The 140,647-nt window shown below is 49.6% G+C and overlaps 10 protein-coding genes, 1 non-coding gene and 1 pseudogene across 13 annotated transcripts; 6 read left to right on the top strand and 6 right to left on the bottom strand.

Moving 5' to 3' along the window:
• The first annotated feature begins 17,262 nt into the window (after positions 1-17,262).
• Positions 17,263-18,585, top strand: LOC120706107. The gene has a single exon (XM_039990679.1). It carries the CDS (start codon positions 17,481-17,483, stop codon positions 18,039-18,041), a length of 561 nt encoding a protein of 186 aa, XP_039846613.1. The 5' UTR covers positions 17,263-17,480; the 3' UTR covers positions 18,042-18,585.
• A 6,557-nt stretch (positions 18,586-25,142) lies between these two features.
• LOC120706106 (ethylene-responsive transcription factor ERF118-like) lies at positions 25,143-27,104 on the top strand. Its single transcript, XM_039990678.1, has 2 exons — positions 25,143-25,411; positions 25,582-27,104. The coding sequence occupies exon 2, from the start codon at positions 25,800-25,802 to the stop codon at positions 26,781-26,783; it is 984 nt and encodes a 327-aa protein (XP_039846612.1). The 5' UTR covers positions 25,143-25,411; positions 25,582-25,799; the 3' UTR covers positions 26,784-27,104.
• A 23,826-nt stretch (positions 27,105-50,930) lies between these two features.
• LOC120706105 (probable signal peptidase complex subunit 3) lies at positions 50,931-54,640 on the top strand. The gene is made up of 6 exons (XM_039990677.1): positions 50,931-51,115; positions 51,558-51,605; positions 52,350-52,412; positions 53,162-53,215; positions 54,051-54,137; positions 54,238-54,640. Exons 1-6 carry the CDS (start codon positions 50,990-50,992, stop codon positions 54,364-54,366), a joined length of 507 nt encoding a protein of 168 aa, XP_039846611.1. The 5' UTR covers positions 50,931-50,989; the 3' UTR covers positions 54,367-54,640.
• Positions 54,641-56,176: 1,536 nt separating this feature from the next.
• On the bottom strand, positions 56,177-58,082 carry LOC120706104. Its single transcript, XM_039990676.1, has 2 exons — positions 57,624-58,082; positions 56,177-57,517 (listed from the first exon to the last, which is right to left on the bottom strand). Exons 1-2 carry the CDS (start codon positions 57,760-57,762, stop codon positions 56,991-56,993), a joined length of 666 nt encoding a protein of 221 aa, XP_039846610.1. The 5' UTR covers positions 57,763-58,082; the 3' UTR covers positions 56,177-56,990.
• A 20,903-nt stretch (positions 58,083-78,985) lies between these two features.
• Positions 78,986-79,772, bottom strand: LOC120706103 (annotated as a pseudogene). The gene is made up of 2 exons (XR_005688196.1): positions 79,569-79,772; positions 78,986-79,442 (listed from the first exon to the last, which is right to left on the bottom strand). The product of XR_005688196.1 is annotated as a Bowman-Birk type wound-induced proteinase inhibitor WIP1-like (transcript).
• Positions 79,773-82,298: 2,526 nt separating this feature from the next.
• On the bottom strand, positions 82,299-83,283 carry LOC120710481. Its single transcript, XM_039996158.1, has one exon. The coding sequence runs from the start codon at positions 83,208-83,210 to the stop codon at positions 82,470-82,472; it is 741 nt and encodes a 246-aa protein (XP_039852092.1). The 5' UTR covers positions 83,211-83,283; the 3' UTR covers positions 82,299-82,469.
• Positions 83,284-85,628: 2,345 nt separating this feature from the next.
• On the bottom strand, positions 85,629-88,813 carry LOC120706102 (uncharacterized lipoprotein syc1174_c-like). Of its 2 annotated transcripts, XM_039990674.1 has the most exons (8): positions 88,517-88,813; positions 88,304-88,420; positions 88,069-88,197; positions 87,803-87,979; positions 87,234-87,374; positions 86,546-86,734; positions 86,272-86,343; positions 85,629-86,166 (listed from the first exon to the last, which is right to left on the bottom strand). In XM_039990674.1, the coding sequence occupies exons 1-8, from the start codon at positions 88,772-88,774 to the stop codon at positions 85,957-85,959; spliced, it is 1,293 nt and encodes a 430-aa protein (XP_039846608.1). In that variant the 5' UTR covers positions 88,775-88,813; the 3' UTR covers positions 85,629-85,956. The 2 variants fall into 2 exon arrangements, 1 of the variants encoding a protein (XP_039846608.1); XR_005688195.1 differs by having other exon boundaries at positions 85,629-86,343; positions 88,069-88,193; positions 88,517-88,803.
• Positions 88,814-89,009: 196 nt separating this feature from the next.
• On the top strand, positions 89,010-91,674 carry LOC120706101 (protein ABCI7, chloroplastic-like). The gene is made up of 3 exons (XM_039990673.1): positions 89,010-89,917; positions 90,253-90,512; positions 91,009-91,674. The coding sequence occupies exons 1-3, from the start codon at positions 89,060-89,062 to the stop codon at positions 91,343-91,345; spliced, it is 1,455 nt and encodes a 484-aa protein (XP_039846607.1). The 5' UTR covers positions 89,010-89,059; the 3' UTR covers positions 91,346-91,674.
• A 243-nt stretch (positions 91,675-91,917) lies between these two features.
• TRNAT-AGU lies at positions 91,918-91,991 on the top strand. Its single transcript has one exon. It is a non-coding gene; the product is annotated as a tRNA-Thr (tRNA).
• A 6,364-nt stretch (positions 91,992-98,355) lies between these two features.
• Positions 98,356-99,748, top strand: LOC120706100 (atherin-like). The gene is made up of 2 exons (XM_039990671.1): positions 98,356-99,152; positions 99,247-99,748. The coding sequence occupies exons 1-2, from the start codon at positions 98,553-98,555 to the stop codon at positions 99,313-99,315; spliced, it is 669 nt and encodes a 222-aa protein (XP_039846605.1). The 5' UTR covers positions 98,356-98,552; the 3' UTR covers positions 99,316-99,748.
• A 4,980-nt stretch (positions 99,749-104,728) lies between these two features.
• LOC120706099 (mediator of RNA polymerase II transcription subunit 22a-like) lies at positions 104,729-108,140 on the bottom strand. The gene is made up of 4 exons (XM_039990670.1): positions 107,893-108,140; positions 107,742-107,807; positions 105,619-105,853; positions 104,729-105,070 (listed from the first exon to the last, which is right to left on the bottom strand). Exons 1-3 carry the CDS (start codon positions 108,046-108,048, stop codon positions 105,620-105,622), a joined length of 456 nt encoding a protein of 151 aa, XP_039846604.1. The 5' UTR covers positions 108,049-108,140; the 3' UTR covers positions 104,729-105,070; position 105,619.
• Positions 108,141-115,102: 6,962 nt separating this feature from the next.
• On the bottom strand, positions 115,103-116,412 carry LOC120706098 (zinc finger protein GIS3-like). Its single transcript, XM_039990669.1, has one exon. The coding sequence runs from the start codon at positions 116,280-116,282 to the stop codon at positions 115,491-115,493; it is 792 nt and encodes a 263-aa protein (XP_039846603.1). The 5' UTR covers positions 116,283-116,412; the 3' UTR covers positions 115,103-115,490.
• Between the last annotated feature and the right edge of the window lie 24,235 nt (positions 116,413-140,647).

Raw genomic sequence — 140,647 nt, 5'->3', positions numbered from 1 at the left:
AAATTTTTTGACAATCAAATTATAATTATTATGTCGAACATGTTTACCGGCCCCCTAACCAAAATTCTTGGCGCCGCCACTGCTTATTCTGACTTCAGCTTCACCTATTTCAACCAAATCGAGATACTATAGTGTGAAACCATTTTATAAGCCCATGTTAAAATGGACTAGAAGCCAGATAAAGCCGGTTCTTTTAGCTCCACTGGCTTTTACTTCGCTAATGAAGCTGTGACAAACAGCCCCTCATTTTTGAAGCAGCCCCCCCCCCCCCCTCCCCCAACGACTCTCTTTCGCTGTGTTTATTTTTCGAAACCCTATCCCACCAAGAGAAGAAAAAAATATTTCAAGTCCAATTTGAAGCAAAGTGGTTTCATAATTTGTGCATGTTTGTTGAAATTAAACATACATAGCAAACTTAAAAAAAAACTGCTGCCAAAGTCATACAAGTGCTATGAAAATATCACCATCAAAAGTGATACCTTTCTCTCGCCAAATTGACTTATTTTTTGTGAAGGGGGGAGCCGGATATCTCACTCGCCTCATAGGCTGCCGAAGCGCTAGACAGCTAGTAATTTGATCAAATCAAACCAAAGTTGCTCGCAGACCCCTGTCGTGACCTCACCTCATACGCCCAACCAGGCAATCTCCCCTGTTGCTATCTATCTTGCCCTGGGTCCTGAGCTGGAAGGAGATCGAGCTGTCGGCGTGGCACTTGCCTCTCAAGAAGTAAAAGCCTCGTCATTTCCACATTCTCTAGTGCTCATCGTTTTGTTTGTGGACGAATCGGTGGCTGCTCAAGTAACATGTGCCGCGTTGTGACAGGGATGGCGTTCGGAACCTGCAGGAAGCCGTGCGCGACCTTTGAACAAAAGAACACTAGATTATTGCGCTTCCCCTTTTCAAATGTCACGCACTTCTGACCCAGACGAGTGATAGAGGAATAATTGGACTTTTGGATCTCGACGGTATACAAATATTTCTGTTTGTATATGATGAGTATACGTACATGCCGGCGGCCTGCATAAAGTAGCTAGGACAAGTTTAGCTTCGATAGCTAGAGCAACCCATTTGTTTGGTTTGCTTATTGTTGTTTGATTAATTAGTGCTTGGATGGCACGATAATTTTCCTCCCTGTTTGGTGTGAATGGGTCCTGCTTCCCTGTCTCCCTGATGTGTCCACACCTCCATCGGCGTGCTTGATTCAGACAGGACATGTGTTTCTGAAGCAAACACGGTGAGCTCCTCTTTGGCTGAAAAGTTTTTTAAAGAAACATTTTGTTGGGGATCTGGTAAATCCGGGAGAGACCGGAACCCACGCATATCCTCTCCAGTGAAAAATCGGGGATCATTTTCACATTCGTCCAATAATGGAGCCGAGGCAGCTGCACGTACACCACAACTCGAGCTGGAATCATCAGAGATTGAATTTTGGTTCCTCGCTCGTTTCTTATCCAGGTAGGTATACGCACGGTGTGGAACTGATGCTTCCCGAACGTGTCTCCAGATGCTTACCAATTGGCGAGAAAACGAAAGCCGAACCATTCCAGGCGGCCTAACCCAGTAACCCTCCATGCGTGTGCGCCAATCTTGCTGCTGCGTTTGTGAGGATCACACCGTGCTGTCGTCGTAACCAAAGCCAGAAAATTATAATAATGAATCTCGTGGTGCCGTACGACTTAAGCTCAGGAGTTGTTCACTTGTTTGTCAAACTGAAAGGCACACTCTTCTAGTCTTCTACCCCATGTGTTGACCCGATCCGTTCTTCCACGGGACTCGATCAGCATCAAGGCATGCATGCTCGTGGACTTTGATCTTTGAAACGGAGAAGAGAGGAAGAATGCGCAACTGGTTTGACGAGCTTACTCCTATAACCGAGGAAAAACGGGGATGGCGGTGTGTCTAGGTCAGACGATCAGATCGTGTAGAAAAATGTTGGAGGTAGTCTTGTCAAAACGCAGTCCAACAGCTGGGAGAAATCGAAGAAATCGAAGTCCGCAGATCAGATCGCCATCATTCAGAAAATCAAATACGCGTAGCCGGCGGGCATGATTGTCCTGGCGTTGACATTAATTAACCCCCCGGCTGTCATCAACCGTTTATGTCCTGCTCTTACAAATATAGGATCATGCTTAGAGCAACTCCAGTAGAGCTGCTAAATTTGGATAAGCAAATACCCATTTAGAAGTTCACTAAATTTTACTCACCCAATATATGGGTCTCCACTCCAGCGGGCCGAGTAAATTGGGCTTTCATTTTTCAACTGACAACTGGGCCCCATCTGTCATCCTCTCAGCACGCCACACACCTTTCCCACTCGTCCCTTCCCTACCCCGCGCCCTCGAGCTCGAGCCCCGCCTCCGACGACGGCGACGCCGAGACCGACGGCGGCGACCAGCCCCCCTGCTGCCCCTGCGACATGGACTCTGCGTTGGCAGAGCCCAAGGAGCTGGAGCTGAAGTCGACGACGGCATGCGGTGGCGCCCCTCCCTGCGGGTGGCACGCCATCATCTCCACTTGCAGCTTCCAAATCCGCCTCCCATGACGCAAAGGGACTCCAAATCTTGGTAAAGCCGCAAGAGCCAACGCCCGGTACTCCACCAAGCGCATCGATTCCACTGAACGCCTATCGGCCGACACCTTGACATGATAGGAGAGGAACAAGAGGTCCTCCATCGCCAGCTTCAACTGTTGCGCGGCTAGGTGCTCCGCCGGCTCGTCACCACCTCCTTGACGGCCTCCGCGCCGCGCCCCCTGCGAAACCGAGCGCCACCGGTGGCCCTGAGCGCGTCGATGACGCAGCCGTAGCAGCGGAGGATCTCGGCGGCGAGCTCCTGGTGTGGCGACGCCGGGGATCCCAGCCGGCGCCGGCGGGATCGGGCGCCTGGCGAACGAAGGCAGGGAAGAAGGAAAGGAAAAAAAAAGTGGGACCCACAGTTGGCAGCCCAAATAGAGGGCCACAAAATTGGGGGGTGGGCTGAGAAATTTGGAAGGTCTACCAAAATAGAAGTCCATGTGCTCCGACTGCTGGAGATTCATTTTTTATGTCCACCGACTAAATTTTCATATGGAAGCCCATTTAATCACTCCACTGGAGTTTTCTTAGGCGTCGTACCGGTTGATCGGCTTCTTTTTTCCCCCCTAAAGATATAGGAGTATACCACAAGTCATGATGTTCAGGAGTACATACTGTAACAAACATTTACTAGTTCAAACATGGAGTGAGTAGCATGGTGCTCAGCGGCACCTTGTACGAGCCGAGCAAGTGCTCGATCGATCAACGGCTATGGGCGGCGGCGGATGCTGGCAAGTCATGGCGTTCTTGGCAAGCACTTAACTCGGGCCGTTGATGCTGGCGAGCCATCAGTTTCGAAGCAACGTGCCAATCATCTCGGTAGCATGCCGCAGTGGGCTCGATCATTATGTCCTGGGCGGGAGACATTGACGAGCCGATCCGAGCGGTTGAGCGCACCCCTCCCTACCTTAACCGATCTCTCATAATCTGTGCGCTGCTGCTGCATCTGCTTTTAATCGGGCGTTGCTGATTGTCCAAGATCGTTGGACGCGACAGAGCAGAGGAGATGCACGCTCCCGGACAGGGTTCCCGCAACTTGCACGCTGCGGAGACAAAGGAACAAGAGGGTGATTCGAGCGAAGTGGATGAAAGCGGCGCGGCGGCCGGCGTCCACAAATTCGGCGGCGGCGGCGGCGGCGGCAGGCTCAACGGCCGGTCGGCTACACCTACACGCACGCCGCGTCACGTCCTCTGCACGCCTAGCCACAACCAGGGAGGACGGCCGGATCAGCGCCATCCAACTTGCTCGCGCAGCGTGGCATGTGTCGTTGCCGACTTGGCGCGCTCGGAGAGAGAGAGAGAGAGAGAGAGAGAGAGAGAGAGAGAGAGAGAGAGAGAGAGAGAGAGATGGCACGCGGATCGCGTGCCCGACCTGCAACGATCGGTACGGGGTAGCTGGTGCCGCGCCGCGCCGCGCGCGCTCGGTGGCTGGTGCCTGGTGGTGCACGGTCCTGACGTCGCGATGGCGCCCGGCCGGCACTTACTTTCGATCGGCTTCTGGAACAAACGGTGGAAGATGGGAGAGAGAGGTTCTCCGTACAATGTTGAACCCTTGGCGAGAGGGAGGTAGAGAGGACCATGAGTAGTCACGGTCGAGTGTACGTGCAGCGCAGCAACGGACCGGAACCGGCAGATCCGATCCGAGCCACGGTAGTACTACTGATCGCGCCGCCGGTCCACAGCTCCTCCGGCGCACTCGGTGGGCGGTCGTTTTCGGGAGCGGCGCGCGTCGCCGTCGGCGTGGGGAGGGACACTGGCTGTCCCTGCCGCTCTGCTCGTGCCGCCGGCCGGCCGGCCCCGGCTTTCGTCTCCACCGCCCATCCCATCGGCGTGGGCGTGGCGCGGCGTGGGTTGCTCCAGTACGTGCCCCGCCGAGGGGCCGCGCGCTCGATCTGGCTGGAGCTGGACGGAGCGCGGCCGGTCGAGATCTGATCTGGTTCACGCACCGGATCAAAAGGAGGCGGCATAGTATAGCTGGAAGCACTCCGATACGTACAGTACTTGCCTGGCTGGTGGTGCGATGATCGCGGTGTACCGTGGTGTGCCATCGATGAGGGAGGGAGTCGGGCCGGAGAAGGAACAAAAAAAACTTCCCCTCTCTTTCCGGTGTTAAATTCACTGCTGCAGATTGGAGCCAGACGAGTCTGAAGTCTGAACTGCTGGGACAACTCCTTGGGACAGGCAGCATCGTTCCAGGAAAAAAACAGAGAGCGAGCGAGAGAGAACAAAGCCGGCAGTAGTGTGCCGGTGTGGGCGTGTGGGCGTGTGGGCAGTGGGCACTGGGCACTGGGCAGACAACATGCGAAGAACGCCGGGGCCACACCCACACGCCAGAAATGAAAAAAAGGAAGAAAGCCTACAGTAGCCGGGAATAAAAAACGAGAGCGGAAAACAAAAAAAGAAAACAGAGACGAGATGGGAAAAGATCCCACCACGCCTCCGGTGTGCCATCTCGCGCCTCGATCCGCGCCACCACCGCGAGTGACGTGGACGCGCACGACGCCTCCATTCATTACCCTCCCATCTCGTACAACTCTCACCTCCAATCCTCCCACACCTCCAACTGACAGGGCGGACCACCGCAGCCCAGCCCCACGAGGCATAGACGGAGAGTTTTGTGCACGCGCGGTTCACTCATACTGTACAACCTCTGGACGAGCCGGAGGCAACGCTGTCACGCGATTCCATATGGGGCCCTGGGGGCCACGCCCACTACGGCAGCCGTGCCGGCGAAATGACCGAACCACCCCTCCACCTCTTCCTACAGTCCTTGCCTTGGCGCGTACGACGCGTCCGGCCCGCCATAAATGCGCCCTCGGCGACCGCATCCCCCGTCCGTGCGCCCGGCTCACGTGGACCTCGCCCCTTCCCTTACTGCTCCACCGACCCCGAACGGATCACCGGCTCACCACCGCGCGGCAATAAACTACTGTAAAACAGTTGCTGTCTGCCTCCGCGTCGCCCATACCTATTACTTTTATCTTATTTTAATCGTTTCTTTATCTAAAGGTCGTTCAATTATTCTGGGCTAGCCGACGTCGCCATGTACCGTCACGCAACCGGTGGTCTACCTACGAGCTAGCAGCCCTGTGCAGGGCGGCAAACCCGGCCGCGTGCCGGTGCCGGGCCGCGCAGAGCAACGCGACTCCGGAAACACCCCGCGCGCGCCCCTGACGGGGCGAACCGTGGAGCGGATCTGGAGGCCGGAGGGGTAGAGTTGGGCGAGGGCGGACGGATCCGCGGCGGGGCCCACGCGCGGTGGCAGCGGACGGGTACGTACGCGACGCTGCTGAGACGGGCGCGGGGCCACATGGCATCAGCGGCGCAGGGCCACCACGGCACCACGCGCCGACGTGCTGTGCCTGTGCTGCGCCTGCTCGGCTCGGTGTGCCCGCGCGAGCCCCGGCGGGGCCGGCACGTCTCGCTCGGCGCTGGCGGCTTCCAGCCTTCCTTCCAGCGCACCCGGCGCGGCGACCGAGGGCTGACCAAACATTTCCATATGTTTGGTAAAACGCCTATGGCCCATCACCTGGGTCCAAATCCCACACTATTCCAACCAAACACATGGATTGCATCACCGTAATTTTTTTTCTCTCCCCAAACCAAACAAGGCCGAGGGCTTTGATTGGCGGGGTCACGTGGGAAGACGGGTCGAGAGACTGGAGGGGGCCCACGCCGGATTTGGTTCGGATCCGGTCTGGCGGTCCCAGCCACCGCAGGCCAGGGCCGAGCCGAGCCGCACGTCCAAACCTATCTCCGCCGCTTCCTGATTCACGAGCGCACGGCCAAAAGCCAGGTGCGTTCTTATCTTCCACCTCAAAATTCACGGTATTTATTTACATTTCGTTCAGTTTATATGACATTCTGTCTGAAAACTTGTCTAGTACAGAGAGTTTTGGACTTTACGATGAGCGAAAAGAAATTTTAGTGATGACAGGACATTCAATTGTTGTTTTGCTGACCGACTCCATGTAGCAATTCTAGATTGTACTAATTGACAAGGAAAAGAGTTGTCCAATTTTTTTGCTAATAAGGAAAATAGTTGTCCACGACTGTATTTCTCCATGAAACATGAGTATCCTCTCCCTACGCTCTTGAATAAATGATGTTTAGAAAGAGATTTACTTAGTTGAAAAACTAATTTTTATCAATTTATGAATAGAAATACGGAAGGAGGAGGAGTAATTAGTTTAATTTTTTTCTTTCATCTTTTGTGCCATAAAGATTGATTTATGTCATGTCTTTTGCGAATCGATCTATGAAATATGATTCTGGCAAATTGTACTCAATGATTTGACCATGATAGGACTTGAGAGTAACATGTTGGGAAAAGATTGATTATATACCATCATGATTTATTTCAAGGAACACAACAAGAATAAAGTTGCTTAAGTAGCGATTATGCAACTAATATTAGATAGGTACAATTATTCTTGACATGTTTCGTTCCTATGTAATATATTATATTAAATCTAATATTTGGTTGTTCTTTTTCGCTAGCCTATTACAATTAGACCTCACTTTAGAATTTTGCACAAGATCTGGTTTATGCTGGCACAACCCTGAATGAAGGAGGAGCGGTAATTAGTTTATATGCTTCTACAATTTGGAGAGGTGATGAATATTGCAATCGAGATAGAACAGAGAGCACGTGTCTACTGGTCAAAAGCTTAACATCAGGGGAGCGTACCCTGTGCAAACTTGTACCCCGTGCAACTGTGCAAACTATCAATCTGAACCGTGGATCCCCCATCCGATGGCCACGCAGCGCCTCCGGCCCATTATACAAATCAACACCCGCCAGCCCATTGCAGTTTTGCAGTAATCCCCCCGCCGAGCCGACTCGTCTCCACGCGACTCGCCGAGCCCCCCGCGCGTCTGCTCGTCTCCACACCCGCTCGTCTCCCCGTTCGTGTTCCGCCGCCGCAACACCCTAACCCGGATCCGCATGATAGTTTTTCCTGCCTACCCTGTTCCAGCTTCTACCGCCGGCCATCGGGGACGGGCCTCAGGCCCCCGGCGGACTGCTGCACGGCGCAGCCCTGCGCTCGCCGGCCGTCGCTGCCCTACCCAGTCTGCCGCACGCCGCGGACAGCACGATGGAGGCGCTTCCTGTTGGTTTGCAGTGTGCTAGCGATTCGGGACGGCCGCGGCATGCACTAGGTGGAGAGCCGCATTCCGTTTCTGTGCCGGTCTTCGACTGCCGAGGGCTACCGCCTCCAAGGAGCGAGCCGCGTCCAGGTGCGGAGCCACCTTCAGTTACTGCACTAGACTGCCGAACGCCGCCGCCTCTAGGTGCAGCCCCACCCGATGGACTGTCGCCTGGAACTCGCGGATGTCGCCGTATCTCAGGTCGCTGCCGACATGACTGCCAGAGATGGAGCCCAGACAGAACATCCAAACACACCACGTCAGAGTTGCAAAGATCATTTGAAACAGCCTAGGATTGGAATGATATTTGATACACTGAGACATGTGGAGGATTTTTACAAATCGTATGCGCATGATGCTAGCTTCTCTGTTCGTATTGGTCAGCAAAAGAAGCAAAATGAGGAAATATTGATCAAGTGGTATCTATGTTCAAGGGAAGTGTACAAGAAGGAAGATGAAAAGAATGTTACTGATGCATCCGGAAATAAAAGGACCCATAATGTGATGGAAAAGAGATGTGGTTGTCAGGCACATATTGTTGTCAACCTCGGCAGTGACAAGAATTATCGGATAGTTTCAATGGTTGATGAGCACAACCATGATTTTGTGTCACCAGATAAAAGACAGTTTCTAAGATCCAACCGTATGGTTAGTAAGAGGGAAAAGAATACTTTGTTCAATTGTCATAAAACTAGCATTGGCACGTCATAGGCATATCGACTTCTCCATGTCAGTGAGGGTGGGTTTCAGAATATTGGCTACACGCTGAGGGATTTGCATAACTATTATCATGACCTCAGGAACAAAATCAAGGATGCAGATGCACAAATGTTTGTGGGGCAACTTGAGCGAAAGAAGGAAGTAAATCCTGCCTTCTTTCATGACTTTATGGTGGATGAACAAGGACGACTTGTTCATGTCTTTTGGGCAGATGCCACGTGCAGGAAAAACTATACTGTTTTTGATGATGTTATTTCGGTAGATTCAACATATAGCACTAACCAGTATAACATGAAATTTGTGCCATTTACTAGAGTTAATCATCACTTGCAAAGTGTTTTCCTTGGGGCGGCATTCTTGGATAATGAAAAGATCGAATCATATGAATGGTTTTTTGTAAGACCTTTCTTAAGGCTGTGGGTGGAGTAGCACCTCATCTGATCATAACAGATGAAGATGCGAGTATGAAGGCTGCTATTGCTCAAATTCTACCAGAAATAGTTCATAGACTTTGCATGTGGCATATCATGAAAAAGGTACCTGAGAGGGTCGGGCCCTCTATACGAGAGGGTGAGGATTTCTGGAAGTTATTAAACAAGTGTGTTTGGGGCTCTGAAAATCCAGATGAATTTTAGTCTCAATGGAATTTTATCATGACAAAATATGGGCTCATGGAAAAGGAGTGATTTTCCACAAAGTTTGCTATCCGCCAATCATGGATTACGGCATTCTCTATGGACATACCTCTAGCAGGAATTCTTAGGACTACTCAACGATCGGAGAGTGCAAAATCTTTTTTTAACCGTTTCATTCAGAGAAAATTGACTTTTGTTGAGTTTTGGCTAAGGTTGGACACAGCTTTGGAGTGCCAGCGTCAAGAGGAGTTGAAAGCCGATAATGCAAGTCTTCACAGTACTCCAAAATTGATGACACCATGGGCCATGGAGAAGCAATATAGTGTGATATATACACATGAAGTTTTCAGTAAATTTCAGGAACAACTCATAGTTGCAAGGGACCATTGCATTATTCAAGGGTTTTCCGAGTGTGAAGATACGAAAATTGTCACCATCAGCAGCCAATCTGGAACAACACATGAAGTTGAGATGAACAAGTCAAACATATTTGGTAGATGCTCCTGTAAATTTTATGAGTCCTATGGCATCCCTGTAACACCCGCCTCGCGGACAGTCCGCGAGAGGACGGCGGACAGTCCGCCAGGCATCGTCCAGATATTTATCTGGATGGGTTTGGGACCCACTTGTCATTTCTCTCTTCCTCCTCACTTCGACCAAAGCCGAGCGGAGCTCGAGCTCCTATGCCATCGTCGCCCCCTTCCTTAGATTTCCCTCGTCCGGCCACCGAACCTCGATTCCTCGCGCGGGAACCTCCCTCAGCACCCCCTCCACCTTTCCAAACCTCTAGACCGGCTCCTCACGGCCGGAATCCTTCCCCACCACCGCCGGATGCCATTGGAGTTGCTTGAAGCTTTGCACCACCATCGATCCGCCTCTCCGGTCGTCCTCCGCTCGAACCGACCGCGGGAATGGATTCGTGGTGAGTTCCTTGTGCTTTCCAGTCTCTTTCCCCTTCCGTGGTGTGTCGCCGGCGCCGGTGAGCGGCCGCCACCGTCGCCGCCGCACTTGCTGCCGCTTGCGGCGCGGGTCAGAAGTTAGGTGTCGCGGACGGTCCGCCTGGGAGGCGCGGACAATCCGCCGGTCAGATTAGGTTTTTGTCCAGAGACGATGTTGTCTCTGGTAGTTTAGCAGTGTTGTCTGCGGACAGTTCGCTATAGGGGAGCGGACGGTCCGCCGTTGAAGCTTGAGGTTTGTCCAGAGACGATGTCTCTGGAAGTTCGCAGGAGTGAACTGCGGACGGTCCGCCACTTGGGAGCGGACAGTCCGCAGTAGAGACTAGGAGTTTGCCCAGAGACGTTGCCATCTCTGGTGGATGGGTAACGTGAACTGCGGACGGTCCGCCACTTGGGCGCGGACAGTCCGCAGGGTATTCCAGTTGAAGTAAAATTGTTACAATTTTGGGCTGCACTCATTTATTTCATATGCATACATGTAGCATCCGCAGCTGAGGGCGCCGTATTCGAGGTGATCGCGGCACCACAGGAGCAGCCGACGCAAGCCCAAGAGGACAGGTGTGAGCACCCGGCCCAAGGCCCGTCTGACCCCGGTTCAGTGCAGCAGCCCGAAGGCAAGCCCCGGTGCACATCCTTTTAATTTAAATTATGACACCTATATATATGTAATTATTACTTATGCACTAAGTATAGGAGTTGTTTGAAACCCTAGTTACATGAACCCTAGGTGTCCTTGAGATTTACTAGTATGTATAGGACGTTAGCCATGCTATGCTAGAAAGGGTTCGGTAGAAGCCGAGTAATTCTTGGTTACTCGCGAGATATAGGATAGCTTATAATTCCAGATATGAGTTACTAATTTATGGGTGGAAGTCTTGAAATGAAAGAAAGGTTAGAACTTGAGACCGGGCGGGAGAAGTGTAGTTCCGCCTGTGTCGGTTAAGGACCGAGCCGTTGTTGGCCCTGCTGATCATGTTTGAACTGTACTAATCGCATATCGGGAGTAGGAGGTAGTCGAAACCGGTAAGCCGAGTACTGCCTTGCTTCGAAAGTACAGAAACCCGCACCCAACTCCTGGGGCGAGTCGAGTAGTCACGGAGAATTGGGATGCATATGTTTACTTTTGGTGGCCTCACGTTGAGCTCGGCTGACCATATGTCGTTGGGCTGGTTCCTGTAGTTCGAGGCGGGGAGGGGAATGGTTGGCATGTATAGTCCGACGGGGCAAATACGTGCCGTGTTGGTTAGGTCCACCTTGCAAGGTTAAATCGAATCGATTCGCCGTCAGTCGCTCTCGGATATGAGCATCTTGGTCACTGCGTCGCAGCGTAGTGTTGTGATGAAAAGATGGTTATACTCATGATGATAAACACATGAATTATTACTTATTGTTCCACTATGTTTGCTCTAGATTTGGTTATGCAAAGGATAGACTTTGTTAATCTATATAGAACTTGGGCTAAAATAAGGAAAGTAAGGAATAAATTTAGTCGCTGTTTTCTGCAAAATAACCACCAGCCAAAAGCCTTGCATGTCTAGATATGTGGGCTAAGTTATACCCACTGGTCGGGTAAGCCTTGCTGAGTATTAGTATACTCAGGGTTTGTTGCCACAATTATTTCAGGACACGCAGACGTAGACTTCTGTCCCTGCTGCGCCAAGTTCATCCGCCGGGATGCTGAGGGATGGGAGGTTGTGGAGCCGGACTTTTAGTCCAGGACCTTCTTAGGGCACACTTTTGGTAGTTGTAGGCTCTTTCCTCTAGTTAAACCCGGTTTCCAGTAATGCAAAGTTTGTAAATTATAAATATTTCTTCACTCTTGGTTTGTAAAACTTAAAGTAAAGTATTATGTATATTTGTTGTATTTTCAAATTTGTGTCATGCTTGTACCATCTGCGCCCACCTTCGCGTGGGACTATCGGTGATGTTTCGATCGGGACGTGGGTTGAGAAAGGATCGCCAAATTAAGCCGTTAAGCTAATAAGCCCGATGTGTTCAAATGACGGCCATTACGCTTAATTAGAGTTTTAATTTGGCGGTTTCGTCACAATCCCGTGTCGTCATATCATTCAAGTGCTTAGATCCGAGAAGCAAAATGAGATACCATTGGTTTATATTATGAAGAGATGGGACAAAAGATGTAAAAGGTGTGCACTATACGAGTTTTTTTATGCCTATTTTGTTACAATACTCTTCAATTTGCTATGCTTGTTTTGTTACAGGGAAGTATTATTTGATGACGAAGGTAACCTGCTAGATGAGAAGCCTAAAGATTCTATGGATGTCGTAATGCGGAAAAAGATTTCAGACTCACGCAACAAGTTTGAAGATCTTATCCAAATGGCCAAGAATTCTGAACATGAGATGGACTTTTTATATTCTAGTTTATCCAACCTAGTAGAACCTCTCGAAAAGATCACGCCTGCTGCGGCAGAAAATAAACAGGATGAGTATGAATCTTTCCTTGGTAGTAAAATTCCAAATGAAGTCAATATACATCCACCAAATGATAACAAGTCAAAAGGGAGATGCAAAAGAATTAGCAAGAGTAAGGAGGTGAAGGCTCCAAGTAAACGGAAGTGTGGAAAATGTAAGCAAGTAGGGAATCATGATACACGCAATTTCCCAAATAACGCTGTTGGCTGATATTTTAAGTTATCTAACGTTGTGAGACATTTTGGAATGCTTCTTGTAAACACTTTTCTATTTGAGCCTGTTAGTGAATTGTGCAACATGGATCATCATTGCATTCAATTATTGTTTTATCATTTTAAAGTATTCAGGTTGCATTTATGCTGAATAATAGATTTTGTTATGAATGATTATGTTCAGACATGATTGCACAATTTCATCACAGCACTTTGCAGAATTTCAGGCACAATTGCACAAGATAAACTAGATTGAGAAACATATTTCATTCATTTTCATTCTCAACACACAAGTTCATTACACAGAAGACACAATTGCCATTGCCAATACACCCTTTTGGAGAGACATTACACATAATAAATCAAGCCTATGTTCTGAATTACACACCGAAGCTACATTCAGAAGCTCTGAACATTCAGAACCTCTGAACATTCAGTTTGCATTCAGAAGCTGAACTGCCTGCAAGTCAATTGCAACCAACGAGGGATTGGGCGCCCTGCACTCCTCCAGCGGGGTTCCCATCCATCCTTCCGTTCTCTGCGCGCTGCAGACTGGGTTAGGGCGGCGGCCCCTCCCCACCCGGCAACGGCGGACAAACAGGGTAGGCGGCGGTGCGCAGCAGTTCTCCAGGGCCTCCATCCTGCAGTCCTCGGGGGGCCTCCATCATGCATCCTCGATCCTCCGGCGCGCAGCAGTTTAGGGAGCGACGAGGGCCGGCGGCCCGTCCCCTCCAGCGGCGGAATTGCCCTATTTTGGAGCGGCGCTGCGGCGGCCCCGCATGGAGGACGGAGTGCGGAGACGAGCAGGCGCTCGTCGGGCTCCGCGGGCGGCTCGGCGAGTTGCGTGGAGATGAGTCGGCTCAGGGGGGGGGGGTTACTGCAAAACTGCAATGGGCTGGCGGGCATTGATTTGTAAAATGGGCTGGAGGCACTGCGTGGCCATCGGATGGGGGATCCACGGTTCAGATTGATAGTTTGCACAGTTTGCACATGATACGCTTCACAGTTTTATCTTTAGAGAAGCATGCACATCATACTAAGAGAAATGCACCCCGCAATATATCAGTGCACACTATCGTCGTGAACAACAGTGATACCATCATGTGGAGAAATTATGCTCATGCTGCATACTGTTGCAATTGCAAGTCAGCAATTCAAACAACACAGTACTGGAAGAACACGCTTGTAGATTATCATATTATGAGAGCTCTTCCTTAATCTTTCCTTAATCCTAACAATTACAAACAAACGTTCCTCTCTAACGTAAATTCCTTTTCGTTCAAAAAGGAACGATGTAAATTCCTCACGCCCACAAAAAAAAAACTTGTACTTTTTTCTTTTGAGATTACACACTACAACTCTGCAAGATAAGACATCGCCACTTTTTTTTATTTTAACTACCCAGCCAGATAAGACAACTGTGATCCACGTCCAGCGCCATTCACGGGCATTTTCTTCCTCCCTCTGGGCTCGGGAGCCACTTGCCGGGAGTGCACCATGCATGCCGCCCGCTTGGTCGTCTTATCCGCCTACCACACGAACCGGCCGGTCCTATTCGCTGCTGCATGCCTGCATCCCGCCAGGCAAGACGCCGGTGCCGGGAACGCAACAGCGCGGCACCCCAGAGCGCCGTGCCGGGCGGATAACGCGCTCGGCGATGGAGACTCTCTGACGAAACGAGCGCGCGTCCAGGCCTAGCGTGGCCATAACAAACTGGCGGTGCACGGAAAGCCTCTGTTCCGTATCCCTCTTCCTCGTCACCGGTATCGATCGCCTCAGACGGACGGTCGCGGCTGTCTCGACACGGAGAAGGGTGCGTCCCTCTCGCTCCCCTGTTCTGGCCCGGCCCGGGGCAGGCAGGCCGAACCGGCGTGCAAAGCAGGGGGGACACCGCACCCGTCCCGGCGATCGCGTGCACCAGAGTCGGTGACGCGCACGCATCCCATCTCCAATAAGATGCCGCGGTGTTACGTGACATTTGCTTGTGTTGCGTGCCTGCTACCTACTTCCTACGTAGGTGATTCGACCACTCCATCTATCGCCCGGCCGCGGCCGGGCGGCCGGCGGCGTTGATGCCTTGCTTCTCCCAGGCCGCGGTTCCGCGGCCACCAGCCGTCGACTTGACTAAGCGCCCGGGTTGATTGCGTACCCCGAGCGGCGTCGCGCGCGAAAGCGGCCGCCGGCGGCCGGCCGGCGTACGTTCGCGACCGACTGGGCACATGCTCATGCGTGTGAGCGTGTCTCTGACCCCGACGGGACGGCCGGTAAACAAGCCACGGCGACACGGCGCCGGAGACCCCCTACTCTTTAGAAAACTTGCACCGTTTAATTTCCAGCCTTGCTAGCAGGAGTACAAATTCATGCAGTTACCTGTCATATTCTTACACTATGTGTTCGCGTAAGGTGGCGCTTGCACGGAACTGTTCGTTCTTTTTTTTTCTTTCTCTCGTGGCGCATCAACCACCTCCACCTGCCGTGTGCTATCGTGTTGTTCTCGTTCGCCACACCCATGTCACTTGAGGAGTTGAGGGGTAGCCTTTGATTGCAGTTGGGGCGAGCGACGAGCACTGACAACGGGAGCACGACCTAATCCGGCATCGAATTAGCTATCTAGTAATTGCGATTTGGCCCTGGGTCAATTTGGCTGCTCCGTGGACGTGGAACCGATCAACTCGACAAAAAGTAAGCCGCCGGGCTTCCGTTTTCTCCACACAAGGGAGCAAAGTACAAAGCGATTGACGTGCCAAATCAAGCAGGGCATCGAGTTGCTAGTGGAGAGGACTAGCTGCATGCAAGTGTTCCGTGAGTTTTTTTTTTCCTTTTTTTTTTGATAATAAGGAGTCCGTGAGTGATGATTCAATGAGCGCTTAGTCGTAGACCGTGTAAACCACGGCGAAACCAAAGAAATCGATTGAGCTAGATGCTGCCGGTAGCGTCATCGACTACTTTTCTGTACCGAGTGTCCGAGTTACTGAATACCACTGCTCGTTACCGATCAAGCAAATGTCAATTTCGACCTAGAAAATACGTACCGCGAGGTGGCTACAGTGCATGCTTGCAAATCACTCGTTGCCCAAGTATTTACTATGCGCAAAAAAGTTGTTGGTCTAGTTCAATTTTACTGCACGGATTTTAGCCCCGCCGTAGAATCGCTCCATCAGGGGAAACCGTAAAACCACACGAGTAAAAAAAAAATCTACCGCCAACTAGCATTGGACCAGCGCCAGCCCAGCAGCCTAACACAGAAACCAAAGCCGGGTAGGCAAGCTCCTCCAGCTGAGCCGACGTCCCCGTCGGCGGCCTAAGCCGGCGAAAGAGGAATCGCTGTCGGCTCGGCTCGCGGACGCGAAGGTTCCCAGGCGCCGGACTTGAACCGCAGCTGATAGCGGACGCGAGAATCGAATTTAAATAAATCTGGGGCGGGAAAATTGTGGGGAAAAGGCGACACGCCCGTGACAGATGGCCCCAGAATCCCGATCTCGGCACCCCCCGCGCCGTTTCGCGTCCAGGCCCTTGCGGTTTCGGCGTATCCGCAAAAGTGCCCCTGGGAGGGGCCGGTCCGCGGCCCACCCCGTTCTTTTCGCGCCGGGGACCCTGGGAGACCTCGGATTCGTAAATGCCCCCGGACGGTTGGGTCACATGCTTGGTGCCTGCTTGCTCTCCTCTCCCGAATAAAAGGTTGGTTGGGCGCACCGTACAACTTGGGTTGGGGTGGGGTGGGCTCCCGGTGTCGCGTAGCAAATGCGCGTGCGGTCAGTGCGGACGGTGCGCCGGATCTCCACAGAAAAGAGGGATTTATAAAGTTAGTACAAGATTTACAGCTGGGAGCTGGAATATCTTTTGCGGTAAAAAATGCAATTGTGACGCCATTCTTACAGAACATTTGACCCAAAAAAAGCTTTGCACAGTGGTGATAATACAGGAACATGTGTCTCGGCTAAGAAGTCGAATTAATTAGACTCATATACCGTATCCTTTATTTAGCCGTAAAATAAGGTAAACAGACTTGGAAATTTTGAAGAAGGCACGTTCCGGAATTCCTTGGGCAGACGAACCTTCAAAATATAGCTGTTTCTCCAGCTAACCTAAAAAAGAGGCTCGCGAGGGCCAAAGAGCACCGCTAGCTAATCCAGCCAGCCAGACGACTTTTCTCGTCTCCAGAGAGAAAGAGGAACAAATAGCTGTGGCGGAAAATATCGACGGACGGGGAAGGCGTCGCCGTTCAAACACCACACACGCACGCCCCAATCCACCCATGCGGTCAGTGCAGGGCGCGGACAAAAGAGGCAGGCGTCGCGAGGAGGGAACGGCCGGGCGACCCGGCCGGTCTTCCAGATGGCGCGCCTCGCGCAGGCGCCCATCACCGTCCGCCCGTCCCGCGCCGCGGCGGGCGCAGCCCCCACCCCCCAACCAAATAAAGAAAAGCAAAGCCAGACCCGGGGGGGAGGACCCAGTAGTACTTGCTGCCTGCACCACCGCACTCGCGACCAAACCAGGCCCCGACTTTTGCGGAAACCCCCCTGCGAGAGCCGCCGCGCGCAGGCCAGCCCCGGCCGCGGCCAGCGCTATATAAGGCGGCCCCCAACTCGGCGACGCTGCGCAAAACACCTCGCTTTTTGTACTCTTCCGTCTTTGCCCTCGCGCTCTCGCCTCGCCCCCGTTCGCTCGGCCGGCGCGTGTACCTGCGTACAGCGAGCGGAGAAGGGAAAAGAGAGAGAGAGAGAGAGAGAGAGAGAAAAAAGAAAAGAGTCTTGCGGCTCTTGCCTTGCCTTGGGTAGAGCTCATTCGCTGTTCGTTCATGGAGAGCTCCTCCTCCTCCCACAAGCGGGCGCGGGAGGCGGCCGACCTCGCCGCCGCCGGCGACGGCGCGCTGCCGGAGAAGAGGCTGCGGCCCGAGGACCTGCTCGACCTGCTCGACGATGACGCCGACGCGGCCGCCGCCGGCGACCTGGCGTCCGTCATGCGGAGCCTCGAGGAGGAGTTAGGGAGCTTCGACGAGGCCGGGGCCCCCGACGCCGCCGCCGCGCCGCCGGCGCACCAGCCGGAGCTGGGGTTCCTGCTCGAGGCCTCGGACGACGAGCTGGGGCTGCCGCCGGCGGGCGCCTCCTCGTCGTCGGAGGAGGCCGGCGCCGCCGGGGCGCCGGACGTGGCCGCCGGGCTCGACGGCCAGATCTGGGGGTTCGAGGACGAGATCGACGGCGGCTTCGGCGGCTACTCGCCGGAGGCGGCCGCCGCCGCCGCCGCGGCGGCGGCGTGGGACGACGACGACTTCGACGCCGGGCTGTTCGCGTTCGGGGACGACGCCTGCGGGGCCTCGGATCTCGCGGCCCTGCGCCACGAGACCATGCCGGCCGTCTGATGACGGGCCCCGGCCGGCCAGCCAGTGGATTAGCGTTCCTTTTCTTTTTCTTGCTTTTTTTTACCTTTGGCTAACCTTAGCTGGAACTGCCCTCTTTTTTTTAACCTTGGTGTAAAGTTTTTAGAAGGGTAAAAACAGAGGCGTGGAAACCTGGGGAAGGTTCCGACCGGGGAAAAGAATCTGAAAATGGTTTCCCTTTTTGCCCTTGGGAATTATTTTCTCGCTTATTATAAATGAAAAACGGAAGAAGAAATAAGCTTAGCATAAGCTAGCGAGTAGTAAAAAAACAGCAGTGAAGTCAATTGAAAGATGCCGACACGTTAGTGGCTTGGGTGGAGGGGATCAACATGACATGTGGCTGCTGGAAGGACGCTGACAAACTGATGTGACAGACTCCAAATCTCAGAAAAGATCTGTGATTAATTGTGGACGGAGAAAATGGACGGCAAATTATTTCAAGAAAATGGACGGGAATACTTGGAACTGTCTGTCCTTCATTCAAGTTGGATAATCCATGAATTTTATAATTTTTCTCTATAGAATATAGATATATTCTACTGCAAATAACTTTATTCTGATGGAGTCATTGCGAGGATAATTCTGGCCGGTATGGTTGACATGGAAGGTGAGGAACTGTAGTGCATCCCTAGCACCGAGATTAGTCCACAGGAAAAAATGGCGTGGCCCACCGGCTGCCAGGTTTCGCCCGCTGCCGTCGCCGTGAGGCAATCCATTCCACGGGCGGTGGAGCCGCGCACCGTGTCGAAGCCTGGACCTGATGTTTCCGTGCATTGTTTAGTATTTATTTTTCGTCACTGACCAAGAAAACTTTTACTACCAAACATTTTTTTTTTTCGCCGTGCTTGCTGTCGGGGAAGCATTTTCTCATCTTCCACGTCAAAACTGCTAGACTAGTAGTCGGCGGAAGTATCTGTTTTTTAATAGACGAGTCGCCTAAAGTTAAGTGGGGAATAAGGATTCTTTCCTCGAGGTTAGCCGTGCACGAAGCAAACGGGACATCTGATTTTGCATGATGTTGACTGTGCTTCCGGATGTGCGCGTAGGTAGGGCTGGAAAAAAAGCTCGTTAAGCTGGCTCGGTGGCTCGTTTCAAAATTGCTCCGATTACGTTCGTTCTTTTTTTAAAATAAAGATTAGTTGATTTGGAACAAAAGTCAATTTTGGCAGGCTCGGCTCGGCTCGGCTCGTTATGCTCGATTTGAAGTTGCATATCAAACAACGCGGGAGACTATAATAAATACGAATATATTGATTTCGAAGAAAGCTCGAAAAAAATCGAGGCTCGGCTCGATTCCACCCCTACGCGTAGCCCACGTACGAGGACGTGGCTTTCTTTGTCCTATCTCGCGCGGATTAGTTGGGAAGATCCATCATCCATGGCAACTGCCCCTAGAGATCTATCTTCTAGTCACGTAACTTTGATATTTTCTTTTCGCCGTATCCTAATATTCTTGGCTCTGCGAAGTCATTCTCTGCAGCTGACTCGTAGAGCAGATAAAAAAGTGGAATGCTGAAACTGAAGAATCATCACCAACAAAGCTGCCCGGCGAAACCAGACGCTACACAGCACAACAGACGCCCCGCGCCCGAGCGCCCCGATTCCCCGAATGAGACGCCCACCACCCGTCCGCGGCGACCCCGGACAAAAGTTGCGCGCGCCGCCCGCGCCCCCGGCACGGCACGGCGTGGCGTGGAGGAACGCGTCGAGCCGGGCATCCCGGCACCGTCTCCAACTTTTCTCCTTTCTCTTTCCCCTCGCCGAGACGAAACGGATCCGGTCCTCGCGCACCTGCCTGTCCGCCGGCCGGCGGGCGCCTGCGGGTCTGCTTGCCGGCCCGGGGCACGTCGCCGTGGCGTGCACGGCCGATCGATCCATCGCCCTAGACCTAGACGCCCGCAACGTTCTAGGCCGCGCCACCGGTGGACACGCACGGGCCGGCACGGCCTCGCCGCCGCCACCACGCAAAGCCGCCCCCGCGGCACCAACGGGGCCGCGCGAGCCCGCCCACCGGTTATCCTGCCGCGTGCCCGCGCCGCTCAAGCTTGCAGTAGGCGTGGGAAATTTCGTCGGGCATGGTTGGGTTGCCCGCTTTCGCTTTGCCGTCGTGGACGATCGCGTCCGGAATCGTCCGATTCCTTGCCGCACGCCGCGCGTGCAGGGCGAGACCGGACCACGAGAGGCCAGTGATGTCGGAGTGTTGGGTGGCGTTCGTTCGGGCTCGTAATTGTACTCGCCGTCGGTTGGGCCGGGGGAGCCGCCGCCGCGGCTGCGGAAGGCACCGGCAGCGGAGGTTGGGAGAGGTGGTTGGGCGGATCGGGATCGACGGTGGCGGCGAGCGGCCACATGCGCGGCGCACGAGCGGCTACCCACCAAAACGTGATTTTGTGGGCAGCACATCCCACACATCACATTTTGGTGGTGTGCTCTAGAAAAAAAAAACCAATTAGGAAAGGTGTGGTCTGGTGGCGGAGGTGGGGGCATCTCTGGGCGCCCTGCACGAGAGATCTCGAGGACTTGCATGGCCGGACCCGGCAGGTGCAGCAGCACATGGGCCGCAGGGTGGTGCGCTGCTGCTGCAGCTGGTGGTTGGATCCGAATTTAACCGACGTGCTCAACGCTTGCAACCGTTCGTGGTTCGTGTGCTCCCCGCGTGGGCGGTGGACGCCCTCAGCTTGATCATGGGCACAATGGCTCGATGCCCTGTCACTGTCCCCTCCTGTAATTCATAGGAAACTACTAAAACTTCGTTTAAAAGTACAAGGAGTACATTTTGTCTATCAATGGCTTATGTCGGATGCAGTGCTACTCATGTGTTGTTCTCTATAATAATTTGCTAAAATGGAGCGAGTACTTTACTTCGCTTGATTACATACATCCGGTAAGTATTTTGCGATTCTAGGACCAAATTTACCATCTTCAACGCGCGCGATTCATGTGCCTTATTGTTACTGTCCTCGCTGTTCCCGTACAGCCGTACGGAACACTGCCGGGTAAGGGATTGTTCGGCTGATCCAATCTCGGCTTGTCTCGGCTTATCTCCCCTCATATAATACTATTCATTCTACCAGCCGAACACTATTCACTGGATCAGCCAAAAAATCTCTAAATTGCAAATGAATTTCACGCCCCCAGATCACAATTATGTGTACGATGTTGGCAGAAAATAGCTGGCTAATGCTCAGCTTGACTTCCTAACTGCAAGGCCTCGTTTAGTTACAAAAATCAAAATTCGAAAAAAAATTTCCGGCACCTGCATGAAGACTTAAATCTAAACGAAATAAAAAACACATTGTGATTGCTCCTTGTAAATCGCGAGACGAATCTAATGAACCTAATTAGGCCATAATCAGGCGCTAAATTGATACAGTAATGCTACAGTAAACAACCTCTAATGACGAATTGATTAGACTCATTACATTCGTCTCGCGATTTACAGACGAGTTCTGTAATTTATTTTGTGATTAACTAATGTTTAGTATTTCAAATATAAAAGATGCATTTTCAAAAACTTTACGCAGCGCAACTAAACGGGCCCAAGTTGTCCACCTGCGCGCCATTAACTTGCCGTGCGATTCAGTAGAAAGATCCGTTGACAGGCTGAGCACGCGGTTTTTTTTTTTTTTTGAGACTAGCACGCGGATTTTTTTGGCAATGACGTCGCGAGGCACTAACGATTTCCGACGCTGAATTGTCGCAGTCCAGTAGAGTGATGGGCCGAGCCTTACTGTATATGGCCGTATTCCGTATTTACTACTAGCAGGCCCAAGAACGCTGCACCATACACGTTTTTCTTGGTTCGTTCATGTGGGCTTATGGCCCACAGAAAGTTAGCCCAGGCCTGCCACGGCCCGGTTTTTTTTTTTATAAAAAAGGTCTGAAATTAGAGGGCCGAGAGAAAAACATGTTCGTCCCAAATTTTTGTGAACCCTCATCGTTTGTGGAACTGGAGTCACAGTTAGGCCGTGTTTAGTTACGTCGCAAAAAAATTTTGCGTTGGAATTTTACTAATTTAAAGTACTAAATAAAGTTTATCTATAAAACTTTTTGCACAGATGGATTGTAAATCGCGAGACGAATCTAATAATGCTAATTAATTCATGAGTAACCAATAATTAGTGGATATGTAATGTAGCATCACTGTTGCAAATCATAGATTAAGTATGATCATTAGATTCGTCTCTCGATTTACAGCCCATCCATGCAAAAAGTTTTGTAAATAGACTTCATTTAGTACTTCATGTATATGTTGAAATATTTGATGCGATGTTTTTTTTCGTTTACGGAGTTTATGAGTGGAGCTAAACAGCGCCTTAAACAAGTTTTACTGGTTTTCACCCCCCACGCTGCAGGGACATACACCATCATCACTCCATGAGTTTACCGAACCCTTGTCTGTATCACGACAACTTTTCTTTTTACACCGCAGATAACGGTAACCCCCACTTGCAACGAGGCCACGAGGGTATGGGTATCTCTGCCGCGCGCACCGCCCCATGCGCCTGCAGTAATTTTTTTTAACAGCGGCACCGCACATGGACCCACGTTGCGTGAACAGTGGCGGCACGCCTCAACCGCGCAGCCGGCCGGGCCTCCGCGCGGGAACTCGCCGTCGCCTCCAGCGCGTCCAGTCGTCCACACGGCCGCACGACAAAAGGGTATCTAACCGAGCACAGTGCACTCGTGGTGGGTAGTGACACTGTACTACTACTACTATTAAATTCTCTAGTGGCATGGCACAGGAAAAAGGCTCCGTGCACCGGTGCACGAGAGCGCGCGCGGGCGTCCGGGTGCGCCGCAGCTGGGCTGGCGGGTGGCGGCGTAAACGTGGCGCGCATGCCACGGCGCGCGCGCGTACGTGTAGCTCGCCGGGCCGGCTCCCTCCGCTCGCGCCACGCCGCTGCCTTTCCGCCGCACGAGCGCGCACCTGTCACGTCTGGAAAAAGAAATAGTAGTTAGTATTTTTCCGAAAAAAAATATCCTCGCAGCCACCGCTACCGTTCATGGAAAAAGAAATAGTTAGTATTTTTCTGAAAAAAATGTCCTCGCGGCACGGGACAAGCATAAATATCGCACGAGCCGCTCACGTGCGTACCTGCCTGCCGGTGGGGCCCCCGCGACGGGCGGGCACGCCTCGAAAAAGCGGAAAAGAAAAAACAGAGATACGAATAGTCAATCCCGGCGCACCAACCGACAACGACCTCCACGTGGGCCCCGCAGGAGTCCGCTGTGTTTTTTTTCCCGTTCACATGAGAGCCGGGGCACGCGCGCCTGGGGGCCGCGTGGGCGGCCGCCGCGGAACCGTCCACACCGGGGCACGCATCTCGGCGTGCCAGCCGGGCCGCGCGCAAGGCTCCAAGCCCGGCCCGGGCCGGCGTCCGCCTCCCTCCCCAGCTCCCGCCTGTTTCCACGCCACGCCGCCCAAAGTCCGTCGTCCTTTCGGCTCGGCGGATTCTATCTTCCAACAAGTGCGGGACGAGCATATAAAAAGCATAAAACTTGCCATTTTTTTTGTGAAAAGCTTCAAACTTGCCAAATGAATTGTGAAATCCAAAAATATTTTCTTTTCTTTCACACAGAAAATCCAAACATATAGCCCGTGGATTTCCAATCCCCGTACCGTACCGGATGCTAGGCGTTTTCCCTTTACCACGCGCCAGCAATTCCTTTGCTGGTTTCTATCTTTCCATCCGATGACGATGAGGATGATGCCACAGGGAATGGAAAGTATCTCTGCGGCGTTGGTTGCGGACTCGCTGGCGCCACGGATACCCAAACAGACACGTCCACGTGTCCGATGCGGCGCCTAAAAAAGAAGCGATGCCGCCCCCAACGGAACCAAATCCCCGTGGCCTTTCGTTCGGCTCCGCGCCCGCTTCTCGGAAAACAAAAATATTCCCGTCCCGTTTCGTCGCCCACCTTTTAGCTTGGCGCCCAAGGAAGCGCGAAAACAACCCCGGCCCCGGTGTCATCCGCCTCTGGAAACAAGTAAAAGCTCACCTTTAGCGAGGCTGACATTGGGGCCCAAGCCGCTCCTTGATTACCATTATTTTTTTTTCCAAATTTACTCCGTAAAAACCGGGGAGACTAAATGAGGCAATTACTATTTCCAAACCGGTTGATTTCCTTAACGCCGAGCGGGTCGCGCGGGAGGCGAGGGATCTCACAATCTCGGCCACGGAATCGCGATCCCCTCCCCTTGATGGACGGAGCAGACCCCGTCGCTGGATCTGGACCGTGCTGGGTCCGCACTGAGGTGGCCCACCCGTCGGAGATCACGGGATATTCGTGCGAGGCGTGCAGGTGAAGGGTTTATCATTAGCCATCGCCGGCCTCTCGTCGCCAATTCACAATCCCCCATGGACCCCACAAAACACTCACGCGTCACCACCGTTAGCATTAGCTCCCCACCTCCATGATAGGTGGGGACGGGCGAGCGGACCCACATGTCAGGGAAAACCTGAGCACGGCTATGTTTAGCTCCCCACCTCCATGATAGGTGGGGACGAGCGCTCGTCACCTCGTTTGTTTGTGGTAGATATTATCCTACCATGATCTAACTAGGCTCAAAAAATTCGTCTCGCAACGTACATCAAAACTATGCAATTAGTTTTTTTATTTACCTACATTTAGTACTCCATGCATGAGTCATTTGGTACATTTAATGTTTCGATGTGATGGAGATGTGATGAAAAGTGATGTTTTTGTGTGGGTTTTTGGTGTATCTAAACACAGCCCACGTTTCCTGGCCATTGAACGGAACAGTAAGTACTTCCTCACCGGCAATCCTGCACGTTCCAAAGCTGACGGTGGGGCCGGATGGATGAATGGGCCCACGAGTCACTGTACGGGTTCGGAAACAGCCCCGGCAGATCTCTGTACGTCCACCGCCAGCGCATCGCGGCCGTCCTTTCCCCGCTTTCTGTTAGGCGGATAGCGCCCGATGACGTGTGGGTCCGCTGGAAAGTTGGACCCACGCGTCGGTGTGCGGGGAGGGCGAAGGGTGCGTGGCGAGCGGTGCCTCGCGTGGTGCGGCGGGCACTACCTCGGGGATGGGGAAGGGGATTAAATATCGGCGGCGGAGGCTTGGCCAACCCCTTTCGCTCCTCTCGCCGCTTTGGGTTGGGGTTTAAGCGAGTGTGCGGGAGGCCGGAGGCGACGACGACGGCGCCGGCGTCGGAGAAGAAGAAGCAGCCAGCTCTCGTGTATATGTCTTCTTGCCCCTTCTCCGATCTGGTGGTCGTTGTGCTCGTCGTCGCCGTCGTCGCCGTCCTCCTCCGCGCCCTCGCCTGCTCCAGCCGATCTATGCGCCAGGGGCTCAACGGCTGGAACAAATCCTCGTCGATGCTCAGGTCCGCGCGCCGCTCTCTCCCGCTTTTTTTACCCCCGCGGAAATCTCTTCTTTTTCACCGATCTGGGAGGTTTTGACCGGGTTTATGGCCCTGGTTCCTCCAGATCTGGGGAGTTCTTGCCTGGGTTTTCATGGGGGGTTTTGACGGATTTCTCTCTTGTGATGCTGCAGGGACGGGTTCGGGGTGAAGTATTCTGGATTCCTCCACATAAGGCCGTGTGGCTTCTGTCGAGGAGACTGACGGATTCGGTCGATTCGCGCCCGGCTCCGTCCAATTTTTGCACCCGCCGGAGAAATTTTCATCTTTTCTAGAGTTTTTTTCCCCTTCAGTTTTAGCAATTTTGGTGTCAAGTTTGGGAGTCCTCTCCGGCACAAGAGATAGAAGAGAGATGGCTCCGTTGAACCACCAGCAGATTCTCATCAGGAAGGCCCTGACGAAGAAGCCCAAGAGCAAGAGGATCTCCGGGTTTGGCCTTAAACCCTCCGCTGCTCTCCTCAAGGCCAGGCCGCAGCAGCAGCAGCCGGCGCCGGTCCAGCAGAGGCGCCGCGTCCGCGTCCTCTTTGAGGACCCTGACGCGACGGACTCGGACTCCGACGACGAGGAGGAGGCCGGCACTGCCAGGTCCAAGCGCTTCTCTTTTGAGATGTTCGTCGGCAAGGCCCCTGCAAAGCCTGTTCTGCCGGCGGCCACTGTGGCCGCGACCACCAGCGGCGGGACGCCGGAGAGCTACCGTGGCGTGAGGCTCCGCAAGTGGGGCAAGTGGGCGGCTGAGATCCGCAACCCCTTCACCGGCAAGAGGCAGTGGCTTGGCACCTTCGACACCGCCGGCGCGGCCTCTGCCGCCTACCTGTCTGCCTCCAGGAGCTTTGCCGAGGAGAAGCGCCGCCGCCGCGGGCAACCTGTGCCCGCTTCCTCACCGGCTACCTCGCCGAGCACCACCCCGACAGCGTCCTCTTCGTCGTCCACATCGGCTGCTCCGCTCGCCCACCCGTCGCCGTCCTCCGTGCTCGAGGGCACGAAGCCTGCACCGAACCCGGAGTCTCCCGAGCCGGCTACAACTCCCGCCCTGCCGTCCACCGAGTCTGCGCAGCTGCCGGACGACCCCGAGTTCTACCAGGACCTTCTGCGCGGGCTGCAGCTCCCCGACATCGACCCCATGGACTTCCGCGCCGGCCTGGACGCCTTGGATGTCTCCGACTCGCCGTTCTGCTTGGAGGACGAGCAGGACCTGCTGTTTGGGGACTTCGCGGACGAGGAGATGGACGACCTCGACCTCCTCGACGACATCAACGACGTCTTCCCGGAGCTGCCCGGCTGCGACCTCGGCCGGGGCATGGACGACTTCCTCCAAACCGTGGATTTCTGCGTGTGAATTATGAAGTGCCTTAGCGTTACTTTGTTGGTGTGATAATTGGGCCTGCGAGTGTTCTTGGGACGGAGATTTCTTTGGGTTTTTTCCCCGGGCAACACCATCTGCCCGCGCCCATGGAAATTCTCCGGCTCCAAGCTTTTTGCCTTTTGTGAGGTAATTTTGGTAGGTTATGCTAAGTTATAGTAGTGGTTAAGCCTTGTTTTTTCCAATGTTATTTGGTAATGCTTGTCAAGACATTATAGTGGACAAGTCATTGAGTGTTACTCCTAAGCTATGGAAGGAAAATAAGCTTTTGCAATAACATCGCTGTCCTCGCCGTCTCGTTTTCTCTATTTAGCTCGGATTCTTGTGGTCTTGATGCCGTGCTAGTGCGATTCCAGAATGGAGTTCGTGAGTCGAAGAGTTGTTTGACTACTGCGTGCCGATTCTTATGCCGTGATCGTTGTGGTATTCAGAGATTCTTTTCTGTTGGCAGTGCTTTTTTTTTTTGACTCGTGTTGGCAATGCTTTGATATTACAGTACTTGTGCTACTAGATCTGCAGTGCCATTGGACTGGTTCCCTTTTCCGGTTCGCTGGAGTAGTTGTTTATGCTTTGATATTACAAATCGAGTTCGTATAAATGTGAAGTACTCCGTAGTATCTAGCAGAATTGGATCCGACGCGTTCGTCGTTGGACTTTGTCCAGCGGCCGAGCATTTCTTTAGTACAATGGGATGGGATTGTGGCCGGACAGTGGACCTGCGTGGCCGCGTCCCCCCCCCCCCCCCCCCCCCCCCCGGGCCGCGGTGCGTGACTCTCGGCCATGTTTGTCTCATAACGTGGAAAATTTCACAAAAAGATTAATACATGTATAGAGTACTAAGTAAAATTTATTTGCGAAATTTTTTCATAGATGAGTGTAACTTTTCGAGACGAATCTAATGAGTCAAATTCCATCATAATTGACTACAGTGATGCTACAATAACCGCATCTAACCATTCTTTAATTATGTGGTCAAAAATTTTATTAGCTACAGCATATGCTACAATACCATAATTATGAAAGTTATTTTATAATTAGACTTTATTTAATATCTCTAATTAGTAGTAAAAACAAAGAAATTTTTAAAAAAACTTTTTCACCCCGACCAAACACGACCCTCGTCATGGCCTCAGCGTTCCCCGTGCGGCGCGCGGCGCGCTTGTCCCTTCCGGGGTGCAGGCGCCCTTTCGGGCCCTGTTTGGTTTCCTATCATAACTATCGCACATGATTCCTAAGAAAAGAATTTCACATGCATGGAGTACTAAATGAAGTTTATTTGCAAAATTTTTTCACGGATGAGTGTAACTTTTCACGACAAATCTAATGATAATAATTAATTAATGATTGGCTACATTGATTCTACAGTAATCATCCTCTAATCGTGCGGTCAAATGCCTCATTAGATTCGTCTCGCGAAGTAGGACAGGATTGTCGAGTTAATTTTATAAATTACATTTATTTAGTACCCCTAATTATTGGTCAAAATTTTTTGTGATACTTGTTCTACTTCAAACCAAACAGGGCTCGGCCACCGGTGCGCGCCGGGGGGCGGCAGCCTGTTGGGTTGCGCTGACGTGTCCCCACGCGCTACGCCCAGGGCCAGGGCCGCCCGGGGATGCGGGGTTCGGCGACCGACCCCACGCGAGAGCGCGAGCGACGAGTCCTCGCGGATACGCACGTATCCGTGCCGCCCCGGCGCGCTTTTGTCCCCGCTCTCGTCCGACGCGCTGCAGCGCCATCCCACTTGGCGCGGCGCGCGCGCTGCCGTGGCCCGGGGCGCGGGGGACCGTGTGCCGCGTCGCGCGAGCGGGGATGGAGGCTGGATGCTGGAGGCTGGAGCAGCGCATCCTGTGGCGCGCCCGGTGGCGGGCGATAAGGTTCCCGATGAGACCGTATCCTGTGGCTGGCTCCGGTTCCGCCGGGGCCCCCGCGGCGCGCCCGGCCCAGCCGCCTTGGCCTCACGTTGTTGGGACGGGGAAAGGAAAGGAGGCCCGCGCGATGTGCCGACGAGGCGCCCCTGCCGTGGTGGCCGCCGCGGCGCTATCCGATCCGATTCCCGCGCCCACCCTTTTTGCCGCGGTGCCCAGCCGCGACGGGTGGAGTGGCTATCCTATTCTAGGACCGGCCCGGTCGGGGCGCCGGCGCGCGACGCGGACGTCGTACCCGTAGGCTTTGTTGTTCTCTCGGTCGCGCCCGCCGCCACCGCCGCCTCCGCCCCAATGTCGTCGGATCGTTTCTGTTCGCGGCCGAGCGATCATGCCCGCTGCGACGCGAGTGGCTGAGGCGTGTGCAGGACTGGACCGGGCCGAGGGCACGCGAGCGAGTACACTGTACACGGCGGGACAGCTGGGGAGCAGGGTTTTATTTCCCAACCGGTTTCCGATAACCGCCGGGCTCCGGTTCCGGTTTACCGGACCGGTTTGACCGGTTACCGGTGGAAACCGGTTGAATTTAAATCCAAATTCAAATAAATTCAAATTTTCCCGTGCAACCGGTTCCGACCGGTTTACCGGCCGGTTTGACCGGTTTACCGGCCGGTTTTACCGGTTTACCGGTCGGTTTGACCGGCTTGAAATTCAAAAGCTCCCGTGCAACCGATTTACCGGCCAGTTTTACCGGTTTACCGACCGGTTTGACCGGTTTACCGGCCGGTTTGACCGGTTTGATCGGTGGGCCTTCATGGGCCGGTCCATTTTTTTTCTTTTTCTTTTTTGATTTAACTTTAAATTCCCACAAACTATACTAAATGAATGAATTTTTGAGAAAATTTGACACCATTAGATTCATCACACCTTGAAGTATTTTTAGGAATTTTTTGGGAATTTTTCATTTTTTGAATTCAAATTTAAAATTTGAATTTTGGCAGGTTGGGTACCGGCCGGAACCGGAACCGGACCGGACCGGTTTGACCGATAACCGGTCAAACCGGACCGGTTCCCACCGGTTTGGTTAACCTTGCTGGGGAGAGGCAGCGAACTCAGTGGGGAAAGTGAATGCGGCTGCGAGGTTGCGGGTGGGGTAGGTGGCGCGCGCGGTCGGGGCCCGGGGCAGGGTGGAGGTGGATGGATCGCATCATGGTCCGGGTCTCCGCTGGGCTAGGACATGTGGCGCAGGGCTTGCGCACGCGCGCTTGCGCTAGGCTCGGGCCGGGGCCCAGCTAACCACGGAAGCTATTGCCTATTCGTCGCCCGACGTTGACATGGGTTCTTCTGATGGCTTCTCAGGTGAACGTGGCGAGCCGTGCCTCTTACGGAGCACGTAGGGGTGTTATTTGTGCCGTCACTGTACTTCCAGCAGTAGCCATACTGACCTTGTTTCAAAATTTCAAAACTTTATAAGATTTTCTATCACATCGAATCTTTCTACGCATGTATGAAGTATTAAATGTAGTTAAATAAAATAATTAATTATATAATTTAACTATAATTTGCGAGACGAATCTTTTTACTCTAGTTAATCCATAGCAGGACAATAATTATCAAATATAAATGAAAGTGCTACAATGATTTACACCCAAAATTTTATGCATCTAAACTAGGCCTGAGGTTTGGAAGAAGCTTGGAAGGTCCGGGGAAATCGTGGTTGAATTGTTGAAGGCCATGATTTGTCTTGATTTTGAGTTGAAAGATCCCGAACCTGCCGGACGAATGTTTGTGATTGTGTCCAACATTGAACTTGAGTTGAAAGAAAGAGTAATTGTCTTTTTTCCTTGTGTGTGTGGGTGGGGGGAGGTGAGGCTGTGTGTTGCCAGTTTCTAAAACAAATGCCATTCGATTAAGAATGACAACGGGTCGGGTTCGGATCGGGTGGAGTCTCCGTGCACCGAAATCGAAACCCGAACCCGAAACCGAAACCGATTCGGGTGGAAATCCATCACCAAAACCAAACCCGCGGATACCCGAAACCCGAATGGATACCCGAAACCCGCGGATAAATATACACATATTCACATGTATAAACAAGAGGCAACAAATAATAAATATTTTCATGACTCAACTTTCAATAAATTTAATAGTCTAAGTAAACAAATTATCATTAACATATTATAAAACATGAGTTTTAATTCCAAATAATTTATTTCGGATATCCACGGGTGGAAACCAAAACCCGAAACCGAAACCAAACCCAAACCCGAACCTGAAAACCGTGGGCGAAAAACCAACACCAAACCCGAAACCCGCGGATACCCGCACCGAACCCGATCCGCTGCCATCTCTACATTCGATGACTCCGATAATGTCCCGGCCAGTGCGCGAGCCACGGCCTGGATTCGTCGTAGCTGTTGGAAAACGACATGGCAGGGTTCGCCGAAACTTTGGATTACGGAATCCAGCAGCTCGCCGTCCCGGCTCTCTCGGTCACTAGGAAGGGAGCGGATGGATCCATGTGAATGTCAGGCGAATTTATCCCGCGTATCGCCCTCTCGTCTCGGGGGATTGTTAGTTTACGGTCAACCGTACGGGAGGCTCCCGTACGGTCGATTTTCCGACAGCAATTTTTTTCCGTTTTTAGAATTTTTTTGTCGTTTTCTGAGAAAAATAAATTCAGATATTTTTTCTGAGTCAAATATTTTTTGAAGTGAAAATTTGGTGGGTAGAAAAAATTTCAAGAAATAAATTGGTGAGATAAAAAAATTTATGAGAAAAATTTTGACAGAGAGAAATTTATCAAATGGAAGAAACAAAAAATGTACATCCAAATAAAAAACTCGGCTATTATTTTTTTTAAAAAAATTTGTATGCAAAGAACAAAAAAAAGAAAAAAAACCGGATCTGGGCAGGGGGCGGCTCTGGTGGCGGGCGCCGCCGCCCCTGCCGGCGCACCGCACCTCCCGCCGCGCCCCGCCGCCGGACCCGCCGCGCCTCCCGCCCCGGCCCCGCCGCCGACTCGCCCGTCCCGCCGCGCGGCCTCCCGCCGCCAGCCCGCCGGCCCCCCTCTCAGGCCGCATGGAGCAGAAGGAAAGGGGGAAGGGGGCTCCATGGCTCGAGATCCAGATGGGAGGTAGGGGGAAGACCGTGTGCAGTGGAAAAGGAGAGGAGAAGCGCGGAGGATAAGGCACGTGGATGGAAAAAAAATCGACCGCTGGAGGGGGGTATGTTACGGTCACCCGCAGATTCAGCATTGTGTCTCGTTTGTACACACTCTCGGAATCGTGGAGCGCGAAACGAATGGACGGCGCGCCTGCCGCGGGCGATTGCCGCAGGCCCGCAGCCGAAAAGCCGTCGGTGGTGGCGACAAGGCTTGCGTCCGTTGAACCTTCTGCGCGCGCCTGCCCCGTCCGTCCTGTTCGCCGATGGCGATCCGAGGCCCCAGCCAGCCACTACCGAGCCACACAGGGGAAAGACTAGAACGAAGCACCAGCGCTCGCAGTCGTCTGGCGCCGAGCGTAGCTGTGCGATGCGGGCACAGATCGGCGGCGTGACGCAGGGCACGACGACAGGGTTAAGGCTATCCGCACTAGTCACTCTCTAAATTTATCCTTAAAAGAAATATTTTGTTCTAGTTGTCAATATTCTCTCCTCTACACTCAGTTCTTCCGCACTCGTCATACTTTATATCTCATCCTCCATGTCAACTACCACCAGTGGGACCCACGCGTCATACTCTCCTTATACTTTTTTTCCACCTGGTCTCTCTGTCCTCCCCTCTTCTCCCTCCCAGACTCCCTGCTTGACGCGCCGCCCCATCCCTCCCGGCGGCGAGCCGCCCCGCCGCCCCCCATCCCTGCTCCCTGCGTCGCGCTCTGACCCGCACTCCCCTGCGTGCGCGGCGGCGCGATCCATGGCAGCACGGGCTCGCGGTGTGCGGCCGCGGCAGCCAATGCGTGCGGCGGCGTGGCCAGTTCGGCCAAGGCAAAGTTCGGCGGCGGCACTACAGGTCGGCACCACGACCAGCACCCCATGGGCATGCTGCGGTGCGCGGTGCCGCGGCGGGAAGCAGAGCAGGGGCAGCTCGCGGTGGCACAGGCGGCTCCCTCGCGGCGGCGGCGGGCGGGACGCCTCCTCCTCGTGGCCGAGCTACAGCGCCCCCTCCCCCGCGAGCCGCTCCCTGCTCGAATTCGCCGCGACCGCGCGCCCTTGCTCCGGCTCGTGCTCGTCGCGATCGCATGCCCCTGCTTCGGCTCGAGCTCGCCTTGGGGCGCCGCGGCCCTGCTGCTGCTTGAGCTTGCCGCGGCGGCGCGCCCCTGCTCCGGCACGAGCTCGCCTCGCCGTGGGGTAGCGGCAGTGAGGCGCGTGCGCGTCCGGGCCGTTTGGGCCTCCCTACCCATCCCTTGCTGGAGCAGCACGTTCGGGCGAGGTGGCCGCTGCGCCGCGGCGAGGCGTCGCGGCGGGGCAGCTGCGGTAGGCCTCCCCCCTCCCCAGCGCCTTGCTGGCGCCCTGCTCCCCTGCGGCGTGGGGCGGGCGCGCGAGAGCAGCGGTGGTCGGCGTACGGGCGTACTGCTCCGGTGGCGGCGGTGGCGGAGGATGAAGCGTCCCCTCATAAGAGAAGACTTAAATGTGATACAAAGCACCAGTCTCAGGAGGCTGATGCCACATTTATTACATCAGATGGTTCAAAACCGTACAAACCTTGGAGGACACTCGATACAGATGATGATAATTATTAACCAAGCTACAACATAACACCAGACTGCAAACCACATAGGGTCTACTACGGGCTCAGAGTACTGCGACAGCGGAGGCATCTCAACAGGGCCGGTTCCACAGGCAAGGTTGGGTGTAGAACGGTAACCCTACTCGACGTCGTCTGGAACGAAGTCCGGGTCTTCTTCTGTAAAAGTAAGAGTGGGGTGAGTACAAACGTACTCAGCAAGTCCAACCACACCCACGGAGGGGTTAAACCAGAATAACATACCTTGGTAAATCAAGGATAAGGTTATGGTTTAATTTGCAGAAAAACTATATTTTATGCAAGGGTTTGTTTTAAAGAAAACCTTTATGAAAATCAATTCCAGAAGTAACACGGAGTTTCCAATTTTTAAACTGCTACCGGACTCCCTGTCCGTCGTAGCACACGGCACATCTGCCGGACACAATTCCAAAACAACTCACACCAGCCCATCCCAAAGAAACACTAGTTATGTGACCACACCGTAACTCGCCCAATACCGTGGGCACGGACTATTCGAATAGATTCTTAACTCTGCAGAGGTGTGCAACTTTACCCACAAGTAGGATACCACAACTCGTGCACCGTCGTGTCGGTGTAGATCCCATCATAGCCATTACCCACCATAGCTAAGCCTGACTAGCCATCACGGGATGCACCAAGGGGTCATTGACCATTCACTTAGGTGTAACCGGGCATAAGCCACTCGGGGCTTATCCCTTTTCCTTAGTTACCCGTTGCTCTCAGCTCTCCTGATGGCTACCACACCAACTAGTGGGATTTATGCTACGCCGTTGCCCATTCAACGGTCGAGTGGTTTGCACGATAATGGAGTTAGGTGAGATGACACACCAACTCGGTCCTTAGACACGACAAGATGGATATCTCCCTCCTTGCTCTGCCACACAGGCACAAGCACACCAATCGACAAATCACACAGAAATGCCGTCCATCTCGTCCATACTCATCTTTCGAAATCCACATTTTATCCCTTCCCACACGCACAAATTTTCTTTATCAAATAAATCATTTTAAGAGTAAAGTCCTAAGCGTTCTAATGTCGATTAACGTCCAAGCAAAATCAGACATTAATCTAGGTGGTCAAGGAATGGTCAACACAAATCAAGGGGTGGCTATCCAACCGTGTTTTCATGCAAGTAAAACATATGCAACTTTATAAAACAGGCCATTGGGTTGTGTTTATAAAAACTAGGACAGAAACATGCATCAAAGGATGGGATTGAACTTGCCGTCTTCGTAGCCCTCGGGGAAGTCCTGTCCTTCGGGCTCGGGGTCGCGGAACTGGTCCTCGTTCTCCTGCTCACAGAACTGCTCGTTGATGGGCTCTCCTTCGTTCACTCCGCGGTCTACAGCACACACAAACAAGCATCCAATCAATACAAAGATTCTATCGTTGAGCCCGAATCGGAAACACATAAAATATGGAGATAGAAGTGGCATTTTTGAGTGGTTTCTTAATAGCGCAGCCCGAAACTATAATAGAAGTGACATAGTAAAGTTTGGGGTCAATCGGAGTTGTTTAGGCGCATGAAATAATAGGTTTTGTAAAGGTTCGAGGGTTAGTTAAGGGGCCAGGGGCCTGGTTGTAAATAATCCTGGGTAGGCAGGGGTCTGCTTGTAATTTTTGGAAGCTTTTGGGTTATTCTGGAGAGGTCAGGGGTATACTTGAGATTAAGTTTATATTGGAGGAGGGTTTATTCGCAAATATATTAAAGATGGGGGTGTTTCTGCAAAAAGACAAAAGGGTGGAAGGTTTCTTTAAGAAATAAAGAAAAGGGGGAGGGGTTTTTGGCAAAATTGCCATCCCCTTCCTCCCTCCCACGCTGGGAAACAGGGGAGGTGTCCCCGGGGTGCCGGCGGCGGCCGATTGGGCCGTCCTGGACCACGGCGGCGGCCGGGGGTGGGGGAAAAGGGCTAGAGGGGGCGTGGGGTTCGATTCCCCAGCTCACCTCGGCTCGGGGCGCGGCGAGGGAGCAGGGCGGCGCGAACCAGCGGCGGCGGGCGGAAATGGCGGCGGCGGCGGCGCTGTGAGCTGCGAGGAGAGGCGGTGGTGACCGGGGAAGTTTGGGTGCGGAGGAGCGGCGCCGGCGGGGCCTTTTATAGTCGATGTAGGTCGGTTTGGGGGGGGCGTGGCTGGTGGCGAGTAGGTGGCGCCCGGCGGGCGGCGCGGCGGGCCTTAATGGCGCTCGGCCGCGCTCAGCTGCGTCGTGGAGCGGCGCACGGGCAGCGAGGTTGTGCAGGGGGTGACGGACGTGTGCTGCAAAGCGGTGAGGCACGGGCGGCGCTATGCGGGGCAGCGGCGGGCGGCGCGCGGCGCGGCCAGGCGTGCACGCGGCTCAGTGCGCGTGGAACGCGTGTGGCGCGCGTTTCTTGGGCGGTGGGCGAGCGGCGCAGCGGGTGTCACAAGCGGCGGCACGGCGGGCGGTGGCGTGCGGCGCGCGTGTGCGCGTGCGCGCGAACGGCGCTGAGCGGGGTGTGGTGGCGTGGCGTGTCGCGGCAGGGGCGTTGCGCGGGCTGGGAGCGCGCGCAGGCTGAGCGGGCGGTGCGTGGCGCGGCGCGGTGCCGCGCTCGGGGGCACTGGGGCGCACGGCGGCCGCGGAGCGTGGCCGGCGCGTGCGGGTGCGCGCGGGCCGAGCCGTGCGGAGTGGGGGCGAGTGGGCCGGCCGGTGCGCGCGTGGTGGCACGGCCGGGAGCGGGTGGTTGCGTGCGGGAGGGAGGTGAGGTGCGCGCGGGGCAGGCGGGCCGGGGCTGGGGCGGCTCGGGCGCGCGACGGGGAAGAAAGGAAGAGAGGAGAAGGAAGAGAGGAAAAGAAAGAAAAAAAAGAAAGAAAAAAAAAGAAAAGGAAAAAGGGTGAAGGAAAAAGGAGAGAAATAGGAAAAAGAATAGGGAAAAAAGGGAGAGAGGGAAAGGGAAAAGGAGAGGGGGCGGTGCGCGGCAGCGGCGACCGCGGCCGCGGTCGGCCACGCGTGGCGTGCGGCCGCGGGAGGTGGGGCACGCGGTCGGAGGGGAGAGAGGAAAAAGGGGAGGGGGAAAAGGAGGGGAGGGATTCGCGGCGGCCGGTCACGACGCGTCGCGTTGGATGGGAAAGGGATGGGACGCGGATTGAAATCGGGTGTCGGGTTGCTCGGGAGAGGCTATGGGGATTAGGGTTCAGGGTTTGAGGGGAGTCGAGCTCAACGAAAGACAACTTTAGCGCATGATTTATTTAGTGAATTTTCGGGATGTTACAAACCTACCCCACTTAAAATGAATCTCGTCCTCGAGATTCGGCTGGTTCCTAAAGAGATGGGGAAATTCCTTCTTCAGAGCATCTTCGCGTTCCCACGTCGCTTCTTCTACTCCGTGCCTGCTCCACTGAACTCTGCAAATCCGTACTTCTGAGTTCCTGGTTCTCCTAGAGACCGTGTCTAGAATCTTGACCGGTACTTCTTGATATCGTAAATCTGGCTGTAGATCTATCATTTCTACTGGCACGTGCTCTGCCTCGGGTACTCTCAAACATCTCCTTAGCTGTGAGACGTGGAACACTGGATGTATATCTGACATTTCTTCTGGCAGTTCCAAACGGTATGCTACTGCTCCAACTTTCTTCAGGACTCGATATGGTCCAATGTACCGAGGGGCTAATTTTCCTTGTACCTGAAATCTTCGGGTTCCTCGAATGGGTGATACCTTGAGATACACAAAATCCACTGGACTGAAACTTATTTCCCGCCTTTTCTTGTCAGCGTAACTCTTCTGTCGGGACTGGGCTGCTTTCAGTTTTTCTCTAATCTCGGCCACCCTTTCTTCTGCTTCCTTTATGAGGGCGGGCCCGACTAGAGCACGTTCCCCAACTTCTGACCACATCAGAGGGGTTCTGCATTTCCTTCCGTAAAGAGCCTCGAACGGCGACATGCCCAAGCTTGCTTGATACCCGTTATTGTATGAGAACTCGGCATAGGGTAGACTCTGTTCCCAATCCTTGCCATAGGTGAGGACACATGCTCTCAACATATCTTCCATAATCTGATTCACCCTTTCTGTCTGACCATCTGTCTGCGGGTGATAAGCGGAACTAAAGTCTAGCTTGGTGCCCATGGCCTTATGCAAACTCTTCCAAAATCTAGAGGTGAACTGGGTCTCTCTATCTGAAACAATACGACTGGGCACACCATGCAACTTCACTATATTCTCCACATAGAGCTTGGCTAGCTTCTCTCCGCCATAGTTGGTCCGTACGGGTATGAAATGAGCCGCTTTAGTGAGTCGGTCCACTATTACCCATATGGAATCGTGTCCTTTCTGGGTTCTGGGCAGTCCTACCACAAAATCCATCCCTATTTCATCCCATTTCCAAACCGGAATGGGTAGGGGCTGCAACAATCCTGCCGGCTTCTGGTGTTCAGCTTTGATTCTCTGGCAAGTATCGCAATGGGCGACAAATCGTGCAATATCTGCCTTCATCCCATTCCACCAATATTTCTGTTTTAAGTCCATATACATCTTGGTGGATCCTGGGTGAATAGAGTAGGCTGAGTTGTGGGCTTCATCCATGATTATTTGCCTGAAATCTCCCTTCTGGGGCACACAAATTCTATCTTTGTACCACAATGTTCCCCTATTATCCACTCTAAAGTCTGGTGCCTTATTTTCTCCGGTTTGCTTCCGGATTTCCATCAGTCCCTTGTCCGCTCTCTGGGCTTTCCTGATTCGTTCTTCTAGAGTGGATTGAACGTTCAGCACTTGGCTGGAACCTCGAGGGACAATGTGCACATTTAATCGTGCCATTTCCTCTCGTAAATGGTCATTCATGGGCCCGTAGGATTTCCGACTTAGGGCATCGGCTACTACATTGGCTTTACCTGGGTGATAATGAATTTCCAAATTATAATCTTTGACTAATTCCAACCATCTTCTCTGCCTCAGGTTTAGGTCTGGTTGGGTGAAGATATACTTTAGACTTTTATGATCGGTAAAGATTTCGCACTTATTTCCAATCAAATAGTGCCTCCAGATCTTAAGTGCGTGCACTACGGCTGCAAGCTCCAAATCATGAGTCGGGTAATTTTGCTCATGAGTCCTGAGCTGACGGGAAGCATATGCAACGACTTTCCCGTCTTGCATCAGCACACAACCCAATCCTTGTCGGGACGCATCACAATAGATGACAAAATCCCGATGAATATCCGGCAGGGTTAGCACTGGGGCTGTCGTCAATCTTCGCTTCAACTCCTGGAAACTTCTTTCACACGACTCCGTCCAGGTGAACTTCTTCTCTTTCTTGAGCAGCTCTGTCATGGGCCGGGCTATCTTAGAAAATCCCTCAATAAATCTCCGATAGTACCCAGCTAATCCGAGAAAACTCCTGATCTCACTGACATTGGTTGGTTGCTGCCAGTTGGAGACTGCTTCGACCTTCTCGGGATCCACTGCTACTCCTTCTGCGGTCAGAATGTGACCAAGGAAAGCTACTTTCTCCAGCCAGAACTCACACTTGCTAAATTTGGCGTATAGCCTATGCACTCTCAATTTTTCCAGAACTACCCTCAGGTGTTGCTCGTGCTCCTGAATACTCTTCGAGTAAATAAGTATGTCATCAATGAAGACTACGACAAACTTATCTAACTCGTCCATAAACACTTTGTTCATGAGGTTCATGAAATAGGCAGGTGCATTTGTCAGTCCAAAAGACATCACCGTAAACTCAAACTGACCATACCGGGTGACAAAAGCTGTTTTCGGGATGTCGCTCTCCCTGATCTTGAGCTGAAAATAACCGGACCTCAGGTCAATCTTGGAAAAGTATTTGGCTCCTTTTAACTGGTCGAAAAGGTCATCGATCCTGGGGAGAGGATACTTGTTCTTGATAGTAACTTCGTTCAGTGCCCGGTAATCAACGCACAACCTCATACTTCCATCCTTCTTTTTGACAAACAGAACCGGGGCTCCCCAAGGCGACGAACTTGGCCTGATGAAGCCAATCCGTTGTAACTCCTCTAGTTGTTTCTTTAACTCTGCCAACTCAGAGGCTGCCATCCTATAAGGTCTCTTGGCTATGGGGGCGGTTCCAGGAACAAGATCAATGACAAATTCTATGTCCCTATCTGGTGGCATACCGGGAAGTTCTTCAGGAAAGACATCGGGGTACTCACTCACTACTGGGACTTCTTCCAAGGACTTGGCTTCCATGCTAAACACCATCGGGTTTGCTCCACTTTCCCGGGTGTGACAGGTCACTCGGACTCCCTCTGGGTTTGTTAGGTGGACTACCTTGTCCGTACAACCTATGAGGCCATTGTGTTTGCTTAGCCAGTCCATTCCGAGGATCACATCTATCCCTTCTGACTTAAGTACTACTAGGTCTGCTAAAAACTCTACCCCACTTAAATTGATCCTTACCCGTAGACAACCCAGTTGACACCTGATGTCTCCTCCGGGCGTCCGGGTTAATAGGGGTGTTTTCAGTAGTACTGTAGGTATTTTATGTTTCTCCACAAAACTTGAGGATATGAATGAGTGTGATGCTCCAGAATCGAACAGTACTGTTGCAAGAGTTGAGCTGACTAGGTACTCACCGAGTACTACGCCCTGAGCTCCTTGAGCTTCCTGCGCGTCGATGTGGTTGACGCGGGCTCGTCCGAAAGACTGCTGGGATTGCCTCTGCTGGTTGTTGTTGTTGTTGCTGTTGCCACGGAGGGGCACTCGGTTGGCACTGGTCAGAACTGGCTTGGGCCCGTTCACTGTGTTGGAGAAAGCCGAAGTAGCAGGCTTGTTCTTGGCATAGGGGCAGTCGGCGATGAAGTGACCCGTCTCACGGCAGTTGAAGCAGGCTCTCACGTTGCTGTTGTTGTTGGTGACCTGGCTCGCATTATTCTGTGAGGCCCTCATGGTGTTCTGACTTCTGGGCTGTGTGTTAGGGGCCCGTGGTCCTGTCACTTGAGACTGAGTTTTGTACTGCATTGGGGCTTGGGACCTTGGTGCGTTGTAGCTGAGACTTCTGGTTTTCTGAAAACGATCCTGCTGGCGAGACTTACTTTCCAGAAACTTGCGCTTGTTTTCTTTCCTTTCATCAATCTTAGCCTTCTCGGTGAGGATTGCCTTGTTCATCAAGGTGTTGAAATCAGGATAGATCTGAGGGGTGAGCAGGGTCCTGAGTTCTGGGTTTAGTCCCTTCTTGAACATGTCCTGCTTCTTCTCGTCGTCGTTCACTTCATCTGGCGCATATCGAGACAGCTCCATAAACTGGTGTGTATACTCTTCCACCGTCATATTCCCCTGCTGAAGTGCGCGGAACTCATCCGCCTTGCACTTCATGGTGGCCGAGGGGATGTGGTAACGGCGGAATTCCCTCACGAATTCATTCCAGGTGATGGTGGAGGCATCTCTGGCGGCAGCGCAGTAATTCTCCCACCAGGCTAAGGCAGTCCCGGTGAGTTGATGTGCTGCCAGAAGAACTTTATCACGATCCTGGCACCCAAATGGCTCGAGTTTCCTCTGGATCACGCGGAGCCAGTCATCTGCATCCAAGGGGTTGCTGGATCCGGCAAAAGTGGGTGGCTTGGCCCTCAGAAAAGCTGTTAGCTTGTCGTTGAAGGTCTGCTCTCGTGGCTGCCTGTTTATTAGAGCATTGGCCAGTGTCTCCAGTATGAGAGTCTGGTTATGGATCACTTGTGCCAGGTCCACGAAGGGTGGTGGTGGTGGTAGCTGTGCATCCTGATTTTCTCCTCTGCCCTGACTCACTTCTTGTTCTTCCTGAGGGTGGTTTTGCCCGTTAAGGCGTACTCCTGCATCAGCGGCTGCAGGGTCCCTGACACGGGAGGCCCTCGTGACGCTTCGGGAAACCATCTGCAGATTTGGTAGGGTTTTTTTGTGAGATTGGGATTAGGTGATGTTTAAGTTATTTAATTCATATTTTTGAAAAAGGCAGAATTAACCTTCTGCCGAAAGGCACACACACAACAAGCACACAACAAGGCAAACAAGCAACTTTTACTAAAGCGAGGTAGGGTACAACACGGGAACATGACTAGAACGCGTACTACACGTCCGGGTACAGGTTCAAACTAAGGGTACAACTTAAACCGAAAGGTCTAGAAGGGTACAACAACAGGGTAGGGTTGGACACTCTACTCGCGGGGCGAGTCTTCTTCTGGGGTGATACGAGCTTCCGGGGAAACAAACGGCTCGTCGTCCTCCGGGTTCCCGTTCTCTTGGGGCTGAGCAGCAACTTCTCTTTCTCTGACAGCAGTAGAACCTTCGGGGTTCTCGGGTGGAGCTCGAGGGCTTCCAAAGAGCGTTCCCCATCCTATGACGGGTGTCCCAAGTAGAACATGATCTTCTCCGATGGCCGGAACTGGGGTCCCACTCCTGGTCCATTCTTGCATGCGCCGGTCTCGGGCCTGTCTGAGGCTCTCCTGTGCCACTGCTTCGCTGCTGATCGCGGCTGCGGCTCTTGCCTCGGCTTGGGCTGCTCGGACCTGTTGGAGCCTTACCGCGAGTTCAGCTTGCTCGGCACGATTGGTCTGCTCCCTCAGCAGGTGGGCCTGCTCATCGAAGAGTTGGTCCAAAGCGGCCAGATAGTTAGCCACTTGGTACAAAGGGTCTACTTCATGGCGGCGCCGTTCCAGGCTTCTCATGCGGGCTTCCCAAACAGGGGTTCTGATGGCCGGCGGAAAGAACCTCATTGGCGTGGGTGCTAGGTGTTCTTCGAAAATCCGGCATAGGTACCGAAGTGCCTTTCTGACAGCCAAGGGATAGGTGTCTTGGTGCCTGAATCCCGTAGCGGTCACTCGCCACGACTGGATGTTGGGGTGGCGCTCACTTCTGGCGATGACAATGATCACCCTGCAGCGGAGAGTGCCATGATGCTCGTACTCTCTGCTGTAGTACCTTGGGCGTTCCGTAACGCCAAGGCTTTCCAGGGCATTGATCAACAGGCTGGGGAAGCCAGGTGCAGCTTGGCAGTCGCCCTGGGTCCATCCTTCCTCAGCCATCTGAAAACAAAGATAGAGTGAAGATCTTGCACGAATATTTGCGATACACAAAGGGGTAGATGGTTTTTATTTATGGCATCATGGTGGGGTACAACTTCATGGGTACATGATTATTAGAGCAAGGGTTCTAGCTTAGAGACTACCCCTATCATGGGGATTCTTCTTCAATTCTAAAGGAGCGCTTCTTCAGTGGAAGGAACTGATCCATCACACCATCCTCGGTCTGAGTTCCTTTATCCCAGTGGGTTTCTTCGGGTTCTTCTTCTTCAGTCTGAGTGCCAACGTCCCAATGGGTTTCCATGGGTTCTTCCTCTTCTTCGTCTTCCTCTATCCATCCACCTATTCCCCAGCGAGCCTCGTACCTCCGCATCTGAGCTTGGAGAGCGGCCAGCGAGTTCTCGGCACGTGCGGTCCTTGTCCGCTGCTCCTCCAATTCTGCCTCTTTTTCATCCATTTGGACTTGGAGAGCAGCCAAGGAATACTCGGCGTGGAAAGTCCTCGACCGTTGTTCCTCCATCTCCTGGGTTGCTTTTTCTGCTCTGTGGACCTGCTGTTTCAGTTGTGCTGCTTGCTCGCGATAGAGCTCATCCAGGCCGGTGAGATAGATGGATAGATGAGAGACCGTGTCTTCTAGGTCTTCTTCTTCTCTTCCAAGTCCTCTCATCCTGGCAATCCATGTGCGTCCTCTTCCTTCAGTCGGCGGGAAAAATCCCATAGGAGTCCGCTGAAGGTGATGCTTGTAGATCACTCTGAGCCGTCGCAGGGCTTTACGGGCGGCTTTCCGATAGGTATCCGGGAAACGGAATCCAGTGGTGGAGATGAACCAAGGGTCCACATCAGGATAGCGGGTGCTTCTTGCTATGAAGATCATCAGGTCACACCGAAGAGTACCCTTGGAGTCGTACTCCCGATAGAGAAACTCTGGTGGATCCACAACTCCGATGCGTTCCAGGCTGAGTATCAACAACTTGGGAAGGCCGGGCTCTGCGAAACAGATTCCGCCAATCCATCCATTGTCAGCCATCTGGAACAGAGCAAGAATCAAAGGTAAGTGTTTGTGTGAGGAAAGGATTAAGGATAGAAAAGTCCTAAGGTAAAGGGTCTAAAAACGGGTTTCGCTCCTAGGGTCACGTCCTACGGCCAACCTACGGCTCTGATACCACCTGAAGCGTCCCCTCATAAGAGAAGACTTAAATGTGATACAAAGCACCAGTCCCAAGAGGCTGATGCCACATTTATTACATCAGATGGTTCAAAACCGTACAAACCTTGGAGGACACTCGATACAGATGATGATAATTATTAACCAAGCTACAACATAACACCAGACTGCAAACCACATAGGGTCTACTACGGGCTCAGAGTACTGCGACAGCGGAGGCATCTCAACAGGGCCGGTTCCACAGGCAAGGTTGGGTGTAGAACGGTAACCCTACTCGACGTCGTCTGGAACGAAGTCCGGGTCTTCTTCTGTAAAAGTAAGAGTGGGGTGAGTACAAACGTACTCAGCAAGTCCAACCACACCCACGGAGGGGTTAAACCAGAATAACATGCCTTGGTAAATCAAGGATAAGGTTATGGTTTAATTTGCAGAAAAACTATATTTTATGCAAGGGTTTGTTTTAAAGAAAACCTTTATGAAAATCAATTCCAGAAGTAACACAGAGTTTCCAATTTTTAAACTGCTACCGGACTCCCCGTCCGTCGTAGCACACGGCACATCTGCCGGACACAATTCCAAAACAACTCACACCAGCCCATCCCAAAGAAACACTAGTTATGTGACCACACCGTAACTCGCCCAATACCGTGGGCACGGACTATTCGAATAGATTCTTAACTCTGCAGAGGTGTGCAACTTTACCCACAAGTAGGATACCACAACTCGTGCACCGTCGTGTCGGTGTAGATCCCATCATAGCCATTACCCACCATAGCTAAGCCTGACTAGCCATCACGGGATGCACCAAGGGGTCATTGACCATTCACTTAGGTGTAACCGGGCATAAGCCACTCGGGGCTTATCCCTTTTCCTTAGTTACCCGTTGCTCTCAGCTCTCCTGATGGCTACCACACCAACTAGTGGGATTTATGCTACGCCGTTGCCCATTCAACGGTCGAGTGGTTTGCACGATAATGGAGTTAGGTGAGATGACACACCAACTCGGTCCTTAGACACGACAAGATGGATATCTCCCTCCTTGCTCTGCCACACAGGCACAAGCACACCAATCGACAAATCACACAGAAATGCCGTCCATCTCGTCCATACTCATCTTTCGAAATCCACATTTTATCCCTTCCCACACGCACACATTTTCTTTATCAAATAAATCATTTTAAGAGTAAAGTCCTAAGCGTTCTAATGTCGATTAACGTCCAAGCAAAATCAGACATTAATCTAGGTGGTCAAGGAATGGTCAACACAAATCAAGGGGTGGCTATCCAACCGTGTTTTCATGCAAGTAAAACATATGCAACTTTATAAAACAGGCCATTGGGTTGTGTTTATAAAAACTAGGACAGAAACATGCATCAAAGGATGGGATTGAACTTGCCGTCTTCGTAGCCCTCGGGGAAGTCCTGTCCTTCGGGCTCGGGGTCGCGGAACTGGTCCTCGTTCTCCTGCTCACAGAACTGCTCGTTGATGGGCTCTCCTTCGTTCACTCCGCGGTCTACAGCACACACAAACAAGCATCCAATCAATACAAAGATTCTATCGTTGAGCCCGAATCGGAAACACATAAAATATGGAGATAGAAGTGGCATTTTTGAGTGGTTTCTTAATAGCGCGGCCCGAAACTATAATAGAAGTGACATGGTAAAGTTTGGGGTCAATCGGAGTTGTTTAGGCGCATGAAATAATAGGTTTTGTAAAGGTTCGAGGGTTAGTTAAGGGGCCAGGGGCCTGGTTGTAAATAATCCTGGGTAGGCAGGGGTCTGCTTGTAATTTTTGGAAGCTTTTGGGTTATTCTGGAGAGGTCAGGGGTATACTTGAGATTAAGTTTATATTGGAGGAGGGTTTATTCGCAAATATATTAAAGGTGGGGGTGTTTCTGCAAAAAGACAAAAGGGTGGAAGGTTTCTTTAAGAAATAAAGAAAAGGGGGAGGGGTTTTTGGCAAAATTGCCATCCCCTTCCTCCCTCCCACGCTGGGAAACAGGGGAGGTGTCCCCGGGGTGCCGGCGGCGGCCGATTGGGCCGTCCTGGACCACGGCGGCGGCCGGGGGTGGGGGAAAAGGGCTAGAGGGGGCGTGGGGTTCGATTCCCCAGCTCACCTCGGCTCGGGGCACGGCGAGGGAGCAGGGCGGCGCGAACCAGCGGCGGCGGGCGGAAATGGCGGCGGCGGCGGCGCTGTGAGCTGCGAGGAGAGGCGGTGGTGACCGGGGAAGTTTGGGTGCGGAGGAGCGGCGCCGGCGGGGCCTTTTATAGTCGATGTAGGTCGGTTTGGGGGGGGGCGTGGCTGGTGGCGAGTAGGTGGCGCCCGGCGGGCGGCGCGGCGGGCCTTAATGGCGCTCGGCCGCGCTCGCGCGTCGTGGAGCGGCGCACGGGCAGCGAGGTTGTGCAGGGGTGACGGGACGTGTGCTGCAGCGGTGAGCACAGGGCGGCGCTATGCGGGGCAGCGGCGGGCGGCGCGCGGCGCGGCCAGGCGTGCACGTGGGCTCGGCGGAGCTCACGTTGCTGCGGCTTGGCGCGTTCGCCGCGGCTCAGTGCGCGTGGAACGCGTGTGGCGCGCGTTTCTGGGCGGTGGCGAGCGGCGCAGCGGGTGTCACACCGGCGTTTCGGCGGGCGGTGCGGCGGCGCGCGTGTGCGCGTGCGCGCGAACGGCGCTGAGCGGGTGGTGGCGTGGCGGTGTCGCGGCAGGGGCGGTGCGCGGGCTGGGAGCGCGCGCGGCTGAGCGGGCGGTGGCGTGGCGCGGCGCGGTGTCCGCGGCTCGGGCACTGGGCGCACGGGCCGGCCGCGGAGCGTGGCCGGCGCGTGCGGGTGCGCGCGGGCCGAGCCGTGCGAGTTGGGGGCGAGGGGGCCGGGCCGGTGCGCGCGTGGTGCACGGCCGGGAAAGCGGGTTGGTGTGCGTGTGCGGGAGGGAGGTGAGTTGCCGCAGCGGGGCAGGCGGGCACGGGGCTGTGGCGGCTTCGGGCGCGCGACAGGGGAAGAAATGAATGAGAGTAGAAGGAAGAAGTAGGAAAGAAAGAAAAGAAAAAAGAAAGGAAAAAAAGAAAGGAAAAACGGGTGAAGTGAAAATGAGAGAAATAGGAAAAAGAATAGGGAAAAAAGGGAGAGAGGGAAAGGGAAAAGGAAGAGGGGGCGGTGCGCGGCAGCGGCGACCGCGGCCGTGGTCGGCCACGCGTGGCGTGCGGCCGTGGGAGGTGGGGCACGCGGTCGGAGGGGAGAGAGGAAAAAGGGGAGGGGGAAAAGGAGGGGAGGGATTCGCGGCGGCCGGTCACGACGCGTCGCGTTGGATGGGAAAGGGATGGGACGCGGATTGAAATCGGGTGTCGGGTTGCTCGGGAGAGGCTATGGGGATTAGGGTTCAGGGTTTGAGGGGAGTCGAGCTCAACGAAAGACAACTTTAGCGCATGATTTATTTAGTGAATTTTCGGGATGTTACAGAGGAGCAGGGGCCTCGCCTCTTCCGTTCCTAGCACGAGCGCGAGGACGGGTAGTTGGGCAGACGACGGTGGGAGGCAGGTAGCCGAGGTCTGCTTTCTCCTCTAGATGGGGCGTGCGGGAGACGGTACGCAACGGTTGCGTTCCGCTTGGCGGACGCTGCTGCAGCGGATTTTTCCGCTATCCCATCCTGAAAGTGGGATAGCGGACGGGATGACGTTGCCGCTGCAGACAGCCTAAAAGGGTTGCGCTTGCGCGGCTATGGCTTGTTGCTACACGTACGGCTCGGCTGGATCAACCGGGGAGCACAACTGTTGGCGGGGCCGCTGCCACCTATGGGTGGTAAAGGGTCCAAGATTTTGAACTAAAAAATCTAAAAGCCGGATTTTAAAATAGTCGAACTCTAATTTTATATAATTTTGAATTAAATAATTTAAAGACTTTGTTGTTCTGTAAAGAGGCCACTAAAGGCATGACCCGTTACCACCCTGCCGCCACAGCTCGCGCTGTGCGGGCGGCCGGACCCGACCCCGGATCCGTGGTCTTGGTGTCCCCGGCAAGTAGACAGTCCCCATCGCCGGTGACACCCCCGCATCAAATCCCACGGAATTCCGCGCGAGCTCGCGACACCTTCCAGGCGCCCCCGGCCTCTTTCCACCTGTCCGGAGTACTACTCCGTGGTTGGCTAGTAGCCAGTTGGGGGAGGACGACGACAACGGAGACGGACCGTTCCTCCGGCCTACAAATGGGCACAAAATCAAACCATATCCACACCAATCTATTTTTATTTCAGAAATTAATATTATCCACACCATTCTAAACCACCACTACCACAAACCAATCCAACACAAACATTTCAACTCATGATGTAATAAACTATTAGCCAAACTATGATTACAACCCAATAAAAACTCGTTTCTCCAAAAAAAATTATAGTGTAGATTTTGCCACACCGTTTTGCACAGAGTAGCTGCTAGTTATACCGAGTCATCTCTAACAAATTTTAGTCAATTTCGATAAAATTTTGTAGTGTGAATGCGAGGTTTTATTTCTAGAATCCGGTTCTTGACGTGAGACCCATGTATAATTCTAGTCACGCTGTTTTACACATAGTAACTCCTAGTCATACTGAGTCATCTCCAACAAATTTCAGTCAATTTCGATAAAATTTTATAGTGTGAACCCGAGGTTTTATTTTAGGGTCCGGCTCTTGACGTGGGACCCATGTGTAATTCTAGCCATGCTGCTTTGCACAGAGTAGCTCCTAGTCATACTGAGTCATCTCCAACAAATTTCAGTCAATTTTGATAAAATTTTATAGTGTGAACGCGAGGTTTTATTTCTAGGGTCCGGCTCTTTACGTGGGACCCACGTATAATTCTAGCAACAGTGCTTTGCACAAAGTAGCTGATAGTCATACTGAGTCATCTCCAATAAATTTCAGTCAATTTTGATAAAATTTTATAATGTGAACGCGAGATTTTATTTCTAAGATCCAACTCTTACAAACCGACATTTATATATAATCATACTGTTTTGCATAAAAAATCTATTTCAGTTCACCCCAAACTACTCCGATCCATATTTACATAGAACCCACCCCACCCCACCCCACCCCATTAACTAATACAATCTATTTGAATTCACCCAAACATAATCCATATCAAAACATAATCCATATCAAAACTCAATCCATTAAACCCATTTCAACCTAAATCATTAGCAGCCTTAGGCGAGGTCACCGTAAATTAGTGCTTTTCTTTTCTCAAAAACCGATTTTTTTGGGGGTGAACTAGAACTAGTGGTGGTGGTGACGGCTCCTCTGCTCCTACCGCAAACGACTAACGGGCGCGCTACGGGAACAGGAGGGCATCGAGCCCGCCGGGGCGCGCTGCGCAGGTGAGGACAAGCCCCGTGTGGAGGAGATCCAGGTGCATCGGCCCTGACTGACGTCCGGCTCGTGCGAGCCCGGACAAAGACGTCGATGCGTTTGGTTTGTGCTGGTGTTTTCTTCCACGGCCAGACGACGACAGCGCGGTCTGACCGGGCAGCTGCCGTGGTGAGCTCCGCCCCGGTTTCTCAACGTTTTCTTCCTTTTTCCCGCCCGGGGGTGGCCGGGGGCTCCGTGCCCGTCGCTCTCACTCGGGCAACCACGTGGGTAACTGAGCGGCTCAGTGACTGAGCTGCCAGCTGAGCTAGGCTGCTGAGCTGACTCCGATCCGGAGGGGGTCAAAAGACGGGAGGCCCGGCGGCCGCTGGCCGGCCAAGTTGGACGGGGGCGGCGAGTGGGTGGAGGTGGAGCCGTGGTGGACGCCTGCGCGCCAGCATTATTGCCGTATTTTACAGCGCGTGTCGTGCGGTGTGGAATCAATCATTCATGTCATGGCGGGGGAGCGCTCTGTCTGAAATCTGAGCGTCCTCTGTCTTTGACCCCCGCCGTGCTTGTCACCTGTCAGGTGAAGTAGGAGTAGGTGGTTGATTGCTTGCTTTGCTTCCACTCCTCCAGTGATAAGCTTCTGAAAAAGATCAGCACTAAGCCGTGGCACTGCCGGTGATGTTTCTCCGTGGTTATCCTCTTCCTTTTGCAGCTTTGGGGTGGAGATGTCAGTGCAGTACGAATGGTTCTGCTGTGATGGTAATCCTATTTCTTTTCTTTTTCAGGTGGATGGATCCAGATTTGACAAAAGAGAAGCTTGCCGGATTCAGGCCAGTGAAAAAAGGGATTCTGCTACTCGAGATGTTGTGGCCTCCTGCTGTATGCCTATATGGGCTATGGCTCTGGAAAAAAGATATGATGGTTAGAGATGTGCCTGCCCTAGTGCAGTAGTGCGATCCTACTGTGTGCGGTCGCTGACTCGTATGCTGATATCGAAACCTCCCATAATCCCATTGGAGCAAGCAAGCAAAGCAAGGTGCGATGTTTCTAACTCGAGGGCGGCAGTTTTTTATGTAGCCCTAAGCCACGGATGCGTTGACGCTTGACATTGGACAGGCTACTTGTAAACAAGGAAACATTGGGTGCAGAATTATATGGAAAGAGGAGTGTTGAACTGACAGTCACGTCACAAGGACCACCCGCACGTTCAACTCCTCGAGCCCACTCCTTGGCCTTGCTTCCAAGTCCCAACATCTTGGGAAATGCTAGCCCTGAAGATCTTTCGAAGGATCGGTTGAGAAATCAACGTGCATAAGTGACACCGCCATCCCCTCTCTTGCCTGCTTGGAAGAAGTACTACTAGTACAAATCAAAACCTTGTAGGTATGCAAACGTGCAGCCCCATCCTTTGATCAGCTCGGCCCACAGATGACAGAAAAACTAGGGGCGCGAGGTTGCATCTCGAGGGATCTCAGCTTGGTCCCCTATAGTTCAGAAAGTTCAGATTCAGAACTCTCCATGCACTGATGAGTGAGCAGCTCGGTGTACAATCTTTTTCAAAAAAAGTCAACGAATTTTGATATATTAATTATTTAAAAACAACAAATTTTATGGTTTCTGGATGCAATCGCCCGTCGAGTTGGAGTACACTGTCACTGTGTAGAACAGCAGACGAGGGGAGCTGTTATCTTTGGATTAGCAGGTTTCCTTTAGAGCAAATATTATAACAGCCTGTAAGAGAACTAAATGTTGAGTTAGAGGAGAGAGAAGAAGAGAGAAAGAAGAGGTGGGCTGCAAATTTGTAGCTAATTTGGGCATAAAAATCAAAAAATCTTGTGAGAGGGACATATGAGCTTTATATTAATGATGAAGGACTAAACTATTATACTAGTTGACTGAGAGATATGCTATAAATTTTTTTACAGCCAACAATTGGCTGTATTATCAACCTGCTCTTAGCCGACCGTCGATTTCAAATCGGACAGTTGCCGGAGCTCGGACGCGTGGCGCATCGGCGAAATATACCATCCTCTCTCGGGAAAGGAAAAGAAGGGGGAAATCGGGGAAAGGGAGAAAAACCTCGGGCGAAAGCGATGCACAGTTGGACGCAGCGCCTGCTGACCGCGGCAACGACGGCCGCCGTCCTCCTCGCCACCGTCTGCGCGGCCGCCTCCGCGCTTGACGCCTTCCACGTCCCCTCCGTCCAAGCGCAAGCCCATGTATGGATCTCTTCTCTCCTCTCTAGTTCAACTGTTCTGAACTTGGGGGCGATCTGCGACCCAAACCCTTGATGCGGCGAAGGGTCTGGAGTATGTTTCATGGCGATTGGTGTGGTAAGCAGTAGGCAACTCGGAGATGCTAGGATGCTGTTTGAAATTGTCGAGTTGTTTAGATGCCATGGCCGACTGGATTTTGCTACTGGTATAGCTAGATCAAGTTTTTTTGACACTGATGTCACTAGGTAACCTTTACAAGCAAAAATTATGTCTATGGCAGTTGTAGAAAAAGCTATTGCAGCACTATTTACACCAATGTCGCTATGGTCACCTTTGAATCTCGTTTTTTGGGTCCCGATTCTGCATTTACAGCATCATGAAACAAGGTCCAATTAACATCCATGCTTATTATGTTATCAGTGTGCTTATGTATGTTATCTTGTAGGTTACAAAGATTAACCGGTTCCACAAACAGATCAATGGCAACGACAAGGTTTGTGCATGTACTTCACTTGTTCTTGTGCATATGTAATTCCAACCATAGTTCTCATCTAGAAAGATTATGATTGAAACAGGCTTATTTCCTTCAGTTAATCGGTTAGGTGTGCAGATAGCGAATCCACTGCTTAAGAGCTATCCCATATGAATAGAATAGAATACCAATATATTTTATTTGACAAATTGTTCTAGACTTATGCTGCCATGGTCTGGTTCTCTTTTCATTGTGAGGATCTAGTTAAAAGGATAGCTTGATGACATTTCAGTTATATTGGGAAAATTGCAGCCTGCAAACTTAAATAAAGCAAACTTCCTTTCTTTTTCACACTGACAATTGACTGAGTTTGCTATCTCAAAAAATGTAAACAAAGCTTTCTTCTTCCCTACCTGGAAAACTATAATGAACTCTGGATACAAGAAATATTTCTAGTTGAGAAGACACAAACTTTGTGCTGCAAAGACTAAATGATGCTTTCCCTTAAATGAATACGAGCCACTTTTCACTTGTTCCAACCACCTATTGAACAGAATCTGTCAAGTTCTGCATGGATTCTACTGTATATCATATAGAACAATAAGCTAAATTATTTAACTTTTGCCCAAGATAAAATTAGCTCATATATCAAATAGAGTAATCTATATCATTGCAGTGATACGCTTGCCTCACACCTGCTGCATTCAGAGGCGTCTGATATATTTCAATCCACTCTAAATGATGAAACTTAAATTTGTGTTTCAGGTGATGTTGACCTTCAATGTATCTGCAAATTTGGAGTCGCTATTCACTTGGAACACAAAACAGGTGATATTTCCATTTTTTATTGGATGTGTAATAGCAAGCTATCTTTGAGTGTTTATAAGCTCAAAATCGAGCACTCCCTGTAGTCCTGCTAACAACGAAATTTGTATATCACAATTAAAAATTGCTCACATGTCTGAGATATACTTAGAAGAATTTTAACAGTGAATACTAGAAATGCATATCGAAACTAATTGTTTTCAAGTGCCATGCATATATGGAAAGATAATTCCAGTGTTCAATGATGTGAGTTACTAATTGTTATTCTACATCAGTGGTACCAGTTTCTTATGCATACTTGACTATGTTCACCAGAAGTATTTCCAACTATACGAAGCTATTGTGAAGCTCAGCATCAGGCATCAGTATTCAATTCGTTAACACAAGGATTTAAAAAATGTAGTGGCAATATCTTTTATACTGAAAATTGATGTGGCTAATGATGCATAAGACAATTTATCCTTATAAATGAACAGATAGATAAACTCGATGTAACTCATAGAACATATTACTGAACAATTTGTGCTGCAGTGCTCATTCAGAAACATTGCCAAACCATATCATTGCAACAATCACTTCATGATGTTATGGATCATTGTTAGTTTACTACTTTTTTGAAACCAACTGGTACAATTCTGTTGTATGGATGGTCACCACTGAACTACTGAATGCCAACATGTTTATTGATTATTGGTCCATTGTTGTACTATACCCTATAGGCAGCCTGTAACTGAGCTGCTTTCTTGATACAGGTCTTTGTCTTTGTGACAGCTGAGTATGAAAACGCGAAAAATTCACTGAACCAGGTATGCTGGTCAATGTGCATCCTGTCTGTAATAGTATTTTCGAGATTGTCTTTGTGACAGCTGAGTATGAAAACGCGAAAAATTCACTGAACCAGGTATGCTGGTCAATGTGCATCCTGTCTGTAATAGTATTTTCGAGAACAGAGAACTGGTTGGAATCAATAATTGCTTGAATCTTGAAATAAGCCTTAGTCTGTTTGAATCTTGAAATCCTCCTTGCTCACCTCAAGATAATTCAGTCTTGTACCTGGCTTCCATCTTTGTGTATACCAAAAAAATTAGTAGCATCTAAGTCACTATATTGTATCACGAAATTAAGTAATGCATTGGTCTTTCTTAGATGCTAGTGTCATTTTCATCAGATATATGTCTTTGATATCCAAGTTGGATAAAGTTCTTTTGACAAACCTCCCTGTCATGAATGACAACTAACACTCCTGTCTACATGCTTGGTCCCTCACAGGGAATTCAAGTTATTGCTTGTCTGGACATAAGTAACATCTTTGATAGTTTAGGAGAATTGGTTCATTTCAATTACTAATGTTTACTGTGGAAAATTATCATACTTTTTGTAATGCGCTGACAGCTGGCACATTACAAATAGCATGTGGCTACCCTCTAGTGATAATCTGGCTTCTGGCACTTGTATTTATAGTTTGCTGCCATTCCCGTTGCTAAACAGTAATTTTTCTATTGAATTCAACAAGTGATTCCTGAAGCTATTTAGTTTTTTAGGCATTCTGAAGCTATTTGATTGAATATATGATGAAACCCGCTGATTCGTCTTCAGTAGCTGTTGGTTCCATGCTTATGTGCAAATTATTCTGTTTGGCAGATTTCGTTGTGGGACCATATTATACCGGACAAGGAACATGCAAATCTGCAACTAGAGGTGAAGAGCAAGTATCCTCTAATCGACCAGGTACAGTGCACCCCCCCCTAATCTTGGCTGGCTACTACATTGCAACCGCGTGCTGACTGCTGAGTTTTTCTTGACAATTATATGCAATTCCCCACTTCAGGGAAGCAGTCTGCGCGGAAAGAAAGTTCAGCTTGTTCTCCACTGGCATGTTATGCCCAATGCTGGCACCATGATCCAAGATCGGATGGCGCTCTCGGAATTCAAGCTGCCTGATGCCTATACCTCTTGAGGGAAAAGCTTATTGATCTGGGAAGAATCCTCTAACGAACATCCTTCTAATCTGGCATCCGCAATTGGTTGCCAAACGAATGGAGATCTGATTCAGATTAAGCGCTGATGGTTGCATATGAAATATTCTGGCTATTCGATCAAGCGTTCAAGAACAATTCAGAAATTATGAATGACCACTACTTTTTATTCATTCATGCTCGATTGAGCACGGATGCACATACATAGCTGCAAAACCGCACTGCTTATTGATGGTGTGTAACTCGGAATGCATATTCGTGGGCTCAGCTGAGCTCAGCAGCCGGTGTGAGCGACCTAGTTCTTCTTGCAGAAAAACGGAGGAAGGTGTCGGTGCACTGGAACTGCTTGCAGACGGGGTCGCACTTGCTGATGGTGTCGTCGCAGGTGTAGAACCTGGAGGAAGAGAAGTTGCACTTGATGCAGCACCTGAGTTTGCCACCATTGGTCTCCACGGTGCCATTGTTTTCTATATCAGTTCCGGGGCCAACTCTTTGGTTCAGTGACAAGTTTTCTCGTTACCCGTTTCCTTGCAAACTGGATAAGGTTTTTGGCAATTCCTCTCGTTTTCAAGTGACGCGTCGTCTTGCCCTCGACATCCAGATTCCTGGTGGCATGACGGACCCATGCTAGCCTGGGTGTCTGTTTGGGCTGGGCATAGCAAGTGTGATGGCAGGGAGTGATCGAGCCCAATATGGCGAGATCGACAATCCTATCTGCCTGACGGGGACTTGAGAAAAATCTCCCTTAGCTCACAATGAATCATCAGGCCAGAGAATTAAGGTACCGATCTAATAGTCGTGCTGATGTTAAAATGTGCTCCGTGCACGGTTATTCGATTATTTGATCAAATAACCCTTCACCCAAAGCCCTCTCTAGTCTCTAGTCTCTACTCTATAGAGTAAGTCAAAGTTTTGAAGAGTATCAAATAGTGAAAAAATATATTTTTGAGAGAAATCTAGGGATACTTATTCGGTGATAACTATTAGTCTTGTTTTCTATAAATTTGAAGTTAAAAAAGGTTGACTTAGAACAAAACTAGAATGGCACTCATTTTGAAACGGACAGATGGAGTAGTTTTCACCCGGTTTTGGAGACATGCACACCAGGTCGCCGTGCCACTATGGCAATGTTATTGCCTCCTCACTGTATTAGTAAGTAGAAATGCACATAGGTAATTCTTCTCTTCTCTAACGAGAGAGGACAGCAAAATAATCCGGCATCGCCAAGGGCAACCCTGAGACCCAGAAACAGAGCATTTTAGGGCCTGATTGGTTCACGTCTTTCCACGGCCTGGCTTGCACCGTCCGCCCAAGCCCGTGCCGGCCAAGTCTGCCGGATGCAGCGCTCTTCTGTTTGGTTGATGCCTGTGCGCAGCCAGGCCAAGAAGAAACGATGATTGGTTGCCCACATCTGCTGGAGGTGATCCGCTTTTTCTCTCTGCACGCTCGCCCATGCGCGCTCGCAGCGCACCGCACGAGCCTGGCCCGCGGGATACGCTCGATTCGAGCATTCCTCCGGAGCCTGGCCCTGGAGCGTTCCCTGCATGTTCAGAGCCTGACCCTGCAGCTACGCCAACCAAACAAAGGTCTCTTCTCGTATGCAGAGGGCTTGGCTGAGGGCAGGTGCGGGCAACCAATCAGACCCTTACTGGCAGAATAGCTTGTGCAGTGGCGAGCAAGATCCGGGTGCTCAAGTGACCATTCAGGTCTGCTCCGTTGATTATGCATCGGAAAATAAAAGAAAAGAATAATCATTGGAAGCAAGACCTGTATTTTATTTTGACAGCTACAGAATTACTTGTCATTGCATAAATTGTTAAGAGGCGTCAGACGAGCCCCTCGCTCATTACACTTGTCATTGCATAAATTGTTACAAGGTAGGTACAGTACCTTGTGGTGTGCCTAGGCCCTATTGGCAGTGACGTGACATGAGGGGATTAATATCACAGCACCCAGTCGATCCTATCATCAAGGAACATGTAGAGTATTGACTTGTGCTCCACCATCTGGAGACCTTGTCCACCTTCTTCTTCTTGTCCATCTTCTTCTGGTTTATTGTTGTCTCCACTGCCAGCAAGCATCTCAGCACCGGTAAGCACAGCAAACCGTTGCCCAGCCAAATCAGAAAAGTCCCCTCCTGATGGTATGTTGCGCGCACCTTGGAAGACCCTGACAATGCAGAACCTGCCTAATCCGAGGCTGATGAGCTTGGGGTTCGGCGCCACTGCCTTCCACTCCGTGGGCGTCTGAGAAGGCCTCTTGCTGTACTTGAGACATGCATCAGCGTCGGTGGTTTGGCGCCGTCCATGGCGGCAGCAGTAGAGAGGTCTGACGACGCACACAGCTGGTGTGTGCCGCTGGCAAAGCCCAGCCAGAGTTTGAGCTCGGGGACGTACACGGCTCCACCGTCGAAGGGCAGCTCCCAGTCGTCGGCAGCTGGCCATGCACCACTCGCGCCTCACCGTGTCAAAGCAGTAGGTGCCCATGTCGCGCGGGGCGGCCGACACGCAGATGGTGCGGCCACCGTCGAGCACTGCGTGGGCCCTGACGAGCGTGGCCAGGGGCGGCGGCGGAAGGGAGTCCCAGTGCCAGGCTTGGCCATATCTTACGGGCCCCACTTCCTCCCTGAAGATGCCACGGCCGAACCTGAGGACGTGAAAGCCCATGGCGCGGACGGGGTGCATGATGTAGAGGTCCTCCTCGGGGGCACCGGGACGGGCGAGATGGTGATAGGCATGAACCACTGGAGACCGGTGAGGGAGGGCATGCACTCGACGGAGTTGGTGTCGGCGTCGTAGAGGGCGATGTTGCCCAACGTGTTGCCGTAGAGGATCCTGCCTTCGGAGCTGCGGGGGCTCACCAGCGCGAACCACTGCAGCTGCGGGGGATCCGGGAACAGAGTGCACTGCTGCGGGGGCTGGAAGCTTACGCATGGCGCGGGTAGCTGCCCCAATCTCTCGATCGCTGGTCTCGCGGCGGCTACTGCTTCGGCCGTTGACGGATAGAAGAGATGCTTAGCAACATCGAGGCGGTGCAGCGAGTACGCGCCGGTGCTCCCCTTCTCCGCCAGCGCCAGGATATTCACAAACCGCCGCATCATCCTCTCCGACGCTAAAATTGGATCTTGTCGATCTGTGTGCAAATCAAAAGAAAGAAAGAAAAATACAAATAAAATCCTATGTTGAGAGAAACTCAGCTCAGACATTAAAAAGGGCGGAAGAGGGAGAGGATCGCGCACACTTTCGTTGAAACGGGCGGCCGAGTGTCGTTGGCGGCGGCGGCGGCTCGGTGAGATTGGGGATACGATGAACCCGTACGGTCGTGAGAGAAGGTCGGCTCGCTGGTGCTTGCCCTGTTGACCGTACTGGGCCACGCATGGGAGAGGGAAAAGAGAGAGAGAGAGATGGAAACCGGGCTGAGGGAAAGCGGCCCAAGGAGAGAGGTTCGTCATTTCCTTCCTATCTACAGGACGCCTTTGAGATTCCTTCATGCGCCGAAACCAATCGACAGCGCCGCCTGCTCCTTGTGCCTCCCACCGTGCCGCTCCTCTCTTGCGAGCTGCCGCTCCCACCAGTTGTCGCCTCCTCCTCTTGGCCCGTCGTCACCCTTCTCCATTTTGCTAACCCAGCGGCTCGTTCCTCTGCAGCTTCGCGGTGGACGGCACCCGATCCGGGAATTGAAGAACAACGAGGCTCGCGGCGTGGCGTTCCCCAAGAGCCAGCCTAAGCCGATGCGGCTGTACGCCAGCCTGTGGAACGCCGACGACTGGGCCACGCAGGGCGGCCGCGTCAAGGCCGCCCTCCCGGGGCTTCACCGCCGACGCCTGCGTCTGGGTCAACGGCAGGCAGCAGTGCCCCGTCTGCACCATGGAGCAGGCGCGGCGGGCCGGCGCAGCTAGGGGTGGTAATGGGCCGTGGCCCTAATAGTCTCTTCACAGCCCAATAAAGCCCTTAAAATTTTTAGTTCAAAAATACATATGTTTAGAGCCCGGCCCTTTTAGGGCCCGATCCTTAGATTTTCTAGTTCAAAATATTAGGCCCTTTACCACCCCTAGGCGCAGCTGCTGGTGGTGGAACCAGCAGCTCAGCGACATGAGCTACCGCCGCATGCGCTGGGTGCAGAGGAAGTTCATGATCTACAACTAAACTACTGCACCGACTCCAAGCGCTTTCCCGCAGGGCGTCCCCGCCGGGGTGGCGTAGAATAAAGTTTTGGAGTGGCCCGGCGACGCATGTAATGTAAATGCATGTAGCATCAACGCAAAAAAGTCGCATTCTTTTATTTGTTCTGTAGCACATGGTGTACAACTACGAAGTTCTTGGATTAGTGATCAAGTTTCTTTGAGCCAAATCTTGATCGTGCGTGTGCTCTGTGTGCGGGGCCTGAGGGCCACTGAGAGTTAAGCAGCCAGTAAGGCTGGACTACGAGCCGGTTCGGCTCGCCTCGTGTCAGCTCGTGAGATTACCTAGCTGGCTCGGCTCGGCTGGTGTCAGCTCGTGAAATTAACGAGCTTGGCTTGTCTCGGCTCATTTTAAGCGTGAGCTAAAAGTGCAGCTCGGCTCGGCTAAGTTCCCGGCTCGAGCTGGCTCGTTAGAGCTCGCGAGCCGCTTGCAGTGTGCGCAATAACGTTAGGCGGGGAGCTGGACTGCTGGAAGCGGACGGAGTACCTACAGTCGGCGGGCGACGTTGCAGACTAGCCGAGCAACGTGCGAGGAGCGTGTAAGTCGGACCGCCGAAGACCGAAATTTGGAGAGAAGTACGAGCCAAGGCAGGCTGCCGAATTGGAGCAGTGAAGCCGGCGACGACGCTCAAGTTCATGCCTCACTAGATGCAGATCCAACTCATTGCACGCGGCGACTAGTGTGAGCAGCTCCTGCGGTGGCCAGTCCAGGCGGCGTGCGGCAAAGTCAGGGAACCAAGCACCAAGATTAGGGAAGTAGGCAATGGTAGCCGTCCGAGGCTCCGGGCGCCGAGTGGTTCTGGTAGGGAGACGGCGATGGTGAGTTTGTGCTAGATGTGGGCAAGGGGCATCAGGCGTGCAGCTTGAGCATCTTAGTGCCACCGCCGCCGCTACGTAGGGAACTTAACATCTGTTTGGTTGCAGGATCTGTGGGTTGGATTGGCTCCAACCCTTATTTTTGGGATGGCTCCAACCCTTACTTATATCTTTGACATTCATGCGACAAATCCTGCAATATAATTACCACTATGCGATGCTAGCCTAGATTAAAGTACCGACTCGATAAGAATTTGGTGGAGGGAAGTTAGGGCCGACTGATTTTGGGCTAATTTGTGACCTCGGATGCTAAAAGACTGAACTTCCCTCCACCAAATCATTTACCGCAAAAAAAAGGATACGGGTCGACTGATGAGAGATTTTTTTTTTGAAAATTAGGGCAGGAGTACTGCCATATCATTTAAAAAGAAGAAGAATGCGAGGTCTTACAATAGTTGTTATTACATAAATAGAAGCAAACTCGTCTCTCTCAAGAAGAGCGTCAAACATAGATAAACTAGGATGCAACGGGGGCACCGCATGCCCTGACTCGTAGGAGCACTTCTTCCTTGATGAGCTGCAACACTACTCTTGGCTCTGCAGATTAGCCTTCAAAGATCCTTCTGTTTCTCTTTCCAGATGTTCCACGCGGTGTACATGAGGATTGCTGCGACGTGTCTTTGTTCTTTCACGGAGTGGCATGCTAGTGTATCGCACCACCAATCTTGGATCCACGCATCTTGCACTGGAACGTTGATCTTCGCATTTGTCCATTCTCTGACCAGCTCCCAGACCTGCATGGCAAACGGACAATGTAGGCACAAGTGCCGTGCACACTCTGGTTGGGCGCTGCACAGGGAGCAAGTCAGATTGCAGGGCTAGTTTCTCGCCATCATCTTGTCCGCCGTTAGAAGCTTCTCTTGTACCAGTAGCCATGCAAAAAAACTATGCTTGCCCTCAGCGTGCGCTCGCCATATCGCAGTAGGCCTGAATGAGCAAAAGAATCCCCTGAATTGAATTTCATACGCTGATTTGGCCGTGTAGTCTCCATGAGATGTCCATTTCCAAACGATTTTATCATCTTCTGGAGTTAATTCCACACTCTCCACTAGGTCCCAGAGTACCACAAACTCGATCATTTCCTCTTCTGATGTCATCCTCCAAAGTCCTCTAGTCCATTTCATGTTTTCCATCTTCTCCTGAACTGTCAGGTGTTTCCTCCACGCTAGCTTGTACAGTCTCAATGCAATGTCTCTTGGCGCCTGCCCATTTAGCCATGTAGCCTCCCAGAATTTTGCCGTTCTTCCATTCCCCACAGTTACAGTTGTAGATGCTCGAAATAGCTGTTTGTCAGTTTCAGTCACCGGAATATTTCCTCCAACCCAAGGCCGATCAGCATCATTCCATTCAAACCACAACCACCGCAACCGTAATGCTCTACTGAATCTTTCAAGATCAAGTACCCCCAGGCCTCCTAGTTTCTTTGGTCGTTGTACCTTCTTCCATTGCACAAGACAGTGTCCGCCATTGGCTTGTTCAGTACCTTTCCAGAGAAAACCTCTTCTCAGCTTATCTATCTGCTTTATCATCCATTTTTGTGGTTGGAAAGCAGTGAGGAAGTATGTTGGGATGGATGATAGGACCATGTTTAAAACCGTCAGTCTACCAGCTCTATTGAGAAATTTCACTTTCCAAGCTGGCAATCTTTTCGCCACTTTATCCACGAGCGGCTGTACATCCACTCTGCGAAGCTTTCTTGTATGTAGAGGCAGTCCCAAATAGGTACTGTTGACACTAGATTTTGATAAATCTGATGTAATCTGAAGATCATCGGCTATTGATATACGTGCGCAAGCGTCATAGGCGACAAGAAGCATCAGGCGTGCACTTGGGGATACGTGTCCCTTCCGGAGGGTTGCACGCGTAGGCAGGCATGCATGCGTATTCAAATTGGAAACTGATGTCTCTGAATGCATGCAAGGTAATTAAAGAAAAGATGCTGGCCGGATTAAATATTTGAGAAGGATGCATGCGGATGGAATATGAGATAAGGAGATATTGACACAAATGAAGAAACCACATGCAGAGAGGCCACGCCTTCACGTGGGTGGGCAGGTGATTAAAATAAAGAAGGCAAGTTCCAACGAAGGATCCAAAATTAGTCATCAGTACTACAGCCACCCCTATCACCGCCGGTTCTAGAAGTGCATCACCAACGGTTTTGGGTACCGTTGGATTTAAGTCGTTGGCGATAGCGGGGTCATCACCGCCGGTTCCAGAACCGTTGGTGATGGGGACATCAACACCGCTGGTTCGTATCTGGAACCATTGTTGATGGGGACATCAACACCGCCGGTTGAAGACACAAACCGGCGGTGAAGACCTTTTTCCCATAAAAAAATATTTTCAGATACATAATATGAGGAACCAGTGATAGTTTTCATATCACTTTTTGATATTTGAGTGTCAGATGACTGATAAACACCCAAACTATGAATTTCTTGCATGTCACTGCTTTCAGGGGACTCTGGAGCATCCAGTTGCATATGATCCAGTAGAATAGAAACAACCTCAAAGGGACAAGCATAGTATAGCCGTCGAGTGTACTTTATGGCTTTGATAATCAGTTTCTCAGACCCTGCAATTTAGAAGTAGCACACAAACAGTGAGATGTCTTGGTTGTGACAATATATTCCCTTGACAGCTATTCATATCTTGGATGTAAATACTACTAAAGAAGAATTGACATGCACAGATGGTAGCCATCACACATTCGCAATAAGAATATACAGAAGTAGATGATGCGATTGTAACAAATAAATGAGGATGCTTAACTATACAGTTATACAACTGCAGGAAAAGGTTCAGATTAATGGAAGAGATAAGTAAAATCAAAATTTATCATAAGGTGCATATAAAATTCATTAAGCTTCCTTGCAAAGTGCAATGCATGTTGACCAAAGCAAACCATCCAAACTGGAGAAGTCAGTTGAGAACTGTATTTTGTGGACTGACGATCTATATTTCTAGATTTGCATATTCATGGAAAGTGGGTTCCATGTAGTAATGCATCTCTAACCAGGCCTACCAGAAGGTCCTACGGCACCAGAGAAGATCAAGTGGCTGGCTCAATCACAGTTCTATCTATAAGCTTCTGATACTCACGTTTCCTTTTGGAACCTGATTTTGATTCTTTTGAATCATTCTCCTTCAGAAAGGAAGAAATCTCATGCAATCTCGACCTCAGTTCCACTTGAACATCAGGAATGGAATTAGTCTGGCGATCCCAGTAAATACACTTCAACCAATCAAATGCCTGGAAGTAATTTTATCTTAGAAAGTAAAATATCATGACTAGAAACAACGGAACAAATCAAAATTCTCAGAACTAACAAAATTATATGAGAACCACCAAACAGCAATTGGTAGCAAAGTGAAAGAACTATATGACGAGATCTCATAGACGATAGCAAACTCATTTTACCTTAATACTTGCCAGGCGTAACAGTCGCAGGGAGGGAAGGTTGCGATGGGAACTTTCTACATGCAGCATAAACAATCATCAGGACACAAATGACCATATGAAAACCAGTTTAAACAAGTAATCAAATATAACCAGATGTAAAAAGACACGGGAAACAAAATCTTCTAACCATGGCGAATGTCCACTAGAACTCGTGGTATTCCAACAGCCTCAGCTAGTTCAGATATTGAACGGCCAGTTTTCTTATGTTGATTCTCCACAAAACCATTTACAAGCCTGACAGTAGAAAAAAAAGGGGAGAGAATTAATATTTGTTGTACTTTGTGGAAGTTTAACTCTGGAAAATAAAACGAAACCATGTGTTACACACAAGATGATAATTGCAGTGAGAATTTCCTCACCTCATGATTGCCATACTGTACAGCATCGCGAGCATTTCCTCCGACTCCATGGCATCATCACCAGCCAATCCGCTCCTAGGGGAATGAGCATTGGACACACAGCACCTGAAGCTATCAGTATTCTCAGTGGCTATTTGAATTTGCATAATCGTGCCGAGAATTGGGGAACCTATTTGGGATCGGTGAAAGCAAAAGCAATGGCTATTTATCTGGACACATAGATTTGGAACACCAACCTCGTCTACATGGTGTATTTGTGTTGATGAAAACGCTAGATCAAAGTTAGTCCACCTCAGTGCCAAATCACACGCGGTCTACATACGCGCTTCAAAACCATTAAAATCCGATTAAGCAGAAGTCTCCTCAGAGACAAGCACCTAAGGCAACTGGAACTGCGGTGATTAGCGCATGCCCCAGATCGCGTGAGCAGCAGTGCAGCTCACCATCCGGCCAGACAACGCGGGAGGGAAAGGGGGGCAGACTGTAGAACAGAGAAATCCGGGTCCGGGCTCACCTTTGCTACTGCGGCCACGGCGAGGACGGCCACCAGGAGCAGCGCGCCGCCCCCACCGCATCACCGCGGACACCTACGCTCGCCCTAAGTGCGACGACCGAGTCCAACAGAGCCGGCCCGCGCGCCGGCGGCCGGAGATCTGGAGGGGAGCGGGCGTGGCGTCCGCCCGGCGGGAGGTGGGCGTGGGTGAATTGAAGCGGAGGCGGCGGGCGACGAACGCGCAGGCAAAGTAGAGAGGAGTAGAGAGGCCCGGCGGAGCACGAGAGGGGGGAGACCCGAGGAGCTGGGAGGGGCTCGTGTCGTGCGACTCGTAGCACCTGAAGCTCCTACGGGAGGGGGCGGGAGGAGGGTGGAGGGAGGAGGAGGGGGCGGAGGGCCGGGCGCTGCCGCCATGGGAGGGCGTGGGAGGAGGGAGGATTGGGCGGAGGGCCAGCCGCTGCTGCCATGGGAGGGCGCGGGACGAGGGAGGAGGACGGGGCGGAGGGCCGGCACCGCCGCCATGGGAGGGCGCGGGAGGTGGAATGGGAATTGGGAGCAGGGCGGCACCACGAGGGAGGGAGGGCTGTGGGCGGACGCCACGAGAGAGAGAGGGCTGTGGGCGGACGCCACGAGAGAGAGGGAGGGGAGAATGAAAAAAATATGTGGAGAACACATCACCGCCGGATCATATTACAATCCGACGGTGATGCTTACGTATCACCGCCGGTTCGTAATACGACCCGGCGGTGATGCTCAACATCATCACCGGGTCGTATTACGAACCGGCGGTGATACGTAAGCATCACCGCCGGTTCGAAACAAACCGGCGGTGATGGGGCGTTGACGATGATATATTCTGTAGTAGTGCATGCATGCAAATCGACCTTTCCGCCGCCGAATCAGAGAAGCTTCCGTAGCATGGATTTTACGGAAGGCAAATTAGAATGTATGTATCTTAATATTTGTTTAGATATTTCTTCTCTAGTAAGTTTGGTGTGCCGTAACTGGCTAGATTGTCTAGACTATAATGTACCTCCGTCCATTGTAAAAGATTTGTAACAACCAATCAACAAACCCTATTTTTTCCTTGCAATTTACTTTACTGTCGGCGACTTCGCTATTTTCTTTTTATGCGAGTTCTTTCGAGTTGATCAAGGATGCCTCACATTCGAGCGACTTGATCCACTGGTAAGTTTTCGTTTACCTGAGCTTTAGCTTCCGGGCGCATCGCTGTTGCTTCGTTCAGATCTATTCAAAAGTTATCGAATTCATCTAGGTTTTGATCTCCGGCGCATCGCTGTTTTCTCGTCTAGATTAATTCACCAATTCATCCGGCTTAGCAATCTGTTTAATCGGCTATCAGTTCCGTAGTTATAGCGTTAGATCTTGAAAAGCTGATTAGATCTGTTGTAAGCTTAGCTTTGCTCAGATCCACACATTCGTGGGTTTGTGCATTGTTATCTGTCACGTGTCGGCTTTAGATATAGCCGTCTGTTGCTACCTATATCGGCAGCTTCTTGCCGATATCCCACAGATCGCTTTTAATACTTGTTTATCCCGTTCGATCTGTTGTTTTCTGTATCGGCAGCTCATTGATACGCTGCGTGAGGGTTATTCAGAAATACAGCCGATACACCCTCGAAGTTAACGTTTACCCTGTTTCCTTGTCAATCAACAGGTCAGATTGACTGGCACGCTTGGTTTGTATTCTGAAGCTTGGCGAACTGTCCCTTTAGATTCTAGTGTGTTGATTTTTACGTCAACACATCTTTTGGCACGCCTGGTGTGACACGACAGTGGAATTATCATCATGAATTTTCCAATAGATGCAACTAAGTTACATGAGACGATTGCTGAAGCTATGAAACAGGCAATGATCAACTGGACTAATAGCCTGGCGAGCACGGCAAATTATACAGTCAAAGGTGTGGATGCTGGTAAAATCGTTCATCAGTTTGATTATCATACCTCACGACCGATGGTTTTTCCGTATCAAACATCGGCTCAGACAGGCTGTTATCAATATTATGCATCGGCTCCGCAGCCGATGGCTTGTCGGCAACCATGGTTAACAGTCAACCGCCACAACCTGTGAATCAGCAACTGCGGCCGATGGTTTATCGATTACATCAGCCACAAGCTATGCATCAACAGTTGATGGTTCAAGAGGCACGGCTAATAGCTCAGCAGTCTTGGCCCGGGGGGCAGCAATTTTCCCAGCTATTGGCTCAGCCATAACAATCCGATATATCAAAATCACAAGAATTTGCACAGTTGATCGTGTCGGCCCAAGATCAATCGGAAGTCAAAGGTTTAGTCGATGGCTACAAAAAATTGGTTCAGTCACATGTTCAAGAACGAGGCAGCCATCAACTTCAAGTTGAAGACGTTTAGCCGCAGTTTACACCTCAAGAATCACAGCTGGCGGTCCCTCCTCAATAGTCAATCGCTCAACTTCAGCAGCCAATGAATATAGTGCAGCCAATTGATCATCAGTGTGTTGTAGCACAACCACAATTGGCAACGGATCAGCAGAGCCAATTGGCTATTGGGCGAGAAGACGTTGAATTAGAAAAAATTCCAGTCGATGATAACGACAAGGTTCAGATCGACTCGATCTTATGCCCATGCATTGGAAAGGAATCCGAGAAGTACGGATTCGAGATCAGTAGAGCCGACAAGACACAATCGGCTATCAAGATGGAGATTAGCGTGCAACCTGTTCCAGGATACGTAGTTGAAGTCAATGGCCAGAAAGAGACACCTCTAGCATTGACATATGAAGAGGCTAAGGAATCAGTGGCCGTTGATTGGAAGATTGCAAAGGCAGGGCAGAAGATGATTTCTCAGATTATTTACTCGCTGCCCGGACATATTGTCCAGGAGTCTCGGCTGCTTGGATATTATTTTCCATGGGATCCAGGTGGACGGAGCTACGAGTGTAGCAGTGACCATCAGCCGATGACTTTGTTTTTCTTTCAATCCATTGAATATCGGCTTGTTACGTATGATAATTGGATTTTGTCCTTGGATTGCCAACCTGGATGGCAAGAAAGGAGTAAAATATTATTGCATCGGCAGTCAGGGAAAAGTGTGCCGATAGCTACAAGTTAGTCGATATGCCTATCGGCTCCAGGCTGGTGGCCCAAGTATTCGCCATACACGAGCAAGGGTCCTGTCCGAGTTTATTTCAACGGAAGCTAGGTGGACAAAAGTTGCATGAGTATATATAATTTACCTCCGTTGGCTGACATTAAAGATATGCACAAAGGTATACAAGAAGTTCGTAACATGCAAATTTGTTTGATCAGCTACATGGAGAAGTTCGGAAGGACAAATCGGCTACTTACCAGCTGATAGAGGAAAGCCGATATACTTCAAGATTACTTGTGGGAACCGATAAAAAATTAATCCATCGGCTATTTCTAGATAGCTGACAGGAATTCTCTTGACTAACATTGGTCTAAGTCTATCACCTGTGGATTATTTTAAAAGTCTACTTAGAGAATTGGAGCCGATGGATTATACTGCATTGACTGTTATTTTCCTGTGCATGAATTAGCAAAGGGAGGTTATGATGTTTGAACATATTTTGTCGGCTATCAGATTCTTCAGTCAGCAGTATATGACGGATGGACAAGTGCTAACATCTGCCGATCTTTGATGTTGAAACCTGATCGAATCATGCAAGTTATTTTAATGGCCAATCATCTCCCGTAGATGTGCAGTGATCGGACAAAGGCTGGTTTAGTGAAGCTAATTTCTACGTCGAATCAGATTGTTTGGCAACAATAATTACTGGAAGAAAACCGATCAGTGGTTGGAACCTGCACTAACAGTATAGTTGATGGAGCCGATGACTAAAACCGAGAGTCCATGTGTACATCGGCTGGGAGAGTTATTGATTTATTTATAATGTGGTTTCCTGCATCCGTGCACCAGCTGATGCAAGGGTATCTGTCTGTATCGGCTATGTTACATACGAAAAGACCGACAGCTGAGAGCAAAGAGCCAATGTCCATGCTTATTGCCCACGGATATATATTTATCGAAGATGTTGGCAATCAAAAGTTCAGGTAACTATGTGTTCGTTATCAATGGGAAGATCTAATCGGCTATATGACTGCGAGCATTTAATAATTAAAGCTGCTGGCCGATACTGATGGGTCACCTGGTCCTATTGTTGGGCGCCAATATTGTTTATTCAGAGCCCTTCATCGGCTATACAGTCCTGGTATAAGCATATGGATAGCCTATGGAAGGAATAGAGGAAAAGCCGATGGACTGTCTGCTCAACCCGACGGAACATATATGGTGATCAGGCATCGGCTGATTATGTTAGAAATAGAAGGCCTTGCATGCACATATCAGCAAGTCCAGGTGCATCACGTTGAATTGAAGAATTTCAGGCACAAGGATACTCACCGTACTCATAGCTGGGAGATCAAGGAAAAGGCCAATAATGAGGCCCGTCTTGTGATTACTAAGCCACTTGCAAGTAATCAATGGCCGAAAAAAAGAGAGTCATTGCTGTGTGGTTACATATGTTATCTGCATGGTGCTAATTATGGCGTACGGCAACGGATTGGCAGGTCAAGTGATAAGAGTCGAAAGAAGATTGCTGTGCTCTACCCAAAGAATTATTGTGGCCTCCCTTCCAGTTATAGTCGGCCAAACAAAAAGCCGATGGTAGGTATCTATCGGCTAAAGGAAATTTGGTGTTCATCCTTCCCGCAGATTGCAAAGATGCATGTAATGATCAGGGTCGAGGTAAAAGTCCAGATTGGGTGATCAAGAAAAGAGCAGGCTAAAGCTGACTATGCATGACCAGGCTCAGGGTGCCCAGCAAACAAGCAGGAACATGGGATGAAAAACATGCATGCTTCATATGGTTGGAGAAATAATAAATGACTTGCATACGTGGAGATAGACTACTGAGACACGCTTGAGTTAGTCCCTCCAGAAAATTTGCATGCAAGCTGAGGCGTTCACCCCTTGCGTGTCTTGTTCCCAAGAAAGGTAGAGCTGTCAAAACATCATCTATGGGTATGGAAAGCCGATGGGAAATATGCAATTGTTGAACAATTTCATCGGCTATTATTGATAGGACCTCCAGAACCGAAAGCTGCATGATTTTATTTTCTGGAAAATCAATCAAAAGCGTGTCAATTGCTGAAGGACAAAACAAGGCTACATCTACGTGATGGTGACCAGAAGTCAAGGTGTCTAGCCGATGGGTTCGTTTAAGCCATGATTTATTTCTCTCCACCGGCTATTATCGCCAGAGAGGAGCGAAGCAACAACGTGGCTATCTGATTGGTTACTGGTAAACACTGGAGTACAACCCCGGACTATGATTCTGAAGCTGGGGCTTGGAGAAGGGCACCCCACTTGGGACAAGATCGCTGGTGGATTGGTGATGATCTGGGTGGTATCTACGTCAGTTAGATTTCATTGGCTGGATTTGGTCACATGAAGCTGTTTGTCACGAGCAAATTGAAAGGCGGCCTGGCTGACATCCGTTGAAGAATTATGCATTAACAGATTGATCAGCAGCTGGTAGTGGTTTCTTTTATTATTGGCTAAAAGTTACGGACACAGCAAGTTTTATTATTTGCTCCGGACTATACAAAGGCAACATACGCATCATGAGAAGAGGATGGAAAAGATTATTTCTGATCGGCTCAGCGTCTGGAGAATAACTTGATGGCCGCCCTTGGGAGATAATTTCGTCCTTAACAAACAAAGGTCTCGTGAAGGAAAGGAAAGGAAAGAAAAGCCGATGATGCAATAGGTGAAGCAATCGGCTAATTAACATTTGGAGTCTCTATCCATCGGCTCATCCTGAACGATTCATGCAGATGCAACCGATGAGAAATTGGGAATACGATATGAGCCAGCTCAGGATTAGATAAACAATAAGCTTTGATATTTGTGGGAGTTTCTCAAGACCAGGCACCTTGCTAATGATGGCCGATAGAAAAGATCGGCTAGTCGTATTCTTGGATTTGACTTAATGAGCAAAGAAATATCTTGCGGCTCGCTTGATGCATTAACGTGACTTGATGGAGCATGAAGTCTGGTTTACCCATGATGGAAGCACGACGTTCATATATATCCAGCCGCAACTTACCTCAGTGGAAGACGCCGGGTTGGATAATAAGATGATGCTGCCGCTGGGATCGATGCCGCCAGGGCTACCAAGTAGACGACAGTGCCGTCGGCCGAGAGCAATATAATGCAACTACAGTGGTGTCGGACCGTCGTGCAAATCAGTACATACTGGTGATCGCGCTCAACACGGAGGCCAGAGGAACCACGTTCTCCAACATGTACGCAAGCAGCAAACAATCCATCAAAAAGAAAAGGAACCTGCAAGATCGAGCTGATGGTCAGCAGATGATCTAGTTATAACACAGCCGATGATTACTGGGCAGCAAGGAATGACGATTGCAAGATTATGATGCTGCTGCCCCACTCCTGATGCTGGTATGATCAAAGAAACCTTATTTCTTACTGCAAAAATACTTGGGGTTTTTTTTTATTTTATGAAAAATAAAAATAGCTTAGCTCCTCAATAATATGAAATTCCTATCAAAGCCATATATGTTGATATCTTTGAGAACTTCATACATATGCTACTTGTTCTTGTATTGAGCGTTGTCAAATTGTTTGTGACCCTTGTGAGATTCATTTTATGTTTTTAAGATCAAGATCACGTACACTCCACATATATTTTTCATTGCTGAGTATTCTAGATATTAACTTCCGGGCGCATCGCTGTTGTTTTGTCTAGACTCACCTACTCAGCTACTCATATGCTGACTTCCACACTGGAAGTTACGCAAAAACATACCTTCCATCCACACAAAAATGCTCCACCCCTTTGACATGATTCTTCATATTCATCATGCAAAAAGATATGGGCTATGCAAAAAAAAAGGAAAATATCCATGCCCAGAAGCATGAAAAAAAGAGAGGTAGCCCATATCTCAAAATAAAAGAATGAGTCATGCAGAAAGGGGTGCGAGTTCCATCCAGAAAAATTCCACACACATGCACAATTTGATCTGATTGTATGACATGTTTTCTCTGTTGGGTCCGGTTTTTGACTTCGCAATATATACAATACAAGTATGCTTCCTCTTCACCCCCTACCCTGAGTTCCACCACAAAGCCTTACTAGAAATAGGGAGAAAAGAGGTGAAACAATGCCTTGGTGAGGAATCATACACATTGAGCGATCTGAGAAAGTTATTTGAGGAGCAAAGTTTTATTTTGATTTTTAAATTTTTTCAAAAACCCAAGTTATTTAGCAGGAAGATTATGGTTGACTTAATTCTTCGCATTGGCTTTGAAAAATTGTGATAAAGAAGTTTGGAGAGGGTCATCGGCTATAAAAAAATAAAGGGGGTATGCTAGAAAAGTTTATCATGGTTTCCAATTGTTATCGCCATAAATTAACGGGTTAATTTATGGGCCGAAATCAAGATGGGCTTAAGGCAGAAGACTGAAGAAGACTTGTAAATCGGCTCCTGCGTGAGCATCTGGGCCACATGGGTCATATATCTTTAGATTTAGTTCAAGGTTAGAGATAGAGTCCGATCGGGACAAGATTAGTTTAGATTGTTTCCCAAGTCTCCGGACTATAAATATGTATCCTTTGTTATTCGTAAAGGAGTGCGTCATCACGACTCGCAAACAACAACTCTCGGCGCATCGCCACCCCTAATCCTAGGGTTTCATCCAAGTAAGCGCCATGCTGTCCTGATCGCTTCTTGCGATCAGGGCAGTATTGTTCTTACTTTTACCTTGGTATTACTCGTACTGAAGCATTTTTTATGGCGAGTAGTACTAGTTATCATGATGTTCGTAGCATGGCTTTTAGTAGATCTGTTGTGCTTCGTTGCTTATCATCTGCCAATATCATGTTGTCTCTGTGCAGTCACGTTTCAATCTTATGCTAGTTCTTGTCGCATAGAATTAGTTGCACAGAGGCAACGCCCTGCTTCTTTTATGTTTAGTAGATCTGATCTGTTCTGGTTTGCTCTTATCTTAAGAGTTGGCGTAATATCTGCTAGGTTAGGCCTTGCAAACGGATTGGATGATCCGGTGGTGTAATAGATGGTTTATCTTAGCCCAGATAGAGATTGTTCCGGGAATCGGCTCTTGCTAGTTCTTAGGCCTCTGTTTTGGGTTGTGGTTTAGTTATTTGTTATGTTTATTAGGCCTAGTCACGTGTAGGATGTTCCGATCTAACAGTGAAGCTGTTACCATCGTGGATTGGATCAATTAGATTTATTTGAAGCAGTTTTATAGTTATTTGCTTTATTTATCATATCTGGATACAATCAGATCCCATCTGACACCGGGACTCGATCGGCTCTTTAAAGCCGATGCAAGAGTCGTCCCGGGGAGCCGACCACGGCTCGGACTTACATTTACACGTGTCTTTGTATGCAGGAAACTGTTTGGAGCACGTTCGCACCCTCCTGATCGGGTATAGGTCAGGTGGCACGCCCGGTTTTCACACATCCTCCGGGCGTGTGACGGAATTGCGGGCCGTCGACGAGGGAGCAGTGCCTGCCAGCACCCCAGCAACCTCCCGGCTCTTCGTGTTGCCCGTCGCTGCTCGCCGGTGGGTTTCGACTGACAACACCAATTCACTACGGTCTTCATCTACTAGCTAAATTCTGATAAGGAATTTGAAGACATCGGCTATGAAAAAACAACATCAGAAAAGCCGAGGTCTCTTGTCTATGAAGTGATTGAGCAGATTGAAGCATTGGATTTACATAGTTTCGAAGCATGTACTCTTCATACTTCGAAACTGGGGGACCTGTGTTGATACCAGATTTTGGTAAATCTGATGTAATCTGAAGATCATCGGCTGTTGATATACGTGCGCAAGCGTCATAGGCGACAAGAAGCATCAGGCGTGCACTTGGGGATACGTGTCCCTTCCGGAGGGTTGCACGCGTAGGCAGGCATGCATGCGTATTCAAATTGGAAACTGATGTCTCTGAATGCATGCAAGCTAATTAAAGAAAAGATGCTGGCCGGATTAAATATTTGGGAAGGATGCATGCGTGGGATGGAATATGAGATAAGGAGATATTGACACAAATGAAGAAACCACATGCAGAGAGCGCCTTCACGTGGGTGGGCAGGTGATTAAAATAAAGAAGGCAAGTTCCAACGAAGGATCCAAAATTAGCCATGCATGCAAATCGATCTTTCCGCCGCCGAATCAGAGAAGCTTCCGTAGCATGGATTTTACGGAAGGCAAATTAGAATCTATGTATCTTAATATTTGTTTAGATATTTTTTTCTAGTAAGTTTGGTGTGCCGTAATTGGCTAGGTTGTCTAGACTATAAATATGTACCTCCGTCCATTGTGAAAAGTTTGTCACACGACCAATCAACAAATCCTATTTTTTTCTTGCAATTTACTTTACTGTCGGCGACTTCGCTATTTTATTTTTCTGCGAGTTCTTTCGAGTTGATCAATGATGCCTCACATTCGAGCGACTTGATCCACTGGTAAGTTTTCGTTTACAGAATAAATCTGAACTTTAGCTTCCGGACGCATCGCTATTGCTTCGTTCAGATCTATTAAAAAGTTATCGAATTCATCTAGGCTTTGATCTCCGGCGCATCGCTGTTTTCTCGTCTAGATTAATTCACCAATTCATCCGGCTTAGCAATCTGTTTAATCGGCTATCAGTTCCTTTATTATAGCGTTAGATCTTGAAAAGCTGATTAGATCGGTTGTAAGCTTAGTTTTGCTCAGATCCACACATTCGTGGGTTTGTGCATTGTTATCTGGCACGTGTCGCCTTTAGATATAGCCGTCTGTTGCTACCTATATCGGCAGCTTCTTGCCGATATCCCGCAGATCGCTTTAATACTTGTTTATCCCGTTCGATCTGTTGTTTTCTGTATCGGCAGCTCATTGCCGATACGCTGCGTGAGGGTTATTCGGAAATCCAGCTGATACACCCTCGAACTTAACATTTACCCTGTTTTCTTGTCAATCAACAGGTCAGATTGACTGGTACGCTTGGTTTGTATTTTGAAGCTTGGCGAACTGTGCCTTCAGATTCCAGTGTGTTGATTTTTGCGTCAACAGGTACACGGGAAGTCCTTGATCGGGCAGTCGAAACCTTCTATTACTTCAGCTATGTTGAGGTTTGCACAGCAAATAGGGTATACTGCACTTTTCTGAATATTGGTTAGCATCCCAGACGCCATTCCAAAGCTTGTGAGTATTTGTCTGATCTCCTGCATCTCCTCTTTGTTTGGCTTGAGAAAGATTGCTGCATCATCTGCGTAGAGACTTATTCTGAGTCTTGCCAACCTTGTGCCCATTTCTGTTAGTGCTCCCTCCTGTGCAGCGCAATTTAGCAGGCACTGCAGCGGTTCCATGGCCAAGATGAAAAGCATTGGTGACAACGGATCCCCTTGGCGCAGACCAACCTTATGCTTGAACCACTTCCCCCTACCACCATTCAGTAGGACCGAAGTTGAGGCTGTTGATATCAGTGTGGTTACCCAGCTTCTCCATTTTACACCAAACCCCATTTTCTACAAGACCTCCATCAGATAGTCCCATATGACACTATCAAACGCCTTAGAAATGTCTAATTTGAGAAAGAGTGCTGGTATCTTTTGCCTGTGCAAGCATTGGACTAGATTCTGTGTGTATATGAAGTTATCATGTATGCTCCGCTTTTTGATGAAGGCACTTTGCGCTCTTGATATCAGATGCTGCAGGAACAACACCAATCTTGTGGCCAGAAGCTTAGAGACAATCTTAGCAACACTGTGGGTGAGGCTTATTGTCCGGTATTCCCCTATCTTCCGGGCATCACTTTTCTTTGGGATCAGGTTTAGATGTGCTGTGTTTACTGTCTTGAAATGCTGCTCGTGCTGGTTGTAAAAGTAGTTGATGGCTGCCAGTAGATCATCTTTTATTAGCTGCCGGCTCTCCTTGTAGAATGCTCCTATGTACCCATCAGGGCCGGGTGCCTTGTTCGCCGCAATCTCCTTGATCACTGCATGCACCTCCTGCTCGCTAAGATCATGGCTGGGCAAACCGAGTCTGTCCCAGTCTAAAGTGAACTGTCTTGCCTCAGGTGGCCCAAACTGCTTGCTGAAGTGGTCAAAAATGTGCTGCTCCTTCTCTGTATGTGTGTGCACCTGCCCTTCTTCAGTTAGCAGGTGTTTGATGTAGTTCTTTCTTTTTCGGCCGTTGATTTGCATGAAGAAAAGTTTTGTCTGTGCATCTGCTGCTTTTATTCCTCTGATCCTAGATTGCTGCTTGGCTCTGATCTTTTCAACTGCAGTTAACCCCAAGAAATGTGCTTTAAGATCACGTTTCAAGCATACTTCAAGCACGGAGAGCTGCCTGAACTCCTGCACTACATCCAGTATGCCTATCAGTTGCTTTGATGCACAGAGCAGCAGCTTAACATTCTCAATCTTCGATTTGGACCATTGTCTCAGTTTTGCTCTGGTGCGCTACAGCTTGATGTGTAGCCTGAGGAACGGGTTTACTGTTATGACCTCACGTTCCCAGGCTTGTTGGACTACCTCTTGGTACCCTTGGACCTTCGGCCAGAAAACCTCAAATCGGAAGCCGCTGTACTTTTTTGCGTCTGTGTTGCCAACAAGCAGCAAGGGGCAGTGATCAAAAACTAGCGATGAAAGTGCTTGCAGAGAGCAGCTCTGCATCATAAGGTCCCATTTAGTAGTGCAAAATGCGTGATCGATGTGGGTCTGCGTGGTGTCATTCGACCAGGTGAAGCGCCTCCCTTGCAAACTGATCTCTATCATCTCTAGCTCATCCAACACACTTCTGAATGCACCCATCATTCGCCTATTCAGGTTGGTGTTGCTCTTGTCTTGCGCCTACAGTATCAGGTTAAAATCCCCGATGACCAACCATTTCTCTGGTATGCAGTTTCTGATGCTTCTAAGCTCTTGCAGGAATTGCAATTTCTCATGGCCTTCTTGTGGCCCATAGACTACAGTTAGCCACGAGCTCCCCACACCCATTGTTGTCTCAATTTGTGCTGATACTGAATGGACTCTGATATCAGTTTGCACAATCCTATAGTAGTTCTCATCCAGCGCTAGCAAAGCTCTACCCCTGGTTCCTGTTGTCGGTAAGAAGGCAAACTGCTCCAGAGCCGTGGTGGCGGTCAAAGGGATGGGGAAAAGCATGAGGGAGCCTCGGGGAGTTGGTTCCCCCGCTCACCTTGGGTGATGGCGGCCTGTGGGCGGCTCTCCATGGCGGCGGATAGGGAGGCTTGCGGCGGCGGCGTTACTGAGCTAGGAAGGGAGGGGCTAGAGATGGTGGAGGTGGTCGTGAGGGTGCCGAGCGACAGGATGGGCCTATTTAAAGGCATGGCGAGGCGGTGGAGCGGCGGGGCAGGTCGGCGTCGGCCAGCGAACATTGCGGGGCGCCATTAATGGCGCTCCGTTGTCGCGACGCGGCGTGCGGCGGCGAGGACGAGGCACAGGACGATTGGACGCCTCGTGCAGGCGGCGAGCGGCGCGGGTGGCGCTGTGCAAGCACAGGGGCATCGCACGTGGGAGCAGTGGCCGGGCAGGGCGCCAGCAGTGGGCGGCGCGGCGTGGCTCTGCTCGCGGAGCGGCGAACGGCGCGGCGGTGATGGCGGGCCGGTGGCGTGCGCGTGGAGCGCGTGCGCGTAGGCGGTGTGCGGGCAGAGCGTGCATGCGTGGCAGGCGGCCGGGCTGGGTGTCGCGGCGTGCGCGCGTGGCACGGCGGGGCGCGCAGTGTACCGGTGCCCCGGCGTGGCGAGCTCGGCGCGGCGCGCGCGTGCGCACGGCTCGGGGGTGAGCGGGAGGCGACCGCGCGGCGGTGGCCGGGCCGGGCGCACTCGGCGCGTGGGCGAGCAGGGGAGGTGGGGCACGCGCGGCGCTTGCGGTCAAGCGGCGCTCGGGGTGCGCACGGCAAGGGGGCGGCGAGCAGGCCATGGTGCGCGGGAGGAGAGAGAGAGGGAAGGAAGGAGGAGGGGAAGGAAAAGAAAAATGGAGAAAAGAAAATGGGAAAAGGGAAAAAGAAAAAGAAAAGGGAAGGGGAAAAAAGAAAGGGAGAGATGCGTCGGCGCCGACCGCGGCGAGCGGTCGCGCGTGGCCGACCGGCGGCCAAGCGGCGCGGGATGGGACAGCGGCGAGGAAAAAGAGGGAGGGAACGGTCGGCGGAAAGGAGATGACAGAACGTTAAATGAACTCGGGATTTGGGACGGCGGAAAAATTCTAATTAGGGCTTGGGGTTACTGAGCTCAACGACGAAAATAGATTTTTTTTAAAAAAATTAGCAAGTGATTTAATTAGTAAATTTTCAGGATGTCACAGGTATCCTCTTGCCGCTGGTTGGTCACCAGCCGGCGAGCTATGTGGTGGTGGTGTCGGCGGTGGGTCACCGTCCGACGAGGGAGGTGGGGTGGGGTGCGAGCGAGAGGCGCCCGTTGGTGTCTCCATCCTCTCTCTCCACACCGACCACTGATGAGAGATGTCGATCCAAGTTTTGTTGAAGTCTAACTGGCCGTGACTACGACAGTACGTAAAGCCGTAATCCCCGGCTTTCCATGCGCAATGTGAAGGTGTCCAGTCCATCTCTTCACCTGAAAGCAGGGAAGCTAACCGGAAATGGTTAGGTTAAGCTCCACTGAGTAACTGAGTTCACGTACGTACGGCACAGCATATATAGGTTATGCAAGCGAACCCCGAACAGTGTAAATTACGTAGCACCAACAATGGCAAATTCACAAGAAAAACACAACCAGAGCGGGGTATGTAGCAGCAATAGCAGATCGTCTTGCATGTTGTACTGTGTTGCAAATCTGTCTCCCCAATCACGATTGTGTCAGTGGTTGCATGTTGTCTGCACCGACGGTCGAACAATTTGTTTGTACGCCGGTCGAACAATTTGTTTGTACGCCGGTCTAAATAATAAGCAGCTTCTGCCACCATCACGTGGACCATCCGCGTCACATGCTGTGACTCTGATCAACACACAAATATGCTAGAACAAGGTGGATCGTAACGATCGTCACCAGCAGTGCTCCTGCGCTGACTGGCCAGACCGGTTGAATCAGGGGAACCGATGAGGAAGGACTACATAACAGTTTTTTTGAGATCAGCAGGCCACTCAGAATGCACTCAAACGCCGTACAGAGGCAGAAAGAACAGAATTAGGATTTGGAAAAACTAGACTTTGGATTAGAGAGTAAAAAGTAAAGATAATAATTGTTGAATTGATTGGGATTATCCTCAATCGTCCTTAGCCTTCATATATACAGGCAGAAGAAGTCACACTCCTTCACGAGAGTCGGTTTACAAAAAAAAAAGTTTCAAATTACAAATCTAAACCTACTCGACTACAGTCAAACCGGTTTCGGTCTTTGACAATTTTAATTGTAAACACCTACTCACGATGGACCGTTCGCACGATCCCTCGTTGATCAATCATATAGTAGGTTGCTAATTTAAACAGCAGTGCACAACACGCGGGTATATTTAGCGCCACGCGTCTCCGGTCTCCCTCTTGTCGGGCCCTGGCTATGCCATTGCGTGAAGCATGGTTCTTCGTGGTCTTGCCCTCGCATCTCGCCACATCACTATCTAACCGCCGATTAATCATGCTGCCACTGCCATTGGAGTCAAAGCATCTCGCTGTTGCTCGTGGGCTCCTGCATCCCGTCCACCAAGGCTGCTGCAACGACAGGGAGATCGATCACTGTCGATACCACTGTGTGGTGGTGGTGCGCCGCGCCATCGGCTAGCTCTCTTGATGGAGATCGAGCTTAACCAGAGGCGCTCGTGTGGCTCCGTCGCCCGGCCGCATCGCACGAACGCGACGGCCCAACCGGCAACCGCCGGAGCTAGCTAGGTTAATTAACTCAATAGCGAAAAAAGGTGGGAGAGTGGCTTAGTAATTAATTTCAAGCCGAGCAACAACACCTTAAGGGAAGTTTATATTGATTTGGATAACGTTGGATAAAGGTGCCTTTTTTGAAAGGAAATAAAGGTGCCTTTTAAGGTCCCTCATTTCGATATCGAGGAGGAGACTAGGTTCTACGATTTTAATTTAATCCTTGGGTTAATATTGATTTGATCTATCTCTCCACCCATTCTAAAATGTAAGCTGCCACGGTCCACTGACGTCCGTCACAAGGAAATAGAGAAATTTTAATTTTCGAAACGTAACTTTTGCATGCTGCATCACTTTTATTTATCGCAAACAACGGCTTATTGTTCGCGTGCATCGTCGAGAACAAGCACGTACCATTACACAATGACACAAACTCACAACACACAATAATCTTATGTATGCTCGTGTAGTAGGATCGGAGGACCGCATGGCCTCGGTCCTGCATTTCCCAAGCCAAATTCGATCCAGCAGCTGCCCATGCTGGGATGGTGGCTCATGCATCTAGTCTAGCACTTGGGTCCGCAGATGCCGAGGAAGGTGTCGGTGCACCTGAACTTGTTGCCGGAGTAGGTCTTGACGGCGACGCACTTCTTGCAGACGGGGTCGCAGTCCTTCTTGACGTCGTCGCAGGTGTAGAGCCCCGAGAAGGAGAAGTTGCAGTTGGTGCAGCACTTGAGCTGACCCGGGTTGATGTCGATGGCCTTGCTCTCGACCACGGCTGCATTAGCATTACATTCAGTTCTCGACCATGTATGTCAGCTCCAGCAACAAAGCAGGTTAGTTCAGATCAATCAACCTGCAGATGCCTTACGTTGATCAAGGAGGAAGAACTAACGACGCATACCATTTTCTTTTGCCACGGCTGCGAAGATCCCCATGACCAGGGCGGCCTGCAGGCACAGGACTACAGGAGCACCAGGAGCGTGCTGCTCTTCATGGTCGCTTCGCTTGGCGCTTCAGCTCCCTGTTTCCTGTAGAAACTCTTTGCGTCTTGTGTTCTAGCGAGCAGTAGCTTGTTGCTGTGTGTTGCCAATAGCGCGGTGGAGAGGGGCTCTACTTATAGGCGTACAGATCTGAAATGCCATGCCGCCGTAGTCCTGGAATCTCTCTCTTTCCCTCTCTCTCTGTGTTTTTTTTTTCCCATAAGGAGGACGGACGGATGCTTCGCATTCATGCATTTTGTTAGGCCAAACTTTGACTCATGGCTGCGCGAGTCGTATACTGCATTTATTTTTCATGATCGTGTCCAATCATCCTCATCAGCTCACAGCTGGTCCGGAATTGGACGGAAGTGATGACGTTATCATACCAGCATAGGTGGATAAACGTAACAGAGCTTGATACTGGTATACATTAGTTGTAAACTTGTTGACCTTGCACGCATGTGTGTTAAAAGGAGCTGTAAAATGGGATGTTCTGCATTCCCTGTAGAACAACTAACTCCGTTTTAATTTAAATGTTCTAGCACGTTATAATTAGTATCTCGAGGCAGGGAAAACACAGAAGGGTATTTGGTTTGAGGAATATAATAGCAGATTTACTCCTTGTCAATCAGTTGAGATCTCGTTTATCTGTCAATCGACAGTAGCGTTGGATTGATGGGCAACGAATAGGGAAGAAGGGAGCCAACGCTGCCCCGGCGGTGTGCCGGCGACAACGCAGGAGCCAGCGAGCATCGACGGGAAATCCACGCATCTAACTAGTGTCGGCGTTGGGATCTGCGGCGGCCCCCACAAGCCAAAACCATGCAGCGCAGCCCCGCAGCTTCCTGGTGTCGTCAACGGTGGCCAGTGGCGGATGCAGAATGAGAGGTAAGGGGGGCTGAAACAATGGAGATGTTGATTTATGTGAAAATTTAATGGTGATTTGATGCTTTTGCTACAGTATTTTACGTGTAATTAGGAGAGCTTAGGGGGGGCTGGAGCCCCCCTACCCCCCCCCTGCTGGATCCGCCGCTGACGGTGGCTACCACCGGTGATTGATAGATAAATGAATTGGCATGATCCATCACACTTTCACTCTTATTTTCAGTTTGGTTTGGAAAATGAAATTGGGTTGATCCATGATTAGTTTATAATGAGTAATGGGTTTATCCCACACGAATTTGTGGGGGTAAACTCATCCTGCCATGCATTCCATTCTAGATGAGGTGATTACTTAAACTCATAATAATGCATCTTATCCAATCTGGCAGTGCATTTTATTTTGTTGGACTAGCGACCACATGGGTGAAGAACGGCGTGTCCTTGTTAGAAAAAAAAAATAAAGAGCAGGTGATCGTTTCTTTAAAATAAAAAAAGGTCATTGTACGGTGGTTTTCCGACCCAATAATTTTTTTTCAAAGACACCGATTTAGCTAGTTAAATAAATTATTTTTAGGGCAGCAGACTCTTCTGCTGCCAATTTTTTGGCTGCCGCCAAGCGGCGGTCGTCGTCGCTGCCTAGCTCAGCGGCTGCTCCTTCCGCTATCAAAGCCAAAGCGTTTCACACTGCCTCATGAATGCACGATTGAGTAAGATAAAAAAAGAAGAAATGCACGATGCCAGCAGCATCTGCATCTCGCCGCGTGGACCAGTCAGAGAGCAACATCCATTTCTGTAATTCTGTCACGTTGTGGGGGCCCTGGTGGCCGGCGGCTATCGCCTCCTGGTCCTACAGCGCCCCCGGTTTGACGCCGACGTGTCGCGTGACCGGTGCCCGTGTAGCTTAGCTAGCGCCGCGCCGTGTGTGTCTGGGCCGGTGTGCGAGCAGTTTCCTTGACAGGCCCAGGCCGATTCCTCGCGGCGGCAATGCCGCCAGCCCGTTAGGCCCGGCACTATGCAGGCCGCCGAAGGCCCGCCCCCCAAACCGGCATAGTTGTCTTTGTGGCCGAGGTGGCTTTTTAAGGAATTAAATCTTCCTTCGTGCCCTTGTCTTGAGGCCAACCAACCGTTTCCAGGAATTTGCATCCATGATGGTCTGAAGAATGTTTGGCCTGCAAGCTAAGTACTTGCAGTGTTAGTTTTATATATCCGATGAATGGACAGAAATGTGCGTCCTGTTGGCATCGTCAAGATGATAATTAAAGGACCCATTTGTTCCTCCACCTGCACTGGATAAAAGGTGCTGCAGGAGCTAACCGGCCGACCACCGCGATCTCGGCAGGCAACAAAAGACCCTGACCCTACTAGCGTGTTCTGCAACTAGCGAAGATGAAATCGCGTTCGTGATCGTGAGAGACCCAATGCTCCGAACCAAGCTTGGCCAACCATGCACTACCAGCAAGCTCTCTCTGCCCCCCCCCCCCCCCCCCCCCTGCCGCCATGCACGCGGCCTTGATGAGGTTTCCCTGGAACATAGGTAGCTTCCCCCACAGACACATGGGCAAGCTTTCATCGCACTCCATGCCCATCCGCCAAGCAACCGGCAATCAACACCTGCACAACCAAAAAGCGCCTCCCGTGCCAAGCAAACAAAAGCGATAATGTTTCAAAGAAAAAGACCACTGCTCTATCTATCATTGCCATCTTTCCAGTTCATCCATACCATTCTCCCTAAGTTAAACCGACCACAATTTGTAGGCCAAGTTTTCATATTTGCATTGACAATCACTCATAATTAGTATTAAGCATGTTTGCAAGGATAGCCTAATTAAATTCACAAGCTCTTTTTGTTCGGTTTCCGGTGGAACGGAGAATGTTCACATTCCGAATACATGCAGGCCTAAAATATACACAACTACTATTTGGTGGTAAATAAGTTAACTCTAGAACTCCGTACTCTTCTTGGTCTTGGTGCTGCAGTCACAGAGCAAGTAGCTCAGCACGTTGGCCACACTCGTGCCGATGAACGGCACGTTAAGCACCGGTCTAACCCTAACGCCATGGCTGCTACCTTTCCTGCTACCTCCATAGTAGTAAGCTCTTGATGAACCACCACCGTTACTAGCTGGCGACACTACTGTACCCCGGAATTTTTGGTAGTACCGGGGCCGATGGCCGGCGGCGTCCGGTACGGCGGCGGCGCCCAAGCCACCGTCCCGCGCCACGGCGGCCGAGGCTGACCGGCTGCGCATCAGCGGGAACGGCGGGCACCCGAACCTCCCCGCGGACCGCGGCGCGCCCGTCGTCGTCCTCGCCGTCGTGGCCGAGTTCACGCTGCTGCTGCGCGAGAACGGGGACGCCCACGAGCCCGGCCGCTTCTGCGGGCACGGCTGCGCCTTGACACGGATGCCGCCGCCGCCGCCTCGCTCTTGCTCGCACGGGCTGGGTCTGGGAGCGGGCGGCAACGGCGGCATTGGCAGCAGTTTCCCGCCCGCGAAGAGGCGGTCGGCCGGGGCGACGTCGTCGGCGGCTGCATTCGCGTTGGCGAAGTCGAACTCCGGCTCCGGGAGCCGCGACGACGACACGAGCAGCGACGCGTCGGACCGCCGCGGCGGTGCTGCGAAGTTGGCTAGGTCGTGGGAGAACGAGATCCTCGGGCTGACCAGCTCCGGGGCTTCCTCCATCGGCGGCGCCTGGATCGTCAGTGGGAGAGATCACGAGCGAGGTCAGTGAGAGGCCGGCCGGTGGAGGAGTTGGGAGGGGAGCGGCTAAATAGAGCTGCCGAGAGCCCGGTCCCCGGCTGGGACCCGTGGTGTACAAACTTCGCACCCGAATTCGCGAGGTTGATACTGATTCGATGCCACTAGCGCCTGGTCCCTTGGCGGGTCACCTACCTTACTGAATGACACGTTCCTTTGCCGTTTTCTCTCCGATTCGACGTGAAACTTTGGCAAACACAGCTTGGGCATTCCGGCGACAGCCCAGCCTTGCTTGATCCACAGACCTGTCCAGGACCTGGCTTGCTTTACCGTGCAGTGAGCTGTAACTGTCTCTTGCCAGAAACATCTGGGAGGAGGAGCAGCGATGCTGCCTGCTGAGATCAAGTTTCCTAGTCTGAATGATGGAGACCTTCGGGCATTCCCAACCGAACTGCCGCAGCACGAAGCTCCCTGCAGTCAACTGCTTCGGGGTGAAAAGGGAGGAGCACTGCAATGGCGATGTTACATTGCGTGTGCATACCACTGTTCACTCTGCGTGGCGAGGACGTCGACAGGGAAAGGGAGTTCAACACTTGCTGGGAGCAGAGTATGATGGGAGGGGTCTCTGAGGTCACTGTCTTCATCGATGGAAGGATGGAGCCGGCGAGAACACGGGGGGATGGGAGCCCGATGTTGCCTCAATCTCATGAGCAATTCCGATCAGGGACCTCCAAATCATGGTACTCGTCGTCAGGGAGCAAGCACGGCAAGAGGATCGAGAAAGCAAGCTCTGCCCATTTCCCTTCCTGCTTCCGTCGCCGGAAAGGGGGCGTCGTACGTCCTGCGATGCGGGGCAAGAGGAGGAGCACCCAACTGGAAATGGCGAAAAGGGCGCACCCAAAAAACGTGCCCATCTTTTGCCCTACATACAGGTCAAAACTTGATGGAAGAGCTGCTGATTCAGTAACGGAGCTTCTTCATCTTTCTGAACGTGACGTGTCGAAGAAATGTGCAGCACCTCATCGTTGCTGCCTCATGGACACACGCTCAATCATTCGTGCGTGCCTTAGCTTTTCTCTGCAGCGCTGGACCAGAACGGACAGCGAATTATTGTGCGCTGTAACTGCAAGTCTGCAAGTCACGCAGAATGATCTGCTCTGCAATTCAGGGAGAATGTCTCACTGGCTGGTGTAAATTCAGGTGATTTGCCAGCCAATCAGTCAGAGTTAACACACCTGGTGACCTGGTACTGGTAGATAGGCTGGTACATGGATCAATCATGTAGCTACCATTCTGAATTCCCCATGGAGACAAGCTTGGCTAGGGTACCGAGTGGTAGCGGTCAGGGAGTAGGGGGCATCTGCAACAGCGCCACCCCTGAATTTCAGGTCGCTAGGGTGGCATCATGCATGATCTGAATGAAGAGATCAGCGAAGGGTTGGTCGTGTGGTGCGGTCATTAGGGCTCGTAGCCATACTGTTCCTGCTCAGTACACTGTTCTACCTGGCTGGCGTATCTCGTCAGTGCCGGTTCGGATTGTGCTCACGTGCCCTGTAGTTACGGGGTCCGATTCCTCAATCCATGGTGGTCTTTGGCACTTTGTAGTTTGTACACAGTCTCTCACTGTTCAACTGTTATCTAGTAAGGAACAAAGTGAGGGCCGGGGATTGAGTGACTGGATGGCAAATGATTCAAGAGATAAATTCCGCAAACCATCTGGCCATAGCAGATATTGCTGATATTTCATTCAGACAAACATAAAGCGACACCAGGGTTTCAGAAAAAAAATGGCGAGGTTAGTAGGATTTGAATCACGTAAGAAATTGTTTTAGTAATAGAATGTTTTGAGCAAACAAATCGCACCAACAATTATTTTGTGGATACTATAAGTACCAGCAGGCTTTTCCAACGCAACTCTGATCGATCATATGTACTAAAGCAGACGCATATCAGCATGTCAGTCAGACAAATAGCATGGCAGCCATGAGATGAGACCGTTCATGTGATAAACCAGGTCATAACAGCTTGGCAGTTGAGCATTAACTTTCATGTTAAGTGGAAGGGAACCAAAACTGTACAACTGCTTCCATCCAATAGTTTCAAATTTTTTCCCCCCCAAAAACATTACATCTAATGTTTAGACACATGCATGAAGTATTAAATGAAGTCTATTTATAAAACCTTTTACAAGGATGGGTTGTAAATCGCGAGACGAATCTAATGAGTCTACTTAATCCATGAGTTGCAACAGTGATGTACAGTAATCATTCGCTAATCATGAATTAATTAGGCTCATTAGATTCGTCTCGTGATTTACAATCCATCCGTACAAAAAGTTTTATAAATAGACTTTATTTAGTATTCCGAAATATTAATATTTCCTTTCAAATTTTTTTGGCAAAGTGATCTAAACACAGCGCTACTAAAATAATGTAGGAAAAAATTGATTACAACCACTGGGTTTTCCTGCAACAAATGATGATGTAAATGATTGGCAAACCGACTGGAGATTGGAAGTTCGAGAAATACAAGGCCATGAGGAAGATTCATGCATGCCACCAGCTAATGCTAGACTGGGTGGCAACAAAAATCGGTGTAGATGCTATGACTAGGATTCCACTGCAGCACGGTCTCTGTGGAATATGTACCTGCGACTTCAAAATCTGGAAAGCTCCTGATAGCAACCTGTCTAAATTGATTTCTACTTCTACTAGTAGTGTTATTTCTACTATTAAATTTGTTTAGCTAGTCTACTCCTGATAGCAAACTTCTCGTGCACCGGAGGACGGGCAGATGGCCTAGGACCCGAAGAGTAAGCAGAGTATAATCGCGGAGAGCTCTTAAGGTGATCAATTCCTTGTCTTCTAAGAGCGTTTGGGTCGACACCTGCCTTGTGAGCAGCGACAACTCCAATTGCTTCCCAGTAGTTCTGAACATTCAGCTGAGGAGAAAACACTCAAAGTTGCTAACAAATGCTTAGATATATGAGCTTATGAGAAAGAGACAGAATTTGGAGGGTGACGAAAGACATATATAGGTTGCATACCGCCTCTATGCCAAACTTGTCTGGGGTATCATCAAGCACTGTCTCATTTTCCTGTACGGTTATGATTAAGGGCTGCAAAAAAAAAGAGGTGTGCAGTTTAGCTGACCGAGTTAATTGTGTTCTTAAAACTTTTTATGACTAGCTCCAATCATCATGCTAGCAGAAAGTGTGTTGATTAACTTTAACCTATATTTCAAGTGTATAATACACTGAAAATGCAGTCTAACTGGGTGCGTACTTCATCTTTCATCATTAATTAATATGGACGCTATACCTTATGCTTTCTTGAAGCTCGAGCAAAGGCTAGGGTACCCTCTCCTCCACAAGAGTCTTTTGGAAGAATAACACTGTCAACATCACCAGCCACAATGCAATTACTGCCCAAGATTCCTTGCCTCCTCATGACATACTGTGGAGCGTTGCTTAACCCAGCAAGCACACAAGGCAGAAAGGTATATCCAATCTGTTGACATTAGGTATGAATAAACAAATAAACAAACGAAACATAAAAGTAATAAACAATCAGGTTACAAAGCAAAAGAAGCTACTAAGTTTGACATAGACCAAGCACATATCTGACATTAGGTGTGAATAAACAAACAAAACATAAAAGTTATAAGCAATTAGGTTACAAAGAACAGAAGAAGCTACTAAGTTTGACATAGAACAGCACATATCTCATATCTGTATATGACCCAAAGAGGCAAAAAGGCTGCTGAAAACCTTGAAACCAGAAATGAACCAATTGCAGTAGTCTGATATATGTGTTGTAATGGTAGTATGATTGTTATCATACCACTGGTAAATTGGTAATTACTTAACTCAGTTATGGTTGTAGGAGAGAATAATGGATGTATTCCTCCAAACCCTAAAAGGGTGGGATATATAGTTCCTATACATGGACATGGGCTCACATATACACCAACAATGGTAACTGCACGAGTGCAGGAGGACATATATACCTCTTCAGCAGCAGATCTAGGGGATACCAATGGGCTGAGTGGTGGGGGTAACACTGCAGGAGCGTGGGCAGCAGGGATTTTGAATTCTTTCACAATTAGATGACTGATAATTGCTTCAACCCCTGCCAACAGATCAACGCCCTGCAGTGATATATCAGTCAACAACATAAGGGACGAGAAGTATAAGAACATTATATTACGCTAGCTGGGAAATGCAGAAAATGAAAGATAGGCTTGCTTGCCAACAAGTGATAACCGCACCTTATTTTTGTTAATTGTTATAAAGTCAATAGAACTGAGATCCATGAATATACACATCCAGTCCCACAAATGGCAATGACTTCCATATTTTAAGGGAACAATGGCACTAATTCTCTATTCACTAATAACATTTATACCAGAATCCATTAGTTATCAGACTTCTAAAATCGAATGTGTTGAAACTTCCAAGAGAAATACTTGGCATTTCTGATCGCTACCAAAATGCTCGATGCAAATGTCAATGGTAAAGGCCAACACCATACGGATTAAAAAAAAACTAACTACTCAAGCAGGCAAGAGTCGGTTACCTTCCCTTCCCTGTAACAATCTGAATCTTCTGGATCATCATCTGGAAAGCATGCAACCACTGCCACCGCATTCACATCTGAATGATTCACTAGTGTGTCAACAGCTCTCAGCAGAGAATCAGAGTTCCCAACACTTCCTGTCGACTTCCCACACTTAGGATCAAACCATGTCTTGATCTACACCAGACATTGGCAGGCTATAAGCAAACACCAAGACTTAATTACTCTTACAACTACACGTACTAGTATCAAAACAGTATATGCACCTCCAGAGGAGCATCTGTGACAATGTACTCGACTACAGGCAGCCCAAGAGACGCCCTTGCGGCATCGGCAACATGCAAGTGGCGTAGCCGGAGGTCCTCCTCGATTCCAGAATCCAACACCAAGCCTACCTAGGTTGGATCAGTTACAATGTGTCATTGATACACAACTTTCAGTGTGCCACCCTTGTGTTCCTTGTGGATGGCGAGTCATCCACTAATCCCCACAGCGGCTTACCTTGTTTTGGTGAACGGGTTGGAGAGCCCAAGATCCTTCCGCGAACCTATCAAGGGCGTATCCCTCCACGTAAAGCGTGTTGGGCATTGGCCAGTACAACATTGCAGCGTTCAGCACCTGCGATATGAAAAGCTTTCCATCCCTCAGCGACCAAATTCAAATGGAGTAGCAAGTGAAGTACAGCAGCGTAAGTTTTGGGGCGGTTGCAATTACGTTGGGGTGTGAGATGACGCAGTCGGAGACGGCGGCGAGGGTTCTAGCCACCGGGAGGGCGTCGCCGGCGAAGCCCCCGACGGCCGCGCCGACGCCCGTGGGGACAATCAGGACGGACGTGTAGGGCCTCCTGAAGCGCGGGGACCGCGCGTCCGCGGACGGGGAGAAGGGGCGGGCCCCGGCGCGGCGGCGAGGCGCCGCCGCCTGCGACGGCGTGAAGCGCGCGCCTGGGAAGGGAGGAGCGAGAGGGAGCGACATTCGCCGGAGCCCGGGGCGAAGGCCGAAGGGACGGAGAGAGCGGGCAACGAAAGCGGATAAGGCTACTCGCAGCTGGACCGGGCTGGGCCCACATGCGCGGCCCAATCGGGTGGGTAAAAAAGCCCGTATTGACTGGGCCGGGCCGGGCCGTCCAGCTTTTCTTCCTGGCTCCACCTGTCAGTCTCTCGGATTTCCAGACCCCACGGCCACGAGCCCACGAGCACGAGGGCAGACCGCAGACCGAAGCCACTGGGCAGGCAGACGAGGAGAAGCTTCGCGGACGCCATGTCGTCGCCGTCGCCGTCGCCGTCGCCGCTGTGCGCCGCCGCCTGCTCCACCGCTCTCCGCGCCCCACCGCCCCTCGCGCGCTTCCGCCGCTCGGCCGCCCCGGTCTCCGCCTCGGTGGCCCGCGCGGCGCCGGCCGTCTCCGACGACCTCGTCCTGCGCATCGCCGAGCAGCTCGAGGACTCGGTGACCTCCTCCTCCCCGCTCCTCAACCCGCTCCGCTCCGCCTCCGCGCTCTCCCTCCTCTCCACGCCCTGGCCCACGCGCCGCTCCAGCGAGGCCTTCCGCTTCACCGACATCTCCTACCTCCGCTCCTCCCCCATCTCCCTCCCCTCCGGGGCGCCCGACCTCGCGCCGCCCGCCTCCCCTTTCCCCTCCCACGTCCTCTTCTCGGACGGGCTCCTCGTGTCCGCCTCCGGCGTTCATGTCAGCGCCCTCGCCGATCTCCCCCCCGGCCGCGCGCGAGACCGCGCCGCCGCGGCGCTCGCCGCCTCCGCTGAATTCGCCCACAAGGACCTCTTCTACGACTTCAACGCCGTTGGGGCGAGGGATGTCGTGGTCGTGCACGTGCCCGAGGGGGTCAAGGCTGCCGACGACCCTGTCCACATCATGTTCGCTTATACCAATTGCGGTGGGGAGAGTATGCTGATGTCCAATCCGAGGATTCTGGTCGTGGCCGAGAAGGAAGCAGAGGTGGCCATAGTGGAGGAGCACTTTGGGGCTGGACAAGAAGGTGGTCGTTATTGGGCCAATCCAGTAGCGGAGATTATTGTCGATGCTGGCGCAAGGGTTGTTCATTCATACTTGCAGCGGCAATCGTTTGGTGCAGCACATACTAAATGGACTGTCGTCCAGCAGGTGAGTCTGCATTTGAGATAAATGTTTTAAGATTCTTGAAATTGTAGTTATGAAGTTTGAATGTGATATACTCTTGAAATGGAATAGAATAGTGATGATGAGAGAACCCATTTCTGATTATTATTGTTGGAGGACAGATTATCACTATTACTCAATTGGGGGCATTGGTGGTTTCAGGTTCTTGGATAGGTGCCTCCATATTGCTTGTTTATGGTGATTATGAGTATTTGGGTAGTCTTGCTTGCTGTAGTGGGTTGGACTGTGATAGTTCAATGGTTTTGTTAAACAATTGAAATCAGTGAGTCTTATTTATTGCAAAACATTATTTTTTGCAGGATACGTCAAGCAAATATGAGTTTGTTGAGGTCAGCACTGGAGCAAAATTGAACAGGCACAATCTCCATATCCAGCAATTAGGTCCTGAGACAGAGACAGAATTGTCAACACTTCACTTAACATCTCAGAATAAGCAGATACATGATCTGCATAGCAAACTGATACTTGATCACCCCAAAGCTTTTTCACGACAGCTCCACAAGTGCATTGCTTGTGGCACAGGGAATAGCATATTTGATGGCAATATTAAGGTCAACAGGTATTTTGTCATCTAATTTCTTGGATTGTTTTGTTTTGTTCTTTCAGGAAACTTTCATCTATTATAACCATCTTTCTAGTCTGCATTGTAGAATTTTAGATTTATATTTTCATGCCTGTGCCATACATGTTTCCTTGTTCAATATTTCACAGTTTCTGAATGTAGGGTATCCTGAGATAATCATATTTTTTGAAGGATAGCTTTATGTTAACTGGAATATGATGTAGTAGCTGCATAAATACTAGTGCTGTGTTCATGAAATAAATATTATTAATACAAATTCGGCACAAAGCCAGAAACATTTTTAGTTGTAGCAAATAGCTCTTCCCCTATATATAGGTCTTGCAATTCATTTCAACTATTATATCATTTTTCTTTAACTGTAATTCTTAATATGTCCCAAATGAGCAATGTCAATATTTGAGCCATGACACAGTTTTTAATGCAGTTGCAATCTGTATTCCCATCCTAAAGTTTTGATGCTCTTAATTTACAGGTATGCACAACAAACTGATGCTGGGCAGGAAACCAAGTGTCTTATCCTATCACCAAAGGCGCTTGTTAATGTCAAGCCAAACCTTCAGATTATAGCTGATGACGTGAAGTGTACTCATGGTGCTGCCATCAGTGGTGAGCTTGATCCAAATGAGCTCTTCTACTTCCAAGCGAGAGGCATCAATGTGCAAACTGCAACGGATGCCCTACTATACTTTTTTGGAGCCCATGTGATAAAGCGCATACCATTTAAGCCTATAAGTGAGAAGGCATTAGTGGAGTTCAAAGAGTTGCTTGCTTCCTCCAGACAAACAACAGATGAGGCTCTTCTTTCATGATCTTGTTTGACATAGTTCGACACATTTTTTTGAGCTCAGAAGAGTAGGGGAGGTAGAGTGTTTCAGCCAAACAAGTGAACGCGGCACTATATTGTGGTTGATATGATGTAAAAAGTACCATGCTAGCTTGCAAATGCAGTTTATTTGCAAATGGCTTGTTCCTCTGATCCTCTCTACTAAGAGGAAGATGCCATGTTCTTCAAAGCAGTCGTTTTTTTTCACATGATACATTAATAACTAGAGTCGACTCTGTACTTGAAAAATATTCTGTAAAGAAATACCACGGAGCAGCTCCCTGGAACAAATAAAGCTCTTTATGTCTAGCCAAATTTTTTATTTATACACATACGGAAGGTTTATTTCTTATCGGGTTCCATGTGCAAGTTTTCTGTAACAGCTTCGTTCTTTAGGACTGCGATTTTTATCGTGTCTGTGCTTCTTTAGGACTGCGATTTTTATCGTGTCTGTGCTTCTTTATGACTGGCATCTAACTGCTCTAGCAACAACAGATGATTGAATGACCGAGAAGAGATATTCCAAATAATTAGCTTCTAAACAGTATCTGGTCACCTGCTTTCGTAGCTCAGTTGGTTAGAGCACCCGTTTAGTAAGCGGGAGGTCTTGAGTTCGACTCTCAACGAAAGCAGATTTCATGTTTTTTTGTTGTCAGCTCCTCCAATCTAGTTTTCACATTCTCGAAAACCTACCGTTTCCCCAAACAACTGCCGTTTTTCTCTTTTTTGTTCATCCTGACTCTAGCATCCAATTTTGAATTTCTGATCATGAAGCTGCAAGCTGGGGTACGACGGCCGCCTGTCGTCTAAAATTTGCTCATCAATACTTGGGGCCCCTTTGGAGGGCTCTCGACGGACGGCTCCGGCTCCGTGCTACAGTGCCGCGGCACTGTAGGGTGGCTTCACCGGCTCCGTGATACAGCGCTGCTACAGTGCGCTACAGTAGACGAAGCTGGAGCCGGTGAAGCCGTCCCAAACAGGCCCTTGATGTGCGCATGCTTAACAGTGGGAATATCAGAAACTGTAAAGCTACGAGCAATGAGCATTCTGAAATTACGGGATATTTTAACTTGTATACCTGAAATTACGGGATTTTTTATCTAAATTATTATATGTTGCAACCATTCTGAAACGCAGGTATGCAATGGCCATGCGATTACAATGGTTCAGTTCCACAACATATCACAGCAAACAACTCAGTTTTAACAGCAACTATGGTGCCAACAACCATCCCCATTAGTTATTACAGATATCGAACTCCAAAGATTTCACTGCTTCGGAACAACTCCTCATGAATTGCAACCTTATTAAGCTATGCTTTTGCCGAATTCTGATGTCGAACCTTTTGGATCGCTCACTGAAGAAAAAGCTGGCTGCAATTGAACCATTCGGATCGCTCACTGAAGAACAGACACATTCAAGTCAGAGCCCAGAATTCAGCAATTGGCCAGCACTGGATCATCACAAAACGAGACGCTTACCTTCTTCTTGTGCGAGTCGGACGGCCCAGCAGGAGGGTCTGTTTGCTGGCCGGCGATGTAGAAGAGCAGGCACGAGACCGCGCTGAGCGCCAGAGAAGCGCCGAGAATGGCAACGATGGCGAGAATCCTTGCCCTTCCGTCAGGCTCTCCTGGCCCGCCAACCTGTGACGTGAGGAACCTGTCCAGAGCAGCGTTGCTCCGGTGAGCCTTGGCGCGGGCTGCGGCCGCGGCTTCCTCGGAGTCGGAGGTGAAGTGCTCGGGGCGGCGCTGCTTCCTGCTGCGAGAAGGTAAGCGGCATGACGAGGGCGCCGCCGCCGCTGCCGCGTCCTTCGCGTTGGTGCCGCTCTTGCGATCGCCGGAACTCGGCTTTGCAACCGAGGCGTCCATCTCTGGCGCACGCCGCATTCCGATCAGATGAAATGGGGAAAATATAATGGCATCCAAGAACGAAGGCAGTCAGGGTCAAAGTAGGCCTTACCAGAGCGTCTCGCCGTCAAGCCCAGTGCTTCGTTCCTGGCGCCATGGCTAGCATGGATCGTCGCAGAGGGACCAGCGAATCGCAGCGTCGCCGGCGCTGAGCCGAGGGCGGCAGAGGGCGGCGGGCCGCCTGCTGCTTCCGAGTACGTGCCAGGATCATGAGCATTGGCGCCGCCCGACCCTGCGCCTCCCATGTCGGCCAAGCGAGTCGGGTTGGGCCGCTTCCTGCTCCGGAGCGGCATGTGGCGGTAGGACGACGGCGGCATAGCGCGCATGATCGCGCGCCTGGCGGGTCGGAATCCTCGAAGCCCTGACGACTCATGGTTAGAGACTCAGAATCAACAAGACAAACAAGAACAGGGAGAGCACGTCGGGCTGATTTGGAATTGGAAACCGTACCGAAGTGAGTCGCCGCAGGGTTCTCCTCCGGCATCTCATGGTCCTCGTTCTGGGCGCTCCTGGAGTCTACCCCACGACCGGCATTGCCCGCCGGAGCGACCACCACCGACTCCTCCGTCAGAGCGTCCTGCTCCGATGAACAGAGAAAGAAGAGTCAAGAACGGGGAATTTCGGAATTCAGAACCGTCTCTCGTGTCACCGGAGCAATTGAAGATCACCTTATTTTCCTCTTCCTCGTAGTCGCTCTCCGACTCCGCCGCTCCATGGCCGCCGGCATTACCCATCCCCGAGATATCCTCCTGGTCCGACGACGCGGCCTCGCGCGCCATGCCGCCCTCGGCAGCACCGGCCACCGCGCCTGGCACCGGGACCTCGCCTCCCTGCTCTTCTTCCCCCTCGCGCTGGCCAGCAACCGCGCGCTCGTATCGCTCCATGTCGATCGCGCCTTCTTTGGTTGTGGAGCGTGGCGGGGAGAGAGGAGTTCGAACGAACCCGAGCGGGGGTGGAAGAAGTGGTGGTCGCGGTGACGGAGGGACAGGGCGCGAAGCGAGCGGTTATGAATTCTGAAGCGGCGGACACTGCGGCGGTTGCTGCTGCGGCGGCGTATCGGGAAGCCGGTGGACCCAGTTGGCAGTACGAGACTGTGGATCCCTCGCTTTGTTCTGCTTTCAGATTCGTGTAAACGCGCTCGTGTCATGGTCGCGACAGGGCCATAATATTGGCGGGGGAATTGGCTCCGCGATTTCGTGCTGACTATATATATGTGTCAAAAAAAAACTTTGATTCTACTATCCTGCTAAAAAGAATCTAGGTTTCTACAATTTTGTAAGTTTAATTAATACCTTATGATTTATATTTTTATTTTTATGAAGACCGTCTATTGGATTCAAAATTTCGAGCGCAGGATTCCTAGCGTAAGTGTTCTGGATCACCTTGTACATGGTCAGGTTTTATCAGATTTTGGTTACAAACCAACCCAGACCGCCAAAGAACTCAGTTGACGGTTTAGAAACCATGGATTGGACTGTTATTGTTTAAACCGGCCACTAGTTACAGCAAACGTATCAAGCAAGGCCAATGCAGCGACGCGCGTCCTCACCGTCGGATGCTGCTCCACGCGGCGTCATGCTCTCGTTCCTCAAGTGCATGGAAATCATCGTTGTCATCTAGCCTGCCGTGGGGGCTCAAGCTCACGCTGTTCTGTTGTTCCTGCTCATGTCAGGCCTCGCTCTTCCATGGTCGCGAGGGCGCTGGTGTTGACGAGACGCAGTGCGGAGACGGACTCGCTCAGGCACGTTGAGCTTGGAACGGGTTATGCAGTTAAACGGGACTCAAACCAACCCGTATATGGTCTCTAGGAGTGGTTTAGTATGGGCTGGTTACGCGGGTTGCCCGGTTTAAAACCGGACCATGTACAAGAAGAGTTCTAGAATTAGTTTTGTAAATTTGACACCTCTAATTAGTGGTTAAAATTCTTTCTAGGACTTCTAGGTCCGCAAGGGCCACTTATTCCAGTCTAGCCACTTATTTCGAGCAGAACAGGTTGAGGGTCTAGGAATGGCAACGAGTCGGGTTCGGATCAGGTTCGGGTCGGATGGAGTGTTTGGATGCTCAAAACCGAAACCCGAACCCGACCCGATCACTAATTCGGATCAAAATCCATCCCTGAAACCTGTGGATACCTGAAATCCGATTGGACGTCCGAAACCCGCTTTTGTATGGCAATATAGTAAAAGCAATAAGTACTTTTTACAAACGTATGCATAATATATAACGTTTACATGTATAAACAAGATGTAATAAATAATAAATAATTTCCTAAGTCGATATAGAATAAATTTAATAGTCTAAATAAACACAGTTATTACTAAGTATACTATAAAACATGAGGTTTTGCTCCAAACAGTTATCCATTAGGTATCAGCGGGTAAAAACCAGACCCGAAACCGAACCTGATAAGTTTCGGGGGCCCAAATCCGAAAACCGTGAGTGAGAAATCATACCCGAAACTCGAACATGCAAAACCCAAAATCTACGAATATTCTACCCGAAACCGAACAATTACCACGCGGGTCTCGTGCTCGCGATCCTGCAAGCAACGTGCACGTCCCGTCGATGCACGCAGACCACGGACGAATCTACAGGCATGCGAGGGAAGAATCAACAGTCGGTCGCATCGCGAAAGCTCCCCCTGCTGCCTGCGTCTGCGTCGCATGGAGCGAGACGGTCGGGCCCCACATGGCAGCCGCGGCTGGCGGCCACTCAATCGCGAGCAGGAGCAAGCCACAGCGACGAGCCGACGACTCGTCCGGCGGCGAGCGAGCGAGCGGTCACGTGAACGCCGCAGCGCCCTCCTCCCCCTGTGAACATTCGAACCAGAGCCGAGACGTTCCAGACCACCACGCTCCACACCGACGTGCGGGTCCCACCTCCACGGGCCCACCCGTCAGTAGCCTCACCCGCACGCCCCCCAATCCGTGTGGCCTTCTCTCTCTCTCACCTCGTGCGAGGGCTACACTGCAGCGACAGAAACGGAAAGGCGGCGTAGAAAAACCACACCGACATGTGGGGCCCGCGAGGTGCTGCTGTTCCCGTGGCCCGCGTGTCATCCCGTCGGTTGGGGCCCGTCCCGTTCCCGTCCGGACGCGACGGCGTTTATTAAACGCGCAGGTTGTTGTGACTTGTGAGGGCCGCCGGGCGCCAGGAGCGCGCGCTCGGCGCTCGCCTCGCGTTGCGTGTGGCAGGCGGCCAACTCAGCCAGCGCCGGCCAGGCCATTTTAATCCATTTCCCCCTTTTGCCCCTCGCATACCCGACGGCGCTTCTTTGCGTACAAACCGTGGTGCTTTCTGAATAATCATCAGGGAATCCCCTCGGAGGCATATCGCTTTCTGTGATCATGATTTTGAAGGGCCTTAGAGCGAGCCAAATATTATGGGTCTTTAGGCCCTCCATATTATTACAGTGACGTTTAAAAAAAATTCAAAGTGAGTGAATACGCATCGGCCTTACAGAACTGCAGTGTACAGATGAATAAGCATCGAAACTATCAAATATGCTTGGAATCCACATCAAATAAAATAGCATTGCTTTTAATTTTTCTCTTCCTAAACTCGAGACAAGTTGTGAGCGGCAGTTGGTGAGGAAATCTGATAAGGATAATGAAACGATTTTTAATGGAATTGGCACCAGCGCAAATTCTTGTCCCGCTCCACATTTTTTTTTTGGCATCGCTTGAAATAAGCATTGGCTTCCACAATGTGTAAAGTAATGACCCTAATTCTCTTTCTTATTTTTTAGAATCACTCAAGCCTCACATTGTGGAGGTTCTTAGGCCAACTTTTTTTATTTAAGACTGTAATTAAAAGGAAGATAGAAATTCTAATAATTGCTCGATTCTGCTGGCTGCGGCTGGTGGCTGGTGCTGGTTTGTTGTGAGAGAAAATTACTGATGGCTGGCTAGTGCTAGTTTGGTGTGAGAGAAAAATACTGTTGGTTGGATGGAGAAGCAGCCAGCAGAACATAGTGGATATATATAATTCATGCGGAAGTCCGGAAGACCTACGTGACTAGTTGGGTGCCTAACTGCCTGCTCGTATACTCTGAGTTGGACCAAATATTACTACTATTGCATACTAAATTTTGGGCCCTCCTGATCCGTGGGCCCCAAGCCATCGCCCCGCCTGCACCCCCTTCTAAGCCGGCCCTGCTCTAGGGCTGGTGCTAGGAGAGCAAGCTGCCGTCGCTCCAAATCTCACGGTTTTCAGGGGAAGATTGTTTGGATGGACTAAGAGTGGGCGCTAAAATTTTAAATTTTAGTTAAATTTTACCTCACTTCATTTAGCACTCCTGTTTGGATAGAGTAGTGCTAAACTTAATCACTTTAAGTATTAGCATTTAGATCCAAACACCCCAATACTAGCAACACATGCACTGTTCGATAGTACATTGTCCATTCCGTTGTTTTCAATTTTGGACACGTGCTATATCGATATGCTAGGCTTGTGCACAGTAAGTGATGACAAGACATAAGAGGTGCTACGGTTATACTTTGTATGGCTGATGGTGTTACACAAAATAAAATTCTTGTGCCCCTGAAATACTTATTTGCGATTGTGGCCAAAATTTATTTGTGATTCCTCGAAAACAAATTGAGAGTACAACAAACGACAAAAATAGAGGGGAATTGTGTCAGCAAACGACATGTTAGCAAAGTTGATGATGTGGCGTAGAATTTAGTGTTATGAAACTCTCCATAAAGCTGTCATTGCCACTGGTGTAAGATGTTCACCCTAAGATGAGAAGGCTCCCTAACTTTTATGATGCAGATCTCAAATTTAACAAAGCCGATAGTCCCATTAACTACTACATTAATATTATAAAAATTCAGCCCCCCATATGAAATAGGAAGGTCAAGAGTGCAAAAGCACATCAACGAATTGCCTCTCTTGAATACCACAAAAGGTGTTGCATGCAAATTCCACACAAAACACCAACAGCGCAGTAGCACACACCGTCTTATCTAAAATCCCAGACGCAAAGAAAAAAAAGAAACAAAATGAAAAACACTGAAATACCCGTCAAGCCCTCAACGCACACGCCCCCAATATTTATTCGTCACCAACACCCACTATTCCATCTATTTTTCCTCCCCCCCCACACACACACACACTTCCATCACCCAGGCGGCGAGGCCCTGCTCTTCTCGTCTCCTCGCCTCTCCCTTCTCCCTCACCACGTCCCGCGCGCTCCTCTCGACGACGCCGTCGCCGCCGCCCTCCGATCCGCCTAGGGTTTCTCCCGCCCCCGCGCGCGTCGCAGCCACGTCGCCCACGGCCATGGTGATCCCGGCCGAGCCGCGGCCGCCGCCTCCCCCGGATCCCGCCGCCGACGCCGCTGCGGCGGCCGCGGCCGCGGCCACGTCGAGCGCGCGCCAGGCCGCCGCCGCCTTTTCCTCGTTCCCGTCGCTCAAGACGTGGGGGAGCCACCGCGTGCTGCGGTGCGCGGCCCACGTCAACCGCGCCGGCGCCGGCATCGCGAGCGCCAACGCTGCCGCCAGGCGCTCCCCGGGGAAGGTCGACGCGGACGCGGAGAAGGCGGCCCCGCGCCACCCGAGCGGGGTGGGAGCGGGGAGCAGCGACGCCGCCGGCGTGGGCCACCACGTGGCGGCGGTGGCGGAGGACGCGGAGCCTACCTCCGCCTCGCGGCCGTGGAAGCTGCGCACCCGGCGGCGCCCCAAGGTGGCGGCGCCGTCCGCGAGCGCGTCGCCGCCGCCGGAGCGGAGGCCGTCGCGGGCGCGCGCGGAGCCCCTCGACCGGGCGCGGTTCTCCGTGACGCTGACGACCGAGGAGATCGAGGAGGACGTCTACGCCTTCACCGGCGCCCGCCCGCGCCGCCGCCCTAGGCGGCGGCCCCGCGCCGTGCAGAAGCAGCTCGATGTGAGTCCCCTGCTCCAGCTCCTCCTCCTCCCGTCCCGTCCCCCCTCCACTCCCAGGGACCCGCTCGTAATTTCGTAAAACGTTCCGTCCCCAGATGCTATTCCCCGGCTTGTGGCTGTCGGAGATCACCGCCGAGTCCTACCGGGTGCCGGACGACCGGTGAGAGGCGCGGACCCCGTCGCCGGCCCGCCCGAGCACCCCCCGAGCCGTCGGCGAGGACGCAACGCAAGGCAAGCAAATTCGCCAATCGGAACCCCGGTGTTGTTAATTCTTTCTTTAGCCTCCGCCGTCTTCTGCTGGTGATGTTACCGTGATCTAATCAGCTACCGGTAATTATAATTATTAATTAATTAATTGATCGAAATAGAATGCTAGTAGCAGCAAGTGGCTCGTATCAAGTTGTTATCTTTAGCGAATGTACGTAAGGGATGGTTTGGTCTGGTGTGCGTGCTTGTGTTGGCCCTTGATGGCACATTTCTTATTATCATCTGGGTAGCAATCCAATGTTGGTGCTGTCTTGCTCCTCGCGTCGCTGTTTCGTCTCCACCAAGTTGCAATGGCGCACGAATTTGGAAAATAATGACCCGTACTTATCATGTAGTATGTTCATCAGTTCGTTTACTCGTAGTTTTTGTTTCTGAAAAATATGATTTCGGCATACGGCAGTGAAGAACTGAAGATCACTGCACAGTTATTCCACAGCTGTAGTTTTGCAAGGAATGATCGACACTGAGAGTGGTTATGCTTGGTCGCATACCGGGTGGGCTTTTTACCGGCAACGGCTAGCGTGGTATACTGGTATGGCTCACATGGTCAAGGCCCTGACCCCCTTTGGCTTTGAGCGCGAGCACGTCTATTCGCTGACACGCGGGCCCGACCGGCGCCGGGAACCGAACAGTTTGGAGAAGAAACCCCTGGCTGCCTGGCGCCCGGCCGCCCGCTCTATTCCGGTGGGCAGGGCCTTTTCGTTGCCTGTTTTAGCGCCCAGGGAGGGCCCGCCAGAGTTGGTTGACACATATCCAATCCCCCCGGTGGTCCCGGCCCGTGGACCGTCCAAGCTTGGTGTCTGGTGACGCCGCGCCGGTTTGTACGCTTGCTCGGTCCGTGCTGTGCCGGTCCATGGGCCCGGTCCACGCGCGCCCCTTGCGGTGGCGGTTACGCCGGCTGTCATGTGTTAAACGAGTTGGGTTAATAGTAACAGGTTGTTTCGAATCGGCTTATTGGGTGGGCTCTGGTGGCCTCTGGTTGAAACCAAAACTGTTCTCAAGCTTTGGTTAGTGATGGTGTCCGGCGACAAGTGGCAAACCGTTGGGGCCTTAAATGGCCTCGAGTACCCTCCGCCGCCGTCTGATCGGCGGCGCACGGCTGCGATCGTACGGCGCACCTAACTGCCCGAGAGGGGCTCCGAACAAGTTGCACGCAAATGTGGTTGGAGCCTTGGAGCACCATGCCTGATGCCTAGGCGTGTATGCCTAGGCTGTCCACAATGGCAAGAGCAAGAGCAAATTTGCTTTTGCCTCGTTTCCCACGCCCTCTCTGTCTACAGTGCCAAACAGTACATCTACAGTGCCAAACAGTAGATTTACTCCTCCATTTCCTCCTATCGCTGTGGACGGTCAGGCTGTCCACAATGGCAAGAGCAAGAGTAAATTTGCTCTTGCCTCGTTTCCCACGCCCTCTCTGTCTACAGTGTCAAACAGTGTATCTACAGTGCCAAACAGTAGATTTACTCCTCCATTTCCTCCTATCGCTATGGACGGTCGTCTCTGCAAGCGCAAGGCTGCCCCAACTCCTTGCTCCTTCCGGGAGCGCTGTGCCTGGGCTTCCTTCGCAAGGCTCGCCGGTCTTGCGGTCTTGCAGAAATTCAGCGACCCCAACAGGGGACGGGCACGCACAGAAGTCTACTGGCTAGCCGGCCTGTCAGGTTGCTGGGCTGCACAGGCGACGGCAGATTTTTACCGCGGCGGTGAAAAGTGCGTGGTCTTCGCCGTCAAAGGAGTGGTATACCGCAGAGAGCGCGGTTGACTTTTCCGCACGCAAATACATTAGAATTTACTTACCCTTGTGTAGTTGTGGAGACACGTTCAAGGTCGCGGGTGCACGTAGAAAGCTCGTATTTTTAACCCAAACTGTCTAGCTTAAGTCGGCCCGGATTATGACCTCAGAGACGACGGCACGTGCTAAACAACGCCGTCCCGCTCTACCGTGGCGGCGGCGGGCTGACAAGTTTACACGTTGATTGGATTGGAGAGAGTAGAGGAATCAAGTGGTCGTACGTGGCCAACACGCCGGGTCGGGTCGGGTCGCAGTGCTCCGGTTACGGGTCATGCGCGTGGTAGTAGGAAACAGTTGTTGCTGGAGTACTTTCACTGCTCGGCCAGGCCGGCCGAGGCAGGGGCATCGTCCGCGTGTGTACGCTGAGTTCCACGGATCACATGGTACCCAACACATTCCTAGCTACGTACTACGTGATCGAACTCGCAGCGGTTCTCTCTAGTAAAATGCACTAGAAATTCTATCGGCCAGAGGCAATGTTTGATGCCTCCCCGAATTGTCATAGGCATCGACCGATATGGTATGCAAACCTTTTGTGGCCGTCGTGGTCCTGCTCGTAGTCGTGGCTGGTTTTGTCACTGCCCGGATCAGTGTGGCGTGTGCCCACAATCATTTTTTTTTGAACTTAACAATCATTATTCGAATGGGATATTCTCCATTTTCGCCGTATCAAGCCACACAGTCCTCCCTTTTTTTTGTTTCGAGATCTTGTTCCCTGTGCTCGCAGTATTAACCCACACCGTACTGTTTTTCTTTTGAGGGGGAAATAAACAGCGCCAATTGAGTTGCATGACCCACCATGGCACCATCAGTGTATCAGTACCTTCTATCTTGTACTCTTTCTGTTCCAAATTATAGGTTGTTCGACTTTTTTAATTCGAAGTTTGACCATTTGTCTTATTCAAAAAATTTATAAAAATATAGTCAAATTTAAGTCATTCTTAAAGAATTTGCATTGATAAAGCATGCCATAACAAAAGAAGTGATATTTTGCACAAAATTTTGAATAAGACGAGTGGTCAAATTTAGTGTCAGAAAGTCAAATGACTTATAATTTGAAACGGAGAGAGCACAGTTTAGTAGCTGAAGAGGAAAAGAAATGTTTCAGAGACACGTCAGGCGTTTTCCAACATAAAATTAAAATGTGAACGATTGCGCGTTTGCATCCACAGCAATTCCATCAACAGAGACCACACCGACCAGTGCAGATCTCGAGCGAGGGGACTTTGTAAAATAGAGTGCCAGGTGAGCTCGAGCTGGACGCTCTAGCCTCTAGCTAGCTCGAGCGCGCGTAGCAGACAACTGTCGGAAGCGGCTCCACGCACGCGCGGCGCGGGCCATGTCGCGCGCGTAGCAGTGGTTTCCCAATCCCTACCCATTTTTGCTTTCAGCTGAACGGGTAGGTTGCAGGCAGACTCCACGTCTCCAATGGAATTTGGGGTGAAGAAAGAGAGACAAGCAATCGGGGTGGTATGTTTGTTTGGGACAGGGGCGAAGCAAGAGTACCGGGGGCACACTTCTAACACCATGGTTTATTAGTTACCTGGAAGGGTAATTTGTTAGCTTGAAAGAGGAACTTGTAGTGGAGTTTAAAAAAGTCATCGGGAGGAACTTGTAGCTCCGCCCCTGATTGGAAGATGACACTGCTATTACTATTAGCAACTCTGATGGAATCTCAGAGTGGCGTGTGGAATCAGGGGAATGCTTCTTTTCTGATCGAGATGACCTCGCTTTCCCCTTTTCCGTTTCCTTCCCTTGCTCTGCTTTCCGTGTGCAAGCGAGAGGTTTTGGTGCGTCCTCAAGGCCAATACTATGCCTTTTGTGGAGCATTGACGCCTTTCAACAGTGCAAGTTGATGTCCCGTCATGCGTGGTGGGAAAAATATCGCATTTGCGAGAGAACAGTGAGGTGCTGCATGAGTTTCAGACTCTCACATGTACTCGCTCCGTTTTAAATTGTAGTTCATTTGATTTTTTTATTTCAAATTTGACAACTCGTCTTATTTAAAAATTTGTGCAAAATATCACTTTTTTTATTATGGGTTGCTTTATCAATACAAGATCTTCAAAAATAACTTAAATTTGACAATATTTGTACAAGTTTTTTGAATAAGACGAGTGATCAAATTTAGAGTCAAAAAAGTCAAACGAACTACAATTTGAAACGGAAACTGGCTTGTCAGTCATCTAGCCAGCAGTGCTTTTCTCTCACACCGAATTAGCACCAGCCATTAGCCACCAGTCAACCAGCAATATTTTTATCTCATAATAAATCAGCATCAGCCATCAGCCACAGCCAGCCCAACAGAGAACAGAGTGAATAGCTTCCAGCGTCGTCGGGTCGCAGCACTCAGGAATCAGAATTCAGCATTTAAAGGTCAGAAACCACGAATCCAAGATTGGATGATCGGAATTGGCACCAGTAACCCCTCGTACATTTTCCCCGCTCCTGGGTACCTGATGTGCGCATGAGCTTTGGCGGGAAATTTCCTCCAACGGTTATATATACGGGGGAGTTGAAATTCCCCTTATATATAGGGTGAGTTTCAATTCCCCTTATATTTTAATCACACTATTTTTTTACGATATTAATCTCGTTTGAGCCCCGTAACATAATGATAATGCGTATTATGATAGTACAAATACTATATGATTTTTTTAATTAAAAAACAATAAATAAATAGTTAGTTAATGAGTTATAGTATATAGAGGGAATAGATATGAGGGAAATGGTTGGAGAGAAAGAGTTATAGGGGGAGGAATTTTTTAGAGAAAAATAGTAAAATATAGTAAATAGTATGTTTGGGGGAGTTGGAGAGGAGGAATGGTTAGAGATACCCTCCAGCATCCACTCCAAAGGCACGAAGGCTTGGGAGACAAGTTTCAGATTTTTTTCCCCCTTCAAGGCTGACACAATACACCAGGCCACTGGCAAAGTCAGTACCTAGTGCCCAACCTACGTGCCAAGGGTCGTTTGTACACACGACACGTCACCATGTACGTAGTACTTCATCCGGATCATATCCCCGGGTGTGTTTAGATGCCTCAACCCTCAAAAAACCTAACTTTCCATTACATCTCCATCACATCGAAACATTAAATATAGCAAATAATCCATGCATGGAATACTAAATATAGATAAATAAAAAAACTAATTGCATATTTTTGATGTACGTTGCGAGACGAATCTTTTGAGACTAGTTAGGTCATGGTAGGACAATATTTAACACAAATAAACAAAAAGTGCTACAGTGTCCGATGTGAATTTTTCTCCCGCTTTTCCAGTGATCTAAACACAGCCCCCGTCACAGTGCATAGAGGCAGCACTACCCTGTTGACAAGTGACAGGACGAGGACAGCGATGAAAGGCTTTCCATTGGCGTCATAGAATTGCTCCTTTTTCAAGTCACAAGTGTTTTTTGCTGTTTGATGAGAAATAGTGTCACAAAAAGTGCTGAAAGGGAATTGCTGTCTTTCATAGGGTCCCGGTGGAAATTCTACCCCAGCTCGGCACGCGAATGGGAAAGATCAATTCAACCTGATCTCAAACGAAATTTACCATGTTTATCAGTTTTGAAATAACAAGGAATCCAACAGCTTCAAAGGCTACATGCAATTTACAGCTCAAGGTTGAGATAGATGGTGGACCAGTGATGACTAGTGTAAATACATGAGAGCTAACATTCTACCATTAGAATAGCAACACACACATCAGGCAAGTACAACCATCGAAGTAGTAGTACAACAGCCTCGAGAAATGATTATAGCTGTTCTATAATCAATAACTCAAAGTGATTTCTACACATATATATTAAACATGTTATTGTGCTGCTACAAATCCAGGACCTACCAGCTGAGGCAACCCTGAAACAAAGAGGAACAAAAGAAATTAGTTTAACTATAGTCTCCGAAGTTAATATTCCAGATCATTATAGTCGACATCTAAAGATCAAAACAGAATATTAAGGAAGGCTCGCTGCACTGGTATAGCTTCCATTGTTTTGGTAGGTAAGATTGTTCTGTGGATCCTGGGAACATATTTATCCTAGTTCATGGAGTCGAACCAAAACAAATGTTTACATTCATCAGTCTAGTTCATGAGTCAAGACGATCTCAATATGATATCTATGAAGCCCACTTTACGGGGTTCCATCATATATGCTTCCCATGTAAAAGCCATGATCATTCATTTCTCTTTATTCAGTATATAAAACTGGTCTACAGCTTTACCATTATTCACAACATCCATATAAAGATGGGAGAACTCTGTTAAACCCTGCTACAACTTAGTGGTACCTTTGCTAGTACAACAGGTCAATAATCTCTGTCAAAACCATCTACGGAGAGTCCATACCCCCAATTCAGAAGCTCAACAATGCACCCACAATTTATCTTGGGCAGATAATATTCACCTCAATCGTAGGATGGAGACCGCACAACGGATGAGTAGTAGTGGGCCTCCAACTCCTTGAGGCTTGCTGCCGCCTCCTGCCCAATTCTCTCCAGCATTCTCTCTGTTCCCTCCGCCTGCTGACCAAGCACTTCAATCCTCCTATCAACATTCTCATTCAACGAAGCAAGCCCGGAAAAGATGGCTGTTCTCTTAAGTTCTGACACCAATTTCAACAGAGAGTCTGCTGAATGTACCTGAACAGAAGACATAAGACAATATCAGAAATTTGAAGTTCTGAACTGGTACATGGCACTTACTGCCACTTTTGTCATATCTAGAATTAATTCTTTTTTAAAAAAACACATTAGGTAAATAAGTGACTTCACATGTATGACATAAAGTTTTGCAGAACATCACCTTTCCTCTATAGCATATGGAAGGGGAAAAAGTTATTCACCTGGCTATGATGATCACTAGAGTTGTAGGGTAAACTCTTGTCATTCTTTCAGTTGTGTTTACCATGGAACATCAATCTTCTACATGCATGATATTGATATGCCATCCAAGTTCTCATGCTACTGAAATGCCATCCAGGTTGTCATGTGCCGAAACCTTATTACCCCTAGCGCTCTAAACATCCCCACGTGTTCAACATAAATCGCACTTCTATGTTTTCATTCAAGTAAAACCGAATGCTCATTTTATTCTCATGGAAGGTCTCACATAATGAATGTTATTTCGTCCAAGTAATCGTAACTAATCAGTCCTGGATCTTGATCAGGCACTTTGAGGAGATTAGCTCGACTGGAAACCTAATCATCTACAACTTAGTCTGACTAAGTTGTAGACGACTATAGTCTGGAAAGGGAGGAAAAGGTGAGTTGGGCCTAGGCAATCGGGCTAGGTTTTGGGCTTTTGGCCAAGTAGGTTTCAGGTATATAACGAATTGGTGTGTGTGTCCCTGCATCTGGAGTCCAGCCTGTGCCCCTCCAGCCATTGCCTGCAGGAGAAAGAGAGGGGGAGAAGCTGCTGCCCATTATAAATCAATACCTCCGGTTTCCTTCCTCAATCTGCCACCAGCTCTGTCACTGCCCCCTCAAGCTGCCACTGTTGGCTTCCTCTCCTTGATGCCCGTGTTCAATCACTGTGCTGAGCTCAAATTGCTGACCTGCAGCTCAACAAAACCTCCAGCTCCACTGGATTATGAAGATGATCCACTCCTAGTCCTCCTCCAACTATACTGGGTAGCAGAGTAGGAAGGCAGGACAACTATACTGCCGACTAGCCAAATAATTGAACCTAATTGACAACTATCACAATCTTTCACCTAGTCAGTACACTTACGACTAGGCTTGACTAGGCGATTTGAAAACATTGCACCTAATAGGCCACATCTCTGTACTTCATATCACCAAGTGGGATCTGAATATCCAATTCAATTTTACACAGATATCTAAGCTTGCAGCCTCAGCATATGAATTATAGGTGCCTTATACCAGACATTATGATCCTTGAATCATTAGGGTAAACACTACCAAGAGTAGGTGGTGTCGGCTACCAGGGGAGGGCTAGACCATTGGAAAGACTTACTAAATATTTTTCCTTCACTGGTTGATTGCTTGATTGCCTGCTTACAGGGCATTAGAGCTGGCTTAACAAGAGATGCTAGCAACCTTTAGTAGCTAACAGCCTTCCTCTTATCTAGCTGACAACCATATCTCAAGTGATACTATCTCTTCTGTGCAAGGGAGGCTGGCTAATCCCTGGCCCTGATTCACACCAATAACAATATCCCTGCTGCATAACCTGGTTATCTCAAGCTAAAAGGTTAAGATTATGGCTCTTGATGATTCCGTTATTGGATATGCATAAACTGATTACAACATATTTACTGGGGCAATGGATAAATCTAACTCCTTATTTAGTAATCTAATTGAAAGGGAACTAAGTTGAGACTGTCAAAACTCAGAACCTGGAAGAACATTTATGTCTTGATTTGTAGCATATGTTTCAAACATACAAAATCAAGAGAGAAAAAAATTGACCACGCATTCAGAAAAATAACTAGGGTATGCTTGATTGAAACAAAAGCTCTAGAATCGAATCGGCTAACGGTTGGTGGGCATTGAGGCAGGTCCATACCATCCGGGCTGCGCGCATCTCCATCTGGAAGGCCTCCTGCGAGTTCCGCACGGGCGGATCGTTGACCTGACCATGCCATCGCGAACTAGGGTTAGCCAGAGCGCTTCGGGGCTGCCGGATGTGAAGGGAAAGCAGGGCGCGGGGGACGTACGCGGGCGATGTTGATGAGGGAGGAGAAGTTGTCGATGAGGCTGGAGACGTCGGCATCGGCCTTCTGCAGCAGCAGCTTCTGCTTCTGCGCCGCGGCAGCCGCGGCCGCAGCCGTCGGGCCCGGGGCCGAGCCGGCGGCGCCGCCGGCTTTGCTCATCGTCACGGGCGTGCGAGGAAGCGAGAGAGAGAGAGAGGACGAGACCTGTTTTGGGCGGATGGGTTCGGGCCGAGCGTGGGCCAGAGAGAAAGTGGCCTGCCAGAACTGGGCCGTTTTCATGGCCTAAATGGTGGTGGCCTGGTGGGCTGGGCCTGGGAGACGGCGTATCGAAGAGGGCAGCAGATTCATCAAGGCAACGGATGGGCTTTCCAAATAGACATCGTGGGCCTGGAGCCAATCAAGTACCCCTAGCTGGGCTTGCATTGTTCTACGGGCCCGGCCTATAGTAATCACATCTCTTACGCGGATTTGAAGTGGAAGCACAAGCCAATTCCACGCATCATTTATTCGCTGCCCAACGGCAAGAACAGGACTGCTCAAAAAAAAAAAAAAAACGGCAAGAACAGGAAGTGCTAATGGGGTCCTCCATTTCTCTCCATTTTCTTTTATACTCTGACCACGCTGATTATGCATTTTCATTTATCAATTGCCACCGTATGACCATGTGGGCTATCAGTCAAAACTGAATGGGAAAAAAAGGTACATCACAAAGGACTTGCAGAAAAGATATATAGAAATCACTCTTTTTTAATTTCCCTCCTCTCATCTCTTCTTCTCGAGATCTGTTTCTTCTTACCATCCGTCCCTGCTTGCTTTTCCATTGCGGTTAGCTGTTCGTGTTGATGTCGGAAATCTCTCTCAGCGTTTGATTCCACTTTCTCACGTCACCGCTCGATCTTTCTCTGCCTTGCAAGTAACTCAACCTGCATGAACGGCCAAGCTAGTAGCCCCGACAATCGCTTTAGATGCCTCTGCCTGCCTACTAGCTACACATTTCATCACTAACAAACCTACCTGACCCCAACTAGTGCCCATTATATTCAATTAGCATCATAGCATAGCAATTTAGCGTAGCCAAGTGCTAGCAAGCAACGCATGCATGCATGGCTCCCACTACAGTGAAAACTATTTCTAGCTCAATTATGAGGTACCGACGATGCTTAAGGAGATAATAAGCTACTGTTTGGACCCCTCTAATCAGGCCTCTCTGACCTACAGCGCTTAGCATGTGCTACACTTGAAAGGATTTTGGCCTGACTCTACCAGGTATAGAACGCTGTGCCTATTTAGCATCTAGAACTTTTTTTTAGAAGCTTTGGGGATTGAGCTAATCTTGGATCAGACTGGAATAATGCACACTCCACAAGTTGTAAAATTCTGAATGTGCTGATTAGGTGAAGGCCACTGTGAAAGTGCTTCTGTAACCGAATGGCAGGATGGGAGAAAAGAATTGACACTCCACATGCATCACCATAATGCAATATCCTAGGTGTGAACTGTGAACTATGCATATATGCTGGAGATGAACAGAAAAAGAGAAAGTGCTTGCTCGCTCACTCTGATCTCCCATCCAATCAGAGGCTCAGAGCTCATCGTAGGATGGATGAAGCCATGTGTCAAAGGAGAGCAGCAGCAGCTGTGGCCTGTGCCAAAGAGTACCAGAAAACTGGGGCTAGCCAAGTGAAAGGCAAAGTACAGATACCAATAAAGTGGGCAAGCTTTCATCAGACCAAATGATCAGCAGTCCACCAGAGTGCACTTTTTATCCCCCGCTCTCTCTACACACCCCAATGCCAATGTGTCAGCTTGAGCATGGCATCTTCCTTGTAATCATAGCACTCACTCCTAGGGCTACTACAACCTTGGCTCTACCTGTTGATCTGTGACTGGCTGGTTGGTGCCACAGGGGTGAGACCCACCCCAGGAAACTCAGGAGCAGCACTTCAACATGATGCCCTAGGCTTGTCAATGATTCCAAAGGAGACATTGACTCCATTGCCTCGCTTCTAGACTAGGGCCCCCCAAAAGAAGGGGATTGATGAACTCCTGAACAGCAAGCAAAGTTGTTTGGTTCTCTAATCAAAATCTATGCTAGACTGCTAGTGCAGCAGCAATGTTCTTTTGGGGAAAAAGACTGTAAAGTTCTGTTGGGTCTTGAGACATAAGCAATGGATTTTCTCTATATCGTGTACTAGTTGCACCTGTTTCAAATTGACAAAAAAAAAGTTAACACTTAGATCTGTACTATTGTTTGATTCATACGTACTATAACTTCGATTTTTTTTTGAACGTGTTTTAGCTCAACTGCTCAATGATTGCCGAAATATATAGCTTCTAACCATTCTTCAATATATGCTTTATATAACTAAAAGTTAAGGTTCATCTTGTCTCAACCACATATCATGTGTCCATAGTTAATTTGTCTAACTTTATAACAAGCTATTGCGTTGATATATATAGTAAAAAAAATGGTGCATAGGTGAAAGTGCCTCTGTTCACGCTTCTCCATGGTAGTTCTTAATATTCTTCTCAAAGAAAAAAAATAGTTCTTGAATATTCTACTTTTCTTCTGCCCAACATATAATAGAATAGTACAACCTAGTAGTGAAGTCTATAGTTGAACATCCTTTGCATTGGGTGGACAAGGACAATCAATGCAAATAGGACATCCATGTTCCAAAGCACTGGTTCGATGTGTGTACGTATTATCGTGACCTGTGTCCCACTAAGGTGATGCACGCCTACTCGCATGCCTGCCCAAAATTGGTATATGCTCAAGGACCACACATATGTACTTATAGTAGCATATTGGAGTTCTCCAAAAACACACAAGCTGACATCTCTTTCGGCGCATAATCAAGTTATTGAGGAACCTTACAAACAAACAAGGGGCATCCAGTGGCCCACAGTCCAATCACGTTCCATTTGGGATAAGGTTTCTTGACATAAAACTACATCAAGGACTCAAGTGAGATCATAGCAAAAGTGTTTTCAAATCTCCCCTTTTAAGATCTTGTTTGTAGTTGGGACATCTTGGTGATGGTGACTCACATGGGCCTCTGGCCAGAGGTTTTAGCTAGCATTAGTTCTTTAGCCTTTACTCCTAGGGGCTAAGCTAGAAAAAAAAATTCAAGATGCCTTGTGGCAGTAAGGGTATCAACTGAGCTATAATTTGTTGGAAAATATGATGGCTCATCAGTTTATTACTTCTAGTGGTTGGGTGTCCTATTACTTAACAAGTGTGGTTTAAGAAAACCTTTCTGGACAAATGTTGTTCGGTACTCATTCAGTTTGTTATGTCACCTTCTTTCAAAAGCGAGCACTTTTGCAAAAAAAAAAGATCGATGTCTATGTTTCATATGTAGTGATCAATTATCAGCAGTCGGAAACGCTTTCCACTACAAGAAAAATTTTGAATGACGGTACTGATACTTATAGACAAGAAGGCACTGCCTTAACAACTTCCGTACAATTTTAATTTGTCAAAGAAAAAAAGGATCATCCAACAAAACTAGACAGCAAAGCATATAGTCCAAAAAGAATCGTACTCTTTGAGTGTGTTCTGATTCACAAAGGAATGTTTAGTACCAAATTGGAGTTAATATATGACAACTGACATGCATGATACAAGTAAATATAAAGCAGTACGACATGTTCGTCTGTCCAAGTTAGAAAGTACTGCAGAACCACTTTTAATCACATGCATCGCAAGTTCAATCAACAAAGAGAGAGTGCTAATAAACATTGCAGTAAGAGAAAAATTAACGTTTGCAAATATACATCTCCTGACATAATGAACCTACAGGTGTTGATTTAATTATACTACTTCCCTTAAAGGAGTTACAGTGGTGGACGAATTATTACCGATCATTATTATAATAAGCTCAAATATCCGCTGCACCATTCAAGCAACGACTACTACATATACCAAAATCACTCTGTTCGGCAGCTCCAGCAGCCTCCAGCCCAACAGTGTTTTCCTCTCACACCGCTCCAGCACTAGCTTCCAGCCACCAGCCAGCCAATAGTATTTTTCTCTTACACCACTCCAGCCATCAGCTCCAGCTCCAGCTCCAGCTCCAGCCCAGCGAACAGAGTGAATGAAGACATGAAAAGGTAGCTAGAGACAAGCAGTAGTCCAAGCTGACACCACGATCATAGAGCGAGAAACCTACGGACACACAAAAAAAATTATCAACATTTCTACCTTTACATCACCTTTCGTATCACATCACCAACATAAGAATTTGGCAAATCAAACCATATATATGAAGGTGTCAACCCCACACATTCTAGAAGGTGATTAGTTGCAAATAGAAAAAAAATAGGTTAATGAAAGTGTTTGGCCATCCCTTTCAGCTATCTCTTGCTCCCCTTAGCTAGAAATTTCTCCCCAATCTTGTGCCAATCAATAAATATATATTCTAGTCCCCAGCCTCCTTATCTCTATTTCTAGTCACACCAAACAAGGGCAACTGAAATTGGCCGGCCGGCTCTAATGATCAAGTAAACCTGCTTGGTCTAAGCTTCCCATGCGACCAACACTCTCTACACTAGACAGGTCTCGCCATGCGTCACCTACTTGTCCTTTTATTAAAAGACTTATACCTACGTGTACTTAAGCCGTCAGTTAACTAATCCTACAAGCAACACACGATCCCAAGATGATGTAAGCCTAGATTTAAAGAATCGTCCCATGCAAAGACCAACTAGTACTAATCTTCGAGAAAAGATGATGAAATCCCGATTATATATACAAGCTGTTGATATATACTAATATACGCATAGGTTGATTTAAACTATATTTATCGGTACTTAATGATGAACTGAAGAACGAATTAGGCCGTGTTTAGTTGGCGCCCCTGTAAACGCAAAAAAAATTTACGAGATAATCTTGCCAATTTGAAGTACTAAATGGATTCTATTTACAAAACTTTTTGCATAGATGGGTTGTAAATCGCGAGACGAATCTAATGATGCTAATTAATCCATGATTAATCAATAATTAGCGGATGGTTACTTAGCATCACTGTTGCAAATCATGGATTAAGTAGGCTCATTAGATTCGTCTCGTGATTTACAACCCAACCATGCAAAAAATTTTGTAAATAGACTTCATTTAATACTTCAAATTAACAAGATCCATTTTCACTTTAATGCGTTTACGGCTTTTTTGCGTTTACAGGGTGGGAACTAAACATGGCCTTAACCAAAAGAATGGTCAGACGACGTGCATCTGTAGTTTTGTCAGGTATAGGCTTGTCGACTAGATCGAGTGAGCTGGTGCTGCGTGGTGTTCATGCATCCACATGACATTGACGATTAGGTTAAGTATTTACGTTAGCCAATAAACTAAGCTAGAGTTGCTTGTCTGGAGACATCCTATCAAGGCCTCTCTACATGCCTCCCGTACAATCATGGATTATTTTATGCGTGATGCTTTTCCAAGTGAAGTGACTCCATAATGACCTATGTAGGGCATAATATAATTTTATTAGCTTCGAATAGGGTTAACCCCTGTTCGTAGGTAACCTAGCCTAATCCACTTGGATCTGAATGCGATGCGAGTCTGATAAGCTACAGCTCGTCGACGCGACATATTAATTCGGGATCAACCGATTAGTGAGGATGAGTCCCTACACGGATACATTAATTCCTTTCGTGGGTTTGCTTTGTAAGGTCCGCTACCATCACTTGCCGTTGATTGGTGAATATAAATGTACATATATACACTTTGAAAATTTTCAACAAGGGGACGCCGGTCTATGGCGTGCATAACCACCGATGATTAATTTATGCGAGGAACACAACGTATACCACCGACAGTTGTGTCATATAATACGGTCTCCAGGGGCGGGGAACGGGGTGGAAAGCGGGGACCAACGACACCGCGCGCGCATGACAGCTGGTGGGCGGATAGAAAACTCGCCAAAAGCAGCTGGTAACCGCCCCCCGGCTTAATATATGCGATACGAATCTTAGGATGATCTATCATCATCCACCTCCTGGGGGGAGGTCACACTGTGCACATGTTGACTAGCTAATCCTTGTTAAATTCAGATTAACAAAAACGCCAATTTGGGGCCGAGCCCTAGTCGCATGTGGGACTAAACAAAACCCCTGGCGTAAAGCGCAGGCGGATCCTATTGGCCCGGCGCGGCCATGCACGCCTGCCTTTCGTACGTGGCTGCTGCCGCCGGGGCGCGGGGAGTTCGGGGCCACGTGTTGAGACGCGGTTGGCCGGGGCCGCCCAACCGCGGCGCGAAACGTGGACGCCGGTTCTTGGACGTTATATGCGGGAGCCGACGTGGCCCGGCGCGCGGCGTGGGGCCCGGCAGGATCGCGGTGCAGGGATTCGCCGGACATTGCCATAAAAAGAAATTTCTGTCACCGCTGTTTACGGCACTTGGGTTTTACTAATCCCGTCCTGCAGCGGGCGCCCGTCGATGGTTATCTACCTGAATTAGGCCACGTAATCACCTGTCGACCTTAAACAATTCCGAATAAATGTTTGGCACGGCTGCATGTAACTCTTTTTTTTGGAAAAAATTCTATGTAGCAATGGACCCTGTAGCTACAGTGTAGGATCGATCGAGCGGAACGGAACGTGGGTGTTGTTACCTGAGTGGCTGGTGCCGCGTCCAATCACGCGCAGCCACGCACGAGAGTGACCGGCGGTAACAATCCTGCATGTGTTGCACGTACGGCGTGCTGACTCGAGGATTAGCTCTAGCTGGCTGCTGGGTGAGCGGAGCAGCAGCTAATCCGGGGTAACTATCAGTGGAAAAAAGCGGCTTTGCAGTAGTTAATAATTAATTGCGGAGGAGGGGAATGGTTGGGAGGGGGCGTGATCTTCTTTTCGGTAGCATGCGTTGATGCATGTTTGAATTTGGGGGGATTTTATATGTTTTTAACACTTGTTTAACTAGTTGAAGGAAACAGGTAAAGGGACAAAAGTCCATATACACGGTGGCATCATAAGGGGAAAAAGCAAGAGGAAAATGACTCACGGAGCACTAGCCACGGATGGGGAGAGGTTTATGCATACATGTTCAAGTAGAAAATTAACTTTCATTTAATTAATTAATTAATTTCCCATCACATCTTGCAGGAAGATCAGCAAACCAAATCAAACACGGCCTCTTGTTGCTGGTCTATACTAGTTTAGTAGCTGATGGACTAATATAGGAGCCGATCGGGAAAAAAAAGTTGGTAATGAAGAAATGGGAGATCAGATTGATGGATGGGTGGATCAACCAAAAATTTACAGGGCCGGCATGGCCATCGTCGTTCAGATCATCATCATCATGCATACCAAGAACCGGAGTCTAGCTTACAGGCGGCGGCTTAGCTAGCTTAGCTTACATGCATGCTACAGGCTGCAGCTCCATCTCCAAATCCCAACAACTAAACATATATAATTACTAGTGCTAATTACCTAGCCAGGGACGATCTCAGTACAGGCTTCAGTAGTAGTAGTGGTAGGACGACTAGTAGGTGATTAATTCTTTTTTACCGCGGCAGCCGTGGCAGTTCGATCGCGCGCGCGCGGTGATCTCGACCGGCGCGTCGGCGACGTAGGCGAGAGCCAGCCGGCCAGGTCACAAGCCGGCCGGCGCCAGGCTCAGCTGGAGATCCAGCCCCAGGGCGTCCTCCGGCCCGGCGACGACAGGCTCCACCACCACCATCCCGGGGCCGGGGTACCTCGCCAGGGTAGCCACCGGGCTCGCGTGGACCCGCCGCCCGCCGTGGTCGTCCGCCACGTAGGGCGCCGAGGCGGCGGCGGCGGAGGGCGCCGGGGTGTAGGAGAACACGGCCGGCGAGGCGGTCACGGCCGCGGCCGGGGCGCCGCGGGACGGGAACACGCAGCCGTGGGAGACGTGGAACTGCTGGCCCTGCGGCCCGCCCGCGACGGCGACGGCGCGCGGGGAGAAGTAGACCCAGCTCGTGGGCGCCGCGTCGCCGCCGCCGCCGCCGCCGCCGCCGAGGAGGTGCGGCGGCGGAGCGAAGGCCGACACCATCGGGTTGGCGCGCGGGTAGAGCGCGGCGGCCCCGCCCGCGACCCGGCCGGCGGCGGCTGCCGCGGCCTGCAGCTGCGCGCGCTTGAGCTGCTGCCGCTCCTTCTTGTGCGCGTTCTGGTGGCCGCCCAGCGCCTGCGAGTTGGCGAACTCGCGGCAGCAGTACTGGCACTCGTACCTCCGCCCGTCGCCGGCCGCCGTGGCCGTGGTCGTGGTGGTCGTCGACGACGAGGAGGAGTCCGACCCGCCGCCGCCGCCGCTGCCGTTGCCGCACGCCGGCGCGTCCTCCTGCTCGGCCGCCTCCGGCCCCAGCTCGTGCTCCTCCTCGGAGACGTGGAAGCCGAAGAGCTTTAGCCTGGGGCTAGTCATGTTCATGCCTGCTGCTGCTGCTGCTGCTGCAGGAGAGGGAGATGGCGAGAGGTAAGTGGAAGTGGCTGTCAAAGCTGGAGGTGCATGGGTTGGAGGGAGCTGCCTGTGTCAGGTACTCAGGTGAGAAGGGGCGGGCAGTATATATATAAGACCTGGAGCCCGGAGCTGGAGGCATACCCGAGTGGATATATCGGCTCGATGAGCCCATTTGAATACACGCAGCAACAGGGGCTCCCAAATATTTTATCCCTTGCCTGCTTTCTTCTTCAATTTTCTCCCCTACTGCATGCACTTTAGAGAGAGAAGGACGATCGATCCCTGCTGCACAACTGCAAAGATGAGAGAGAGAGAGAGAGAGAGAGAGAGAGAGAGAGAGAGAGAGAGAGAGAGAGAGAGAGAGAGAGAGAGAGAGAGAGAGAGAGAGAGAGAGAGAGAGAGAGAGAGATGTGAACAGGAGAAGCAACTCATGGGTCACAAAAAGACAGAGTCGGGGTCTAGATTGCGCTTGCGCTTGTCCCGGCTCCAAGTTGCAGAGTATTCAAAGTGCCTGGCCTCCTCGTTGGTTTCTGACGGTCGACATGCGCAACCCCCCGGTTTAGATTAAGAAACTACTAAACCCCTCGCTACTAATTAATCAGCTACTTGCTACTACTAGCTGATCGAGTGAGGGGGCAGTGTATATATAGTTATAGCTAGACTAATTAAGTTAACTAATTAATTAGTGGCCAACTAATACGTACTAGGGGGCGCATTAGTTTACTGGGCCCTGATTGCCGCAGGATATGATGCTCGGGCGGCCTTGTTTATGGGGTACGAACCGCGATAGTTTTATCCTGACAGCGCCGAGGTATTGTGTGGAGATGAGGCAAGCCATTACAATAATTCAGGAACCCTTGTTGTTATATGCATATATATATATATATATATATATATATATGTGTGTGTGTGTGTGTGTGTGTGTGTGTGTGTGTGTGTGTATTGTGGCCTGATCGATCGGCATGTATGTAGAAAGAGACGAGGGGGACCACATGCAGGGCATGTGCAGGGGAGCTAAGTGCCACCCACTCAGCCTGTTCTTGATTAGAGTAGCTTAATCCTAGCTATTTTTCTAGTACAGGGCAAAGTTGTAAAGCTCATGTGGGACCTGCAGCAGTTCATGGACGGGCTGTGTAAAATAAAAATCCCCTCTTTATTTATAGTATGTAAAAAACCTATACAAAACTTGGCCGTGTATTTGTCGAAAAGTGCGCGTAGGAATGTATGCGTATGTACGTATGCGCCCATTTTTGTTCCCTTGTGCCTGGCTTTCCCGTCAATGATGATGGGGATGACCTCGGCGAAGAATCGCTTTGGAGCAGTCCCATCACTCGAACCATTATTATGTTCTTGCGAGAAATTGTTCTATACTTCTGCATGGAAAGAACCCTAGGACGGGATCCTTTTATTTTAGGCAAAGTGGAATGGACCAACACCAGCACGCGCCTATACGACTCCTATATGTATCTGTTCTTGCACTGATTGAATATCGATTTTGGTGTTTGTGTGTGTGTGTAACATTCGCGTCGGTATAATTAAGTGTGTACGCAGCCACAGGCTGAAGGAATCCCTATGCATGATGCATGCTACTGTCAGTGGAAAGAGCTCTACTGTGGTCAACCCATAATAGCAGCTTAGTGCTCAGTTAATGATTCCAATTATGCCAGAGTATCTTTGGAGATATCATCAGATCAGATCAGTAAAACAATGCAATTTCTATTCATCGCCCGCGATTTTCAACCAACGTATCTCGCAAGCCTTCCTTCCATCTTCTACCTTGAGCTAGGGAGGGGGGGGGGGGCAAGCTAGGGGAGGGGGGGTGGGTCGCCGGGGGAGGGGTGGTAGGTGGGCGGACGCCGGCGGCTAGGGTGAGGGTCGAGGCGGCAAAACCTTTAGGGTTTCAGGTTGGGGCCGAGGGTGGCACCCATCGTGTACGGCCTGGCCAACCCGCGCGGCGTCCCGCCGGTGGTGGCGGGTTGATCGAGGCCAAATATCTGGTGGGAAGTAGTCGCCGACCGGGGGTGGGGGAGGGGGAGAAGGTGCCGGTGTTCGATAAGCGGCACGGCGGCGAGCTTGGAGGGCGGTGGCAAAGGACGACGGTGAGAGGCGAGGGAGCAGCAGCGGGACAGCTTCTGCAACGGCATCGTGGCCAGCCGCGCGTGCTAGGAGTAGACTCCCCCAGTAAAACAAGGAATAAGAGTTCCTCTTTCATATACTACTGATGATACATCTAACAGCACACAAAATCTTATGCTTTGCAAGCAATTCCTCGAGCGCCACTATAGCTACCTGATCAAAAGCTCACAGCTACTATTTCACAACAAAAATTAGTTTTTTTATTTTTAAAATAAGAACGAAAAGTTTTACTGACTGTTAATTAACAAGAAGCTCGATAATCCTAATGGCCGCCACCACTTCCGGATCATGGAACACCAACTGGTGTCATCATTGACGAGGAACCGGTGATGTAAGATCCGACACAAATGTTTTCACACAACAGTAGTGCTTACTGGGGTAGCACGTAAGGCCAATGATGAGCACGGTAAAACTATTCCTTACGTCACGAGGCTAGTGAAAGAGTTGTTACTACACCTACAAGGCTAAAACGACTATAAAGACATATAGCATTGTTCATACGACTATAAAGACGATATGATGTTACTGCGGCACGGTTGATCCAACTATGTTTACATAATTTGGTTTAGTAAAATCCAAGTATATATGTAGGGAACGTATCTGGTGCAAACCAAGGATCTTGTGCAAACCCGTGCAAACCTACTAAAAAAAGTTTCAAAAAATTCTGAAAAAAATCATGAATGTGCTTCTCAACTTACCTCATATATATACAAAATTTTATGGTCAAATTCATCTTACTCTAAAAGTTACAAAAAAGACAAATTTTCTGACAACAATAATGGTTCAAATGCATCTCAAATTTGTCTTTTTTGTAACTTCTAGAGTAAGACGAATTTGACCATGAAATTTTATATATAGATGATGTAATCTGAGAAGCACATTCATGATTTTTTTCAGAATTTTTTGAAACTTTGTTTAGTAGGTTTGCACAAGGTCCTTGGTTTGCACTAGATACGTTGCCATATATGTAACCTCCCCCTGCAGGTCCTCCGATCCACACAAGCTGGATAGCACAGCTACATATCCTAGGTTGTTAATCATTTTCTACAGCGATTGACACCCCCCTAGGTTGTTCAATTACCACATCCTTTGGATCAGTCATGTCTACCCACAAAAACATGTACTTAAGAACCTAACTAATGCAACGTCTCTTCTTGCTAATACTTTCTATCACAGTGCTTTCAGTGAATCACTAATAGTAATTATATTGTCCGTTCCACAAGAAAATATCATGTTTGACTTAGTTAAAAGGAGAATGGAACCACCAAGTATTCAGTTCCTGCAACTTTTCTAGTGTCCAGCATGATCAGTGGTGTGCGGCCTTTGCAGATCCCAACTGTAACTAGTGCGCAAAGATCACCCTCTTCCCTTCCGTGCGTTTTCACATGGCTAAACTAGTTGGGACAGCACAGCACTCAAGCCAGTGCCACCAGCATCTATATGAGTTCAGATCAGCAAACTTTTTGGTTAGACTTTTGCTTCAACCCGGTAGGAAAGAAATCTCTCCAAATCCTACTAACCCCAGAGAAAGCTAGAAATTTGCATCTTTGTCTAACGCAATCTCATCTCCACCATCCACGAAAGCTTCTTTGTGTGTCTTTCACCCAAAAATTCCCTTCTCATCTCTCTTTCTCAAGTCTTTCTCCAACTTCCAAACAAGGCCCACCTTGTCCCCTAAACTTGGCTTCCTCTCTTTCTATCCCTTTCAATTAAGAAAGCGCAGGATATCTTCAGTGATATATTATCATTTATTATTACTTAGAGGAGATGTGGTTGTATAGCTGTCATCTATGATGGTCTATTCTGATCTAACTCTTTCACTCCAGTTTTTAACCATGCTTAGATCATGGACATTTATTCTATTTTAATGGTTTCAGGTTAGCCAAGTTGATCGGATACTTGATTGCATTAGTGACCATAAAGTATACCTATATGTACCTTTTATTCTCTAATAAAAGCATGCTTACATCCATAACAAATCAAAGAGTCAAAGAATCATTTAATATGTTTCCGTGGGTACTTTGGATCCGTTAACCTGTTTCACAGCAACGAGACCACCTTTCATCTGACTTTGACATCTGTAACCCCAAATCAAGTTCTATACAGAACATAATGAATAGATTACGTATATTACAGGAACACAAACAGCTACCTGGATTCTAGTTAAGGCTTGCTGACCATAGATAAGAACTCACATGCAAGGAATCTTCTCCTGCTCCCCTGTTCAATCTATTTTGTAGACGGTGTTACATATCTAGATTCTAGACATGAATTAAGTAACCACAAGTTAATGAGTATATTCCTCTAGCAAATTATTGCCGACAAGAAAAGATCGTGCGTAGTTATCGGCATACCTTGTGTTTAAGACTCTATACCAAGAAAGAACTAAAGAAAGTGTCCCGATATGAGTCTAAAGTGCACTAGTTAGAGTTTCTATACAAACAGAGTGAGCATTTTTCAATAAAAGTCCTGTTATTTAATCAGGGAACATATATAATCTTTGAATCAATAATTCAAGTAATCAAGTTACTGCAAACAAGTGTTCTTAGTTGCTGTAGTATAAAGGCCAATAAGGCCACTTTGCAAAAACTGAGACACTAATCACATGAAATACATCATCCTACAAGAAACAGGAAAATAAAGAAAGTTTCTGAATTGATAATTCTAGCTGCTGCTACAATTTTCATACCTGTACGTTAGTTCATGGCAAATACAGGATATACAGCCATCTACTAAAAAAAGGAACAAGATATCACACAATGTGCACATTTCAGAACAGCAATCATGTATTCATGTGACACGGCCACATACAGAAAAATTGTATATAAATATGACTACCACGCATGCTATATTATTTGAGATAGATCCCACTCTTAGGCCAAAGAACTATTATGAACAGTAAATTTGTTTCCATCTTATCTACGACACTTAATTTCCTATCAGGAAACCTCAACAGAGCGGGTTGGGGAGTACCTTCCATGAATATAGTCATATGCTGTCTCAAGCCCTCTTGTGATTTTAAGACCCCGCACTCTGTAGGGAGCAGCTAGGCAAGATGACATGAACTTGATGCCAATGACCTTGACTCACAAGGGAAATTGGAAAGATTACCCAATTACATATCCACTCAATCTATCAATCAATATTTAGCTCGAATTACAAAAAAAAAATGTTTCATCAATTCATCAAACTGTATGGAAAAGTTCTATAAGCCTTTGACGTGATAAAATAAAGGTATGCTAGCAAACCTGATCCTTCAATTTGGAAACAATATTCAATTTCCATGTGCTTAGCTAAACAATTTCCTGTTTATAAAATGAAAACATAAAGGTAGAAGCTAATGGTTAGCTAAACCAGTTCCAGCCCATCTCACATGCTAGTGGTGACCCTATCAAAATCCAAAATAGGTCGAGAAGCCAAGTTGCTGTGTTCTATAAAGAACTTTTGTCCTCTTTTAACTTCAGAAGTCTTCATCTACTTGTCCTTTTCTTCCAATTCTGAGCTTCCTTATAGGATGAGCAGCTCTAGGTCCCCATAAAGATACCAACTTCTTTTGGAAAAATCTATTACATTTTTATTCCAGGAGAAATTGTATGAAAGAAGCTTGGATGGTTGGCGGGTAAGGGATCGCAGTTGCTTTCCCCACAGACTGCAATTTGCAGCAAAGCACATGGTCTTTTCTTTATATATACAAGTTATGCTGGAGTGTTATCATTAGTTTATGCCCACCAGGAATCTAACATGCACTCTAATCAGCTAGCAACCAGCATATATACGAGCATTATCTTATAATTTGTCTAAGTTACTCAACAAAACCAACTAAAAGTCCACATAAATATTAGCACATGTGATTTCAAAATATATTAGCATAAATGGATGGATCAGTGCAACAAAAACTAGTAAATGTACCTGGCAAGGTAACCTCTTGAACTATTTATAAGCATTAAATTATCAAGAAATATAAGGTGTAGAGAACCTTTTTTCTAAAAAAAATATAAGTGTAGAGGCAGACGACCCTAATCAATTACTATTACTTAAACCTATAATGCAAGTAATTATTGCAATCAAAAGTTGGTGCCAGAAACAAATATTTCAGAATTCAAATACAAGAATTAATCATAATTATTATGCTGACTTTTTTTTTCATGGAGCTCTAGTTTGGATTCAGCAACTTCTGTTGGTCCCAATACATTGTATCCAGTATAGGAGTCTCTAGGTAGTTCTCCGCCCATGCCGATAAATATATCCCGTAGTTTGATGATGATTCTATTCATCTAACATTTAGGAATCAAATTAATGCTAGGTGCATCTGTTTTCCTTTTGTATCTTTCTACTAGCCACTTCCTAGCCTATGACCAAAAACAACTATAGGGTCAGTGAATCATCCCAATGTTCCTCTGATTAAATAATAGGGTCTATACTACAAGGGACAACTTCATTTGGGTGTTGCATAGGTCAATAGCTTTTTCTGCAGTGGTCTCCACCTTGTGCTGCAGTGTGCCTCATCTAGACATTCTTTAGCCCTCAGACTCTCAGAGCAAAAGGAACACAGCTTATCTACCCTTAATTGCATCTGTGCTCATGTTCTGTGCCAAAATTTTAACAGCTACCCTATAATTCATGAAGGACTCGGAGAAGATTTTAGCTTCAAATTGGTAGTGCATTTTTTTTCCTTAAGACACAATGTTTAAAAAAAGGGTGTACCCAGTGCTGAAAGCAAAATACCATAACACAATGTTTTTTCTTAGACACTATTTAGCATCTTGTAATTTAAACAACAAAATATACCATTTTGGCCATCGAAACATATTTCATAGAAAAGAGCAAAACTTTGCTAATGAACATACGCTCTTAGGTTTGTAGCAAGGCACAATAAAAAGGAGATAGATAGCATGCCACTGGCTTAGTGTGGCTCTAACAGAGATTAGTCAGCATGATATTATGTTAAGTACCTAACGCAGTAACACATCAACAACAACAACATCAACAAAGCCTTTTAATCCCAAGCAAGTTGGGGTAGGCTAGAGTTGAAACCCAACAAAGACCATTATTCATGGTTCTGGCACGTGAATCGCGGCTTTCCAAGCACTCCTATCCAAGGACAAATCTCTAGATATACTCCAGTCTTTCAAGTCTCTTCTAATTGTTTCTTCCCATGTCAACTTCGGCCGGCCCCTGCCTCTCCTCATATTACCGTCGTGCTTTAGGATACCACTATGCACTGATGCCTCTGGCTGTCTCCGTTGGACATGTCCAAACCATCTCAGCCGGTGTTGGATAAGCTTTTCTTCAATTGGTGCTATCCCTAGCCTATCCCGTATATCATCATTTCGAACTCGATCCATTAATGCAGTAACACATGCAGCCATTAAATCACAGCAGGGGAAAAAAACACTTGGCAACCTTGATGGAGGTTCCGATAAGGTACAAGTGTACACCACTTGGAATTTGATTAGAAGCTAGGCACGTCACTAGGCCTCAAGTTTGTGTTGAGTTTGTTGTGTTGCCTCAACAAAGACTCCTGGTCACACCCACAGCATTTTTGTTAGTTGATTGGAAGCACAAAGTAGGCAACATTTAAGATCACCCGAATCCCAGCAGGGGCCCGCACGAAATTGTGCTCCAAAGGAAAATCCTTCTTTTTGGCTCATGATGACAGGCTTAGAGATAGTTTAATCCCAAGGGTGACCTCACCAATTTCACTCCTAAGAAAAAACATATGTACAACACTCAACGACCATATCTCTTTATTTTCTCCATAAGTGCTTTTTGGGCCACCACAGAAGAATAAAGAATAGCCTTGCCTTAATAATTGAGTTTGATGTCTTCCTTCAGAACAAGTTTGAAAGGTAGTTAACAAACCCAAGCAATGTGGGCAGAGACTATAAACTATATTCTATTATTCCAAGTGACATTACCTACTCCATAAAAATAAACACTTGAGATCGGGTGGATTTCACTTAAAGTCATGTGAAGTGATTCCCCAGTATACTTAACTATGCAACAAGATATTAAAGAAACACCTAGACCAAAATCTAATAGCCTAGAATGTCTAAAGCTCAATAGCAGAGAGAATAATTTAAAACACAGGGATCCAGCATAGAACATGGAATAAGCTAATACAGCTACGATTACGACACTTGGTAAATCTAATAAAGCTCTGCAAGCGGGTGATCAACAGATGGATGCACATGGATTAGATGTATGATTACTTCATGCCCTAGTTGTGTTATGCCTTTAAGAAAGGGATTAACAAGGAGTTTAGGTAACGTAGTGGTGGAAGACAGTGCTTTATATAAAATGTAATCTTCAAAACTTTAGAATCCATGGTTATTTGAAAAGAATTAGGCCCTGTTTTTTAATAGCAAAAGTAGTGGAAGTGAGATTATTAGACTAACGTTTTTAGGTCTGGAAACCAAAGTCAAAACTAAGCCTTTGACAAACATCATATCTGGTGCAATGTGTTAGACAAGCCACCTTATTGTTCTCGTAACATCACAACCCAAGTTACCTCTGCCTTTTATGGAGTATAGTCAGTGCAGATCTAACTAATTTTTCCCTATTTGCACTTGGATGCTCCAGTAAGAAACTTACTTTTTATCAGAGCAAGTTACATTTCATTTCATTTTGTTAATTCTTCTGTGGGTAGAGATCATGGTGGGGTCATTCTAAACAAACTACTCCCTCCATTTCAAATTATAGGTCATTTTGGCTTTTCTAGGTACGTAGTTTTTACTATGCATGATCTAGGTGCATAACAAAAGCTATGTATCTAGAAAAGCCAAAATGACCAATAATTTGAAAGGGAGGGAGTAGTTTTCTCTATTTTATTTGTGATGTTAACTTCTGGACAGCTCTTTCACAAATACATAGTAATCCTTGGTGCTGGTATGAAAAGATTGAGACACAGGAGGAATGCTCTTTTAAAGCAATATATAATAGCGATCCAACTACAAGAAATTTCAAATATACTTTGCATCTGTATCAAGTATCAACAGAGTTAATAACGTTAAATGTTACACCTTTACTTTTTGAAGGGCTTTCATTTCTTTCTTTTTATTTGACATACTTCATACGCTGAGCATGGTATGTATAACCTCAACTTAATTGCTAAGCAGTAAATTGATAATTGTTTGAGAGTAGATAATAGATACCAAGATATGGATGTATGGTTCTCGAAAGATGCTCTATGTATGGTTGTATCATGTCTGTCATTGATGACAGAACTCTTGTATCTATTTCTATCTTATATCTGATCAATACATCAGTGAAGTCCAGGCCTACTAAAATAAGCAATGGCACTAAACTTCTTTATTTGCTAATGAAGGAATTTCTAACTCTAGAGCAAACATGGAAGATCCCTTCAACATTTACAACAAACAAGATGGTCTAATAAATGATAGGGTTACATAACAAAAATGCATACATCCTTTCCACTAATTTTCCACCTTTGTTACGTTTAGACAAAGGGAAGCCTATAAGTATGAACTGAACAGCCTGATTGTCATTTCTCCAACCATACAAGATCCTAGAATGGCATGTGAAAATGAAAGGAAAAGATAAGGGAGGAGGTTGCCAATTGTCATCAAGTTAATAATTAGCATACAGACTCATAGAATTTGTAAGTCTACGTACTTAAATGCCGAATCATGTATTTTATCTCATAACGTTCAAGAAAAGATGAATTGATAGAACATGACAATAAGAAATAGTTTCAATAATAAAATGAAATGAAGTGACAATCAGAAAGGCATATACATGTATTCAAATGGGTAACATACCACTACGAAAAATAAGACTCATAATCTAACATATAAATCAAGCCTAGTCTGCATAACAGATGTCCTACAAAATAGAACCTAGTATTGTTTATGCTCCACGCTACTTATCATGTGCTAATTCCAACCTAAGCATGTTCCTGTTGATGATTCTATGATAGCAAAAGTATCTGGTCCCAGGTCAAGAGCTACTCAACTAATTTCCAGTACATTCTGCGAGCATTTAATAGAAGAACAGCATATAGCCAATTAGCCATATACACAAATTTAGGTATAGGTAACCAAGGAAAGAAATGAAAAAGTGATCCAATTATTATCTCCACCATGTGCTCTATCAAATAGGAAGTCCAGCAATTCTGTCAGCACCTAAAAGTCTAACCGACCTCGCCTCCTTAAATTATCATGTAGCAAATTACTCAAGAGTCAAGACCTAATTTTAAAAGTTAATCTATACATCAGTTGGAAGATTGTTGTAGATGGCGTTCGACCATGAGAAAACCTATTCAGGTTAATCACCAACCCTGTTGCTGCCTCAAAAAAAGGTTAATCAATACAGCTCCACTCTGGTTCTTCTAGATGGTAATATAGGTTAACTGATGTAAGAAGTTGTACTACCTTTTACATAAGTAACATAAACCAATTTTCTATATTTTGCCAGACACATTCAGACTGGCTTACCAGAATAAGAAAATAACAATAATATTTCACTTTCATGTCCTTATCAAAGAAGTCCTGGGGATCTCCCATAATAATTTTCTGAAGGACAAGATAACATAGAGGCTTAGACATCTCTAACCATAACATGGCACACTACTAAACAATTTTACTACATCAAGTTGATGAAAACGAGTTGTACGGACAGAGATAAAAAAAAACATTTCGATGCGATCGCTTTGCAGGGAAACTATCCACAACAACAAGGACAGCTGATATGTATTTGCATGGAGGAAATCAGATTCAGTGAAGGGGAGGATCAAATTGATCTATATTTTTTTCTTTTACATCAAATTCAAATGTCTTAGTCATCACCTTACAGAATATATGAGCAATTTTACATAGCCTTAGTCAAAATTAACCTATCTTATATTCTAATTTCAGTTAAGCATATGTTCTCCTAAGGAAAATATGGGGAAAATAGTACCTTATGCAGCAGGGGACCTTCGATGGGGGCCAAAGGGAGGCCATGGCCCCTCCTTTCATAAAGTTCATTAGGAATCATCTAATTTCACATTTGTACAGTGAGAAAAATTCAGATCCTACCATGCTCCCCCACCCCCCTCTCCTGTGCTCCTCATTAAGCTCTGACACTGCCCTTATGTACACCCTGATGAGTTTTAGTATCCTCAAAACTGCAGGGACACTTTGGCAGCAACACAGTACACCTATATGAGTAGTTCAAAACTACAAACTACCACATCCAACACTACCAAAGATGTCGGAACATACCAGGTTTCAGAAGTTAACCCAAGCATTCAAACCCTGTGGAACTTATACTTCTGCACCAGGTTGAATCTTTCAATACTTCCGCTAAAACCCTTAAGCACAAGGGTCCTCACAGCATCCACCCCTTGCTCCAGAGCAGTGTCAATCTTCATCAAATTTATAAAACAGGTTTAAATCAACAATTCAAGAGCAGCTATATCACAAAGTTCCTACAAGAAAAGGGTGGAAGACTATGGACGAAGAAGTCAGGGCTTAAGTAACAACAGTTATCCTTTAGGATGATAAAGTAAAGGTTTATCCTTTAGGATGATAAAGTAAAGGTTAAGATTCCTAATGTTCTTTCTGGAATCAACTTCAGATAACTATTCCCCATTAGTAGCAGATTGTGTTGGTACTATTGACACTACATATAAGTTGGGACGGTCCCTCTGCACTAGTGACTCTAGTGTAAAAGATAGTTGAAGCACCACTCAAAACTCTGTAGTCTATACAACAAGGAACCAGGTCTTATTCTTTTTATAGAAACCAGATGTGTTTACTGCCAACGTTTAGCAGCTAACATTAATATGCATCAATTGTGATAACCCAACCAAATGGTGGAAAATATTATCTTTTCCTACAGTCAATAGTGAAGCCAAGTGAAAATAGGGGGAAGTTTGTCCTATCTTTAGAATGCTTAAACATAGAGCAAAAGCAATACCTGCACTCGTTCCTCTGAACTGAACTTCTGCAGAAGGAAAGCTCGTGTGTCCATTTTTCCAGGTGGGCTACCAATGCCTATACACAACAGCCAACAACACAATTCCATGAACTTTCCATTAAGAATAGAATAGTAAGGACACAAACATAGACATAGTAGTGTACCGATAGATAAACGAGGAAACTCCCGGTGGCCATCCAATTGCTCAATCACATTCTGTAACCTGTTTTTAGATAAAATGGTTCTTATGAAGGTATTGAAATTTACTACAACAATTATAGAGATAGCTACCTCAAAGGTATAATGCCCATAACTTAATTATAACATTGCATCTCCCTCACAAAATTATGAAATCTTGAGTCAAGAACCCAAGACTGTTAGACCAGCAATACACCCACATATTCAAGTATTAGGGTTTGATACGATAAAACTTCGCAAACTACTAAACTTTGTAAAAACTCAATTTATTGTTTTTAAGAATCCAAACAAAAATATCGATGAACTATCTATCAACATAAGTAAATTTGTAGCTTGCATTTGAGTATTTGACATGTATTCGTGCATTAAACTATGTGTGAATTGTGTTCTTCTTGCTCGCTTGCTGAACAACAAAATCCACTACATGAAGTAGCTGACCAAATCTTATGTGCTCAATAGGTGAGTGGCATTAGCATGTTTCCTTTGATTAATGAAGTAGCCCATATGACCTGGACAAATGGTTTGCAAATCTGAAGATTACCCATTGTGGCGACCATGACCACCTTTCCTTTGAATCCTTAGTACACCATTGGGCAGACTCATGTCATCATAAACCTCAAACGAAATAAGGACTCACAGACATTAGTCAACTTATGAGTTTACGATAATGACTAGTGATCATAGATCATCAAAGAACAATCATGAGTAGTACCAAGAGGATGTGTCGTAACGGTACTTGATAATAGGCTGCAAGAGGTCCAATATTCACATGACAACAGATCAAGTTAGGATATAAATTATAACAGACTCAACTAGCCTTGACATTGTTTAGTTGCATATAGTATAAGACATGATGTGGATACTTCAGCAAGAATGAGGAGAAACAAGAAGTTTTATGTGTAGGCAAGTCAGGACGAAATCATAAGATTATTAACAAAATTTCTATGTTTCTGTTCTACCATGTATTCAACCAAACTAACTTTACTCATTGGATACTTAATTATTAACGCCTACGAATTTTTAAGGATAGATAAAGAGCTTGAAGGCGTCAGCAGTAACAAATGGTTTCTCATTTCATTAATGAATTAATATATATACCTTGGAATAAGCTAAAACTCAACTTTTATCAAAGAACTATTGAAGTGCCAATTTGCCTGTTGTATATTTCATATGCATACTGCGCACGGGCGGTATTTTGTATCACAGGCATCAAATGTTGATTCCTTTACCAATACATTGCAAAATTTAAGCAATAAGGAATGAACCTATCTCCCACAAGAGATTAAGTTATCAAAGAAACATTTATTAAGTAACTAAAACATCATTTCCCCTTACATTCACAAGCTAATAATGTCATCTAGAAAGACTAGGAACTACTGACCGCCTCCCCACTGTAGTTCATGTATGATTGTGGTTTTACCAGCAAGACTGGCACCTCGCCAATTGAACCTGCACTAAAGTTCAACCCAAAAGATGGGTTAAAAATAAATTAATAACATGAACACATGATTATGAAAGTGACTATTAAACATCCTGCAAAATAGTTATCATTTCCAAAAGAAAATGTTTGCGGGACTACCCATACTACTATCAAGGTAGCTTTATTTTATTCTGAATACATTGCATTTACTTCATTATGCATATCTAATATCTCCAGGCTGTAATTTTCTAATAGGATGATCGGCAGCCCAAGTTTTAAATTTCAATCAGTGCATCAGGACATTGTCTACAAGGGTCCTTTGCAGTACGATAAGGACTATGTGAGCTGCATAACCTCTCACTGAATCAAACAGATCAATAACAGAAACAAAATGCCAAATGAACATTACAAAATGCTATTTCGTTTTCTCTTGGACAATACTGTATATGTCATTTTTAAAATTTTTGTTTGATACCACACCCTGATTTTAGGGAGAGAGCCCTCGTGAATGTACAATGTGCGCCTCAACAAAATGGGGCTACTTAAAAAAAAGTAACTTTTCCCAGCAAAGGAAACAAATGTAAGCCAAGTTTCTTCTATTCATAAAAGACACGGAGGAGAAGAAAACATAACTATTTTTCACTTTTAACTTTCACCAAGCGCTGTGTTCATTAAATACAATCTAACCAAATAATATCTTCAGATTTATTTTGCTAAAACTTACATAAAACAAGTTTCTACAGAAGTCTGTCAACCTAATAGTTAGATGAACAAGTACATGGGGAATCTCTTCAAATCAAATGCTTTGACTACCATACTCCAGCTCGAATCTAGGTCTAACTATTCACCGAGATTGATGTCCAAATATGCCACTAGCGTGAACATCAGCACAGAGCAAAATTATTACAATCCAAATCATGCAGTAAGGGTGGAGCACAACATACAGGAGCGCGTAGAACCTAGGCAGACACAAACCGGGAAAGGAAAAGGTGCTTTAGTTACCTACTCCCAGCAGCGACTTGGACTGGATTGTGTTCATCGTGATCCCCTCCTCCCGTGCAATTCGATCCACCATCTCGAACCCCACCTAATAAGGATTGGAGGGTGAGAAATGAGAACCCATCACCTCAAAGCAGAGGGTAATGGTGGGAATACAAACGAACAAATGGGTCGCGTCTGTGCTAACATTGTGCCGCGTGCCGTAGTACTTGTTGCCTGGGTTGCCGAGGCCGGCGATGAGCCAGGGTGTGTACTCCACCGGCCCCGCCGCGGGGTCGGGGACGGAGGCGACGACGGGGACCAGGCGCGGACGGCGGATGTGGCGGAGTGGTGCGGCGACCCACCGGCGGGGCGCGTGGGAGGAGGGGAGGAGGGGTGCGGAGAAGTGAGCGGAGGTGGTGGGAGTGGCCGCGGTGAGCAACGACATGGCGGGCGGGCGGGCGAAGGCGGTGGCGGCGGCGAACCGAAGCGATAGCCGATAGGGGCAGGGCGCCGCAGAGTCCGGGAGATTTTTGGACTGTGGTCTCTGTGTTTTGTCGAGGAGCGAGCTAGAATGGAACGGATCTATTTTTTTTTTTTTTTGAGGGGCAACGGGGGGAAAGGTTCCCCACCTGGTTTTCATTTGATAAGCTCTGAAGCAGGGATCAAACAGCAGTTTTTTGAGGAGTACAGGGAGCATCGCTCTAGCTTATTACATGGGAGAAAGAAGTGAACACCAGGACTCAGCAATCGGCATGTCTTCCCTGGGCAGGCGCCATACCCACAGTCTAGCATCTTCGCGGCATGAGTTCAGGAGAAGCGGGAGTGAGGGAGCGACGCCGTCGAACACCACCCGGTTCCTGTGTTTCCAGATGTTCCAGCAACACAGGAAGATGAACATGGAGTTGTGTTTTGCAGGGATGGTGCTGGGGGTCGCCATGGAGTGTAGCGTGTCGACGGTCAGTGGCGGGGCAACGCCGACGTGTTGCCATAGCGACGCAGCAACCGGGCATGCGAAGGCGAGGTGGTCCACCGTCTCGGGGTGGTTTCTACACAGCTCGCACGTTGCGTCGGCGACGATGGATTTCTTGAGGAGGTTGCTGCGGCTGTGGACACGGCGCTGCACAAGTAGCCAAACAAAGAATTGGACCCTAGGGGGAGCCCTATTCTTCCAGACAAAGTCGGAGCAGGTGGAATGTGGTGTGTGTGCAGCCATGAGAGCTTTGTACAGCGACGATGTGTCCAAGCGGCCATCGGTTTTCTGAAAGACACATACCCGGACGTCGTCTCCATGCCGTAGACGAACCGGTGTGAGGAGCTGCTCCAGCTTGGCGCCTTCCTCCACAGCCGCCCTGGTACGCCTTGGTCGGAGGAGGGTGTCGACGCCGTGCAGCAGAGCGTCCTTGACCGAGGCGTTTGGCCTCGTTGCATGACTATGGAGCGCGGGGAGGAGCTCTGAAAGGGGTTCCTCACCCAGCCAGGAGTCATCCCAGAAGGAGGTCGCAGCCCCGTCGGCCACCCGGACCGTGGTGACCGCGCGGAAGAGCGGCAGGAGGCCGCGGAGCGCGGTCCAGTGTTGCCCCTGCACATCTCCCTCCAAGGTCGCGAGGCAGATACGTTGACGCACCCAGCGCGCCCATGATGAGAGGCCTGGATGGTGTAGGCGATGGATCATCTTGAGGAGTAAGCATTGGTTTTGGACGCTCAGATTCTTGAGGCCAAGCCCGCCATTCTCCTTTGGAGTGCAGACATTTTCCCACGCAACAAGGCATTTGGATCCACTGGTCTTGTCACTGCCAGACCACATGAAAGATCTGCGTTTAGTGTCCAGGGCTCCAATTACACCCTTCGGCAGTTCCAACGCTCCCATGGCGTAGATGAGCAGGTTGCCAAGAACTGAATCGGCGAGCACAGCGCGCCCCATCGTGTTGAGCAGTGAGGCTTTCCACCCGGCCAAGTATTTGTCTGCTCTGCTGATCATCGGAGAGTAGGTGGAGAGTCGTAGCTTCTCGTGTGACAGTGGGAGGCCAAGATATGACTGAGGGAATTGCTCCTGGCGGCATCCAAGTATGGAGACACACTGCTGCAGGAGGGAGGAGCTAACGGCCATCGGAACTAGGGTGCTTTTGTGGAAGTTGATCTGCAGCCCGGTTGCTCGTGCAAAGCTGTCCAAGCAATCTTTTAGCCTCTGAACGGAGTCGATGTCTGCTCGTACCAATATCAAGGTGTCGTCGGCATATTGCATGACCGGGCAAGGACAATCCGGAGACAATGGGTGCTTGATCCCCGGGTCTTTCTTGATGAGCTGTTGAAGGACATCCGCGACGAGCAGGAACAGATATGGGGACAGTGGATCTCCTTGGCGCAACCCCTTTCTGCAGGTGAACCAGGGCCCTGGCGTGCCATTCACAAGCACAGCAGTTTTGGAAGTACTGAGTAGTTGGAGAATCCATGCACACCAGCGCTCTGGGAAGCCTCGTGCGCGCATGATCCGCAGCAGACTGCCCCATAGAACTGTGTCAAAAGCCTTGGCGAAGTCTAGCTTGAGCACAAGTGTGGGTACCTTCCTTTTGTGGCAGCATTGAGTCAGCTCCATGGCGTAGATGAACGACTCGGATATGGATCGCCCTTGCAAAAAGCCTGTCTGGTCCAGGTCGATGAGGTGGTGGAGCTCGCGCTGCAACCGTGCGGTGAGGATCTTTGATGCAATCTTGACGTCGCAGTTCTGGAGGCAGATTGGCCGGAACGCGTTCACGGTCACCGCCACAGCTGCCTTGGGTATGAGGACGATGTAGGAGCGGTTGATACGCTCGAGCTCGACGTCCAGGTTGTGGAAGTTTTCCAGCAACGCCATGAGGCGCGGTCGCACCGTGGACCACGCGGCCTTGTAGAAGCTGGGGCCGAAGCCGTCTGGGCCCGGCGCACTGTGGGCGTTCATGCCGCGGATAGCGGCGTGAGCCTCCGAGCAGGAGAAGGGCGCAAGCAGGGCCGCTGTCGAGATGGTGTTGCTGTCGTCGTACAGCGCCTCCACGTCGAAGTCCCAGACGGCGCCCCCAGCCGCCCCCAGGGTGTTCTGGAAGTGAGCCGTGAGCGCAGTCGTCTTCGCATCGTGGGCGGTCACCGCCTGTCCGTCCACCTCGATCGATTTGATTTGGTTCGCACGGTGGCGATGATTGGCGTTGGCGTGGAAGAACTTCGTGTTGCAGTCACCCTCCTTGATCGCTCGGACTTTGCCTCGCTGTTTCCAAGCCGCAGCCCGCTCCTGCAGCGCGAGAGCGAGACGGTCTTGGCTGAGGCGCCGGAGCAGTTGTTCACCTGCAGTCAAACATCGGCCTTCCTCTGCGGAGTCAAGTAGGTAAATCAAGAAGCGACAATTGTGGTGGAGTTGAGGTGGGGAGCGTTTTACCCGGGCCCAAACCTTTGCCACGCGACGCACCGCCTTAAGAGATGCAGCCATTGCCCCAGCCGTGTCGTCGGGAGAGGCCGCATCATGCCAAGCCGGGAGCACCGAGGGCAGGAAGTCCGAGTGCAGGAGCCAAGCATTTTCAAACCGGAAAGTGTTGGTTTTGGGGATGTTTGAGGAAAGGTGGACGAGGAGGGGCGTGTGATCGGATATGTCTCGCGATTGTGAGGTGATGGAGGAGTTGGGGAAGAGGAAGCTCATCTCAGTGTTAAAGAAGATCCTATCCAAGCGTTCCAAGGTTGGTTCCTCTCTGCCGTTCGACCAAGTGAATCGCCGGTCTAGGAGTGGGAGTTCATCCAGCGCCAAGGCATCCACAGTTTGGTTGAACAGGGAACTGAGGGTGTGGTTGAAAGCGTCATTGTTTTTATCGGACGGCCACCTGATCAGGTTAAAGTCACCGGCAATCACCCACGCGTGGGTCGTGCGTTCCGGGATGTGTTCCAGCGAGTTCAGGAACTCAGCCGCATGTGTGTGCACCGCAGGGCCGTAGACATTTGTGACGGCGAAGGTGAAGTCGGACAAGGTGGATGTTAGAGTGGTGGTGAGGGAGTAGTGTTGCGTAGAGCTTGAGACGAGCGTGAACGCGCGAGGATCCCAAGCCGTGAGGATTCCGCCCCGGGTCCCAGAGGCGTCCAGGCAGCAGAAGTCAGCAAGGGAGGGGGGGAGGAAGGAGCGGGCCTTGAGCGAGTTTGTAGAAGCTAGCTTAGTTTCCTGAAGGCAGGCGATCGAGGAGTTGCAGTGTGCGATGTGGTCACGGACAGAAGTGCATTTGTCGCGATCGCCCAAACCCCGGACATTCCAGCAGAGAAGGTTAAAAGTACGACCGTCACTCGTCATAACCGATCGCTAAACACCGGGGTGTTACAAGTGGCAAGGGCCACGGACCGGAGGCCAGACCAGCGAGAAACCGGACAACCGCTGACTGACATCGAGCTAAACACAGAGCTAAGGGGGACAACCACCCGTCACGCAGGACGGGGCACGGACTACAGATTGACACCAAGCAAGTACTAGAGGAGGGGAGCGCAGAGCTTCCTAAGATCACGGCACGACACGAGCGGTTGCTAACAGAAAGAGGCAAAGCAACACTTGGACCGCGATCGGGGTTCATGGGCGGACTCATTCCAGCTTGGAGTCCACCGTGGCGATGCTCTTTTCTGCCGCACAGCCCAGCCCCGCCGCGCTGACGAGCTTGCGTAGAGTGGAGGCGCCCAGGGGCTTGGCGATGCCGGATAGGAGCCCCTTCTTTTGGACCTCCTCCTTGAGCTTGCGGGAGCAAGGCGCCAGGGTGTTCTTCAGGGCCTTGAGGTGCATGGCCTTTTTCTCAGCCGAGATGAAAAGGCCTCCAGCCGCGCGCGCCAGGCGTTCGCTCTCGCGGCGAGGCTCGAGCGACGGCAGGTTGCGGGTCCTGCGCGCTCTGGCCACAGGTTGTGCGGGCGACGGTGGAGGGGGTGGTGGCAGGATCTCAGGCGAGTGCTCAGGCAGCGCAAGGTTGATGACGAGTGGGAGCTGGGGGAGTGGCGGGAGGAGGGGTGCGGCGGGGGAGCCGTAGTAGCGGTCACGAAAACCCGGCAGGCCGGGGTCTAGGAAGAAGGGGGGGTTGTGGGTTTGACCCCGGTAGGCCCCGCGAGGGATGTTTGGGCCAAAAGCCGCGTGAGGGTGGCCGCGTGGAGCTGCAGGAGGGGGTGGAGCCGGCCCAAAGAAGGGAGGCGGCGGGGGGAGGGCTGATGGAGGTGGCGGTGGAGGAGGCCCAAAAAAGGGCAGGTAGTTGTCGTCGCCGGTGCGCTGCCATGCAAAGAGGGTCGTGAGCTGCACGACGCTGCCGTCCCCGCACGGCGAGGAGATGAGCAGCTCCCGCGGGACCCTTGCTGGCGAAGCCGTCTCCAGGATGATGCGCAGGGAGCTGTAGTCGTACCCGCCGAGGCACGCCGGGTCGAACTCCAAGATGTGGCCGATACCGGCGAAGGCGGCGCGGATGTGGTTGGGGAACCAGTGCTCGAGGGGGAAGTCGCTGGCGGAGACGAAGACGAGCCAGGACTCCTCAGCGGTGAAGCGGTTGTCCGTGTCCTCCGGGCGCATGAACTCGATGGAGTAGTCGGCGTGGTCGACACGGCCAAGGTTGACGGTGAAGTCCCGGTCCCCGAAGGTGCTGAAACGCAGGAGCATAGCTCCCCGCGAGGATGGCAGCAGGTCCACCTGGGGCGGTGCTCCCGCCGGGAAGATGCGGCGGAGGGTGCCCCAGACCTTGGGCGCAGGGTTTGCAGCAGCATGCGCGGGGGAGATGAATGCGAAGGCGTAGCGGGATGCCTCCACCCAATCGCCTTGAGGCACCCAGACCTGGAGGAACTCGAGCGGCTGGTTGGGGTCGGGGACGTCGGGGACGTCGTCGCTCTCCACCTCCTCCTCGGAGCTAGTGTCCGACGCGCCCACGCCCTGCGCGGCGTCGTCCGGGGCGGTGTCCCAGCTCAGGCCACCGGCCGACGCCAGGTTGAACGGGGGCAGGGGGGTAGCGGCACGCGGGGCGTCCCTGGAGGCGCACGGCGAGACGCAATGCGCCGCAGGGGGTGGCGGGGCCGGATGAGGGCCATCCCCAACGCAGCGAACGTCCCGCATGGTGGGGGAACCAGCACGCCTGGGGAGGCACGAGCTTGAGGAGGGGATCATGTTGATCGGAGCGAAGGCTGAAGAGGCGAGCGCGGGGGTGGGAGCTGTAGTGGGAGGTGGCGTGGTGGTGGGGGGTGGAGTGGCAGGAGAGCGGGGGGTGAAGGGGGCCGGGTGGGCCGGCATCCGGCTCGGCGGCGACGGGAGGGTGGTGTGGCGAGGCCAGGGGGTGAGGTCGCGTTCCAAGACCATGGTGCACCGGTGCTGTCGGTGTCCGACCCCGCGGCACCGCCGGCAGCGAACAGGGTCCCGGCAGTCACGAACGCGGTGATCGGAGGCCAGGCACCGAAAGCACCCGGCGCCTGAGAGGGGGGTGGGGTTGCGTGGGGGAGCAGCTCTTGGGGGGGGCGATGGGTTTTTAGCAGCGCGGAGGTATGGCGCGTGTGCTGTAGGTTGCTGTGCGGGGGCGGCGGGTGCGGGCGCGGAGGTAAGGCCAATGAAGGCGCCTGCTGTCTGGGCGGGGGCAGCGGGCGCGGCACCGGTCGACGTGTCAAGAGCTGGAAGTGGGAGAAGTGGGGGCAGGGCTGCCGCAGCAGGGGCGCGATATGGCAGGCGTATCCGGGAGGATGTGGCCGTCTTGTCTACTGGGTGTGCACCCGAGCCTCGAGCCCAGCGCCCCCCATGCACAGCGCGCGGTTGCCGTCGCACAGAGACCGGTAGGTCGGGAGTAAAAGCCACGTCTTCAACCTCCGGGAGCGATGAGGCAGCAGCGATGGCGGAAGCTTCCAGGGAATGGAGAAGAAAGAGGTTGCCCCCAAAACGCAAATGACCGCGGACAACGATCGCATTAGCCACATTCTGATTCGCAACCAGGAACCTAAAAACGGAATCCTTAACCCTAGAATCTTTAAGCTTTTCGGGAGGAGCTGTTAGTAGGAACGTTAGCATGTTGGTGACAAAAGCTTGGTTGAAGCGGGGGGAGCGTGATGGGGGGGTGATCCAGATGGCTGCGGGGAGGGAGTGGTGGAGTGGGAGGACAGAACCTGGAGTGACTGCGGAGTGGAAGTCGGCGAGCAGCCGGTTCTGCTCCAAGTGCCCCGGGCGGCAGAGCACACTGACCCTACGGCCGGCGGGCGGCGCAGCTGCAGTCTTCAGGGGGGGCGTCACAGGCGCAGGTGAGGTGCCGGGGTTGGAGTTGGAGGGGTGGGAGGTTTGGGGATGGTCGATGGCGGAGGTGGCGGCGAGAGCGCGGGGGGCGCGCCCGCCGTCGCCCCAGGGCTCGCGAGGGGCGAGCGCGGGGCTATCCATCCGCAGACATCGATCCGAACGGATCTAATTTTAATTTTAAGATTGGAATGGTTCCGTTCTGGTGGGAGGGTTGGAGCTTGGTTCGAGGGGCGAGCGCATCATGAATTAGACTCCGTCAAACACCGTTTCTGGGGTCCATCTGTCGGTGAAATAGAGCACAGTGTGTCTTCTTCCTCGCGCTCGCCTGCTGCTGCTACCTGCACCGCTCGCCTGCTCCTGCCGCCTGCGCCGCGGCCACTCGCCCGGCCCCGCACGCCTGCTGCCGCCCGCGCCGCGGCCGCATAGCGGGCCGCAGGCGCCTTCTGCAGCACACGCCGCTGCCGCCTCACGGCCGGCTCCGCGCGCCTGCTGCCGACGCACGCGCCGCTGCAGCCTTGCGGCCAGCTCCTTGGTTGTTGCGGCCGCCCGCTTGCCTGCGGCCGCGCGGCCAGCACCTTGCTTGCTGCAGCCAAAGCTAAACACCAGTCTGGCTGTCGAATGGAAGTCGCGAGCTGGCGAATTGAAGCTCGGGAGCCAGTGAATTGAAGCTCTAGCGGTGTAGCCATAGACAGCACAGCGAGCTAGAGAAACGGAGTGAGACGGCGTAAAAGTGGAGCGAGTTGGTTCGACCGATTTCACGGAACCAACTCATCCCGAATATGTATGGAATATTCCTCATTTAGAGCCGTTTTATTCTGTCGCTCTCCAACGAAACAGGTTCAAAAATGGAGCCGCTCCGTTTCATTCCCTCCCATCCCATCAACCAACGAAACACACTATATTTTCTGATTTTGTTTAGTATGGACTTTGGAGGAAAATGAAAAATATCTTGATGGGATCAGAATGGGCCGGAAGTAGGGTGGGTCCTGATGGCTAGCATAAGATGGGCCAGAAGGAGGTCGGCTCGGTTGCTGAAGTTGGCCTCGTTTTAGTTGTGGGCCGAACCGACATCACAACATGCAGAGTCTAATTCCTCCGCTATCACAAATACTTTCTCTGTTCCAAATTATAGGTAGTTTTACTTTTTTTCACACCAAGTTTAATCATCCATCTTATTCAAAAAAATATTTGTGCAAATTTAGTCAAATTTAAGTCATTCTTGAAGAAATTGTATTGATAAAGCAAGCAAAAAAAGAAGTGATATTTTACACAAATTTTTGAATAGAACAAGTGATCAAACTTGAGGTGAAAAAGTCAAACGATCTATAATTTAGAATGGAGACAGTACGCTGGCGTACCTGGGCGCAATTAGACATTGCTTCATGTTATTTGATGTAAATCATATTGTTGATGGATGTGAATTGCATTATAAGTTAGAAACAAATATAAAACTAGTTAATATAACCAGTTAATAGGAAATGGATATATTCGACAGTTGACTTGTTTATCCATTCATGAAAAACAAAAAGAAGTTATTTTGTCAAACAATTTCCAAAACAGCTTTAGCTTCGTCAGAGAAGTCGCTCCATTAAAAAAGGCAAAGGGGGTGTTTTGGATGGGGTTGATTAAACTTAGTCATCTCCCTTTTAGTCACTTTTAGTCACTTAGTTCCAAATAGGGGCGACTAAAAGGGATTAAGGCCTCATTTGATTTTTTTCAGTTTAAATCACAAGTCCCGTCGCATTGCATGTTTACACATTAATTAGAACTATTAAACATAGACTTATTACAAAACTAATTTCACAAGTCATGACTTAAGCAAGAGATGAATCTATTAAGCCTAATCAGTTCATAAATTTGACTACTAATTGCTACAGTAAACCATCCACTAATCGTGCATTAATTATACTTAATAGATTTATTTAGAGCTCTAATTGCAACTTATGCAATTAGTTATATATTAAGTTGACATCTGAACATTCGAACTGATATCCGAATATTGGATGTGACAGCAACTTAAAAGATCAAACGAGATCTAAAATTTCTCATTAGTCATGGGGGCTTGCTAAAAGGGATTAAAGTTATCTCTCTTCACCACCTCTCTCCTCTTTCTTTTGTAATCCCCTTTTAGTCCCTCTACCCAAAAGAGGGGCTCCTAAAGGTTAGTCATCTGCTTAAATTTTAGTCAGGTGACTAAAATGTCAGTTGAAACTAAGGTCGAGAATGGACGGGAAAATTCCCTGTCCGTTCGTATTTCTATATTTGTTCCATATTTACGGCTAAACGGAAACGGGATGGAAAGTTTCGGAAACGGGACGGAAAGTTTCGGAAACGGGACGGGATACGGGATGGAAGTGAAGGGGATGGGACGGGATACGGGAGAGGTGTATCCCGCCCATATTAACGGGATCCCGTTTTCGACCGGGACAAACCCGTGTTCATCCCATTTTT

Source organism: Panicum virgatum, chromosome 5K (assembly GCF_016808335.1).
Source record: "Panicum virgatum strain AP13 chromosome 5K, P.virgatum_v5, whole genome shotgun sequence".
NCBI classification, from domain to species: domain Eukaryota; kingdom Viridiplantae; phylum Streptophyta; class Magnoliopsida; order Poales; family Poaceae; genus Panicum; species Panicum virgatum.
The sequence above is the reverse complement of the archived record's forward strand: the minus strand, read 5'-3'. Positions and strand labels throughout refer to the sequence as shown.

Coding starts and splice junctions, on each gene's coding strand:
- LOC120706107 (XM_039990679.1), top strand. CDS start 17,481: ATGGAGAGCTCCTCCTCCTCCCACAAGCGGGCGCGGGAGGCGGCCGAC.
- LOC120706106 (XM_039990678.1), top strand. CDS start 25,800: ATGGCTCCGTTGAACCACCAGCAGATTCTCATCAGGAAGGCCCTGACG.
- LOC120706105 (XM_039990677.1), top strand. CDS start 50,990: ATGCACAGTTGGACGCAGCGCCTGCTGACCGCGGCAACGACGGCCGCC. Junction 51,116..51,557: donor CCGTCCAAGCGCAAGCCCAT/GTATGGATCTCT, acceptor GTTATCTTGTAG/GTTACAAAGATTAACCGGTT. Junction 54,138..54,237: donor AGTATCCTCTAATCGACCAG/GTACAGTGCACC, acceptor TCCCCACTTCAG/GGAAGCAGTCTGCGCGGAAA.
- LOC120706104 (XM_039990676.1), bottom strand. CDS start 57,762: ATGCGTGGCCCAGTACGGTCAACAGGGCAAGCACCAGCGAGCCGACCT. Junction 57,518..57,623: donor CCGCCCGTTTCAACGAAAGT/GTGCGCGATCCT, acceptor ATTTGCACACAG/ATCGACAAGATCCAATTTTA.
- LOC120710481 (XM_039996158.1), bottom strand. CDS start 83,210: ATGGAGGAAGCCCCGGAGCTGGTCAGCCCGAGGATCTCGTTCTCCCAC.
- LOC120706102 (XM_039990674.1), bottom strand. CDS start 88,774: ATGTCGCTCCCTCTCGCTCCTCCCTTCCCAGGCGCGCGCTTCACGCCG. Junction 87,375..87,802: donor ATTGTTACAGGGAAGGGAAG/GTAACCGACTCT, acceptor ATATCACTGCAG/GGCGTTGATCTGTTGGCAGG. Junction 86,735..87,233: donor CTAGATCTGCTGCTGAAGAG/GTATATATGTCC, acceptor TAATGTCAACAG/ATTGGATATACCTTTCTGCC.
- LOC120706101 (XM_039990673.1), top strand. CDS start 89,060: ATGTCGTCGCCGTCGCCGTCGCCGTCGCCGCTGTGCGCCGCCGCCTGC. Junction 89,918..90,252: donor AATGGACTGTCGTCCAGCAG/GTGAGTCTGCAT, acceptor TATTTTTTGCAG/GATACGTCAAGCAAATATGA. Junction 90,513..91,008: donor GGCAATATTAAGGTCAACAG/GTATTTTGTCAT, acceptor CTTAATTTACAG/GTATGCACAACAAACTGATG.
- LOC120706100 (XM_039990671.1), top strand. CDS start 98,553: ATGGTGATCCCGGCCGAGCCGCGGCCGCCGCCTCCCCCGGATCCCGCC. Junction 99,153..99,246: donor CCGTGCAGAAGCAGCTCGAT/GTGAGTCCCCTG, acceptor TTCCGTCCCCAG/ATGCTATTCCCCGGCTTGTG.
- LOC120706099 (XM_039990670.1), bottom strand. CDS start 108,048: ATGAGCAAAGCCGGCGGCGCCGCCGGCTCGGCCCCGGGCCCGACGGCT. Junction 107,808..107,892: donor CCCTCATCAACATCGCCCGC/GTACGTCCCCCG, acceptor TGGCATGGTCAG/GTCAACGATCCGCCCGTGCG. Junction 105,854..107,741: donor AGATGCGCGCAGCCCGGATG/GTATGGACCTGC, acceptor TCTTCTGTTCAG/GTACATTCAGCAGACTCTCT.
- LOC120706098 (XM_039990669.1), bottom strand. CDS start 116,282: ATGAACATGACTAGCCCCAGGCTAAAGCTCTTCGGCTTCCACGTCTCC.